This window comes from Salmo trutta, chromosome 8 (assembly GCF_901001165.1).
Source record: "Salmo trutta chromosome 8, fSalTru1.1, whole genome shotgun sequence".
NCBI lineage: Eukaryota > Metazoa > Chordata > Actinopteri > Salmoniformes > Salmonidae > Salmo > Salmo trutta.
Window position 1 is genome coordinate 11,741,939 of NC_042964.1, and position 144,179 is coordinate 11,886,117.

The following is a 144,179-nucleotide window of genomic DNA, read 5'->3' on the forward strand; positions in this document are numbered from 1 at the left end:
CATAGTGGAATGCTTTTGACCAGGGCACTATATGGAGAATAGGTTGCCATTCGGGACGCAGCCAGTGAACTCTAAAGCGAGATGAAAGAAGGTTCGAGCCACCACGTCCCTCAGGCACACAGGGTTCACAGGGTTCACAGGGTTCTGAATCATTTTAAGCTATTGACGTTTATTTTTTGGCGGTATTACGATTGTCACCTTTTCATTTTGTTGTTATGGTGCAGTGGGTTGAACGCTAAGCCCTGTGCCTAAGTGGTTGATTGCATTTGAAAGTATAAAAGCTGTTCTAAATTCTGGATATGAGCAATGACAAATAAGTCCCATTTATGAAGAGGCCAATGATATCACAAAGTCTTAGAATCAGGACCAATCACTACACCAATCAAATCAAAATGTACATTGTCACATGCTTCGTAAACAACAGGTAAACTAACAGTGAAATGCTTCCTGACGGGTCCTTTTTAAAAAATGCACTTGCTCTGATAAATACAGTAAAAATATGATAACCAAACCACGGCGTCAAATGTTATGCATTGGTTCTTTACTATGACTAGAAAACTGAACAGTTCTGAGCTTATCCTCAAACGCCCTAGTATGGTAGATGAGGTTATTAATGCCCTGAATGGTGGTGGAGAAACAGTTATACTATATACTGTCGCCCTCTAGTGGCCAAAAATAAAGAATTAAACAAATAATGACCAATACAAGTTCATCTGACCAGCTGCACAACCCTCATTTGATTTGACATGGAAAGAAAACACATTATTAAGATACCCATCAGATTATACAGTATATTTGAGATATTACAATGGTAAATGTATCTCAACAAAACACAATCATGAGGTCAAATTGATTGTTATTTCAAATGTTAGGTGGAGTGACCCTAGCAGACCTGAGTGCTTTGTTTTTCAACATAAGTTTACATTAATGCTGTAGTCAGGGATTGAATTGGGATATCCTATAGGAGCTGACCCCAGACTCTCTCTGTCTTAGTGCCAGTCTGTTGATGCTATCATGCCAACTCCCTGTCACACTCATTGTCATGCAAGCATGTTTGGCTGGACAATGACAAGAATGAAGTTGGCAAGAGCACAAACAGATCTGGGACCAGTTTATAGGAGGAGACGACAGATCTGGGATCAGGTTATAGGGGGAGACAACAGATCTGGGACCAGTCTACTCAAAACCACCCTTATTGGCATTAGTTACATTTGCCAAAACCCCTCAGTTTACAAACACAAATATTAGGGCCTACCTGTAGTCGGTAACAGCTGGAAGAGGTTGCTTTAACTGGGACATATGTTTGAGTTACAGCTGGGGTTTCTGTGTTTGTATGAGAACATCACTAGCTTTTTCATCCTATTTTTTTTTACCTTTATTTAACTAGGCATGTCAGCTAAGAACAAATTCTTATTTACAATGACGGACTAACCAGGCCAAACCCTGGCGAAGCTGGGCCAATTGTGCGCCGCCCTATGGGACCCCCAATCACAGCCAGATGTGATGCAGCCTGGATACGAACCAGGTACTGCAGTGCGCCCATAGGGCAGCACACTCTTGCACTGAGATGCAGTGTCTTAGACCACTGCGCCACTCGGGAGCCCAAAACTTGAACAGATATTAGTTAATTAACATCTAAGCCAAAGTGGAGGTGAACGTCATTCCACTGCTACTCCGTTCCACTCTAATAAGTAAACCCCAGGGAACATAAACCCTTGGCTCCTACTTAGATGAATCCTTTGGTTTGTAATATATGGCGTCTGTTAACCTGTGGAAAACACTTTCTCCAGCAGAGGATGGGAGTTTTGACAGTAGCCATAACATAAACTAACAGAGAAATGATTTCATTTCTACTCATCCCACTGATTATTAAGAAGACAGTAGTTTGATTGACTGAAGTGCGAGATGATTGCATTTATATGTAAATGAATGATACAACATCTAATTATTTGAGTTTACTCAGAAATGTGCTTGATGCACTGCATACAATTATTTCTCTCTGATGATGTGTCAATTTGTCTTTTTTCAAGGTCAAAGGTAATTCCTTCCAGGCCATCATAATGTGACAGAAAAATGTTACCTTTCAGATGTACTGTCACTAATTGTGTGCATGCCGCATTCCTCCGTGCATACAGATGCGTACTAGCTGTCGTGCATACAGATGCGTACTGGCTGTCATGCATACAGATGCGTACTGGCTGTCGTGCATACAGATGCGTACTGGCTGTCGTGCAAGCAAGAGCATTCCGCAAGGCACAGGTAAAGAACAGAACATAAATACTGCATGCATAATAAAGAACAAAAATTCTATGCATTTTCAGGCAGGGACTTTCTGTTTAGCTTGGAGCGGGCAGTGAGTGAGAGTGAGAGCGAGAGTACAGAGACAGAAAAAGAACAACCCCCCCCCACAAAAATAGCAACAGTTTCTCTCTGCAGCAGCACAGTCAACTGATGCAAGGCGGACCTGTTACCATGGTTCCTAATGTGGCAGAATCAGGCTGATGCGCTTAGTAACCAGAAAAGACAAGCCGAGAGAGACTCTGTGAGTCTGATTCTACCCACTCGTATCATCTTGTGTACACATATCACCTTACAGATATCTATTGACAGAGCCATTTAGAAAAGGTCAGGGCTAGACACGTCGTGTCCTCCGGAGTGATGGACTCGGTGTACTTTGAAGTGTGCCACCCTTTGAGCTGCAGGCATGGGTTAAACATAATTTGTTTTCATTCAAATGCTTCAATGTTTTGATTGAGCCTGCCTGGAGTGCTATATGGATGCACTTCAGAAGACTATTCCATTGGTTTGCACTTTGGGGACTATTGGTTCCATTGCATCAGACAAGTTTGATCAAGCGCATGCTTAAGTATTTGAAAGAAAATTAATGCTATTTGAACCCAGGTCAGATGCTGAAAACACTTTTTTGCTTTATATCCTCTGCCATATCATGTTTCAAGAGTTTCCTGTCTAACAGAACACAGAGGGTGTTCTTTAATGGAAGACTCTCTAACGTAAACCAGGTATAGTTTGGCATACCTCAAGGTATCCATCTTGGCCCCTTACTTTTTTCTATTTTTACTAATGACCTACCACTAGCATTAAGTAAAGCCTGTGTGTTTATATATGCTGATGACTCAACATTATACACGTCAGCTACCACAGCAAGTGAAATCACTGCAACACTTACCAAAGAGCTGCAGTCCGTTTTAGAATGGGTGGCTAGTAATAAGCTAGCCCTAAATATATAAAAAAAACTTTAAGCATTTTATTTGGGACAAATAATTTTCTAAACCCTAAACCTCATCTAAATCTTGTAATGAATAAAGTGGCAATTGAGCAAGTTTAGGATACTGCTGGGTATAACCCTTGATTGTAAACTGGCATGGTCAAAACATATAAGTCAAAACATATAGGTCAAAACATATAGGTCGTTGCTCTGCTTTCTTGACATCATAATCAACAAAATACGCCCTACAGGGCCTAGTTTTATCACACCTGGACTACTGCCCAGTTATATGGTCAAGTGACACAAAGAAGGGCATAGGCAAATTACAGTTGGCCCAGAACAGAGCAGCACGGCTGGCCCTTAAATGTACTCGGAGGGCTAATATCAATAACGTGCATGTCAATCTCTCCTGGCTCAAAGTAGAGGAGAGATTGACTGCATCACTACTTGTCTTTGTGAGAAGTATTGACACGTTGAAATCACCGAACTGTCTATTCAAACCGCTAACACACAACTCAGACACCCATACATACCGCACAAGGCATACCACCAGGGGTCTCTTCACAGTCCCCATGTCCAGAATAGACTCTGGGGAAACGCACAGTACTACGTAGAGCCATGACTACATGCCTCTACGTAGTAATTCAAGTGAGCAGTTAAATCTGTTTTTTTTTACATAAAACCTCACCTCAAAACACGGACAGTAAAGAGAGACACACACAGACACTCTACAAACAAACACATTGTAATATTGCTGTATTGTAGTATTGTACATTTGTAACTAGAGAGTAATAATGTCCTGTATGATGTATTGTTTTATTTATGACGTAGGCTGTTGTTTTGTTTTGTTGTGATGTAATTGTTTAAATCCTGTTTGGACCCAGGAAGAGTAGCTGCTGCCTTGGCAACAGCTAATGGGGATCATAATACATACTAAATAGATGAGCTGAGACATGTAAACACCTTATGTAATTCTAGCCGTCTTGCTTCTTGATATATTTTTTTAGCTGTACAGTTCTTCAAACAGCACAGCTGGATCAGGCTCACTTTTAAATTGGGATTTCAAAGTGTGTTGTTATTATTCTAATAGGTGTTTGAACAGGTGAAACTAGATTCATTTGGGACTGTTGTGGCAGCGTGCATTCAATCAGAGCATGCCGTTATCAGGAGCAACAAAATCATTTGGAAAACTACAATTATCAGGAGTTAGTTGACTGCATTCACCGACTTCTCTGGATCACCATGACTATCAACCTCACTTAAAGGTCCTACTGTATATAGTGGAGAATGAGAAACTGACCAGTGGGTAGGGGGTATGGGAAATAAAATCCAGGAGTGATACAGATATACACGGCTCATACTAAAAGCATTAGATGAGATGGTACATGAGATGGTACATTACAGTAAATACATGTTTTCCAGAACTGGTTGGAAGATTCCTGGAATCAAGAGGAAATAATCTTCCAACCAGGAGTTCTGGAAAACCTGGGCATTTTGGGAAAGTTACAGAAATGTTGCAATCCCTCAGAAGACACAACAAATCAGAATTACACACAAACACAACATCGAATGACCCTCTCACACAGACACAACAATCAGAATTACACACAAACACAACAAAAAAATCTGAATTACCCAGACACAGACGCCACAAACTTCTCAGAAGTACACAGACAAAGCAGCTAGCATGCAAGAACAGGACAGGGAGAAGGAGGTGGAAGACAAACTAAATGAAAGAGATGTAGGTCGTGTTGGGGAAAGTTGGTGAAGAGGAGACATGGAGTAGTAACTGAATTTGAGATTACAAATGTGTAAAAATACAGACGATGTGATTCCAGGTCTAACATTTATTAGATCTAATCAAACACAGATACAGAATGAATGTTCATGATTATCTACAACAGGCATCCACAGAAGGAGAGGATGATTCCAAACAGAGTGTGACATGCAATTCAACAATGATACCGTTCATGTTAAACTAGCTCTATCATCACTGTCTATAATTATCACCATTTTGTGAAGAAAAAAAATGATTTTTGTTTTCTTTCTCTATATATTTAATTGAATTTTAAAACCAGAGTGAAATACTTATTGGCATTGTTGAATTGCATTGCATTAGATGATGGGATGGAAGAAAATACAGCTTTTCAATTCAAATAATTCAATACAAATAATACAAAGTACATGATCATCTTTTCAAATAACAATTTCATAACTCTTTGGTTTATTTTTATCTTGTCTGTAGCTGTGTACTGGGCAGAGAACTACACACCAATTATAAACTCACAATGCAAGCAGAGAGCTTTTATTGACTGACATGAATGCTGGCTGTGACTCATGGCAATCTCTCAGGTTTTCTATTACAGTCAATCAAACCAAACAATTCACACCTGCATAGTAATTGTAGCTTGCTACAATTGGTTGCTGTGAAATTATAGTAGGACTATTTTTCATGGATTGTAATGACAATTGTCATTTTGACCATTAAAGCATTATGAATGTATAATGAGAGTTTATTCACCTGGGTCAAATCTGTATCCTCATATACTCTGAGGTACAACAATAGGAAACTTTCTATGGTTTACTATCACCTCAAATCTCAGTTAGGTTGTAAAACCCCTCAGTTCAGTGGTATTCCAATGTAAATGTCATTCATTTTAAAATATATACATCACTATTTACAATTGAACTCAACTTACTATTGAAAGTGACCACAAACAATGCTATCTATGTTTATTAGAAAGTATTCAAAAGAGTAAAAATGATTGGGGTACAACTGAGAGAGCAGTTGTACATAAAGTGCATTGAAGTCAGTATAAAATGAGTTGTCATTGGATGTCAGGTCACCCTCAGACACACACGATCACACACTCTCCATGTCTCACACATACACAAACACATATACACACACACACACACCAACACACTAATACATAGTCACAATGTGGAAATACCTGAGCTGGGCTGGCCATTCCCACATCCATCCTGGGAGGTTTGGGCGCAGGGCGCAGGAGGGGTGAAGTTAGCCTCGGGCAGGCTGCCCTCGTGGGACAGCGGCATCGGCGAGGGGGGCAGAAGGGTGCTGTTGGGGCTGTTGATGTCCCCCTCTCCCACTAGGGTCAGGTCATCATGGGTGTCTTCCTCCAGCGTTCTGAGGCCCGGGCCTCTAGCCTCCAAGAGGCGGGGGATGGGGGAGAGGGTGGCGCCGAAGGTGGGTATTGGGTGGCGGGCTGGGGGCAGTGCCCTGCGCCCGGCAGCGGAGTGGGAGTGTCCGTTGGCACTGCTGAGGGAGGAGTCCAGGCTCTCGGAGCGCAGGCTGGCGTTGAGGGGACCCCGGGCGGGGGTGCCGCCCACCCCGTTCACCCTGCCTGCCCCCTGGCCCTGTTTGATGGAGGTGGGGGTGGAGCAAGTCGCGCCTAGGGAGGCAGTGGAGGGGGAGCAGGTGGTTAACCGCAGGAAGTCAGGTAACTCCAGGTCCTCTTTGTTCAGGAGGCCTCTCTGGGCATTTCTCCGGCTGCTCTGTGCCCGGCTCAGGAGCTCGAAGAATTCTAAAGAGAGAGAAAGCAGTTACTTCCTATTCATAAAACCCTCCCCAAGAACAAGGAAACAGGTCAGATAAAAAGGGGATTAGTTAGTTTAATGTGTACAGTACACAGCCCCACGCTGCACTGAGAGATAACTGTGAAGGTTGAAGGCTCCTTTGAATGATGCCAAAGAGATGGTGTTGGTGACGCAGCGAAGCAAAGCTCAGAGAAGCCACCACAGAGTAGAAAGAGAGGGGGATGATTTACCTTCAGCTTCATCTATATTAATCTTTTTCGGTTTTCTCTTTTCCGTAGGAAGCGACGGGTCTGGTCCGCTTGCCTTTCCTGATGACCTGTCATCTCCCTGCAGACGCAACAATAACAACGCACTCCATTAAGGGGGAGGGAGGAAGCTGTGCATGCCCTGTACTAACACCACTACGACACATCCCGGACAGATTGACTTACACTGTGAGTGTTTAAGTGTTTGCACCTGTTGCCCTGTTATATTCAGAAGTAAAGGAAAACCCCCGAAACAACCATAAAACACAGGCACGTTGTTCCTTTTATGCGTGTTGTTTCTTTGATGTGCGTTGTTTCGTTGGTGCTTAGTAAATCAAGTTAATGTAATATCCCTAGGGGACAAGGTCAGGTCTCAACTATAAAGGCGACCTGGAGGCTGAACTACAAAGCAGGGGGTCAGTCAGTGTTCAAGTCAGCTGCAGCCAGCATTCAAGCAAGGAAACCACTTGGAACAAAGTAGAGCAGAGCACTTGAGCAATTATTATGTGACGTTAAATTGTTAAGAAGCAGCATAGCAGGGGAGCCAGAGACAGAACATTTAGAAGTTTAAGGATACTTGAGAAAAGTGGAAACAGGTATAAAAGAAGGAAGTCTCCTTACTGTTGCTGAAAGACTCCTGCTGGTCAAAGATGGCAGATGGGCTTTCAAGGAGGCTGACTTGGACTTGGAATCTATAGAGAAAAACAACATGGGGGTGAATCTGAGCCAACGAGCCATTATCACTAGAAGTAAGTGGGACAACAAAACAGGACATAGATTACAAGAGTGGTTTGAATTCCTGGAAACAGATGGGCTGAAGTGCAAGGTCAACATTGGAAAAATGTTGCCATTGGATTTGTCCAGTCACTATCTTAGGGTGATTGGGGGTTTGAGTATGCCAGTGGGTCACTGTTAGCCTGGTCCCAGATCTGTTTGTGCCGTCTTGCTAACTCCTATGGACAGTAACTATAGGTGTTGGTATAACCGGTGTCAGTGTGCTAGCTTAGCATGTAGCGCTGCCTCCCTGAACCTACCTCTGACTGGGCTTGAACTAGACTGCCCGTGCAAACCGTTTGAGCTATACAACAGGTACCAATTGGATAGCTCCAACGATGACATTTCAAGCTAGCTGTGGAGTGAGCTTGTGGTTCATTCTTAGCTTGGTTACACTGGCAAGACAAACTGGGACCATGCAAGGTCACTGTAGGAGTGAGTGGAAACAGTGACCTTCTTCAGGGTTGGTTGACCTTGTCTCTTGTGTTTTGGAGTTTGGTATGGTGGCGGTTTTACCTTTCCCTGAAGCAGAGGGATCCGCTCTTTCCAGCACTATGCGCAAACCGTCGAGGCTGGATATGGCCGCCCCTAGGTCTAAAGGCTCCGTTTCTCCACTCTGTCAAAATACACAACATTTTAGCAAGTTAGCTTGCTAGCATTATTAGCATGTTCCAATCCATTTCAACAGATTAGGATGATGCCATATTAGCATGTCATTCAAACATGTAGCGTATCATCTCAACTTCTGTGTACTATCATTAACCATGTAAGACATGGAAGCCCTCGCTCTACTTAGAATGTGGCTTTAGCTTCCTGTATAATACTAGGGTAAATGCTTGGAAACACACCACAGGACAAAAATAAACCAACTAACAGGCAAGGATTTGGGGGAAAGGGAGGAGTCTTTCTACCCCCTTCATCCCTCATGTTTCAGGAGTGTAGTCATTCATAATTATAGCCCTCTCTCTGCAAAATCTGAGGCTGGTTGAGTCAGAATGAGCTAACCACCCAGTAACATTTGAAGAGCATGAGGTTCCTTCCCCCTTCCAAGCCAATGAGACTCCACCCAGTGTCACTGTCATGCTCTACAGAAGCGCTGGGGTGGGTTGGATACACAGCTGCAAACAGAAAACCTCGAGGCGACCCAGCCAGACTTACTATTTTGGCCACCAGATCGTTGAGGTGGAGGCCATACTTCGCCACGACAGGGCGCAGCACCTCAGTGACGGGTTTGGTGGGTTTGGCCTTCAAGCCTACGGACCGATTAATGGGTACCAGGTCCAGCCTAAAAATAGAGGGAAAATAAATATACAGATACTTTCTCTTACCCAATCATATGATTTTATTAAGATGCTCTTGGGAGAATGGAGGTGCGAAGAGTTATTTGACATTTTACATTGGTAAATAAAAAGGGTGGAATGTGAGAGAGAGAGAGAGATATAGAGACATAATAATATAGAGATACATTATATGTGCGGACACCTGCTCGTCGAACATCTCATTCCAAAATCATGGGCGCTTATATGGAGTTGGTCCCCCCTTTGCTGCTATAACAGCCTCCACTCTTCTGGGAAGGCTTTCACTAGATGTTGGAACGTTGGTGGAGCGACAAGAGCATTAGTGGGGTCGGGCACTGATGTAGGGCGATTAGGCCTGGCTCGCAGTTGGCGTTCCAATTCATCCCAAAGGTGTTCGATGGGGTTGAGGTCAGGTCTCTGTGCAGGCCAGTCAAGTTCTTCCACACCAATCTCGACAAACCATTTCTGTATGGATTTCGCTTTGTGGACAGAGGCATTGTCATGCTGAAACAGGAAAGGGCCTTCCAAGTTGCCACCAAGTTGGAAGAACATAATCGTCTATAATGTCATTGAATGCTGAAACTTTAAGATTTCCCTTGACTGGAACTAAGGGGCCTAGCCCAAACCATGAAAAACAGCCCCAGACCATTATTCCTCCTCCACCAAACTTTACAGTTGGCACTATGCATTTGGGCAGGTAGCGTTCTCCTGGCATCCGCCAAACCCAGATTACGCCATCGGACAGCCAGATGGTGAAGCATGATTCATCACTCCAGAGAACGTGTTTCCTCGCGCTTCCAGTCCAATGGCTGCGAGCTTTACACCACTCCAGCCAACGCTTGGCATTGCGCATGGTGATCTTAGGCTTATGTGCGGCTGCTCGGCCATGGAAACCCATTTCATGAAGCTCCTGAGGAACAGTTCTTGTGCTGACATTGCTTCCAGAGGCAGTCTGGAACTCGGCAGTGAGTGTTGCAACCGAGAACTGAGGATTTTTACGAGCTACGCACTTCAGCACTCGGCGGTCCCGTTTAGAGAGTTTGTGTGGCCTACCACTTCACGGCTGAGCTGTTGTTGCTCCTAGACATTTCCACTTCACAATAACAGCACTTACAGTTGACCGGGGAAGCTCTAGCAGGGCAAAAATTTGACAAACTGACTTTGGAAAGGTGGCATCCTATGACGGTGCCACGTTGAAAGTCACTGAGCTCTTCCGTACGAGCAATTCTACTGCCAATGTTTGTCTATGGGGATTGCATGGCTGTGTGCTCAATTTTATACACATGTCAGCAACAGGTGTGGCTGAAATAGTCAAATACACTAATTTGAATGGTTGTCCACATACTTTTCTGCCATGTAGTGTATACAGTAGATGCATCTGCTATTACCTGAACAGGGTGCGCTTTTCCATTCTGAGGTCCCGTGAGCTGAGGGTCATGCAATCTTGGTCCAGCACTAAAGGCTAAACAAAATTGAAAACAACATGAAAACCTACTCATAATGCCATGAAGCAATGCCTAACCAATATAATTATAATATATATGCCATTTAGCAGACGCTTTTATCCAAAAAGCCATTAATCGGCTCCATTAATTCACTGCACGGAACCTTTTAAGCACACGTGTTTCCGCACGGAACGTTTTCGGAGCAGAACCCAACATGAAACACAGCTACAGTCAACGCTTGCGTTTTTAGCTAAATCGCTGAAGACTGTGTGCCTCTAGTCCAAATATTGTATAACATATTTTATTTATATATTTTTTACCTTAATTTAATTAGGCAAGTCAGTTAAGAACAAATTCTTATTTACAATTACGGCCTACCGGGGAACAGTGGGTTAACTGCCTTGTTCAGGGGCAGAGTGGTAACGCGGGTGCAAGCAATTGCTCCCGACGCCACTTGGGTACACTGCAGCATCCACCGAGAGGCTCTTGCTGCCAAAGGAATGCCTGACAGCTTGAAAGATGTTTTGGACACTACAGTGATAATTGTTAACTTTGTTAAAGCAAGGCCCCTGAACTCTTGTGTATTTTCTGCACTATGCAATGATATGGGCAGCGACCATGTAACACTTTTACAACATACAGAAGTGCGCTGGTTATCAAGGGGCAAAGTATTGACAAAAAAAATTATAATTGAGAGACGAGCTTAAAGTTTTCTTTACTGACCATAATTTTCACTTGTCTGACCGCTTGCATTATGATGAGTTTCTCACACGACTGGCCTATCTGGGTGATGTTTTTTCTCGCCTGAATGATCTGAATCTAGGATTACAGGGACTCTCCACAACTATATTCAATGTGCGGGACAAAATTGAGGCTACGATTAAGAAGTTGGAGCTCTTCTCTGTCTGCATTAACAAGGACAACACACAGGTCTTTCGATCATTGTATGATTTTGTGTGTGCAAATGAAGCTTACAGACAATGTCAAATGTGATATAGCGAAGCATCTGAGTGAGTTGGGTGCGCATTTACACAGGTACTTTCCCAAAAGGGATGACACAAACAACTGTATTCTTATCCCTTTCATGCCCTGCCTCCAGTCCACTTACCAATATTTGATCAATCGAAATTGCAACAAGAGGTTCTGCGAAAACCTCATTTAATCAGAAGCCACTGCCCGATTTTTGTATTGGGCTGCGCTCAGAGTATCCTGCATTGGCAAATCACGCTGTTAAGACACTGATGCCCTCACTAGCATGAAAACTAAATACAGGCACAAACTGTGTGTGGAAAATGATTTAAGACTGAGACTCTCTCCAATACAACCCAACATTGCAGAGTTATGTGCATCCTTTCAAGCACACCCTTCTCCTTAACCTGTGGTAAGTTATTCACAATTTCCAATGAACAAAAAAAGTTTTATATGTAAGATGGCTAAATAAAGAGCAAAATTATTGATTATTATTATATTATTATTTGTGCCCTGGTCCTATAAGAGCTCTTTTTCACTTCCCACAAGCCGGGTTGTGACAAAAACTCACACTCATTCTTATGTTTAATAAATGTATCATATAGTGTGTGTGTGGCAGGCTTACAATTGTGGCAAAAAAACAACATTTGAGAGAGTGCGCTTACCCTGGTGCTAGAGGGAGTATGCAGCTGGAGGTTGAATGTTTGAAGGGGTACGAGACTATAAAAAGTTTGGGAACCACTGGGCTAGACCAATTATATCTTACACCAAAGACATCTTAAATCAGTTTTTTGTATGTTTTTCTGCCGTGAGTAATATGCGGCAGGCTATTAGACTATGTATTGTATAATGGCACAATCATTATTTTAATTCAGGTTTTTTTGCGGGCTCATACGCTACCGTTCAAAAGTTTGGGGTCAATTAAAAATGTCCTTGTTTTTGAAGGAAAAGCACCTTTTTTGTCCATTAAAATAGCATAACATTTATCAGAAATACAGTGTAGACATTGTTAATGTTGTAAATGACTATTGTAGCTGGAAACGGCTGATTTTTAATGGAATATCTACATAGGTGTACAGAGGCCCATTATCAGCAACCATCACTCCTGTGTTCCAATGGCACGTTGTGTTAGCTAATCCAAATGTATAATTTTAAAAGGCTAATTGATCATTAGAAAACCCTTTTGCAATTATGTTAGCACAGCTGAAAACTGTTGTCCTGATTAAAGAAGCAATAAAACTGTCCTTCTTTAGACTAGTTTAGTATCTGGAGCATCAGCATTTGTGGGATTGATTACAGGCTCAAAATGGCTAGAAACAAATAACTTTCTTCTGAAACTCGTCAGTCTATTCTTGTTCTGAGAAATGGGCAAGTACATTAGAGTGTCTAGTTTGAGAAACAGACGCCTCACAAGTCCTCAACTGGCAGCTCCATTAAATAGTACCCGCAAAACACCAGTCTCAACCTCAACAGTATCACATATGACAGTGGCGGTAATACGGTCACTGCAACAGCCCTACCAGTAACGCAATGCACTGCTTTTTAAATGGAAAAATCTTTCTTTAGTGCCAAATTTGAGCAAATTCTAAAATTGTGATTAATCACGATTAATAATGCCATTAACTCGATTCATTATTTGAATCATTTGACAGCCCTACTTAATACATCAATGAATCTGGATAATGTCACTCTAAATCCACATTGAGATGTACAGTAAGAATCAGTGTGCTTCCCTCACCTTCTCTCCTCCCACCAGGAAGAGGTCGACGGCGACCATATTGATGCAGAGTTTCTGACAGAGGACCCGGAGCACCTCCCTGATGGTGGCTCCCGGCCGCAGGGTCACAGAGGAGCACGAGCCATCCGGCAAGGTCACATTGCAGTGCTTGGCGGAGGACACCCTGTCCCACACCGGCACTGAGTGACGATTGTCCCCCTACACAGGACAAACCATAGTCAGAGATAAAACTCAATAGAAGCAAGAGAGAGGACCAAGAGTTAAAAACAGCAACAATGTCTCTATGTCTTGTATTGTATGTAGTGTTTAATGTTTGTCCTGTCTGCAAACCAAATCTCCCTATGGGGTAAAAGAAACTACATTGAACGTCTGAACCTTGAAATGAACCCCCATTAAGTCATATGTTTCATATAACACCTGTCATAACCATTTTGACAGCGGCATACCCGAGTCAAGAGGACTTTCTGGCAACATGCCACGAAACTAAACAGAGTCGTGATCTGTATAATGTCTGCTTCTACTACAGAGCTATCTTGGTTCAGCGTTGCCATGGTGACCTGGCCTGGCCGTGCATGCGGATGTTACCTCGATCTTGCCCGCTGAACAGGAAGTGGCCAGCTCCAGACTGGCACCTGAGGACAAGGAACCCTGTGATTCCCTCCGACCGTTGCTGCTCCAGGAATCTACCCAACACAGGAAGGCCAGGGAGGTCAGAGGTCACAGTTAGGAACTCATTCCACATATACACAGAAAACGCACCAGTATTGCGATATTTTTTCCATGCAAAAAATTAGAACAAGAAGCAGACATAACTATTTGTTCCTTTAAAAACCTACTGTATGTAAAATATTGTGTGCTATAGCTCGGGAAATAAATAAATGTGACTCTGGATGACAACATAATGATGTTTGTTTCCAACATTAGGTCTGTTTACCTTTGTGGTTTTTTTCTTTACCACGATACAAACTAGTATCACGATACTGGTATCATCCCATCCCTACTTACTATCCATGCATCATCACAACACAACAACACATAAAAGACAAGCTACTATCCATGCATCATCACAACACAGCTACACATAAAAGACAAGCTACTATCCATGCATCGTCACAACACAGCTACACATAAAAGACAAGCTACTATCCATGCATCGTCACAACACAGCTACACATAAAAGACAAGCTACTATCCATGCATCGTCACAACACAGCTCCACCCCTTAAAACACAAGCTACAATCAAGGAAAAACATTTGCATAACATCGCCAATGACATAAATCAGATGAAGCTCAAAACACCATTTCAAATGCCGCTTCAGAAGCATGCAGTGCTGTGCTGTGTATTGCCTGACCAAAGAACATAATGCATGCCAGAAAGCTTCATGTCAATATTGAAACCATACACAAGAAGTTCCCTCACAGGAAAAAAACTTTATTTGAATTGAATACATAAGATTAACTTCTATGACTGAGAATTGCTGACCGAGGTTGATTTCTCCAATGTCCTTTTTCTTGGGTCCCTTCCCGAAGCTCCGGTTCCGGGACCAAGAAAAGAAGGTGCCCCGTTTCTTATGCTCATCATGCTCGTCTCCGTGGTCGTCATTTAGTGACCTTCCTGACCTCTGCTTCCTGGCCTCCTATTGGTCAACAAAACAACTAGTTCAAACAACATGTCTAACATCTGGGTTGTATACATTAGTGCACAATGTAGCAAACCGTTTTGCTATTGAAAACATTTAGAAACAATAAAAAATTGCAATGGAAAATGAGTTTCTTATTGGACAAGTTCAGGTAGTCCCTTTTGGTCTGTTTTCCTTCCATTTGGTATCAAGTGAATATGACCCTGATGTTTTGAAGGTTAACAAACACCTATACTGGCTACAACACAAAATGTGCATCCCACAGGCAAATTACACAAACATCTGCGATGGTTACTAAGACAATAGCAGATACTATTTTGGCTGTTAAGGTTACTTTAGTACAAGGCAGGTACCTTTATGGGCGTGGAGAGGGAGAGGGAGGAGCTGGCGCTGTGCTTGGAGGGGGCGGGGCTACAGGGGATCTGGTAGGGGTCAGGTAAAGGTCGTCCCTCCACCTCGGCCAGCATGCACTCCTGATACAGGCCAGACTTGAGGAACCTGGAGTAGCTGTCAAACTTCATCAGGTTGAAGATCTACAGACAAAATGGGGATAGAAAAGGGTCTGGTGTTATGAAGGGTCACAATCAGTTATGACATGTGTTATGACATATGTGGTAATAGCTATGATTAAGTCATGTTTGTAACAACATTGGACAGATCTACACTGACATTGTACAGGCCTGTGAGTTCGTGTGTGTGTGTGGGGGGGGGGGGGGGATGCCAGTTTGTGTTTGACCTTGGTAAAGCACAAGAGCCATTTTGGAAACAGGCAGATGACACTGAATAATAAAAATTGTTCCAGCAGTGCTGGAAGTTGACACTGTGCTGCTCATAGCCTTATGTATGTATGTGTGTGTGTGTGTGTGTGTGTGTGTGTGTGTGTGTGTGTGTGTGTGTGTGTGTGTGTGTGTGTGTGTGTGTGTGTGTGTGTGTGTGTGTGTGTGTGTGTGTGTGTGTGTGTGTGTGTGTGTATAAGGGTGGGTTGACCATAAAATATATTATTCAACAACATAACATAGAGTTCCTGGCAGTTGGTCCTCTCACTTGTAACTGCTGAGCCTTGAACATGTTTGGACATGGGGAGGTGAGGACGTCGTCGGCCAGTTGGGCCTGACTGTCGATGTTGACCGGCGTGGTGGCTTTACTGGACAGGAAGCTGTTGTAGATCTCCCCTGCCCTCTGGGATAGCTGGAGAGGAGAGGAAGATGTTTTAAAAACACACACACACAAACACACACACAACTATGACATAACCTAGTCCATTGTTATGAAGGGGACTGATTCTGGTGTTTTACACACAGATCCTCACTCAGCCACACAAGGTGCTGCACAACCAGCACTTCTAAGGGCACCAAGGAATTGTCTGTCGAGACACGCAGACATGTCCAGTATATTGAGGGCTCTTTTTTAATCAATCCATGACATCCAAAGCTTATGGACTGGATAGGAAAGTATGGTTTGGTCTTGGTGATGTGTACAAGGAAGAACCTTACCTGCTTTTTGTCCGTTGCAGGTATATGACTGAAGTATTCGCAGCCCTGCCAGAACAAGATATTCTCCTCACTGAATTCCTTCTTGAGGAATTCCTGTGGAAACACAAACAACAGCTTTATCATACCTGCAGTAAGCCTGGAATGTTCGGGTCCAGTGTTGATTGGCTATTGATGGATTCTGGGTTCTAACACCTAAACTTGAAATAGGGTTAGTTATCAGGTATTCTGTTGAAATATTGAGTGCTATGGTTTAGAGGGTCTACGCCAGAAGTAGATGGTTATCTGTAGGAGGAAGGTATATGGTGGGTGCAATTAAGCTTGAAATGTACTGAGTGTAGGGAAAACGATCATATGTGGCAGGCATTGATAAGGGGAGAGAGCCATGGATTAGTGATGAAGGGGGTCGAAGTCAGGTCACGTTAAGGGAGAAGGAAAAGTTTATTACCTGTATCACTTAGTTTCCTGCCTAGCAATAAAGACACAATGTTTAGCGAGAAGGAGGAGACTCCATCCAAAGTGGGGTACATATACCACCACTATTGTAAACATGTTTTTGTCGGTTCAACTGTTCGATCCTTTGGGAAGAATAAACTTGGTTTAAGCTTTCATAGTGTCCATCGAGTTCTTACTCTGATCATTAGAACCTAACACTATATAGTTAACTATTGCTTCTATTCCATAAGAAGAGAATGGTTTAACGCCTTCAAACTCAACTCTGGACCTCGAAGTCAGATCCACTGCGTTTTTTCATTGTTGCCCTCTAATCGGGGACCGATTTAGACCTGGGACACCAGGTGGGGGAAATGAATTATCAGGTAGAACAAAAAACCAGCAGGCACCAGACCTCGTAGGGTAAGAGTTGAATACCCCTGTATGTCTGAGGTAGCTTCACATTGATTTCATCCAACAGAATGGAGAATGAGAGAGGTAACTGTAACATCACGTAACATGCAAACTAAAACATAATTTTGGATGTCTGAGGTAGACGAGTATAGATTTCATCAAACAGAATGGAGAATGAGAGAGATAATGGACTGTTGAGTTTGTTGGGTTTCAGATCACATAACTAAACTAACAGTGAACTAAAATGATGTGAACTAAAATAAAACTAAATTTCCCAGAGTTCTTTACTGTACATACTGAGAAGTAGCGGACGCCAATGGGGTCCTGGAGGAGGCGCTCGAAGCAGGCGGCCCAGCTGGCCACCCGGCGTTCTGACAGCCTCCTGAGGCTGCCGGCGCCGGGCAGACTGCCATTGCTGTTCAGACTGCTCTGGCTGCAGCAGCCCTGGAGCTGCACACCACCACCATGGTCTGGAGAGAGAGGGAAATGGTAGGGAAAGTGGTTAGGGGACAATGGGGGTAGGGACCAGACCTGTTCTGACAGTGACTGTTCTGACAACAACAGCCTTAATACTGCACCATAGTCTACAGCAGAGAAAAGTTCATTCAGTGACACAATTCTAAGCTAGTTCAAAGATAGGGGAGAAAATGATATTAGTCCAAAACCACTCAAAAGAAGGGAATAGCTTGTGGAATCTAGAGAAATAGGCCTATTTAAACAAGTACTTCCAAGGACTCACAGTTAGTGCCTGCTATTATGGCGGCAGATGCCCATTTCAAAGTCCCACCAACCAGAAAGCAAAATAACAAAAACACAAAAAGGAAGACAGTAAGGTCTGTTACCAAAATGCTCTTGAATGGTCAATGTCAGGCAAGAGGAGTGTTCACGATCTGCCAATGCTTAGGGAATTGAGGAATTGTAAGCCTCTGTTAGGAGCTTTCTGAAAACACTACACAGATGAATCCATAGCCTCCAGCACCAGGGTATCTGATCACTGATAAGCATGCACAAGCACGGGACAAATAATAATTCAACGTAGCCTCTAAACGCTATTGCAAATATTACATGACAACTTGGACACTGAATCATGACTGTTCGTGACTGACTACTTTACAATGTTGTGAGTAATGCCTCGGGATACAGTCTAACTATAGAAGCTCATGCCTTTGTTAGCCAACTCGCCCAGCTGAATCAGTAGGTGTCAGCAGAGTTGTAAAGGCATAAAACAAGCTGGTTTTTACAAGCCTTCACATCTCCCATTAAAAGACGCAAGAGACGTATTCCATTTTCTATTACACCAATCAATTTGTCCCAGACATTTGTTTATATTTTAATTTCAAAGCTCTGCCAATTGACCTCAGTGACATGATATTTGGTTTGGAGTTAGCCGTATTAGATTTGATGGTTTGGAATCTTGAGTTTGCCAGCAGAGAGCAAATATGGGTCCTGTGTTGCTTTGTTAATGAGGTGGTTTTCAGGATAAATAGCATAGCGTTTCTTCGCCACATGCTCATTGAAAGAGCTAAGCAGCTCCTCCAAAACCACAGCTCCATTGAACATGGCGTTCAGCAAACATTATTAAACGTCTGTGAAAGGGGGAACTGACAGCAAACACCCAAGCCCAAACCCTATCCTAAAACAGTGATTCCCAACTCCAGTCCTCCAGTGTCCCGAACTTCGCACATTTTTGTTGCAGCCCCGGACAAGCACACCTGATTCAACTAATCATCGAGCCCTCAATAAGTGGAATCAGGTGAATTTGTCTGGGGCTACAACAAAAATGTGTGCTGGTTGGAATACTCGAGGAGTTGGGAAACCCTGTCCTAAAACCCTTGCACAAGAGCCTTTTGGTGAGGTCGTAAATAAATAGGTTGACATCATATTCTGTGAGCCTGTTTTATTCAATAACCTCAGAGTTGCGTGTTGTGGAGAGCTTAATAAACACACAATAAAAAGCAAACATACAGGAAGCAGAAAGCCGCATTCAAGACAAAGGCACACAAAAAGTGACTATTATTGTTCAACAAAAAAGTCCATGGGACAAAACGCCCCATTTGGCCCATGCTTGTTTTGGAACACTTTCGTTGAACTCAACTTAAAGCTTATTACTTTGCCTAGTACATACAGGTGCAGGAAACAAATATATGTGCTGTGTTCTGTCATCACAGATAAAGTGAATGTAAGAACAAGTGTAATGAAAAGAGAAATGTACTCACCACCTTCTGAGGAAGCAGCCGACTGAAAGACAACAAAGAGAGACATGAGTGAGAAGATGCCGTCATGACCTCCTCCTGCTCTGAGGCAAGGAACCACTGGAGCCTGAGCACAGAATGTCTCTCCAGGCATCCCACCAGTGTGTGCGTGTGTGTGTGTGTGTGTGTGTGTGTGTGTGTGTGTGTGTGTGTGTGTGTGTGTGTGTATGTGTGTGTGTGTGTGTGTGTGTGTGTGTGTGTGTGTGTGTGTGTGTGTGTGTGTGTGTGGTGTGTGTGTGTGTGTGTGTGTGTGTGTGTGTGTGTGTGTGTGTGTGTGTGGCTATTATTGTGGGATGTGGGTGGATCCAGCCCAGGGCCTCTGCACACACACACAGCTGCTCACACCTTAAGAATGGGTCCCACTTCTCACCACACACACACTCACTACCTATGACTCACACGCTTTGGACACACAAAAACACACTCGGAGCACATGAACACATTGGGAGATGCACACTCTCTCTCACACTCACACACACACACACACACGCACACACACACACACACACACACACACACACACACACACACACACGCACACACACACACACACACACACACACACACACACACACCAAGTGGCATGTTCCCTCTCACTGGTGTGGTGGTCAGACTAGAAGTCATCATGAGGAGCCACTTAAGCGGCCGTTGCTTGCACTAATAGGCCACTTTTCACATGCTAATTCGGGGGCTGAGTGGGCAATGAAAGTCTATATAAGACTATAGGCCACAGAGTGATAAGCAATTCTGACAAGCATCTTCGGAAAGACAAAAACAAAAAAAACAAAGCCTGGGTGTAATCATTATGCCGATTTTGTTGCGAAACGTTTTGTCTGTTTACTCCAAACGGAAAATGCAAACAAGAGTTTCTATTGGACAAATTCAAGTAGGTCCCTCCCTGTTTGTTTCCATTTGTTTCTTAAACGGTAAATGGTTTCTGTAATGAATACACACACCTGGAATTTCATTGTTGGCATATTTATTATAGAAATGGTCTCTTCTCTTCACAAGAATAGGTTGATTTTATGCAGCAGCTACAAATGTTTACTTAGCAAACAATTTGAAGACTGCTGGTGAGAGAATGGCAAAAAAACAGGGATATCTGTTAACATTGGTTTAGTAAGGCTAAAATAAAGGTTTACAGCTGAAAGGCAAATATTTTCAAATGCAGCAGAGGAAATGAGTAGAGCATCGTTCAGCTTTGTCCAAGAACACACTATTAATTAGTGTGTTGGAGGATTCATTTAGAAAGAGAGACCGAATGCCTACGAGGTTATGAGAAGCCACTTCAGCGTGAACATGCTGGTAGATACAGTCACCTCCAAAATTATTGGCACCCTTAGTAAAGATGAGCAAAAAAAACTCTTTATAATAAATAATACAAATACTGAGCTGTATTGTACGCTGAAAACAATTGAGAAATTCAATATTATATAATAATACAATTGCTCAGAGAAAGAGATTTTGTTTAACAAGTAATTTCAAAATATCTCTAAAAGGGATAAGGATACAGCCTTTTTCTAAAATGTTAAAATTTGATTGGAGAACACATTTGAAGGCATCTTTGACCATTCCTCCATACAGAATCTTTCCAGATCCTTGATATCCTTTGTCCGCTCTTATGAACTGCCCTCTTCAATTCAAACCACAGGTTTACAATGGGGTTCAAGTCTGGAGACTGCGACGGCCATTGCAAAATGTTGATTTTGTTGTCCATTAAATATTTCTTTGTGAATTTTGATTAGTACTTGGGGTTATTGTCTTGCTGGCCAAGTTTCAGCCTCCTGCCAGAGGCAACCAAGTTTTTGGCTAAATTGTCCTGTTACTTGGTAAAGTTCATGACCTTAACAAGGGCCCCAGGACCAGTGGAAGCAAATAGCCCCATGTCACGGCCGTTCGAAGGAGCGGACCAAAATGCAGCGTGTTCGTAGTTCCACATATTTATTAAACATGAAACTGAATGCAATACACTTAAATACTTGAATATACAAAAACAACAAACCATGACGCAGAGAGGAAAACACACTACTCAAAAGATAATAACCCACAAACAGGAAGAGAAAAAACCCTACTTAAATATGATCTCTAATCAGAGGCAATGAGGATCAGCTGCCTCCAATTAGAGATCAACCCCAAACAATCCCAACATAGAAATAGAGAAACTAGAACTTAAACATAGAAATAGAAAACATACAACAACCCAAAACACCCCCTGTCACGCCATGCCCTACTCTACTATAGAAAATTACATCTTACTAGGGTCAGGACGTGACACCCCATAACATCAAAGATCCACCACCATATTTTACCGTAGGTACGAGGTACTTTTCTGTCCACCGGATGTGTCTAGACAAGGCACTTCCAACCAGGCTAATGCTTGAGATAAATCACATAGATGGCGCCGGAAGATGGCGCCGGAAGAAATGGAAGCTGTTTTACGGGCGCCTAACCAATTGTGCTATTATGTGTTTTTTGTCACGTTATTTGTAACTTATTCTGTACATAATGTTTCTGAAACCGTATCTTACGGCAAAAAAGAGCTTCTGGATATCAGGACAGCGATCACTCACCTCGGATTAGACAAAGGCTTTTTCTTCAACAAGCAGGACGCACAGGATGTACTTCAGACACCCGACAAGGCCGAAATCCCCGTCATTGGCAAGAGAAAGAGACGCAAGTATAGAGGACACAGGGCGGGGTGCCTTGTAAGGATTCGCTGATGGCGAGTGGGAAATCTGTCCTTACCATCAATATTACTTGCCAACGTACAATTATTGGACAATAAATTAGATGAGGTACGATCACGAATATCCTACCAACAGGACATCAAATAGTGTAATATCTTATGTTTCACCGAATCGTGGCTGAATGACGAAATGGAAAACATTCAGCTGGCTGGATATACGCTGCACTGTCTAGACAGAACAGCACACTCCAGTAAGACGAGGGGGGGAGAGGGGTCTGTGTATATTTGGAAACAGCTAGTGCACAAAATCGAAGGAAATCTCTAGATTTTGCTTGCGTATCTCATGATAAGCTGTAGACCACACTATTTGCCAAGAGAGTTTTCATAACTGTTTCGTGGATGTTGATTTACCACCACAGATGGATGCTGGCACTAATACCGCACTCAGTCAGCTGTATAAGGAAATAAGCAAACAGGAAACCACTCACCCAGTTGCGGCGCTCCTAGAGGCCGGGGACTTTAATGCAGGGAAACTTAAATCAGTTTTACCTAATTTATATCAGCATGTTAAATGCGCACCCAGAGGGCAAAATCTAGATCACCTTTACTCCACACACAGAGACGCGTACAAAGCTCTCCCTCACCCTCCATTTGGCAAATCTGATCATAATTCTATCCTCCTGATTCCTGCATACAAGCAAAAATTAAAGCAGGAAGCACCAATGACTCGGTCTATAAAAAAAGTGGTCAGATGAAGCAGATGCTAAACTACAGGACTGTTTTGCTAGCACAAACTGGAATATGTTCCGGGATTCTTCCGATGCCATTGAGGAGTACACCACATCAGTCACTGGCTTTATCAATAAGTGCATCGAGGATGTCATCCCCACAGTGACTGTACGTACATACCAAAACCATAAGCCATGGATTACAGGCAACATTCGCACTGAGCTAAAGAGTAGAGCTGCCACTTTCTAACCCGGAAGCTTATAAGAAATCCTGCTATGCCCTCCGACGAACCATCAAACAGGCAACCCGCCAATACAGGACTAAGATTGAATCGTACTACATCGGCTCCGACGCACGTTGGATGTGGCAGAGCCTGCAAACTATTACAGACTACAAAGGGAAGCACAGCTACCCAGTGACACGAGCCTACCAGATGAGCTAAATCACTTCTATGCTCGCTTCAAAGGAAGCAACACTGAGGCATGCATGACAGCATCAACTGTTACGAACTACTGTGTGATCACGCTCTCCGTAGCCGACGTGAGTAAGACCTTTAAACATGTCAACATTCACAAGGCCAGAATGATTACCAGGACATGTACTCAAAGCATGTGCTGACCAACTGGCAGGTGTCTTCACTGACACGTCCCTGATTGAGTCTGTAATACCAACATGCTTCAAGCAGACCACAGTCCCTGTGCCCAAGAACACTAAGGTAACCTGCCTAAATGAATACGGACCCATTGCACTCACATCCGTAGCCATGAAGTGCTTTGAAAGGCTGGTAATGGCTCACATTAACATCATTATCTGGGAAACCCTAGGCCCACTCCAATTTGCATAACGCTCAAACAGATCCACAGATGATGCAATCTCTATTGCACTCCACACTGCCCTTTCCCACTTGGACAAAAGGAACACCACGTGAGAATGCTATTCATTGACTACAGCTCAGCGTTCAACACCATAGTGCCCTCAAAGCTCATCACTAAGCTAAGGATCGACTAAACACCTCCCTCTGCAACTGGATCCTGAATGGGGGATGCGACTAAACACCTCCCTCTGCAACTGGATCCTGAACTTCCTAACGGGCCGCCCCCAGGTGGTGAGGGCTTGATCCTCAACACGGGAGGCCCTCAGGGGTGCATGCTCAGTCCCCTCCTGTACTCCCTGTTCACCCATGACTACATGGCCAGGCACGACTCCAACACCATCATTAAGTCTGATCACCGACAATGACGAGACAGCCTATAGGAAGGAGGTCAGAGACCTGGCCGGATAGTGCCAGAATAACAACCTATCCCTCAACATAATCAAGACAAAGGAGATGATTGTGGACTACAGGAAAAGGAGGACCGAGCACACCCCAATTCTCATCGACAGGGCTGTAGTGGAGCAAGTTGAGAGCTTCAAGTTCCTTGGTGTCCACATCACCAACAAACTATCATGGTCCAAACACACCAAGACAGTCGTGAAGAGGGCACGACAAAACCTATTCCCCCTCAGGAGACTGAAAAGATTTGGCATGGGTCCTCAGATCCTTAAAAGGTTCTACAGCTGCAACATCGAGAGCATCCTGACTGGTTGCATCACTGCCTGGTACAGCAACTGCTCGGCCTCCGACCGCAAGGCACTACAGAGGATAATGCGCACAGCCCAGTACATCACTGGGGCTAAGCTGCCTGCCATCCAGGACCTCTACACGAGGCGGTGTCAGAGGAAGGCCCTAAAAATTGTTAAAGACCCCAGCCACCCCAGTCATAGACTGTTCTCTCTGCTACCGCATGGCTAGCGGTACTGGAGCGCCAAGTCTAGGACCAAAAGGCTTCTCAACAGCTTTTACCCCCCAAGCCATAAGACTCCTGAACAGGTAATCAAACGGCTACCCATTGTGTATCGCCACCCCCCCGGCATCCCCTCATTTATGCTGCTGTTAGTCTCTGTTTATCATCTATGCATAGTTACTTTAACTATACATTCATGTACATATTACCTCAATTAGCCCGACTAACCGGTGACCCGGACATTGGCTACCCGGACTATTTGCATTGTCTCCCGCCACCCCCCACCTGCCAACACCCTCTTTTACGCTGCTGCTACTCTTTGTTTATCATCTATGCATAATCACTTTAACTATACCTACATGTACATATTACCTCAATTAGCCCGACTAACCAGTGCCCCCAAAGCTTAATGACAAAAGATTGCATAACAAGAGATAATTTAAATATCTTTGTGGATCTACTATTGGTCACAGCTGGGAGAAGCAATTTATGCATCTAAAATAACATCCTTCATTGATCAATGACTTGAGGAATACGACCAGACACATTTTGTACCCGCCCACTGACTGACTCAGTCTCAGAGTCAGTCAGTGGTAAATAATGTTGGACCATCTGAGGGTTAGGGATCACGGCCATGTGCACCCACTGCGGTCCATTCCATTTTGGGAGTGACGGTGACCATATTTAAACCTTGCATCAGGGTTTTCCCTCTCTCACAGAGGCGAAACAAGGGGCAGTCCCAAGAACCACAACATCTAGTCTTCACTCAACAACCACAAGGCTGCTGAACCAACCTCATACAGACGGGTCCTAAAAGCCACCTCTTGTGTGGTGGCTAGAACACATACATAGAACACAAAAATCTCTAAAACTGGAAACACATCTCCCTCACTAGCTTTAAGCACCAGCTGTCAGAGCAGCTCACAGATTACTGCACCTGTACATAGCCCATCTATAATTTAGCCTAAACAACTACCCCTTCCCCTACTGTATTTATTTATTTTGCTCCTTTGCACCCCATTATTTATATTTCTACTTTGCACTTTCTTCCACTGCAAATCTACCATTCCAGTGTTTTACTTGCTATATTGTATTTACTTCGCCACCATGGCCTTTTTTGCCTTTACCTCCCTTATCTCACCTCATTTGCTCACTTTGTATATAGACTTATTTTTCTACTATATTATTGACTGTATGTTTGTTTTACTCCATGTGTAACTCTGTGTTGTTGTATGTGTCAAACTGCTTTGCTTTATCTTGGCCAGGTCGCAATTGTAAATGAGAACTTGTTCTCAACTTGCATACCTGGTTAAATAAAGGTGAAATAACTAAATAAAAAACATACAGCCAGGAGTCAAAGGGAGAGAAGATGAAGGGGCCAATAGAAAACAGAGGGTGGAGAGAGCACCCACTCAACTGTTGCTTCAGTAGATCTGTCAGTTAAAAGTACTAAAAACACCACCTTTAAATACACAGTAGTCTCCAGTAACCACATTTTATTCTAAACTACAGACAGCCATCATCTATGATATGACACACGTCTTGGTTAGTTTATAACTCATAAAAAGTCCCTACTGAAACCATGCAATTGGGTCATTCTACGAAAGTGGTTGCTTTCCAGTCCACCGCCTTAACCACGAGGAAAAACAGTTAAAACATCAGATAATAACACAAAATATATGCTTTTGTTTTAATTGAAGTGTTTTTGTGTTAATAAAACATATGTAAGACAGTTCTATTGCAAAAAAATGTTTTATATATCCTAGCTTGTCCCTCGGGTCAGGAGTCGTGGTCAAGTGACATATTTAGAATTGAAAATATATATTTTTTACACACTTTAAATGTCATAATACAAAGGAAAGTAGTATAGTTATTTAGTGGATTACTTAAACTAAAATATCAACTAAATATTATAAATAATTTACAGGGAATACCTCTCAATTTCATGTCCCTCATGTTACCCCATTATAAAAACCACCATTAAAAAAAACATGCAACATGCTGGCCAGCTTCTTACTGGGTCAAAGGTTCTTCGGAGGTGGGGCTGTTTTGAAAAGCACATGGTGAGTCTGGAATCTCTCTTCTATTAGCAATTTGATGATTATTTATTATTGATTATTTATTATTCATTTAATGTGAAGCCTTAAGATGTGTCACCGGTGTTCCACAGTTTACAGTAAAGGGAAAAGGGAATTTGATAAAAAATAATTGTGGTTTGAGCTACTTTCTGAGCTACATTCTGTCTTTGATTATATATTCAAATTAAATAGTCAAATTATATTCTGGAAAGCCTGAATTTTCATCAAAATATGGGTAATACCAGTGACAAAAACGCTACAGGGATTTTTTTTAATATGTTGTAAAAATAGCAAAATACATTAAGCAGTCATGTATGTTAATTTACATTTTTAAGGGGTTGACTATTATCTGACTAAGTATTATTACCGTTGTGCCCTTAAGCAAGGCACTTAACCCTAATTGTTCCTGTAAGTCGCTCTGGATAAGAGTGTCTGCTAAATGACTCAAATGTCAACACAAAATCAGTCGCTAGAGTAGAAGCCTAGCCAAATACCATATAGTCCTAGTTGTAGTATGATATTTCAAGGCCTTGTGTTGTGTTACATTGATGGGAAAAACAGTTGAGATGTCAGCCATATCCATATACCTTCTCTTCTAAATCACTATGTGTCATATGAGAAGCGTTTCTGATGAACGATAATTATACATGTCAGATCATGTCATGTCAGGTTGCCTTTCACATATGTAGGTAACACTTCACGACACATAATCCATAAAAAATTTGCAATTTCAACACTCTTTTGATTTATCTCGCCACACCTACGAAAGTTGTCACACTGGTGATTCACGAAACAGAGTGTGTGTGTGCCTGTGTGCCTGTGTGTGTGTGTGTGTGTATATGTGCGTCATCCGTGTGTGTGTGTGTGTGTGTGTGTGTGTGTGTGTGTGTGTGTGTGTGTGTGTGGTGACAGCCCACAGTGGTTGCTGGGACTACACACACACACCTCTGTGTGTTTTCCAGCTCATTATTTCTTTCACAGCAGTACACCCCTGTGAAGAGATCAAGTGATGGCTGCCCACCTCTGTTGTCTCAACTGCTCTGCTCTCGTCCTCTGTTCACACCTCCAGTGACTGGCTCTATCCATGGGTGGCACTAGGCAGCCAGGCCATAACTACATATGAGGACTCTGAGGTCAGGACCTCTGTAATTTAAAAAAATAAAATAAATAAATAATTAGGAACTCAGTCGGGGTCTCAACTTACTGTCGAGGGTTAAAATAGTAGGAGCAATTTTGAAACTCTGTTGTTCATCAGCAGTTTCCATTATGTTGTTTTATGTCACTCAATTAATTAGTCCATGTCAGTAAGAAAAGTTAGATTGGTCAATTTGCCTAGTTAGTCTAGCCAGCTAATCATGGCCCTTAACTCCAGGGGGGGCCACATTGATTTTGTTAGTCATCTCACTCAGATATCATATTAACATGGCATACATCATGGCAAAATGTGTCAAATTACAGGAAATTATATTTTAAAACTGCTACAACAGAAAAAGTTCTGTAAAGCAAATGTATTTTATTATTTTATTTAATAAAATACTTTTTCTGCTAACAGATCCCTCTGTACATATAAAATTATAGTTTTTAATCCCGGTGCTGAGTTCATGTGCGTTCATGTGTAGTGGCTAATTGTATAACTAATAGTCTATGTGTTTGTAAATTGATTGAGACGAATGAAGCAACAGCATCCAATCTGATAATGGCTTGGCTACATTTTCAAAAACTCCAAATAGCATTTTAGAGTTTTAAATTGCATAGAAATGTAGTAAAACAGTTTACTGAAGTCCTGATGTTTTCATATAGCCCAGGTGCTGGTAGAGAACTCAAGGGGGAACACAGATTATACACTGATTCCTAAGAACTAATGTAGGCTACAGTCAGGTCCAACATTATTTATACCTTTGATAAAGGTGAGAAAAAAATACTGATTTTATTGTATAAAAAATTATCTAAAAAAGGTCAAAATTATTTGTACCCCTAAAGATTCTTATCAATAAAATTAAAACAAAATACCATCTGCATTAACATTCTACTTTTTAAAGTTAATCTCAGTTTAAGGAACTGTCTTGTGGCTTTTACATGGATCCTGTTTCACTGGGGTATAAAAATGATGTAACACACATTTGGATACAAAATGGGTACCAAAAAAATTGCACAAAATTAAATACGACTTACCACTATTAGGGCAACAATTAATATGTTTAAAACCACTGGAACAGTGGTAAACTTGCCTGGTATTGGAAGCAAGTGTATCTTGTCCCCACGCACAGTAAGGAAGATGGTTCGGGAGGCAAAGAAAAGCATGGTCTCATCTTTGGGTCACCAAGTCTCCAAATTTACAATTAGATGTCACCATGCCAATAGGCTCTTTGGAAGGGTTGCCAAAAACAAGCTTTTACTGAGAGCAACCAACGAATGTAAACGCCTGGAGCTTGCTAAACGGCATTGGCACTTTGATTGGAACCGGTGCTATGGGCAAATGACAAGAAAATTGGTCTCTTTGGCCACGCACACCAGTCGTGGGTTTGTCGTCAAAAGAAGGATGCAGATTATAGAAAACAATTGTGCCAAAACAAGGGCGGCAATAATTGACACCTTTAGATGTATTTGTATAACTTGTTAAACAAAATCTCTTTCTCTGAGCAATTATATTAGTATAAAATAAAATAATTATATTTTTTTTGCATAAGATATATTGCAGTATTGGTATTATGCATTTTATTCAGTCTTTATTGCTCATCTTTATCAAGAGTGCCAATAATTATGGACCTGGCTGTACATCTGATAGTGGCATCCAAATCAAATCAAATCAAGACAAGCGTATGACAGCCATGTGTAACGAACATACAGTTGAAGTCGGAAGTTTACATACACATACACTTTGGTTGGAGTCATCACAAATTTCTTGTTAACAAACTATAGTTTTGGCAAGTCAGTTAGGATATTACTTGTGTCATGCACAAGTAATTTTTCCAACAACTGTTTACAGAGAGATTATTTCACTTATAATTCACTGTATCACAATTCCAGTGGGTCAGAAGTTTACATACACTAAGTTGACTGTGCCTTTAAATAGCTTGGAAAATTCCAGAAAATGACGTCATGGCTTTAGAAGCTTCTGATAAGCTAATTGACATAATTTGAGTCAATTGGAGGTGCACCTGTGGATCTATTTCAAGGCCTACCTTCATACTCAGTGCCTCTTTGCTTGACATCATGGGAAAATAAAAAGAAATTAGCCAAGACCTCAGAAGAAAAATTGGAGACCTCCACAAGTCTGATTCATCCTTGGGAGCAATTTCCAAACGCCTGAAGGTACCACGTTCATCTGTACAAACAATAGTAGGCAAGTATAAACACCATGGGACCACGCAGCCGTCATACTGCTCAGGAAGGAGACACATTCTGTCTCCTAGAGATGAACGTACTTTGGTGCGAAAAGTGAGAATCAATCCCAGAACAACAGCAAAGGACCTTGTGAAGATGCTGGAGGAAACAGGTACAAAAGTATCTATATCCACAGTAAAACAAGTCATATATCAACATAACCTGAAAGGCCGATCAGCAAGGAAGAAGCCAGCTCAAAAACCGTCATAAAAAAGCCCGACTACGGTTTGCAACTGTACACGGGGACAAAGATCGTACTTTTTGGAGAAATGTCCTCTGGTCTGATGAAACAAAAATGGAACTGTTTGGCCATAATGACCATCGTTATGTTTGGAGGGAAAAGGGGGAGGCTTGCAAGCTGAAGAATACCATCCCACTCGTGAAGCATGGGGGTGGCAGCATCATGTTGTGGGGGTGCTTTGCTGCAGGAGGGACTGGTGCACTTCACAAATTAGATGGCATCATGAGGGAGAAAAATTATGTGGATATATTGAAGCAGCATCTCAAGACATCAGTCAGGAAGTTAAAGCTTGGTTGCAAATGGGTCTTCCAAATGGACAATGACCCCAAGCATATTTCCAAAGTTGTGGCAAAATGGCTTAAGGACAACAAAGTCAAGGTATTGGAGTGGCCATCGCAAAGCCCTGACCTCAATCCTATAGAACATTTGTGGGCAGAACTGAAAAGGCGTGTGCGAGCAAGGAGGCCTACAAACCAGACTCAGTTACACCAGCTCTGTCAGGAGGAATGGGCCAAAATTCACCCAACTTATTGTGGGAAGCTTGTGGAAGGCTACCCGAAACGTTTGACCCAAGTTACACAATTTAAAGGCAATGCAACCAAATACTAATTGCGTGTATGTAAACTTCTGACCCACTGGGAATTTTATAAAATAAATAAAAGCTGAAATAAATCATTCTCTCTACTATTATTCTGGCATTTCACATTCTTAAAATAAAATGGTGATCCTAACTGACCTAAAACAGGCAATTTTTACGAGGATTAAATGTCAGGAATTGTGAAAAACTGAGTTTAAATGTATTTGGCTAAGGTGTATGTAAACTTCCGACTTCAACTGTATCCATTGAGACAATGTACAACCACAATGATGTTAAGAAAGAAATAAAACTAAACCTTTCCAATGTAAGCATTAACATATGGCAGCCACAGGCTATGCATACATTTCCAACACAAATGCAGGTTTTTCCTAAACCCTGCTTTTTTGTCCTAAACACCACACATTCAACACTGACCCAGGTACCAAACTGTAGCTCAGCTGAGATGTAGCTCAGACCACAGCCCACTGCCACCTAACTGTAACTCAGTTGGTAGAGCATGGTGCTTGTAACGCCAGCGTGGTGGGTTCGGTTCCCAGGACCACCTGTATGTAAAAATGCATGCACACGTGACTGTAAATCACTTTGGATAAAAGCGTCTGCTAAATGGCGTATATTATTATTATATTAAAGACCAGAGTTGTAGAAGAAGTTAAAACTATGGCAGATCACATCCCGCTTCACTTGTTTAGAAGGGTTTTGGTTAAGAGATATTCACTTTCTTGATCACACAGAGAGAAATGCCTTTTCAAACTTCACGCATGTTGAAGCAGTTCCTCTGTCCCAAAGCACAACTGTAAAAACAACCGTTACCACAATGAATGTGATTCCCCACTCCAGATTGATGTTAGTGAGAGAGAACGCCCGACACAGCTGTTTTGAGTGGGAGGAGAGGATAGAGAAAGAGAGAGAGGAAAATAGAGAAAAAGAAGAGGAGAGAGAGAGAGTAATTACTAAAGCAGATGCTTTAACAAAAACAGGAGTCCTTTACCACCACCACAAGACAAAAGAATGAAACCTATGAAGTTTTCAGGAGTTTACTTACGGTGTTGAAGTACCAGGCTTTCTTAAAGGAGAGTCTCTTTTTGAGACTCATTGTTCTCGGAGTCTGGTGTATGTTAACAGGCAGACAGATATGTGTCTGAGCGCATACCTGAACACTCCCCACCAAGGGCGGAGCTTCAATGCAGCCAATAAGGGGAGCCCCCAAGAATGTTTGTCATATCATTAAAAAAAATGGTGACAAAGAAAATAAAATGATATGGTAACACTTTACATGACACCCGGTGTCATAACACGTCATGACAAGGTCTTAACCATGTCATAATGTCATATAAACTGACATAACTTGTTATAACCTGTCATAATATGGTCATAACACTGTCATGACCCATATATTTACACTTGTTGTGACATATATTGTGTTATTTTATGGCTGGTTATGACACCTACATAAGAGTGTCAAACCCCACATTTATTCAAATTCATTTTTTTCTCTGCCAAGAAGTTTCCTTTCATTTGAAAGCTTGTTTCTAAAATCCTTTGTTGTTGTTGTAATGAATTCCTTACAGTCATGTTTTTTCATCAAATTTTAAATAACTTGTAGAAAATATGCTTTATGACACTGTCATGAAGCATTATGACCATCCTGTTTCACTTTACTTGGACTAAGAAAATACACTTTATGAAGCGTTATGACCATCATAATCATATAAGCCAGATAGGCCTATCACTTAAATGCCCTTATATCAAATCAAATCACATTTTATTTGTCATACAGTGAGGGAAAAAAGTATTTGATCCCCTGCTAATTTTGTACGTTTGCCCACTGACAAAGAAATGATCAGTCTATCATTTTAATGGTAGGTTTATTTGAACAGTGAGAGACAGAATAACAACAATAAAATCAAGAAAAACACATGTCAAAAATGTTATAAAAGGATTTGCATTTTAATGAGGGAAATAAGTATTTGACCCCTCTGCAAAACATGACTTAGTACTTGGTGGCAAAACCCTTGCTGGCAATCACAGAGGTCAGATGTTTCTTGTAGTTGACCACCAGGTTTGCACACATCTCAGGAGGGATTTTGTCCCACTCCTCTTTGCAGATCTTCTCCAAGTCATTAAGGTTTCAAGGCTGACATTTGGCAACTCGAACCTTCAGCTCCCTCCCATGATTTTCTAGGTGATTAAGGTCTGGAGCCTGGCTAGGCCACTCCAGGACCTTAATGTGCTTCTTCTTGAGCCACTCCTTTGTTGCCTTGGCTGTGTGTTTTGGGTCATTGTCATGCTGGAATACCCATCCTTGACTGAGGGAAGGAGGTTCTCACCCAAGATTTGACGGTACATGGCCCCGTCCATCGTACCTTTGATACGGTGAAGTTGTCCTGTCCCCTTAGCAGAAAAACACCCCCAAAGCATAATGTTTCCACCTCCATGTTTGATGGTGGGGATGGTGTTCTTGGGGTCAAAGGCAGCATTCCTCCTCCTCCAAACACGGCGAGTTGAGTTGATGCCAAAGAGCTCCATTTTGGTCTCATCTGACCACAACACTTTCACCCAGTTGTCCTCTGAATCATTCAGATGTTCATTGGCAAACTTCAGACGGGCATGTATATGTGCTTTCTTGAGCAGGGGGACCTTGCGGGCGCTGCAGGATTTCAGTCTTTCACGGCGTAGTGTGTTACCAATTGTTTTCTTAGTGACTATGGTCCCAGCTGCCTTGAGATCATTGACAAGTTCCTCCCGTGTAGTTCTGGGCTGATTCCTCACCGTTCTCATGATCATTCTCACTCCACGAGGTGAGATCTTGCATGGAGCCCCAGGCCGAGGGAGATTGACAGTTATTTTGTGTTTCTTCCATTTGCGAATAATCGCACCAACTGTTGTCACCTTCTCACCAAGCCCATTCCAGCCTTGTGTAGGTATACAATCTTGTCCCTGACATCCTTGGAGAGCTCTTTTGTTTTGGCCATGGTGGAGAGTTTGGAATCTGATTGATTGATTGCTTCTGTGGACAGGTGTCTTTTATACAGGTAACAAACTGAGATTAGGAGCACTCCCTTTAAGAGTGTGCTCCTAATCTCAGCTCGTTACCTGTATAAAAGACACCTGGGAACCAGAAATCTTTCTGATTGAGAGGGGGTCAAATATTTACTTCCCTCATTAAAATGCAAATCAATTTAAAAAAAATTGACATGCATTTTTCTGGATTTTTTTGTTGTTATTTTGTCTCTCACTGCTCAAATAAACCTACCATTAAAATTATAGACTGATCATTTCTTTGTCAGTGGGCAAACGTACAAAATCAGCAGGGGATCAAATACTTTTTTCCCTCACTGTATGTGCCGAATACAACCTTACAGTGAAATGCTTACTTAGAGACCACAGACCACGGCCACCCAACTGTAGCTCAGTTGGTCGAGCATGGCGCTTGTAACGCCAGCGTGGTGGGTCAGTCATCAGTCAAAAAGAGGGTGTCTTGTCCTGCTCCTAAAATCTCCTCCTGCATTAATCCCAGATTACAGCATTGGGGTAGGTGCGTGTCTGACATCAATGTGTGCGCAATTACAATGATAATTTAACATGGTCAAATATATATTTTTTTATATATAACATAAACATACAGTTGACACGTAGGCTTTGGTGTATGGAACGTTTTGCCTTGTGTGGTTTTGTGGGTTTTGACACTCTTATGTAGGTGTCATAACCAGCCATAAAATAACGCAATTTATTTCACAACAGATCTAAATATGTGTCATGACAGTATTTTATGACCTTATTATAACAAGTTATGTCAACTGTTATGACATATTATGATATGACCGTGTCATAACGTGTTATGACGCTGGGTGTCCTGTAAAATGTTACCTTTATATCTGCATTTATTTAAGATATTACCTCGCATATCATTGGCACATTCGTCCGTTGTCATGGATTCCCATAATGCATTTTAGGATCCGACCAATCTGTGACAGTCTGCTCATCTGCGTCAGATCTAGCCGGCTAGCTAGCTAAAAATCGGAGCTCTGGCTAGAATGGAACGTAGGTATAAACCTGAGTCTGAAACGCGAAGAGAAAAGGAAGGAAAAACCTGGTCACATGGGCCCTTTACACATTTATTTAGTCAAGTTGAGCAGCATGACAAGATTGAGACTAACAACAATGTCCCTGACACTGACAGTGAATCTGGTGACCGTGTCAATGACAGGAGAAGCAGCTGCATGGCAGCATCAAGCGAGGAAAGAGTGCTTTGAGTCCGACAGCTAGCACCGAGGCCAGGTCAGGAGGAGGATGTTGAGCAGGGGAGGAATGACAGTGTCACCAGCGAGGACCTCATTGGTAGGAATAACAACGAGGGGGTCCCCACCCAAATGCTGCCACCATGTCTGTACAAGTCGGAGAGAGCCGGAGGAATTTGAAGAGGTACCGGACCGGAGGACCTCAGTTCCCCTATACTCCTGCGCTCACTGTTGCCGTGGCAACCCACATGAGCAATACAGTACATTCAGCCTCCGCAACCACAGTGCGTGAGGGATTCGGATGAAATAAAACACAACCCCCTGCTCCCTCCTCCTCGAAAAATGTCCAACCACATTGGCCTCTTTCCTATTCTTTTGTTTCCAGACACAGTTTTCTATATGCATTGCCTTGAGAGGGCTTGAGTCACTGATACATTGAAACCAGATGAATTTTCATATAAGATTTAGCATTTATCCTCATCAGGTTGCACCGTTCAGATATAATTTGATCCACCATAACTATCAACTCCAACTACAAAAGCAATGGACCATTTCTATAACCAAGAAAACAATGTATGATTTAATGAAAATAATTCTGTCAACTATTTGACTGGTTCTACTAGCAGTTTTTCCTTTCCACAAAAGAGAAGGAAAACACGTTTCGAAACCTTTGGCATTGGAGTCGGACTGAGTCGCAGTTCTGATGTTCTTTGGCAATCTCTTGGATCTGTGTGCAAATTGCTTTGGAACCCACTCTATTTTCCCAAACATGGGTGGCCCATTCCAAGGTTTTCTCACAGCTGATGGACAAGCCTTATTCCATTTCATTCCTCTCTTAACACAGAGTTCCCATCCTTTCATCATGGCCTGGAAGTGCCGTGTAACCATGGTTTCACATGTAGTACTTCTTAACATGTTAAGATTTCACAGAGGATTGTTTTATGTCCTAGTGCATTTGAACATGGTACATTATGGTCTATTAATGTTTATCATGGGAATGTCCTCTCAGTCATGGTCTGTGTCAAAAGAGAGAGAAAAGAGAGTGAGAGAGACAGACAGACAAAGAGAGAAAAAGTGTGCATGTATGTGTGTGTGTGTGGTTAACGAAAATTAAAACAAAGACAAAACAGTTATGAAAAAAACTATTTCGTAAACTGAAATAAAATAATTAACTAAACCGTTTGAAAAACTAAAACTATTCTGAATCTATTATCTTTGACTGCAAAACTAACTAAAATAACAAAAAAACCCATAATGAATTATGTTCAGTTTGAGTTTTTTTCCCAAATTGTCAGCAAAAATGTTATGGGGTTTTCAAGCTTTTGTGGGCTTCAAGCCTCTGAATTTGCTACCAGTAGATGGCGATGTTTCAAAAAGACCTTGCTTATGAATCACTATCACCACAAGAGACTGGACTCAATGCTGTAACTATGGGAATACATTTCTTTAAAAGGTGGTAACATTCTAGCCAATGATAAGGCAGATTCGCAAGTGAATAACAGGCACAACTCTGATATAACATTGTTTTTCTCAAAGTTGCCAGGATGCCACGTGCTCTTATATCAGTACATTTGTAAAAACCTAAACATTACAAATCTTCTATTCGATCAAATAAGCTTGACGTATTCGACACTCTCTCATTGACCTCCATACAATTCTCTTTTTTTTTTTGACTGGTTAATGCTTATTTTCGCACAGACAGATTTTGGAGCACAGTCAGCCCTATGGCTTCGCTTCTACCTCTCTGCTATCACTAGCGATCACTAGCTACAGTATCACTAGCTATCAGGGAAGAAATCCGCTAGGTAACTAGCAGAGCCAAAGGGCGAGAACGCCAGGATAGTGGGTTCAATTCCCAGGATGACCCATACATAAAATATAGGCACGCATGACTGTAAGAAGCTTTGGATAAAAGTGGCTACTAAATGGCATATATATTATTAATATCGCATGTATACAAATTTACCAAACACAAATAACCAATAACCAATCCATTTGTTTTTATTTAATGTGCAGCATCTTTTTAGATCAGTTCCTCATCCAATTGTCATGCTTACGATTCTTGCTTACTGACTGTGAGCTGTAAGAAGAAAGCCTAGCAGAAAATTCCCACACTTTATGCTTACTGACATTTTCCAAAATGCCTCAGCCTGTTCCAACCATTGTCTATTGAGTCCCAGTGGTTCTAATACTCAAAATGAAGGCATCCCATGATGAGACTCCATTAGATGGAATCCGCAGTAGGGGAAACAGCACCACTAACCACCCCACGGCCCTTCTTATTGTTTTGTTGACGAAGCGGAGGAGAGGAGTGTCGCACAAAGTGGTAAAAAAATTTGCAGTACATATTTTGCTGTTCCATCGCATATGTAATGATGTCCGAAGAAACGGATGTGACAGCTTTACCATTAATGATTCCAGCTTTAATAATCCCTGAGCCAACACTCCCACAACCAAATCAATTAGTCTGATATTTCCTTTCCTCCCTATACTCTATTCCTATGCGAACATTCCAATGTCAACAAGACCTCGGCAGCACTCGTCAGAAGTTCTAAACAAAGCAATCTCCAATTGAAGCAGACAACTAATCTCTGCCTGCTCTCTTATGGCAGACTAAAAACTATTCCTCTGAAAACAACATCAAGAGAGGGGTTTGGAAGCCACTTCCTTTGACTGATAAGATAGAAAATGCATTTCTTCCCCAACAAAGAGAGGAGAGGAAGAGAGAGAATAGAGACTCCTCTGGCAATATGTGAGCGAGTGAAGATACCCCCCCAGACAGAGCGACAGCATTGTGTTGTGTGCTTCAAAATGTTTTCACTGGGAAATGTGTTTAGCCACAACGTCCCTGTAAGTCTGCTAGACACTGTGTAACATCAGCTCAGATCTGATGATGAGCTCATGAACGATGGTTGGGTGACAGTGAGGGATAGTAAACAAATTGAACGCAATTAGACTAGTCTCTCCCTAAATGTGCCATCTACTTCCTAAATGCAAAGTGGGCATGTAAGACCAAGGATAAAACAGAGGATCATTCCTCAATTCTGACTATGGCATGCATACAGTCAGTGTTCATACATTTTTCATGACTTCAATGGGTGATCATTCATTGCTGGTGTTTGGATGTAGCCTAGAGCACTTATCTGGGGCTATTTGTTTGCAAATTCAATAAAATGTCCACTTGTTTTGAATAATTCTACTACAAAGATCTTCTCGCAAGCATAAGCGATGTCGCAGCCTAAATATCTTTGCCTTGAAGAGCAGCAAGGAAGGACCATGATCAGGTCAAACAAGGAACTGGAGCCCACTGGAACCAATCAGCTGTACACAACCATTCAGCCTTTGGTGTAATCAATTCCAGAAACAAAGACCTTTAACTGTCATTTAAGGTCAGTCTGATTTTCATGTGAACAACAACCATTGTCCCGTTGCGTTTCATCTCCTAATCTCCCTGATCTGTGCTAATCACAGTCATTCTTCTTTAAGAAGAATTGGCTCTCCAATTAGCCGCTACAGCCACAGCAGATGGGGTCGGCTCCAGTCTGGACTTAAACTGGTATGTGTTAAACTGGTATGTTGTTGTAGACTACCTGAGCTGTTGTGTGTGTGTGTGTGTGTGTGTGTGTGTGTGTGTGTGTGTGTGTGTGTGTGTGTGTGTGTGTGTGTGTGTGTGTGTGTGTGTGTGTGTGTGTGTGTGTGTGTGTTTGTGTGTGTGTGTGTGTGTGTGTGTGTGTGTGCATACGTGTGTGCACATGTATGCGAGCGCACCCATGTGTACGCCCACACGTGTGTGTACGTGCAAGTGTGTGTCGATACACTATATATACAAAAGTATGTGGACACCTCTTCAAATGAGTGTATTTGGGTATTTCAGTCACACCCGTTGCTGACAGGTGTATAAAATCGAGCACCCATCCAATCTCCATAGACAAACATTAGCAGTAGAATGACCTTACTGGAGAGCTCAGTGACTTTCAACGTGTCACCGTCATAAGATTCCACCTTTCCAGTTCAACAAATGTCAGTTTGACAAATGTCTGCTCTGCTAGAGCTGCCCCGGTCAACTGTATGTGCTGTTATTGTGAAGTGTAAATGTCTGGGAGCAACAACAGCTCAGCCACGAAGTGGTAGGCAACACAAGCTCACAGAACGTGACCGCCAAGTGCTGAAGTGCATAAAAACAGTCTGTCATCGGTTGCAACACTCACTACTGAGTTCCAAACTGCCTCTGAAAGCAACATCAGCACAAGAACTGTTCATCGGGAGCTTCATGAAATGGATTTCCATGGCCGAGCAGCCGCACACAAGCCTAAGATCACCATGAGCAATGTCAAGCGTCGGCTGGAGTGGTGTAAAGCTCGCCGCCATTGGACTCTGGAGCAGTGGAAACGCATTCTCTGGAGTGATGAATCATGCTTTACCATCTGGCAGTCTAACGGACGAATCTGAGGTTGGCAGATGCCAGGAGAACGCTACCTGCCCCAATGCATGGTGCCAACTGGAAAGTTTGGTGGAGGAGGAATAATGGTCTGAGGTTGTTTTTCATGGTTCTGGCTAGGCCTCTTAGTTCCAGTGAAGGGAAATATTTACGCTACAGCATATAATGACATTCTAGACGATTCTGTGCTTCCAACTTTGTGGTAACAGTTTGTGGAAGGCCCTTTCCTGTTTCAGCATGACAATGCCCCTGTGCAGAAAGCGAGGTCCATACAGAAATGGTTTGTCGAGATCGGTGTGGAAGAACTTGACTGACCTCAACCCCATCAAACAGCTTTGGGATGAATTGGAATGCCGACTGCGAGCCAGGCCTAATCGCCCATCATCAGTGCCCGACCTCACTTATGCTCTTGTGGCTGAATGGAAGCAAGTCCCTGCAGCAATGTTCCAGCATCTAGTGGAAATCCTTCCCAGAAGAGTGGAGGCTGTTATAGCAGCAAAGGGGGGGACCAACTCCATATTAATGCCCATGATTTTGGAATGAGATATTCGATGTAAAGGTGTCCACATACTTTTGGTCATGTAGTGTATATATCTGCGTCACTGTTAGCCAGGTAATTTAAGCTGGTGCTTAAAGCTAGTGAGGGAGATAAGTGTTTCCAGTTTCAGAGATTTCTGTAGTTCGTTCCAGTCATTGGCAGCAGAGAACTGGAAGGAGAGGCGGCCGAAGGAGGAATTGGCTTTGGGGGTGACCAGTGAGATATACCTGCTGGAGCGCGTGCTACAGGTGGGTGCTGCTATGGTGACCAGCGAGCTGAGATAAGGGGGGACTTTACCTAGCAGGGTCTTGTAGATGACCTGGAGCCAGTGGGTTTGGCGACGAGTATGAAGCGAGGGCCAGCCAACGAGAGCGTACAGGTCGCAGTGGTGGGTAGTATATGGGGCTTTGGTGACAAAACGGATGGCACTGTGATAGACTGCATCCAATTTATTGAGTAGGGTATTGGAGGCTATTTTGTAAATGACATCGCCGAAGTCGAGGATCGGTAGGATGGTCAGTTTTACGAGGGTATGTTTGGCAGCATGAGTGAAGGATGCTTTGTTGTGAAATAGGAAGCCAATTCTAGATTTAACTTTGGATTGGAGATGTCTGATGTGAGTCTGGGAGGAGAGTTTACAATCTAATCAGACACCTAGGTATTTGTAGTTGTCCACATATTCTAAGTCAGAACCGTCCAGAGTAGTGATGCTGGACGGCGGGCAGGTGCAGGCAGTGATCGGTTGAAGAGCATGCATTTAGTTTTACTTGTATTTAAGAGCAGTTGGAGGCCACAGAAGGAGAGTTGTATGGCATTGAAGCTCGTCTGGAGGGTTGTTAACACAGTGTCCAAAGAAGGGCCAGAAGTATACAGAACGGTGTCGTCTGCGTAGAGGTGGATCAGAGACTCACCAGCAGCAAGAGCGACATCATTGATGTATACAGAGAAGAGAGTCAGCCGAAGAATTGAACCCTGCGGCACCCCCATAGAGACTGCCAGAGGTCCGGACAACAGGCCCTCCAATTTGACACACTGAACTCTATCAGAGAAGTAGTTGGTGAACCAGGCGAGGCAATCATTTGAGAAACCAAGGCTGTCGAGTCTGCCGATGAGGATGTGGTGATTGACAGAGTCGAAAGCCTTGGCCATACTAGGGCAGCCATGACAGTGATAACGCGTTAGAGATGTTTACCTTTCTCATTCCTGATGCTCTACATCTCTCAGAGTCAGACACACCAAACCCAGTCTATATAACAGTCAGAACTGAGTGTTTCTTCCTTGTTCCAGAGACGGGTAATATCAATTTAACCCCGCCTGACCCTTCGTACAGGTACTGTGACCTAATGTCTTTCCGAGGCATGACATTCGCTCCATTAAGCAATTGCTAGTGTCGCTCTGAATGCAGATACGTCAGTGTGGCGGAAGCGTAAAAAATTGGTAACTTCATTGAGAATAGATTGGATAACATCTCACATCTCAAACTTTCATAACAGGCTTACTGTACAGTGTGTGACATTCAACGTTGAGCTGAAAACATCATTGCAGTAAATCAGTTGAGGAACATTGAGGAAGATCGAACTGGTCCACGCAAGAAAAATATTCAGACATCACACATCACGTTGACTATGACAGAGGAGAGCCTTGAAGGCGTGCAGAGTTGGCCACATTAGACCCCAACACGCCCTCGCCCTGCTTTCTCTTCACTTTCTCTCCCACACACAAGAAATGGGCTTTCCAAACTGAAACCTTGCACTTGTAATTAGCCCTTAGATTCTTCACCATTAGTCTCCCAAAAATAGCCCCACTACAGAGAGAGAAAGCGTGAAGGGTTTCATGCAGTGTTTTAAAAATCAAGGGCTTACTTGGGCGGTCTCCCATTATGGCATTAGGGGCCACGCCCCACTTGTCATTGGTAAAAAAAAATAACACTTGTGATTGGTCAACAACAAAAAAATATATATATATTTTAATAATATTTCAAAAATATATTGTTCAAAAGAAACTGTTCAGTGTACTTACTACTCTGCCCCTCATTGACTACCGGTAGCAGCATCTCCGCCTCCATGGGTGCATAGGCTTTGCGAACATTGCTTGGATAGCTATTGGCTATGACGGGGAACTGTTAGCATAAATGATAACAGCACAAAGTAAATGAACCATTCTGGGGCTCTCAAATGTGCGTTCAGTCAGAACTTCTGGGTCTAATCTAGTCTCCCTCCCAATACGTCTCTCACGCCAGACGCCGTGAGACTAGATCTGCTCTATCAGGTACAGGTGGCGTTGAAGCAAAAAGCTAATTGTAATTAACTTGGGACCTGATATCTACATCCAACAAGAGTTGAAGGACAGAGGAATACACTCGCTAGAACCTTCTCACCGAGGATCTGGTAAGACAGAAAAGCATGACGGTGGCTTACTGCAATAAATGCACAGATCACTTTATATACTGTATCTTCTCAAAGAAACTAATGGTAGTTCAAAAACGTGGCATCATATTTCTGTCATGCTGCTTTGTCCCGAGTACTTAGCCAATCAGCGGCCGCCACCGGTGGTTTTGTTTTAGCCTATGATGAGAGGGACAGCTAGTTTCCGTCCTCCTCTGAGTACATTGACTTCAATACAAAAACTAGGAGGCTCATGGTTCTCACCCACTTCCATAGACTTACACAGTAATTATAACAACTTCCAGAGGACGTCCTCCAACCAATCAGAGCTCTTGCAGTATGAACTGACATGTTGTCCACCGAGAATTTATCTAGTACTGAACGCATTAGCTACAGCTAGCTAGTACTGCAGTGCATAAAATGTGGTGAGTAGTTGACTCAAAGAGAGAGAAAGACAATAGTTGAACAGTTTTGAACAAATTCATTTATTCAAAAATGAAGCAGGAGCAAGAAACAGAGAGAGAGACATTGCTGTATTTAGCAATTTTTGTTCTCTCACTTTCACTGACAGTGCCTTCAGAAAGTACACAGACCCCTTGACTTTTTCCACATTTTGTTACGTTACAGCCTTATTCTAAAATTGATTAAATAAATAAGAATCCTCAGCAATCTACACACAATACCCCATAATGACAAAGCAAAGTTTTTTTAAACATTTTTGCAAACGTATAAAAAAATAAAAAAATAAAAACAGAAATAACTTATTTACATAAGTATTCAGACCCTTTGCTATGAGACTCGAAATTGAACTCAGGTGCATCCTGTTTCCATTGATCATCCTTGAGATGTTTCTACAACTTGATTGGAGTCCACCTGTGGTAAATTCAATTGATTGGACATGATTTGGAAAGGCACACAACTGTCTATATAAGGTCCCACAGTTGCACAACACATCAGAGCAAAAACCAAGCCATGAAGTCGAAGGAATTGTCCGTAGAGCTCCGAGACAGGATTGTGTCGAGGCACAGATCTGGGGAAGGGTACCAAAACATTTCTGCAGCATTGACGGTCCCCAAGAACACAATGGCCTCCATCATCCTTAAATGGAAGAAGTTGAGAACCACCAAGAGAAGGGCTTTGGTCAGGGAGGTGACCAAGAACCCGATGGTCACACTGACAGAGCTCTAGAGTTCCTTTGTGGAGATGGGAAAACCTTCCAGAAGGACAACCATCTCTGCAGCACTCCACCAATTAGGCCTTGATGGTAGAGTGGCCAGACGGAAGCCACTCCTCAGTAAAAGGCACATGACAGCCCGCTTGAAGTTTGCCAAAAGGCACCTAAAGACTCTCAGACCATGAGAAACAAGATTCTCTGGTCTGATGAAACCAAGATTGAACTCTTTGGCTTGAATGCCAAGCGTCACATCTGTCTGGAGGAAACTTGGCACCCTCTCTATGGTAAAGTATGGGGGTGGCAGCATCATGCTGTGGGATGTTTTTTAGTGGCAGGGACTGGAAGACTAGTCACGATTGAGGTAAAGATGAATGGAGCAGAGTACAGAGATATCCTTGATGAAAACCTGCTCCAGAGCGCTCAAGACCTCAGACTAGAGAGAAGGTTCACCTGCCAACAGGACAACGACCCTAAGCACACAACCAAGACAACGCAGGAGTGACTTCGGGACAAGTCTCTGAATGTTCTTGAGTGGCCCAGCCAGAGCCCAGACTTGAACCCGATCAAACCTCTCTGGAGACTTGAAAATAGCTGTGCAGCAACGCTCCCCATCCAACTTAAGAGGATTTGCAGAGAAGAATGGGAGAAAGTCCCTAAATACAGGTGTGCCTGCCACACCTGTATGCCAAGCTTGTAAGAAGACTCGATGCTGTAATCACTGCCAAAGGTCCTTCAACAAGCTCCCGAGTGGCGCAGCGGTCTAAGGCACTGCACTCGGTGCAAGAGGCGTCACTACAGTCCCTGGTTCAAATCCAGGCTGTATCACATCTGGCCATGATTGGGAGTCCCATAGAGTCATCCGGGTTTGGCTGTGGTAGGCCGTCATTGTAAATAAGAAATTGTTCTTAACTGACTTGCCTGGTAAAATAAAAAAACAAAGTAGTTACTGAAGGTTCTGAATACTTATGTGATATATATATATTATTTAAATAAGCTTTTTTTTTTAAATCAACTTTTTTTGCTTTGTCATTATCGGATATTGTGTGTAGATTGATGAGGGAAAAAATTTATTTAATCATTTTTAAAATAAGGTTGTAACATAACAAAATGCGCAAAGCACTGTAATTAGCTAGAAAATGCAGCTAGCTAGTTTAGCCTACTCAAACACCCGGCTCAAACAGAGAGGGATGCTATGTTAGCTAGCTGGCTATGACTATCCAACACTAGAACTCTTCCAATTCAAGCTAAGCTTTTGGTTTTATTAATTTACTGCCACCGAGGCATGCCTGTGTTACAGATAAACTGCTTGCTGACTGTTCACTGTACTGCGGGTTTACTAACATGTTAGTTCTAATAGCTATGTTGACTAGCTATAACGCTAGCTAATATGGTGACAACGATATAGGCTGTGTGTAGAGGTTAACAGTTATGATATGATATGAAGGTTTGGCTTGGAAAGTTTTTTTCGACCTGGTCACAGATAGCTGATGTGTTGTGCACTGAAGTTACCAAGTGAAGGGAAAATGTGAGAGGAGGAGAGCTCGTAGATGCGAGAATGAAAACAATGAGCAAAGTGATCATGCTGTTTGTATGTGGCTGCTATGAAAGTGAACTGTGTTTGCACGTGATCAGGAGCATGTGTATTCATTACGCTAATTCTTAAATAAAACGAAACAGGGATAAACATACCTGAATTTGTCCAATAGAAACTCTCGTTTGCAACTATTGGACAACTGATTACACCCCAGATCAGCTAGATGCAGGCAAGCGTGTGCAAGGTGGGATTAAATGTGTCCCTGTCTGTCACCTTGATTATTCAAATTTTTCTCTCGACCTGTGCACCTACACTATCGTTCAAAAGTTTGGGGTCACTTAGAAATGTACTTGCTTTTGAAAGAAAAGCAAATTTTTTTGTCCATTAAAATAATATAAATTGATCAGAAATACAGTGTAGACATTGTTAATGTTGTAAATGACTATTGTAGCTGGGAACGGCAGATTTTTTATGGAATATCTACATAGGCGTACAGAGGCCCATTATCAGCAACCATCACTCCTGTGTTCAAATGGTACGTTGTGTTAGCTAATCCAAGTTTATAATTTTAAAAGGCTAATTGATCATTAGAAAACCCTTTTGCAATTGTTAGCACAGCTGAAAAATGTTGTTCCCATTAAAGAAGCAATAAAACTGGCCTTCTTTAGACGAGATGAGTATCTGGAGCATCAGCATCTGTGAGTTCAATTACAGGCTCAAAATGGCCAGAAACAAAGAACTTTCTTCTGAAACTCGTCAGTCTATTCTCGTTCTGATAAATGAAGTCTATTCCATGCGAGAAATTGCCAAGAAACTGAAGATCTCGTACAACGCTGTGAACTACTCCCTTCACAAAACAGCGCAAACTGACTCTAACCAGAATAGAAAGAGGAGTGGGAGGCCCCGGTGCACAACTGAGCAAGAGGACAAGTACATTAAAGTGTCTAGTTTGAGAAACAGACGCCTCACAAGTTCTCAACTGGCATCTTGGTAAAATAGTACCCGCAAAACACCAGTCTCAACGTCAACTGTGAAGAGGCGACTCCGAGATGCTAGCCTTCTAGGCAGAGTTGCAAAGAAAACGCCATATCTCAGACTGGCCAATTAAAATAAAAGATTAAGATTGGCAAAAGAACACAGACACTGGACAGAGCAATTCTGCCTAGAAGGCCAGCATCCCAGAGTCAGCTCTTTTCAGCTGTGCTAACATAATTAGAAAAGGGTTTTCTAATGATCAATTAGCCTTTTAAAATTATAAACTTGGATTAGCTAACACAACGTGCCAATGGAACACATGAGTGATGGTTGCTGATAATGGGCCTCTGTACGCATATGTATAGTTGAAGTCGGAAGTTTACATACACCTTAGCCAAATACATTTCAACTCAGTTTTTCACAATTCCTGACATTTAATCCTAGTAAAGATTCCCTGTCTTAGGTTTGTTAAGATCACCACTTTATTTTAAGACTGTGAAATGTCAGAATAATAGTAGAGAGAATGATTTATTTCAGCTTTTATTTATTTTATCACATTCAGAGTGGGTCAGAAGTTTACATACACTCAATTAGTATTTGGTAGCATTGCCTTTTTAAATTGTTTAACTTTGGTCAAATGTTTCGGGTAGACTTCCACAAGCTTCCCACAATAAGTTGGGTGAATTTTGGCCCATTCCTCCTGACAGAGCTGGTGTAACTGAGTCAGGTTTGTAGGCTTCCTTGCTCGCACACGCTTTTTCAGTTCTGCCCACAAATTTTCTATAGGATTGAGGTCAGGGCTTTGTGATGGCCACTCCAATACCTTGACTTTGTTGTCCTTAAGCCATTTTGCCACAACTTTGGAAATATGCTTGGGGTCATTGTCCATTTGGAAGACCCATTTGCGACCAAGCTTAACTTCCTGACTGATGTCTTGAGACGCTGCTTCAATATATCCACATAATTTTTCTTCCTCATGATGGTATCTAATTTGTGAAGTGCACCAGTCCCTCCTGCAGCAAAGCACCCCCACAACATGATGCTGCCACCCCCGTGCTTCAGGAGTGGGATGGTGTTCTTCAGCTTGCAAGCCTCCCCCTTTTTCCTCCAAACATAACGATGGTCATTATGGCCAAACAGTTCCATTTTTGTTTCATCAGACCAGAGGACATTTCTCCAAAAAGTACGATCTTTGTCCCCGTGTGCAGTTGCAAACCGTAGTCGGGCTTTTTTATGACGGTTTTTGAGCTGGCTTCTTCCTTGCTGATCGGCCTTTCAGGTTATGTTGATATATGACTTGTTTTACTGTGGATATAGATACTTTTGTACCTGTTTCCTCCAGCATCTTCACAAGGTCCTTTGCTGTTGTTCTGGGATTGATTTGCACTTATCGCACCAAAGTACGTTCATCTCTAAGAGACAGAACGCGTCTCCTTCTTGAGCAGTATGACGGCTGCGTGGTCCCATGGTGTTTATACTTGCGTACTATTGTTTGTACAGATGAACGTGGTACCTTCAGGCGTTTGGAAATTTCTCCCAAGGATGAACCTGACTTGTGGAGGTCTACAATTTCTGAGGTCCTGGCTGATTTCTTTTGATTTTCCCATGATGTCAAGCAAAGCACTCAGTTTGAAGGTCAGTTTGAAGGTCGGCCTTGAAATACAGCCACAGGTACACCTCCAATTGACTCAAAATATGTCAATTAGCCTATCAGAAGCTTCTAAAGCCATGACATCATTTTCTGGTATCTTTCAAGCTGTTTAAAGGCACAGTCAGCTTAATGTATGTAAACTTCTGACCCACTGGAATTGTGATACAGTGAATTATAAGTGAAATAATCTGTATGTAAACAATTGTTGGAAAAATTACTTCTTATGTCTTAACCGACTTTCCAAAACTATAGTTTGTTAACAAGAAATGTGGAGAGTGGTTGAAAACAAGTTTTATTGACTCCAACCTAAGTGTATGTAAACTTCCGATTTCAACTGTAGATATTCCATACAAATCTGCCGTTTCCAGCTACAATAGTCATTTACAACATTAAAATGTCTACACTGTATTTCTGATCAAATACATGTTATTTTAATGGACAAAAATGTTGCTTTTCTTTCAAAAACAAGGACATTTCTAAGTGACCCCAAACTTTTGAACTGTAGTGTACGTTGTAAACTTTAATTGATAGGCTAGGTTGTACCAACCTCATGATGGGTATAGGGAAAATTTGAGTATAATGTTAAGTAGCCTAAACCTATCGATGTTACATTGAGCTGGGTGAAAAGAATATGAATAACAGTCATCCAATATCCTGTAAACGAAATAAGGCCATGCTCATAAAGAAATAATCCTCCTCCCTCATCTTAAAACGGCACCGACCACTACTGTCATACTGGGAAGCTTAACTGGCGGTGGTAGACTGGGAAATAAAACGGGGATGGGGGTTTCGGTTAAGTTAGTCCCCATAGGGGAAAGGCGAACGGATGCCGTCGTCTAGTTAGTCCTCATGGGTATTTGGCATGGGGACAAGTTCGGGGCAGCTCTCAGAGGGGCAAAAATAGATGTTTCTGGAGGGAAACAGACAGAGACAGTGTGGATTGCTGTGTTTAAATACAAACTGTTACAGAGACTGAGTGGGTGAGAGTAGGGAGAGTTATATGTTCCGCTGTATAAAAATAAACTTGAAATATTATAACACACTGGTGTCATCTAATCCAATCTATCCATCCTTTGAACCACCCACATCTTCCTACTAGAGAGAGTTGTTGCCTGCAATTAAATAAATGCAATGAAATAAATCTGAAATACTGATGCTAAGTAATCCTAGTATTTATATCTATATACTACTTTTATCCACCCACCCATGTGTGCTGCGCCTTTGGGGGGATTAGAATGTTACATCAGTGATGATATCAGGCAGTTCTCAGGTCAATTTTCCTTTAATAACCTCCTACAGGGAACGGGGGAGGGTAAACTGAACCTAGATTTGTCATTTTAGGGGCAACATACACCTCAAGCACCTCTGGAAATACCATGACCACATAACATGTGCTGTACTTTATAGCACAAACCACAGGTGTTACAGTTTTGCTCAACAGAAAGCAACTAGGTCACACAATAGAATACTGCATTAGTCCTGTGTGGCTCCGTTGGTAGAGCATGGTGCTTGCAACAGCAGGGTTGTAAATTTGATTCCCACTGCGGCAGGATATGAAAAAGTATGCAGTACTGTAAGACGCTTGGATTAAAAGAGTCTGCTAAAAGGAAACATTATATAAACCTACGTCCTAGATTTCAATCCATTGATATGTGTCGATAAGTTATTGAAATATCTCACGAGAGAGAAAAGGGTAGTGTTTGGCTTTGCAAAGCAAAGCTCACACAATAGCGTCGGAGAGGAACTTGTCTCACAAAGATCTGTGTTTATTCTATCCATGGTGCTAAGGAGACAGGACCTTGGCATTGTTTCTCGACGTTCTCTGCCAACATATGGCCAAAGATATCAACAAACGCGTTCATTCCCTGCATTATTGAAGAACCGCATTCTCTTAGCACGCTAGTTCTAACACGACACCACCTCTTACTCACGCCCGTACGAAACAGACACAGGTTTGAGGTTAAAGACAAATAAAAACAATTTTAAAAAACAAGTGTGTACTAGTTTCTCTCTCCGACATGTTCAAACCGTTTCCTTTCATGAGAAACGGTGTCCTAGTTCCATGGTTTTCCTTCATTGAGTTACTTCCACACCCTTGGCAGGAGATGTACTGCAAACGATGCAGTATGAAGGAATGGATGAAAGGTAGAAAGAAATCAAAATAAATAGGAATGTAAATAGTGTGGGTGGGTAGATGGCCTTGGAGGTGAATCATACTGCTTTATTCCCAGAGCCTGCCTATATCTCAGATAGGAGGAGGCTAACCAACACAACCTGGGACTAAACAGCGCTGACTGTTGCCAACTAATTTAATACACCTCCTTTCCCACCAGGCAGTTGGCTAAATGTTGACAGAATGATGTCATGGTTTTGGTGTCACTGTAATGACATCATTATGTTTTGAGCTGGGTGTACTATGCACAATAACCAACCAACCACATGGTCAGTGTGGGAGTAGACAGTACTGTATTTCTGACCTCGGTTGGTCAGACACTGCTTTCTTTCTGTGGTCTTAAGCTGGTCAGCAACCGCTGTCGCATCTGTCTGTTTGGTCACAGAGTTTCCATCCTCTGAGTTCTGCAGCTAACTGAATCTGGAGTCCAATGCAGCTAGCCATTTTCCAGTCTGTGGGCAGAGAGGCAGCTTATTTAACGCAATGAAACCTCTGCAGGAGGAAAAAAAGTGCACCGCTGTGAAGAGGCATTTAGGAAATGTCAGGCCACTTGCTCTTTACATCCCATAATGCTGTGCCCGAGGACACATTTCGTGAGAGCAACTGTCCACCCACACGTCGACGCTCTCATCCTGTGACGTCTGCGAGATAAAAGCGTGTCGTGATCTTCCCTCGACTGCTAATCCTCCCAAGAACACACCATTTCTGTACCGCCTTTCAAGTCACAGCAGCAGCATCATAATGTCCCAAGCAGAATCCAGACGTATACATACGGTGTATCTCCATATACGGCTCTGGCTGATCCCATACATTTAGATTAGAATAAAACATATAGACTAAGCCTAGGCTACATGTTTCTACAGGTTGCTTTAAGAGAAAATAGACAAGAGACAGAACATATACCAAAAACAGATGTGCCACCACTGGTTCCTTTAAGACAAAAACATAACTGACTGTCTAACAGCAGGGGGTGAATCAGTGCACAGTAAACAGAGAGGGGCAGAGTAAAACCACATGCAACCACATCAAGTTCAACCTCAACTCAAGCTGCTATGGGCAACCCTAAAAATAAAAATGTTCTCCATGTCGGTTGGGTCCTTTAGGTTGGGTCCTTTACACCAAAACTGTGCTGCACTCCTCCAAACGACACTAATTCATTTGAAATGGGTCACTAGCCAAGGGACTCCAAACACAGCGCCACTCAGTCAACAGTTCATAAAGAACACTTGATGAGAGTTGACGATGAGAAAAATCACTCATCACTTCACAAAACCCTTTTAGTATGATGCCTGATTTAAATTCAGTTTGTGTCCCCAGTCCCAGTATTCAGGAAGCAGGACAGTATCTCTGTATAGAACTGCACAGTGTGTCACATAGCTACACACACATGCAAGCTCTGTTAGAGGCTGGAGCTGACCAAAACATTCCTCTGAAGGAACACACAAGCTAACCACTGTGAGGCACTTAAACAGTCAAATATGAGTTACAAAGAGCCCAAAGAAGGCAAGAAAACTGTCAGTGAGATGCAGGAAGACACCACAGCACAAAGATAAGCATGAAGAGAGAGAGAGAGAGACGCTCGATGAGTTTGATGAGAATACTTACAGAGTTGAGAGTTAAAGTTTGCTCCATGTATGGCGCTGTGTGCAGCTTGTGTTTGGCTTGTCTTCAGTGCTGGTGCAGCTCCACACGCCCGGTGTGTGGAAACAAGTCCATTCGTCGGCTCACTCTGCGGTGTGTGTGTGTGTGCTGCCAGGGAGAGCTCAGCTCAGGCAGAGAGCGGCAGTCCAAGATCCTGACAGCTACTGAGAGTTCAAACACTCCCTCCCCCTGCTCCTACTGTGCCTTGCTTCCTCTCTCCCTCGCTCACTCCCTACCTACCTACCTCCCTCCCTCCCTCCCTACCTACCTCCCTCCCTCCCTCTCTCCCTCCCTCCCTCTCTCACTCCCTACCTACCTCTCACTCCCTCCCTCCCTCTCTCACTCCCTACCTCCCTCCCTCCCTCCCTCTCTCACTTTCCCTCTACCCACTCTATCATCCTTCCCTTTCCATTTATTTTTCTCTCCCTCTGTCTTCAATCCTCCTCACAGTTCGTTCCTGCTACGCCCACAAAGTGGATCTCTTAGCCTCAGGCAGGCAAACCAAGCTTTGTTAACCAGCCTATGATGTGTGAGGGAACGCAAAACCTTAGACTCACGGATAAGGGAGGGCCATCAACTCTTGGCACACACATAGGTACACAAAACAGCATACACTCACAAGCATTCCTTCACACTATTTGTAATGCATTTATACACATAGACCACAGAAACGCACAGACATTCCAAATACACACACACACACACTTATCATTCAGTGTGCAAAGCATCTGATTTAAGTCAGAAATTAAAGCCTGAGATTGGGAAGGAATTGGTGAGCGAGAGGGGAGGGGGTCGGCGGGGCTTTGACAAGTGTGCTGAAAAATGAATAGAAGAGAAACAAAGTTCCCAAACAACAAAGCCCCAGTGTGCAGCGAGACGCTCCTATCACGCAATCTCCACACACAAAATACATCAACCGCTGATCATCACAGCTCCTCTGCTGAAACCAAATGGCATCCAGGACAAGCGAAACAGACAGAAAACAGCAGATTAGGCTTGCCGACAGGACAGTCTGGCATAACTACATGTCAGAGGCTCTATGAGGTCAAATATAACAGTGTTTACTGATTCCTGACCCCTGTTGCCGCGGCTCTGACGCACACGACTAACCACGAAAAAAGCAACAGACCCGCCGCATGTGCTTGCAGCTTCCGTAGCATCAAACGGTGAGAGGTTATCCACAAGCAGGGGTCTCACCACAGCGCCGCTGGCAGGGTCTCCCAGGGGCCCACGTTGTCCGCTCATGTAGAGATGTGTGCAGTGACCGGTGGCAGCTTATCACATTTTGGATTCACACAGCGTGAGAAATGGGCTCAATAACATCCTAGGGAGTCGAGGACAGGACTGAGGAATCAGGAGGGTAGGAAAAGCCCTCAAAACAAAACACCTTCCAATCCCTGTATAATGGGATATTCCAACGTGATGCACACTCGTAATCTGGAGAGGCTGAGATACGATGACACATGCTATTTATATGGTGAGGAACAACATAGGGAATCTTACATTGTGGGTGTAAAACTCCTTTGATGTAGCTTGCACAACATGCACCAGTTTGTCATTCCATATATTGTCTTTACAGGATGCCTGCCAAATGGAGGCTCTCACTTTCATTATCAAGAAAGAGCAGATGATGTGTTTCTGTTGCTCTACATTGACTAATTTAGCAGACTTACAGTAGTGAGTTCATACATATTCATGCTTCCTTCCCGTACTGAGCCTTGAGGAGTTTCTCATTGATCTTTGACTGATGATCATATGAAGCTGTTATAGCGTAGTTAAAGTTGACTGAATGCCGTTCTCCGGTGAAACAATGGTGTCTGGTTTAGCAAAGATGGTGACGCTGAGCCCTTGGGGTGATGAGCCCTTGAAGTGGAAACCAGGGGTGGGCGATAGCCATAGATGAGGATCTAATTGCCTTTGGCCACCATTAGAAGAAAACCTCAAACATAGTAATTACCTGGAATGTATACCATGACTTAAAGCTGCATGGGTAAATTGCACTCATTTTGTCATGGTTTCAGGGTGGCTGAAATGATGACTGCACAATGAAAAATGTGCAAATACGCCACTGTTAAGTTCTTATCAGACCACAGACGTGCTTACACAACAACTGTTTTGCAGCAAAAAAAAACTCCCAGAGGACCAGCAATTCCTAAGAAACCCTTAAAAGGTCCAATGCAGCTGTTTTAATCTTAATATAAAATCATTCTGGGAAACAATTATAACCTTATGTGATTATTTGATTATTTTTTAATTTAAACGTTCAAAAATAATCAAAAATAGCTTCTTAGCAAAGAGCAATTTCTCAAGCAAGAATTTTGCTAGGACTGTCTGGGAATGTCTGTGTGGGGAGGGGAAAACTGAAAACTAGCAAAGAGGTTTGGAACTCTTGCTTATTGGTTAACTAATGTCACAAGGCAGACCAAAACGTCATCCCACCAAAACATTTCAGCCAGTCATTTCAAACAGCTCTTACACTAAAACGGTATTATCATAATTTTCACAATTTCACAGTATTATTCTAACCTCATAGTGTGGAAATATATATAAAACACATAACAAATCATGTTTTTGACTTCAATGGGCCTTTAATTAGGAACTTCACCATTTCATAATTTAGAAAAGTACATCTTGAGGAAAATGCTATACTGTAAAGGTGGGATTCCCTTCCGGGACTATGTTAAAATTTCCCTTAGCCCCACTCTGCTCTGCAGCCACCCGCTGACCAAAATACTATTTAGCTGGTGGAATACACCCAAGTCTTAATGTTCCAGGAAACACTTGAGGAAATCCTACTACTCTTACTTGCTGTTCCCAATTTGAACGGGAATTCCCATTCAGTCTGTGGCAACCGAAATATAGCCTTTTGTTTTGCTAGGCCAAAACTATTTCTGAGAGAATTACAGTTTGCGTCATAGAGAGGATCAAACAGTAGGATGAGCTACTACCCTGAAAGCCCAATTATAAAAGAGACATCAAAAATGAGTTATTATTTAATTCAATACGAGCTGACCTTAGCCCATTGTTCATTTTTCTCTCTATAATAGTCCTTTATTCTGTTGGATTAGAGCTGTAAGTAGTTCATTACTAGGTAGCAGGTTTTCTTTGTGTAGGCCAATATCAGACCTTTTTTTTAGGATCCTATTATAGGTGTATAATTCAGTTGTTTACATCCAGCATGTGCAGTTAGCAGGCATCTGTAGACAGAGATCATAGCTAATGCTAACATAAAGTATGAAAGCTGTAGCTCGTTTTATTGACCTCACAGACACTTGCAACACGTCAAATGCCCCGTCTCTCTCCATAGCCGTCACAGTAGCTGTTGACCCTGAAGAGGCTGCAAGGCCCTAGTGTACTTGACCCTGAAGAGGCTGCAAGGCCCTAGTGTACTTGAAAGAATTTGAGATGGCCTCAACCAATGACATCGCTCTAGCGTTCGAAAATGGTGAAGTGGAGCAAATCTATATATATATAGAGTTCCCGGTTCAGGGTTCACACACTGACTGACAATACCATTATCTTATCTTCACTCCTCTGCAGTACCAGTGACTCAGAAATCCCTCAGACAGAAAGAGCAGAAACCGTTAAGTCATAACATCCTATTGCTGTGTAGTACTAATGAACAGCCATGTTGAGGTAAGACTGATTCAGCCGCTGTGCTGACAGAAGGCTTTGAAGTTGAGTCTTCCACCCACTCCTTCGATGACAAACGCAAAAGTGAGCAAAGCAAAATGTCAAAACCAATTAGGTCAGACATAAGAAATGTACTTTACATTGTGTGAAGCTGTTCTGTACAAATCAAATCAAATGTTATTGGTCACATACACATGGTTAGCAGATGTTAATGCGAGTGTAGCGAAATGCTTGTGCTTCTAGTTCCGACAGTGCAGTAATATCTAACAAGTAATCTAACAATTCCCCAACAACTACCTAATACACACAAATCTAAATGGGTGAATGAGAATATGTACATATAATTATATGGATGAGCGATGGCCGAGCAGCATAGGCAAGGTGCAGTAGATGGTAAAATACAGTATATACATGTGATATGAGTAATGTAAGATATGCAATCATTTTTAAAGTGACATTATTTCAAGTGGCACTGTTTAAAGTGACTAGTGATCCATTTATTAAAGTGTCCAGCGATTGGGTCTCAATGTAGGCAGCAGCATCTCTGAGTTAGTGATTGCTGTTTAGCAGTCTAACGGCCTTGAGATATAAGCTGTTTTTCAATCTCTCGGTCCCCGCTTTGATGCAACTGTACTGACCTCGCCTTCTGGATGATAGCGGTGTGAACAGGCAGTGGCTCGGGTGGTTGTTGTCCATGATAATCTTTTTGGCCTCCCTGTGACATCGGGTGCTGTAGGTGTCATGGAGGGCAGGTAGTTTGCCCCCGGTGATGAGTTGTGCAGACCGCACCACCATCTGGAGAGCCTTGCGGTTGAGGGAGGTGCAGTTGCCGCACCAGGCAGTGATACAGCACGACAGGATGCCCTCGATTGTGCATCTGTAAAAGTTTGTCAGCAGCCTGAAGAAGGCTGTTGCGCCTTCTTCACCACACTGTCTGTGTGGGTGGACCCTTTCAGTTTGTCTGTGATGTGTACGCCCAGGAACTTAGAACTTTCCACCTTCTCCACTGCTGTCCCTTCGATGTGGATAGGAGGATGCTCCCTCTGCTGTTTCCTGAAGTCCACGATCATCTCCTTTGTTTTGTTGACGTTGATGATAGGTTGTTTTCCTGACACCACACTCAGTGCCCTCACCTCCTGCCTGTAGGCTGTCTCGTCGTTGTTGGTGATCAGGCCCTCTACTGTTGTGTCATCTGCAAACTTGATGATTGAGTTGGAGGCATGCATGGCCACACAGTCGTGGGTGAGCACACACCCTTGTGTGAGGAAAGAGCTGAGCACACACCCTTGTGGGGCCCCAGTGTTGAGGGTCAGCGAAGTGGAGATGTTGTTTCCTACCTTCAACACATGGGGGCGGCCCGTCAGAAAGTCCAGGACCCAGTTGCACAGGGCGGGGTTGAGACCCAGGGCCTCCAGCTTGACGGTGAGCTTGGAGGGTACAATGGTGTTGAATGCTGAGCTGTAGTCAACGAACAGCATTCTTACATAGGTATTATTTTTGTCCAGATGGGATAAGGCAGTGTGCAGTGTGATGGCGATTGCGTCATCTGTGGACCTGTTGGGGCGGTATGCAAACTGAAGTGGGTGGCCGGTAAGGTGGCGGTGATATGATCCTTGACTAGCTTCTTAAAGCACTTCATGATGACATAGGTGAGTACTACGGGGCTGTAGTCATTTAGTTCAGTTATCTTTTCCTTCTTGGGTACAAGAACAATGGTAGCCATCTTGAAGCATGTGGGGACAACAGACTGGAATAGGGAGCGATTGAATATGTCCGTAAACACACCAGTCAGCTGGTCTGCACATGCTCTGAGGACCCGGCTAGGGATGCCATCTGGGCCAGCAGCCTTGCGAGGGTTAACAAGTTTAAATGTTTTACTCATGTCAGCCACGGAGAAGGAGAGGGGGAGAAGCAGTCTTTGTTAGCGAGTCGCAACGGTGGCACTGTATTATCCTCAAAGCGGACAAAGAAGGTGTTTAGTTTGTCTGTAAGCGTGACGGCGGTGTCCGTGACGTGGCTGTTTTTGTTGTCCGTGATTTCCTGTAGACCCTGCCACATACGTCTCGTGTCTGAGCCGTTGAATTGCGACTCGACCTTGTCCCTGTAGCGGCATTTCGCTTGTTTGATTGCCTTGCGGAGGGAATAACTACACTGTTTATATTCAGCCATATAATATTCAGCATATTAAATGCGGTGGATAGCGCTTTCAGGTTTGCGCTACCCTAACCAGAAACCATCCACGGTTTCTGGTTAGGGTAGGTTTTAATAGTAACAGTAGGTACAACATCTCCAATGCACTTCTTTATAAACGCACTCACCGAGTCAGCGTATAGGTCAATGTTGTTCTCTGAAGCGTAGCTTCCGATTGGTTAGACCAGCATTGAATGTTTGTCGTCACTGGTACATCCTGTTTGAGTTTCTGCCTATAAGACGGAACGAGCAAGATGGCGTCGTGGTCGGATTTGCCGAAGGGAAGGCGGGGGAGGGCTTTGTATGCATCGTGGAAGTTAGAGTACCATTGGTCGAGAGTATTAGCCCTGCGAGTCGTGCAATCAATATGCTGATAGAATTTAGGTAGCCTTGTTCTCATATTTACTTTGTTAAAATCCCCAGCTACAATAAATGCAGTCTCCGGATATATAGTTTCCAGTTTACATAGAGTCCAGTGAAGTTCTTTGAGGGCCGTCTTGGTGTTCCCTTGAGGGGGAATGTACACAGCTGTGACTATAACTGACGAGAATTCTCTTGGTAGGTAAAATGGCCGCTATTTGATTGTAAGGAATTCTAGGTCGGGTGAGCAGAAGGACTTGAGTTCCAGTATGTTGTTATGATTACACCATGAGCCGTTAATCATAAAGCATACACCCCCGCCCTTCCTCTTTCCAGAGAGATGTTTATCTCTGTCGGCGCGATGCATGGAGAAGCCCAGTGGCTGAACCAATTCCGACAACATATCTCGAGAGAGCCATGTTTCCGTGAAACAGAAGGCAACTCTCTGGAAGGCAACCCTTGTACAAATTTCGTCTACCGGGAGCGGTGAGCGATGTGCACGTCTACGGAGCCTGACCAGAAGGCCGTTCCGTCTGCCCCTTCTGCGGCAATGTTATTTTGGGTTGGCTACTGGGATCAGATCCATTGTCCTGGGTGGTGGTCTGAACAGAGGATCCGTTCCAGGAAAGTCATATTCCTGGTCGTAATGTTGGTAAGTTGACGTTTCTCTTATATCCAATAGTTCTTCCCGGCTGTATGTAATAAAACTTAAGATTTCCTGGGGTAACAATGTAAGAAATAATACATAAAAAAATACTGCATAGTTTCCTAAGAACGCGAAGCGAGGCGACCATCTCTGTCGGCGCCATTTTATATAAGATACAGGTTTATGTTCCAAAGAGACTTGTTGAAAACCCTATTGAACTTAAACAGAGAACCAGATGCCTCAAGTTTTTGACACTACTGTTTAGGGTGTGTGTGTGTATGTGTGTGTGTGTGTGTGTGTGTGTGTGTGTGTGTGTGTGTGTGTGTGTGTGTGTGTGCATGTGTGCGTGTGTGTATGTGTGATAGCGAGGGGCTGTAGAATCCCTGAGCAATGCTAATAGGGGAGAAATGTGGGAATGTCATTTAGTAGCACTGCTCGTTAGCAAGGCCATACCAACAGGGCCCATGCCTCAGGCTGCTCGTTAACAAGGCCAAACCAACAGGGCCCATGCCTCGAGCCCACACAAAGACCACTTTGTGAGCCACCCTCGCCGCAATTGTGGCACCAAATATGAGAGTTGAAGGCAAACAGAAATGAAAGGTTCAAAAAGAGTGGAAACTGGAGCAGAACGGGGGAGGGATGTTCGGCTGAATGTCCAAATTAGTCAAGCTGACCAACTCCTCCGCATATAAGCAAGCAGCATGCCCTCAAAATGCAGTTCCCATAAAAGATGGGTACACAGCGTTACAGGGCCATTTTACAATGTTACAATAAGCCAGAACAGAGTTTTATTGAATTAAGTTGATTGAACACCAGATATTTTACTCTAATTCAAAAAAACTCAAATTCCAGAAACACAAATGGGGTTAATACCAGGCAAACCGAGTAGGATGGTGCTAGGTTTTAAATGATATGACAGCAGTTATAAATACTGTACTGGACATGGGGCCTACCTCCAGGTCGTCCAGTGATCGTGCCAGACTGAGCCTCTTGGAGTGTCCAAAGGAGCGACGGCCAGAGGAGCGGCCGGCGCCAATGCCCCAGAACTTGGAGCCCTGTCATGGGGAGAAGAGAGAACATTAACCTTTTACTGCAGTGGGCTAAATCAGGGTCACACTGAGTATTTCTTAGTAGTCTTTAAACAAATCTACTTTGAAACCAAAGTACACACCTCACACACATGGTTATGGGCTTAAAAAAAATAAGACACATGTACCATGCAGATATAGAGTTGAAATGTATTCGATTTTGATACTTCATATACATCACAGAAGACTGAAATATAACAAAACTGTTCGACATATTGTTTTTTAAATGTTGATTAATGATGAAAAATATTAATAACTTTCCACCCATGAGGCCACAAGGTCATTTGACTGCAGGAAAGGGATAATGACTGTCTGCCAAAACATCACACTACTACATGGACCACTGATCCAATCATGGTTTCTGTCATACTTAGCTATGGGTCATGAGCCTACATAACACCATCATAAACATGACATAATACCTTTAACATGATGTAAGCATTAGGGATTACTAAAGTAAACTTGTCAATGGTGATCATCCCTTTGTCTGGAATACCCTTCCATACAAAATAGGCATATCCCTATACACTGTACAAGCTTGTAATTTTGGAGAGATTTGAGAGTGATAAGGGACTATCTCACTGGGCAATTAAACCAAGATGATGTAAACCAACCAAGATGATGACAGATGTTCTTCCTGCCATGACCTTCAGGCCATATGGCGTGTCCTTAAATAAACAGGGGTCCTGACACACAACTCCCTTCCTGCCCGACAACATAACTGTGATTGGCCAACAGATTGTACAAAAATAACGGATTGGCCACACACACACACACACACACACACACACACACACACACACACACACACACACACACACACGGCCCATTAGTCTCAGTTCTGCACAATGTTGACAATTTCACAGACACCAGTTGGGCTGAGGTAGTGAAAAAATAGATTTTCACCTACTTTACCTCAAAAGCTTCCATCAAACTCAACTCCTCCCCTTTCATCTGCACCTTAATCTCACCGTTTCACTGCTACACTAAAGGAGCATGAGAAACACATTTCGCCAGCAGCTCTGCTATTATAATGATGGGTGAAAGCCCAGCCTAATGTCTGAGCTGGAATAAAGAATTGCCGGTAATTACCATGGTATCACATGGGCTCTATCCTGTAATTTGCCTTAGCTTCCTGTGCAAAACTTCTTTTCAGAACAGAGGACATTTCAGACAGACACATTATTCATCCGGTGTATGCACACAGGATAATAACTTTTGCTTGGATAAACAGCGAGAGACAAACACAACGATAAACAGCGTAATATTTTCCCCTATCATCTGACTCGGGTAATCTGCTCTCTGTACTGGAAAGAAGAAGAGCAGAAATAAAAAATGCATCAGAAGGTTGAGGAGGATTCTCTCAATTTGTGCAAAGATTCTGTTTTGCCAAATGCCTGATTTTCCATGGAACACATCCATCTTTATCTACTGTACTCATGCATGCAATAGCGTAGCCACAGGAGAAACATAACATAAAAGGTTAACTTTCTGTATTGGCTTTCCAAAGTACTTTTATATGTTTTGAGGATTTTTCCAAAAGTTTAGAATACACCTTTACTTCTGTGTCAACAGGAAACATATTGAGTATACAGTATACAGGTAACTGCCAAAATAAAGGAAACACCATCATAAAGTGTCTTAATAGGGCGTTGGGCCTTGTGATGCGTGGGTCAGCTGTTTGTTCACCCGCCCGCAACCGCTAATAACCCATCCGCAACCGGCCTTCTACACAGTATGTGATAAAGTGAAACTTTGAGGACCACACCTAACCCTAGCCCGCAAATAGAAAATGGATAGCAGAATGATTTTATGACAGGGCTTTTTTGATAGGCCTAGGTTTCTGCTTATAATTTCTGACATTTTGGTAGGCTGTTTGTTAGTAATTAGATACATGCAGCTTCTCTTCTGTCAATACTCGTTGCCCTAGAAGACTAAACAAACCCTTGCTCACCAGAATGTCATAAAACAATAGAATGAATGCCTAAATCTAGTTGACATCGGTAAAGTTTGTTTTTGTTTTCATCTCTGCTTCTCTCAAGCAGCAAATACGTTTAGGGACCGCAGAGAATATGCAATAACGAAAAATGTTGTGCAAAATGTTCAAATGACATCAGTTTGACCGGTTTTGAGGAAAATTAGATGCTGTTAAAAACGACACAACATGTTTTTGATACGATTTCAGTTCGGCTTGAATGCATATTTTATGTGGTTGAAATACAATCAGCTTTTATGATGCTGATAAAGACAGCACTTTGAATGCGCCATTAGAGACCGTCTGTAATTATGTCATGATGCTAAAATAAAGAAATAATATTTCTACACTTCTGTTCCCGAGTCAAAACGTACATTTGGTGTATAATTTTACTGCAAGCAATGCTTAATTCTGCAGCGGTTATCACTATATTAAGCTATGTGAGAGGTTATAGACCTACAGTCAGTGTCCAGAGTTCAGATAGGCTAGAATTTCATTTAACCCATCTGAACAGTACAGTTCCCTTGACGTGACATTTTGAAGTCCCCGTCTTGCGACTGTCGAATTTCTATAGCGCCTCACAATCATCACACATAACACTGCTATCATCCTCTTTTACCAAATCTTTCCCAAACATTAGACTACTGTTCTGGCCCTCCCTTCTATTTATTTTCAACTCTCTATTTCAAAGCCGTTCTCTTACTGAATTAAACACCGACATTGTCCTTTTGTCTCAGTGGATTGACATTAACTTAACAAGTTAAAAAATAATTTGACAAATGGCATGTATTTGGCACGCTACAGTCAGCCCCTAAAGCTTAGCCTACACACTAACGTCAGATAAAAAGAACGAAAGGAAAAACCTCAATCTAGCATATAGACATGAATTGCACAAGAATTTTTGAATTTAATGCATTGTTTTCTCTTTATTCTACCCATTTATGGATTTTAATGCATCTCTTTATTCACAATATTCCATGACCCTTAACCCTTAACCCGCCCACCCCGCACATATAACCGCGGGGACTGCGGGTTATGAGTCAACCCGCGCATCACTAGTTGCTTCCAAAAGAAATTCCATACTTTTGGTGTTTTGTCGATGGTGGTGGAAAACACTCTCAGGCACCGCCCCAGAATCTCCCATAAGTGTTCAATTGGGTTGAGATCTGGTGACTAAGATAGCCATTGTATATGGTTTACATCGTTTTCATGTGTCACGTCCTGACCAGTGAAAAGGGTCATTTGCCATAGTAGAATGGTCAGGGCGTGGGGGGGGGGGGTTGTTTTGTGTGTTTTGGGGTTTTTTGTTTCTAGGGGAATTTGTTCTAGTTTTCTATTTCTATGTTTCGTTTTCCATGTTTGGCCGAGTATGGTTTCCAATCAGAGGCAGGTGTCTTTCGTTGTCTCTGATTGGAAGCCATACTTAGGCAGCCTGTTTTCCTTGGGTTTTGTGGGTGGTTGCTTTCTGTTTAGTTTGTTAGTATACCTGACAGAACTGTTTGGCTGTCGTTTGTTTTTTCTTTGTGAAGTGCTTTCATTAAAAGTAAAAGATGAGCACTATACACGCTGCGCCTTGGTCTAATCCTTTCGACAAATGTGACAGAACCACCCACCACAAGAAGACCAAGCAGCGAGGGAGGAAGAGTGGGACCGAACACTATGGCTCAGAGTCATAGACCTGGGAGGAGATCCTAGATGGGGGGGGGGCATAGGGGGGGGGGGCATAAGGGGAGTTTGGCTAGGTCAGGGGGAGCCCTGACCTAACTTCCCGAGCCAGTTGAGAAGTCAAGCGCGGAGTTCAACACAAGATTCCGGAGAGTGGTACTGGTGGAAAGGGCACTGCGGAGCAGGCGTGCAGAGGGGCGAGAAATGCATTACGGTGTGATGCGCACTCTCGCCCATCCGCACGCACAGTCCGGTGCGGTCAGTACGGGCTCCGCAGCGTTGCCATGCGAGAGTTGGCCGGCAGCCAGGAAGAAGTGCGCCGGCTCAACGCATCTGGTCTCCAGTGCGTCTCCTCGGCCCAGTTTATCCTGCGCCTGCTCTACGCACGGCAGCCCTCATTCCCCAGCACAGCCCAGTTCGCCCTGTGCCAGCGCTCCGCCCGTGCCGGGCTACAGTGACCAGTGCTTAATGAAGTGCTTTCATTAAAAGTAAAAGATGAGCACTATACACGCTGCGCCTTGGTCTAATCCTTTCGACGCCTGTGACATCATGCTTATCAAACCATTCAGTGACCACTCGTACCATGTGGATGGGGGCATTGTCACCCTATGGGGCATCGCCATGGTAGCCAAAAATCAACAAGACAAAGGAGCTGATCGTGGACTACAGGAAACGGAGGTCCGAATGCCCTCATTCACATCGACGGGGCTGTAGTGGAGCGGGTCGAGAGCTTCAAGTTGCTCTGTGTCCACATCACTAAGGATCTATCATGGTCCACACACACCAACACAGTCGTGAAGAGGGCATGGCAACGCCTTTCCCCCCTCAGAAGGCTTTGAAAAGATTTGGCATGGGCCCTCAGATCCTCAAAAAGTTCTACAGCTGCACCATTGAGAGGATCTTGACTGGCTGCATCACCGCTTGGTATGGCAACTGCTTGGCATCCGACCGCAAGGCGCTACAGAGGGTAGTGCGTACGGCCCAGTACATCACTGGGGCCGAGCTCCCTGCCATCCAGGACCTCTATACCAGGCGGTGTCAGAGGAAGGCCCTAAAAAATGTCAAAGACTCCAGCCAACCTGGTCATAGACTGTTCTCTCTGCTACCGAACGGCAAGCGGTACCGATGCACCAAGTCTGGAACCAACAGGACATTGAACAGCTTCTACCCCCCAGCCATAAGACTGAAAAATAGTTAGTTAAATAGTTAGCCAAAAAGGTACCCGACTATCTGCATTGACCCTTTTTGCACAAACTTTTTTTGACTCATCACATACGCTGCTGCTACTGTTTATTATCCATCCTGTTGCCTAGTCACTTTATTCCTAGTTATACTGTATGTACATACAGTGCCTTCAGGAAGTATTCATACCATTTGACTTTTTCCACATTTTGTTGTGTTATAGCCTGAATTGAAAATGGATTAAACAGAGATTTTTGGGGGTCACACAATACCCCATATAATGTCAAAATGTTTTTCAATTTTTGTTTTACAAATTAATAAGTCAATAAGTATTCAATCCCTTTGTTATGGCAAGCCTAAATAAGTTCAGGAGTAACATGATTAACATGTTTTTTAAATGACTACTCCATCTCTGTACCCCACACATACAATTATCAGTCAAGGAGTGAATTTCAAACACAGATTCAACCACAAAGACCTGGGAGATTTTCCAATGCCTCACAAAGAAAAGCACCTAATGGTAGATGGGTAAGAAGAAGAAAAAAGCAGACAGTGAATAATAACCCTTTGAGCATGGTGAAGTTCTAAATTATACATTGGGCAGTGTATCAATACACCCAGTCACTACAAAGTCACAGGCATCCTTCCTAACTCAGTTGCCGGAGAGGAAGGAAACCGTTTAGGGATTTCATCATGAGGCCAATGGTGACTTTAAAACAGCTACAGAGTTTAATAGCTGTGATAGAAGAAAACTAAGCATGGATCAACAACATTGTAGTTACCGCACAATACTAACATAACTGACAGAATGAAAAGAAGGAAGCCTGCACAGAATAAAAATATTCCAAAACATGCATCCTGTTTGCAACAAGGCACTAAAGTAATACTGCAAAAAATGTGGCAAAGCAATTAAGTCCCTTTTTGTCCTGAATACAACGTGTTATGTTTGGGGCAAATCCAATAAAACACATTACTGATTACCACTCTCTCCACTCAAGAATAGTGATGGCTGCATCATGTTATGGGTATGCTTGTAATCGTTAAGGACTGGGAAGTTCTTCCAGGATAAAAAATGAAACAGAATGGAGTTAAGCACAGGCAAAATCCTAGAGGAAAACCTGGTTCAATCTGCTTTCCACCAGACACTGGGAGATTAATTCACCTTTCAGCAGGACAATAACCTAACACACAAGGCTAAATCTACACTAGAGTTGCTTACCAAGAAGACAACATCAATCAAATGAAATTGTATTGGTCACATACACATGTTATTGCAGATGTTATTGCGGGTATAGCGAAATGCTTGTTCCTGAATGGCCAAATTAAAGTTTTGACTTAAATCTGGTTCAAAATCTATGGCAAGACCTGAAAATTATCTTGCCATAGACAGAGCTTGACAGAGCTTGGAGAATTTTGAAAAGAATAATGGGCAAATGTTGCACAATCCAGGTGTGGAAAGCTCTTATAGACTTACCCAGAAAGACAGCGGTATTCACTGACAAAGATGCTTCTACAAAGTATTGACTCGGGTGTGAATACTTATGCAAACAAGATATTTCTGTATTTCATTTTCAATAAATTTGCTAAAAAATCTAAAACATGTTTTCACTTCGTCATTATGGGGTATTGTGTGTAGATGGGTGAGAAACAAAGTCTGTAACACAACTAAATGTGGAATAAGTCAAGGGGTATGAATACTTTATGAAGGCACTGTATCTACCTCAATTACCTCAAACCTCTGCACATCAACTTGGTACTGGTACCCGATATATATTGTCACAACGGAAGCCCGAGAGGCAGCTCCCCCCAAAAAATTGGGGGGGGGGGGGGCACACGGAGTGATCGGCGGAGCCGAGGTGTGAACCAGAGCAAGTCAGGGAGTCGAGTGTGGAACTCAACGAAAGATTCCAGAGAGAAGTGTTGGCGTTGAGAGCGCTGCAGAGCGGGTGTGCTTACCGTGGGGAGCGTGTGACCAGTCAGGCACTGTGTTATGCGGTGATGCGCACTGGAGATACAGTGTAGCCTGTGCCTGCGCCCCGCATTTGCCGGGCTAAAGTGAGCATTCAGCCAGGATGGGTTGTGCCGGCTCAGCGCTCCTGGTCTCCAGTGCGTGTGCGTGTCACCAGTCTGGTGCCACCTGTCCCGGCTCCACGCACTAGGCCTCCAGTGCGCCTGCTCAGTCCGGTGCGTCCTGTGCCTGGTCTCCGCACTCACCCTGAGGTGCGTGTTACCAGTCTGGCGCCACCTGTGCAGCCCCACGCATCAGGCCTCCAGTGCGCCCCCCGTTCCAGAGCTTCCGCGACAGTTCCCAGTCCAGAGCTTCCGGCGACTGACAGAGATTGACAGAGTCGAAAGCCTTGGCCAGGTCAATGAATACGGCAGCAAAGTATTGTTTCTTATCGATGGCGGTTACGATATCGTTTAGGACCTTGAGCGTAGCTGAGGTGCACCCATGACCAGCTCTGAAACCAGATTGCATAGCGGAGAAGGTGCGGTGGGATTCGAAGTGGTCGGTAATCTGTTTGTTGACTTGGCTTTCGAAGACCTTAGAAAGGCAGGGTAGGATAGATATAGGTCTGTAGCAGTTTGGGTCAAGAGTGTCCCCCCTTTTGAAGAGGGGGATGACCGCAGCTGCTTTCCAATCTTTGGGAATCACAGACGACACGAAAGAGAGGTTGAACAGGCTAGTAATAGGGGTTGCAACAATATCGGCAGATAATTTTAGAAAGAAAGGGTCCAGATTGTCTAGCCCGGCTGATTTGTAGGGGTCCAGATTTTGCAGCTCTTTCAGAACATCAGCTGACTGGATTTGGGAGAAGGAGAAATGGGGAAGGCTTGGGCGAGTAGCTGTGGGGGGTGCAGTGCTGTTGACCGCGGTAGGGGTAGCCAGGTGGAAAGCATGGCCAGCTGTAGAAAAATGCTTATTGAAATTCTCAATTATAGTGGATTTATCAGTGGTGACAGAGTTTCCTATCCTCAGTGCAGTGGGCAGCTGAGAGGAGGTGTTCTTATTCTCCATGGACTTTACAGTGTCCCAGAGCTTTTTTGAGTTTGTGTTGCAGGAAGCAAATTTCTGCTTGAAAAAGCTAGCCTTGGCTTTTCTAACTGCCTGTGTATATTGGTTTCTAACTTCCCTGAAAAGTTGCATATCACGGGGGCTGTTCGATGCTAATGCTGAACACCACAGGATGTTTTTGTGGTTTTTTTGTGACTCTAAGCATGATGGAATGTTCATGTCTTAATTAACTCAGGAACCACACCTGTGTGGAAGCACCTGCTTTCAATAAACTTTGTATCCCACATTTACTCAAGTGTTTCCTTTATTTTTGCAGTTACCTGTAAGGAGCCATTTAAGTACTTCTTCCATGGGGATACTCACTCCCATCACAGTTAAATAGTGAAACAGGGACATCTTGTGGACAATGAGGAGAAGAACAGAAAAGGCTGTTTGGAACTGAACTTTCTCTGGATGTGGATTTATGACAATGACATCATTGAGGTATAAGCTAACAGGTGGCCTTTTCATGCTCAATTCACAGCCAATTGAGCAGTGAAATGGCTGTTGTGTCAGAGTGAATGGTCTGTCCACCCTCTCAGTGCCTAGCAACTCAACTCCTGCAACAGTTTTATCACTTCCTGTAGAATGTAGTTGAACATAAAGCAAACAGAAACACAACACCAGATGCTAAACAGAAGGGAGCATGCAAATGTATTTTTGTTGCGTTGCACAAAGTAAATATAGGAGCTATCTTAACTTTGGGTTAGGGTTACACCCTGGAAAAATTTACTCTGGGCTCCCGAGTGGCGCAGTGGTCTAAGACACTGCACCTCAGTGCTAGAAGAGTCACTACAGACTCTGGTTCAATTCTAGACTGTATGACAACTGGCTGTTATTGGGCGTCCCATAGTGTGGTGCATAATTGGCCCAGTGTTGTTAGGGTTTGGCTGGGGTGGGCTGTTGTACATAAGAATTTGTTCTTAACTGACTTGCCTAGTTAAATAAAGGATAGATACATTCATTAAACACATACAAGCATTGACACAACAGCATTCCCTCTTCTTATCTCACCTTGGTATTGGCATCTTTCCTGGGATTTCCATTCAGCAGCTCTCCAGATTCTACTCTCCAGAGTCGTTTGGCCCACTCCTCCCTCTGGGGCAGCAGCATCATGGTCTCTGCTGCCAGGTACCTGTCTGGTGGGATCTGGCTCATGGGGGGTGGCAGAGCGTTGGTGCTACCCACCGTGGCTGGTCCTGACCAGCTGTTAGTGGCCGGTGTTGCCTGGGACTCGGGCTCTCCACCTCGGCCCTTAGGCCATCTCTGCTTAACACTCATAGAGAACCAACGCTGACTGCTTCTGAAGGAGCCTCCTCCTGTTAGGTTCTGTTTCTGGTTCTTAGCCAGAAGGTACGGTGGTGGCGGGGGCTTGAACTGAAACTCCAGCCTGGGAGGAGGGCCACCGGATGGGCCGGTTAACGACGCCGGGCCAGGTAGAGATTCAGAAAGGGAATTTGTGCTGCCTGGATTAGGATGGCCGTTTAGTTTTAGGCAGCCATTTTGATGAGCTACTATTTGGGTGAGGTCTCCTTCAGCCTGGGGGTAATCCTCCCATGGACAGCTGGGGAGCTGGCCTCCAGGGTCGTTTCCGCGGGCGATGGGGAAATCCCTGTCCGCTCTTTCCTCAGGGGGGGAGGTGTTTCCAATCCCGCTGTCTCCGTTGCTGCTGGCGCTGCCATTCTTGCCGGTGCTGCTGCGATTCTGTTGCGTGTGGAGGTGGTGGGCTGAGTCTCTGTCCAGCCTGGTTCTAAGCCTCTCCACTGCCTCCCCCATGTCACAGTATAAGACAGATACAAACTGGAGGACAGAGGGGGGAGTGAGGGGGAACTCCAGGCAGCCCTGGGTGTCTGGGTCGGGGGTGCAGTCGAAGCCGAAGCGCCCTGTGATGCCCAGGTGGTCACTGTGGTGGCACAGCTCGGGGTCGATGAAGAAGACGTGGCAGGAGGTACTCAGGGGACCATTCTGGCCAACGTGGCCGCCAGAGATGTGTGCAGTGGTGACCAGACAAAAAAAGCGCCTGTCCTCGGAACACACCACGCCCAGGACAAGGTTCTCGGAGGGGAAGGCGGCCAGGACGGCTCCTGTGTCATCACAGAGGCGGACGCAGTCGAACATGATCTTCATCATCACCAGCGTGTGGGTCTCCTGCTCTGTGCCCAGATGTCTGATACACCCACGGATTACCTGTAGGCAGTCGTCCTCTGAGCCGTGTCTGGACAGGGCCAAGATCAGTTCAGTAGAGCCCAAGTAGCCCACCACCATGGCTGTGTTCAAAATACTCCAGTCTCGATTCACATCATCCTCCTGCTCGTTGAAAACAGAGTCGCCGTCTGCCACTCGGGCCGTTTCCTCCTCAGACAGGAAGACAGGCTGGGTTTTGGAGTTCGAAGGCTGGATCCAGTGGGACATGTCAGGTTCTGACACAGGTCTTGGTTTAGCTGGGGTGGCATTTACGGAGTTAGATGACGAGTTGCCAGAGTGGTCCGAAACTCCCCCCTTCTGGAAAAGCCCCTTTCCCTCTGTTCTAGAAATCCTTAACTCCTCGTCGCTGGAGGATAGGTCCGTGGGCCCATTCCCGACAAGCACCACCAACTGTAAGGGGCCTTTACAGGTGCCAATCAACTGCACCACAGCCTCATGGGATGCCTTTGCCACATCAGTTCCGTTGACGCTCACTATACGATCCCCCTGCTTCAGTCCCACATGGTCTGCAGGGCTGCCCTCCAATATACCACTCAAGAGGCACGGGCCCTGTCCCGATAAGGTAAACCCGTATCCTACACGTCCTCGAACAACCTCAACCCGTCTGACTTCATGAGGAGAGGTCAAATCCAGACGCCTCCGTGCCCCTTCAGCCTGTCCCGGCATCCTCATCCTGAATGTGGCCGTTTTTCAGAGGCAGAGCGTTGGAACCGAATGTCACTCTGGAGTGATATCTTTTTAGTGCCAACACTGAAGTGTAAATACTAAAAGTAGACAAGAGAGAAAGATTTAAGCTGAGTGAGATACGGTGTATCAAATAATGATTAGGTATAGGCCTACTGTAACATTATTTTTAACAAAATGAAACTGTAACACTTATCATGTGATATCATTATGGTACACAACATATTGTTATACAATGTATAAACGAAATAATAATGGTGTGATACAATGTATTGTGCACAAAATCCATAAAATATATTTCTCCTTTATTTTAAGAAACATTCACTGTAAAGCAAATACTGTAAGATTTCATTCTGCAACAATAATGCTGCCCCACTATAACAATCTCCAATTTTTTTAACGAAAATATATGTATGAGTTGTTATAGTTTAAGCAGACACGTATGGGTTGAAGAGACCATTTAGCCTCGTCCCATGTCAGCGTGCAAATGAACCATCTACTTGCCATAGAGTAGACAGCGCCAGCTGGCCCCTTTCTCAAGAACGGTTCAATCAATGCACGAGCATTCAAGCGAGACGTTTCTTAATGAAACATGCTCGAGCGCCTTGATTTGGTTTCGTTTGACACCGTTTCTCTACCGCGCTTAGTTAAATGTTTACAAAACAGCAGACTAGTTCGGCATTGTCCATCAAAATACAACAAACAAAAAATAGCCTTGCTAAACTATTTCCTAGTATTAAATGTAAAGTAGTCTCCCACACTCTCGACGTCTAGATACAATGTTGCCAGTGCTGAGACTGAAATTACCGTTTTAAAGCTTCATGAAGTCAGTTTAAAAGTTGCATACTCCCAACAGTCCAAACTAGTTACAAATCCACACGTCCGTAGTTTCCATAACATAATTTATATTTTCCAAAGTTTCCCTCCAGTATTATGGTATTCCATATACCACGGATGACAAACTCCACTCGCCTCCATTCACTGTTGGGATTACAAAGCGTCTTTCATAGTAACCATGACATCGTTTTCAGACCACGTGATTTCTTTCGCCAATCCCCCTGTCTGAGAGCTAAATATTCAAATATTTGCGGTGATCCTATTGGTTCTGATCATCTGAAATTGATAGCCTAAATAAAAACATTGTTGATATTGTTCAGGCCACATTTCAAACACATATCATTACCAACATGCACTTATTTACACTTTACTAAGCATGACAAATAACTATGCAGATGTAGCCTAAATGGCTATTAAATGCAACCACCACCACACAATTAATAATGGATATATAACAAGCTAATTAACATGACGGGATGAATTACACGCTCAAGAGGTGATCATTTGTTGCATCCTGCCAGGAGAGAAAAACAACAACAAAAAAACAGTGAATTATGGCTAAAATGCTGCAAGGTCGCAAGGGGAGTGAGTCACATGGTCCTATTACACACCACAGTCAAATAGACACAGTGAGTCAGTCAATGGAAACAGTGAAAGCCAAGAAGTTGTATGTATGTTTAGGTCTACTAAAACCCTGGACAAAAACCTTAGGCCTTGTAAGATAGTGAAGTGATAGTCATTTGAATCGAATAAGCAGGCTATTGATATTTTTTTTTTTTCTGTATATTATTTAGCTGTTTTCACAAATGTAAAATGCAAAGCCTATATGTGGCAAAACTACATTCAACTCCCTTCTTTAATCCCATGGTTTCACATAAGAGAGCACTTCAAGACAATGCGGTTTTAAGTGAGTTAATGGAACTGTCTTCTCAAATTATCCACAACACTAACCATTTCCTTGATTTGTCTAATTAGGATGTCTTGCACTTTCAATCGCTCAATGTGATCAAAAAAAATGGTTTTAACAACATATATTGTATATCCCTTTCCTCTGAATGAGGACTTTTTCAGTCAAGGCACTAGCTGCCATATCAGATATATCACATACAGATACACTACCATTCAAAGGTTTGGGGTCACTTAGAAATGTCCTTGTTTTTGAAAGACAAGCAAATTTTTTGTCCATTAAAATAACATAAAATTGATCAGAAATACAGTGTAGGCATTGTTAATGTTGTAAATGACTATTGTAGCTGGAAATGGCTGGTTATTAATGGTATATCTACATAGGCGTACAGAGGCCCATTATCAGCAACCATCACTCCTGTGTTCCAATGGCACGTTGTGTTAGCTAATCCAAGTTTATCATTTTAAAAGGCTAATTGATCATTAGAAAACCCTTTGCAATTATGTCAGCACAGTTGAAAACTGTGGTGCTGATTAAAGAAGCAATAAAACTGGCCTTCTTTAGACTAGTATCTGGAGCATCATCATTTGTGGGTTCGATTACAGGCTCAAAATGGCCAGAAACAAATATCTTTCTTTTGAAACTCGTCAGTCTATTCTTGTTCTGAGAAATGAAGGCTATTCCATGCGAGAAACTGCCAAAAAACTGAAGATCTCGTACAACGCTGTGTACTACTCCCTTCACAGAACAAAGCAAACTGGATATAACCAGAATAGAAAGAGGAGTGGGAGGCCCCGGTGCACAACTGAGCAAGAGGACAAGTACATTAGAGTGTCTAGTTTGAGAAACAGATGCCTCACAAGTCCTCAACTGGCAGCTTCATTAAATAGTACACGGAAAACACCAGTCTCAACGTCAACAGTGAAGAGGTGACTCCGGGATTCTGGCCTTCTAGGCAGAGTTGCAAAGAAAAAGCCATATCTCAGACTGGCCAATAAAAAGAAAAGATTAAGATGGGCAAAAGAACAGACACTGGACAGAGGAAGATTGGAAAAAAGTGTTATGGACAGACTAATCTAAGTTTGAGGTGTTTGGATCACAAAGAAGAACATTCGTGAGACACAGACAAAATGAAAAGATGCTGGAGCAGTGCTTGACGCCATCTGTCAAGCATGATGAAGGCAATGTGATGGTCTGGGGGTGCTTTGGTGGTGGTAAAGTGGGAGATTTGTACAGGGTAAAAGGGATCTTGAAGAAGGAAGGCTATCATTCCATTTTGCAACGCCATGCCATACCCTGTGGACGGCGCTTAATTGGAGTCAATTTCCTCCTACAACAGGACAATGACCCAAAGCACAGCTCCAAACTATGCAATAACTATTTAGGGAAGAAGCAGTCAGCTGGTATTCTGTCTATAATGGAGTGGCCAGCACAGTCACCGGATCTCAACCCTATTGAGCTGTTGTGGGAGCAGCTTGACCATTTGGTATGTAAGAAGTGCCCATCAAGCCAATCCAACTTGTAGGAGGTTCTTCAGGAAGCATTGGGTGAAATCTCTTCAGATTACATCAACAAATTGACAACTAGAATGCCAACTGTCTGCAAGGCTGTAATTGCTGCAAATGGAGGATTCTTTGACGAAAGCAAAGTTTAAACGACACAATTATTATTTCAATTAAAAATTATTATTTATTATCTTGTCAACGTCTTGACTCTATTTCCTATTCATTTTGCAACTCATTTCATGCATGTTTTCATGGAAAACAAGGACATTTCTAAATGACCCCAAACTTCTTAATTTGAGCCAGTTTGCTACAGCAGGAAAATAATCCAGCAGCAATAGAAAATGTGAATGATGTGGATTATATTTCATGCAATTTTTTTAAAGTGTTGATACATTTTTCGTACGGGAAAATCAAGTCTGCAATTTGAAAGTGGAAATTCAGATGCCTTTTTAAACCTCAAATACACTACAAGTAAAAAATGTCCTGCATCGCAAAGAAGTTCTCAGGGTGATCAAATTAAGATCCTACATCTGTAGTATGTTCTGTTACACATTATACAGTACCCGTCAAAAGTTTAGACACACCTTCTCATTACATGGTTTTTCTTTATTTTTACTATTTTCTACATTGTAGATTAATAGTGAAGACATCAAAACTGTGAAATAACACATATGGAATCATGTAGTAACCAAAAAAGTGTTAAAAAAATCAAAATATATTTTATAAACGGAGATTCTTCAAAGTAGCTACCCTTTGACTTGATGACAGCTTTGCACACTCTTGGCATTCTCTCAAGCCTACTTCATGGGGTAGTCACTTGGAATGCATTTCAGTTAACAGGTGTGCCTTGTTAAAAGTTATTTTGTGAAATTTCTTTACTTCTTAATGCGTTTGAGCCAATTAGTTGTGTTGTGACAAGGTAGTGGTGGTATACCGAAGATAGTCCAATTTGGTAAAAGACCAAGTCCATATTATTGCAAGAACCGCTCAAATAAGCAAAGAGAAACGACATCATTACTTTAAAACACGAAGGTCAGTCAATCCGGTCAGTCAATTTTGCAGTTGCAAAAACCATCAAGCGCTCTGATGAAACTGGCTCTCATGAGGACCGCCACAGAAAAGGAAGACCCAGAGTTCAACAGAGTTACCAGCCTCAGAAATTGCAGCCTAAATAAATGCTTCACAGAGTTCAAGTAACAGACACATGTCAACATCTACTCCAAATTTGCGATTTTTGGTTCCAACCGCCGCGTCTTTGTGAGACGTAGAGTAGATGATCGGATGATCATGGTTGCTACCATGCTGTGTTTTCATGTATTGCTGCCATGCTATGTTGTTGACCTTAGGTCTCTCTTTATGTCGTGTTGTGGTGCCTCTCTTGTCGTGATGTGTTTTGTCCCCGCAGGAGGCCTTTGCCTTCTGGTAGGCCATCATTGTAAATAATAATTTGTTCTTAACTGACTTGCCTAGTTAAATAAAGGTTCAAGAAAATAAAAAATGTAATCTCTGCATGTGTGGTTCCCACCGTGAAGCATGGAAGAAGAGGTGTGATGGTGTGGGGGTGCTTTACTGGTGACACTGTCTGTGATTTATTTAGAATTCAAGGCACACTTAACCAGCATGACTACCACAGCATTCTGCAGCGATACGCCATCCCATCTGGTTTGAGGTTAGTGGGACTGTCATTTATTTTTCATCAGGACATTGACTCAACACACCTCCAGAATGTTACTGTCAGACCAGGTGTTGTATGTGGAGGATGAGGGCTACAGTAGATATCTCAGATAGGGGGGAGTGAGGCCTAAGAGGGTTTTATAAATAACCATCAACCAGTGGGACTTGTGACAGGTATACAGAGCTGACCAGTTTACAGAAGAGTATAGAGTGCAGTAATGTGCCCTATAAGGAGCATTGATTGCAAATCTAATAGCCGAATGGTAAAGAATATCTAGCCGCTCGAGAGCACCCTTACCTGCCAATCTATAAATTACGTCTCCGTAATCTAGCATGGGTAGGATGGTCATCTGAATCAGGGTTAGTTTGGCAGCTGGGGTGAAAGAGGAGCGATTACAACAGAGGAAACCAAGTCTAGATTTAACTTTAGCCTGCAGCTTTGATATGTGCTGAGAGAAGGACAGTGTATTGTCTAGCCATACTCCCAAGTACTTGTATGAGGTGACTATCTCAAGCTCTAAACTCTCAGAGGTAGTAATCACACCTGTGGGGAAAGGGGCATTGTTCTTACCAAACCCCATGACCTTTGTTTTGGAGGTGTTCAGAGCAAGCTTAAGGGCAGAGAAAGCTTGTTGGACACTAAGAAAGCTTTGTTGTAGAGCGTTTAACATAAAATCCGGGGAGGGGCCAGCTGAGCTATGTTGTTGATATAAATTGAAAAGAGTGTGGGGCCTAGGATCGAGCCTTGGGGTACACCCTTGGTGACAGGCAGTGGCTGGGACAGCAGATTTTCTGGCTAGCTACTTTGAAGAATCTAAAATCTAAAATATATTTTGATTAGTTTAACACTTTTTTGGTAGAAAATAGTAAAAATAAAGAAAAACCCTTGAATGAGCAGGTGTGCGCAGATTTTTGCTGTGTTATTGCTGTGTTATTGTATGTAGATCATATTACATTACAGTACACACAAAGTGTGAATGCTGACTTTATGTCGGCTACATTATGACAATATTTAGGATGAAAGGGAGACAAGATTGTACCAGGAATAGTTGAAAGACAGACAAAAAATGACAACAGAACATACGTTTTTATTTCAGTCATACATTTCAAACAAGTAGGCTATGCTAGTTGGAAGATGCATACACCATAGCAGAACACACATTAGAAAATAAGTGATACAACACCAAATGCCCATGCCTTTTGTCATTAAGATATAGAATTTGTGGACAAACGTTGTCTTTTGTCAATGTGAATAAGCACAGTATTTTCCTAGCTTGTAGATATCTCTCAAATCGGTCAATGAATGGTGGAACTTGTCTTAAAGCAGCCTCAGCCATACACCTCTGAACCCTCACCCCTGACCTCTCACTCTCTCGCAGCAACCACTAGATGGCCATGCTAGAAAGGACGAAACAGGCCTCTCAGCACTGATGAGCAAGTTGCTTTTTTCCTCTCTCTGCCAGTGAGCATTCAGGTCAGGGGTAAGGTTAGGGTGAGATTGACATTATTTACTCTCGATCAGTTGTTAAAAAGTGTCATACACCAGGTGAAACATAGCCATATTATAGCATAAAACACATAGCCATATTATAGCATATAACACATAGCCATATTATAGCATATAACACATAGCCATGTAGCATATAACACATAGCCATGTAGCATATAACACATAGCCATGTAGTATTTAACACATAGCCATGTAGCATATGGCATTTATTTTCTAGCATAGCCATATAGTGAGCACCACCAGGACACAATTTCGATACAGCTACGACTTCTCGTAGGAGGTTAGGAGAACTTACGCAGCAGGTTAGGAGAATTAATGTAGCAGGTTAGGAGAATTAGGTTAAGGTTAGGGAAAGGGTTAGGTTTAGGGTTAGCAAAAATGCTCACCTAACCTGCTACGAAAAGTCCCTTGTATCGAAGTGGTATGTTTTTAGGGAGTCCTGACCACCATCACCAACCTCCTTGACCCCTCACTCTGGACCCTTCATCCCTGGCCTGGCTCTTTGACCCCAGGCTGGGCAGCAGCGCCCCAGGCTGGCGTGGGGGCAGTCAGTGGCTGGATCATCTTCTCCAGCAGGTTCATCATGCGCTCCTGGAGCTGCAGGCTCTGCACCTGGAGGAAGTTCTGCTGGTGCATGACACGGCGCACCTCGCGGCACGTCTCCTCCACTGCCCGGCTCACCTTTCGCTGCTCCTGCAGCATGGCCTCCATCACCTTCAGCTTCCGCCGCTTCAGAGACAGGTGCTGGTGCACCTTCTTTCTCTTGGCCGGCGCCGGGTGGGAACTGGACAGAAAGGGGTTTTGTTAATCAAAGTAACGGTAATGACATCATTTATAGAGAGAGTTATACACGCATTCAAGAGTTCTGTAAGGAGGGCCCTTTTCGATCAAACTTGGTAAAGCGGTTTCTGGGATAAGCCGAGAACTACAAAATAATGTGAAATGAAAGTAAACTCGCTGTATGCTAATTACTCACATGCTAATTAACTATCATCACAATACACTGTGATGTTTATCACTTAGAGAGCCTTGTGGAGACTATCAGTCCGTACCAATGACAATAGATGACCCCTCTCAGCAAGGGTGGGCAGTTTAGCTCAATACCTCAGCTTGATACCCCCCCTCTCTCTCGCTCTCTCTCTCGCTCTCTCTCACTCTCTCTCTCTCTCTCGCTTTCTCTCTCTCAGGGGGTGTCCTCTTTTTCTCTCTCTCTCTCTTTCTCTCTCCCTGTTTCCTCATTTGAAGCCCAATATGTAACCATGGCCTTACTCAGGACAGGGAAGCCCAGAGTGCAGGCTGCCAGAGCTCTCCCATCCATCCAGGTCCTCCCTCATCTCCATCTCGTCCGAGGAGCCTGTGTACTCCGGAAGGAAGCCCATGGGGAGGCCCTCCGCATGGGACATCGAGGCCTCTGTGGAGGTGGAGGGGCCAGGAGACTGGAGCTCAAACGGGTTCATAGTCCCATTATCATCAGTCTTGGTGAGGAGCTTCTCTATTGCTTTGTAGTACGGCCAGTCGGGTGTCCCACCGCTCCCATTGGTTGTGCACTTCATTTTCCTGTCAAATAAGGAGTTAAGGATGGTATATATTAGTTTGGGTAAAGTAGGGGACATAAGAAGTCTGGGTTTCTAAGTATCATAGCAGCCCGTATTGAGTTCTAGTTATGCAGGATGCTGTGACACCTGTGGAGTTACATTCCAACGTAGCCTACTTCAGTTCTTTCTGGATATTAAAGTGCATTCATACAATACAAGATTTTTGTGGATTTATGTTGCCACCTTTTTCAACCCCCCCCCCCCCAAAAAAAAAGAAAAGGCATTTCTTACACTTGCCTGTACTGGAAAGACATGTTGGTGATTTTCATCTTTATCTCCTCCCGATGGCGTTGTTCTCCAGTGAGCTCGAAGAACCTCTGGGCCATCTTCTCGTAGATCTTGGCATTCCTCTTACATTTCTTCAGCTCGGCGACGTTCTGTTCCCATACATACAGAAGCCCCTTCATCTCTGCATCGGTCCAGTTTCGGGCCCTTCTGTGCTTCTCGCTGTGGCCCGGCATGAGGTAATTAAAACTCTCCTCAGCAGCCATTTTGAAAGCCCTCTCAAAAGCACTCTCTTCCTGTTTTGGTTTTGTAAACAAAAATAGGCCCCAAAAACGGTTTAGTTTGAAAGCCCTTCTCTGCTGTCTAGCATTATTTCTTATGCTGTCAGTGGAATGTGGTTGCAAACAGTCACACACCGCTCTGCCTGTGCTGTGCCCTTCCCCCGAGCTTAGCTGAAAGAGGACTCAAAATGGGGCCTAGGGCAGGAGAGGGATCCGGTTAAAAGCTTTTAAATGGAGGAAATCGTCACTGTGATGTCAAGTTGCCCTAGCAACTAGGAGGAGGCCCCTCTTTCTCCCTCCCTCCCCCTCTCTTAACCACTCCCTCTCTTTCACTTCCTCTCTCTCGCTCTCTTGCTCCAATGCCACAACAAAAAGCTTTTAGCTGAAAGGCAATGAGGTATACCAGAGATTACAGGAAAAACAGATTTGAAATATGAGCCTTGGGGGAAGGAGGGAGTAGAGCAAAAGAGCAGGTGTCATTTGTTTCCTTGGCAACAGGCCTTTGGACTGGGCTGGCTGCCAAGATGTTACTGCATTTAAATGCTTTTAATAACAGACAGGGACTGGCTTTTTGCAGTCAAAGTGGTGGAAACAGGAGTATATTACTCTTCACCTGAGGAAAAGACACCTACATTTTTTTATCAAAGCAACATACTTTGGCAGTGTGTGGATACTATTCTCAATGCACAATTAAATGATATGCAAATGATATGAAAGTGCAGGGGAAACAATTGTATTGAAACGGGTATGTATGCGTAGTTGTAGAGTACATTCAGGGGGGAGTCAGTGTATTCTAATCATCCAAGACAATGGGAGTCTTGTCGGTAGGTCAGCTTATGTGTGGACAATTGAACACCCTCCCCCTCCCACACCACAATATGGACCTTGGCCTGCAAGGGTGAGCTCAGCATGTTATCTCTCTCTCAATTCAATTCAATGGACTTTATTGGCATGGGAAACATATGTTTACATTGCCAAAGCAATTTGAAATAGATAATAAACGTAAGTGAAATAAACAATTTGAATTTAACAGTAAACATTACACTCAAAAAAGTTTCAAAAGAATAGAGACATTTCAAATGTTATAGTATGGCTATGTACAGTGTTGTAACAATGTGCAAAAGGGCAAATAAATCAACATAAATATAGTTTGTATTTACAGGGGTGTTTGTGTTTCACTGGTTCACCCTTTTTTGTGACGACAGATCACAAATCTTGCTGCTGTGATGTCACACTGTGCTATTTCACCTAATAGATATGGGAGTTTATAACAATTTGATTTGTATTCAAATTCTTTGTGGGTCTGTGTAGTCTGAGGAAAATATGTGTCTCTAATATGGACATATATTTGGCAGGAGGTTAGGAAGTGCAGCTAATTATCCAGCTCATTTTGTGGGCAGTGTGCACATAGCCTGTCTTCTCTTGAGAGCCAGGTCTGCCTACGGCGGCCTCTCTATAGCAAGGCTAAGGGAAAGGGAAAGGGGGATACCTAGTCAGTTGTACAACTGAATGCATTCAACTGAAATGTGTCTTCCGCATTTAACCCAACCCCTCTGAATCAGAGGCTGCCATAATCGACATCCACGTCTTCGACTCCCAGGGAACAATGGGTTAACTGCCTTGCACAAGGGCAGAATGACAGATTTTTACCTTGTCAGCTCGGGGATTCGATCCAGCAACCTTTCAGTATGCTCACTGAGTCTGTGGATAGTCAGAGTTCTCCTTAATGTGGGGTCAGTCACAGAGGTCAGGTATTCTGCCACTGTGTACTCTCTGTTTAGGGCCAAAATGCATTCCAGTTTGCTTAGTTTTTTGGTTAATTCTTTCCAATGTGTCAAGTAATTATATTTTAGTTTTCTCATGATTTGTTTGGGTCTAATTTTGTTTCTGTCCTGGGGCTCTGTGGGATTTGTGTTTGTGAACAGAACCCCAGAACCAGCTTGCTGAGGGGACTTTAATTTTTCTGTAAGTGATGGCTTTGCTATAGAAGGTTTAGAAATTGCTTCCTTTTAGGTGGTTGTAGAATTTAACGGCTCTTTTCTGGATTTTGATCATTGGGTATCGTCCTAATTCTGCTCTGCATGCGTTATTTGGTGTTTTACGTTAGATACAGAGGATGTTTTTGCAGAATTCTGCATGCAGTTTGGTGTTTGTCCCATTTTGTGAATTATTGGTTGGTAAGCAGAACCCAGACATCAAAGGGTTCTATAACTGTTTCAAGTATTTTTAGCCAGATCCTAATTGGGATGTTGAATTCTCTCTCTCTCTCTCTCTCTCTCTCTCTCTCTCTCTCTCTCTCTCTCTCTCTCTCTCTCTCTCTCTCTCTCTCTCTTTCTCTCTTTCTCTCTTTTCTCTCTCTCTCTCTCTCTCTCTCTCTCTCTCTCTCTCTCTCTCTCTCTCTCTCTCTTCTCTCTCTCTCTCTCTCTCTCTCTCTCTCTCTTTCTCTCTTTCTCTCTTTCTCTCTCTCTCTCTCTCTCTCTCTCTCTTTCTCTCTCTCTCTCTCTCTCTCTCTCTCTCTCTTTCTCTCTTTCTCTCTTTCTCTCTCTCTCTCTCTCTCTCTCTCTCTCTTTCTCTCTCTCTCTCTCTCTCTCTCTCTCTCTCTCTCTCTCTCTCTCTCTCTCTCTCTTTCTCTCTCTCTCTCTCTCTCTCTCTCTCTCTCTCTCTCTTTCTCTCTTTCTCTCTCTCTCTCTCTCTCTCTCTCTCTCTCTCTCTTTCTCTCTTTCTCTCTTTCTCTCTTTCTCTCTCCCTCAATTCATTTCTAAGGGGCTTTATGGGAAACATATGTTTACATTGCCAAAGCAAGTGAAATAAACAATAAATAAAAGTGAGAAGAAATACATTTAACATCAACAAAAAACCGAGAAAGAGAGAGAGAGAAAGGGAGGGAGAGACATTGTAAATACCACCAAAATTATCTGTTTATTTACAGTATCTTCCCCCACTATTCGTACTACAACTATTTTCACTTTGCTAAAACACTGATAATATAACACTTGAAATGCTTATCTTCTTTCAACCTTTTTGAGTGCAATGTTTACTGTTAATTTCTGATTGTTTTTTGTTGATGTTAGTTTTAGCAATGTGAAAATAGTTGTAGTACGAATAGTGGGGGAAGATACAGTAAATAAACAGATCATTTTTGGTGGTATTTACAATGTCTCTCCCTCCCTCCCTTTCTCTCTCTCTCTTTCTCTCAGGTTCACTCTCTCTTTCTCACAGATTTAACTTCTTTAGGAAAACAGCCCTAATGTTGGACACAAACATCATTATGTTGTCATCCAGAGTCACATTTATTTATTTCCCGAGCTATAGCACACTGTTTACATACAGTAGGTTTTTGGTCTGAGTTTGGTCTGCCTTCGTTTTCATTTTTGGCATGGAAAAAATATTGCGATACCGGTATCGCCCCGGGCCTACAAAACAAAGTGCACTGATGGATACGAGCCATTATACTGTAGTCAATGGCAGGTTTCAATACTAGTTTCCATTATACTGTAGTCAATGGCAGGTTTCAATACTAGTTTCCATTATACTGTAGTCAATGGCAGGTTTCAATACTAGTTTCCATTATACTGTAGTCAATGGCAGGTTTCAATACTAGTTTCCATTATACTGTAGTCAATGGCAGGTTTCAATACTAGTTTCCATTATACTGTAGTCAATGGCAGGTTTCAATACTAGTTTCCATTATACTGTAGTCAATGGCAGGTTTCAATACTAGTTTCCATTATACTGTAGTCAATGGCAGGTTTCAATACTAGTTTCCATTATACTGTAGTCAATGGCAGGTTTTCAATACTAGTTTCCATTATACTGTAGTCAATGGCAGGTTTCAATACTAGTTTCCATTATACTGTAGTCAATGGCAGGTTTCAATACTAGTTTCCATTATACTGTAGTCAATGGCAGGTTTCAATACTAGTTTCCATTATACTGTAGTCAATGGCAGGTTTCAATACTAGTTTCCATTATACTGTAGTCAATGGCAGGTTTCAATACTAGTTTCCATTATACTGTAGTCAATGGCAGGTTTCAATACTAGTTTCCATTATACTGTAGTCAATGGCAGGTTTCAATACTAGTTTCCATTATACTGTAGTCAATGGCAGGTTTTCAATACTAGTTTCCATTATACTGTAGTCAATGGCAGGTTTTAATACTAGTTTCCATTATACTGTAGTCAATGGCAGGTTTCAATACTAGTTTCCATTATACTGTAGTCAATGGCAGGTTTCAATACTAGTTTCTATTATACTGTAGTCAATGGCAGGTTTCAATACTAGTTTCCATTATACTGTAGTCAATGGCAGGTTTCAATACTAGTTTCCATTATACTGTAGTCAATGGCAGGTTTCAATACTAGTTTCCATAAAACACTCTGGAGACAACATGGATGTGAAAGTGTCTGTTTGGATAGCCTGCTGAGATCTCCAACAGGAGTACATAGTACATCCTTTTCTCACCTTGGAGTTCGCGTTTTAAGAGGGCTACTTGTGAAAACACCCCCAACCAATCCTCAAATTTCCAAGAAGGGGCCTCATTGAAGTCGAAAGAGATTATATTGCCACTAATAGCCGGGTCCATCTGTGACTTACCATCACTTTGTCTTTATTAGTGACACTTTCTGTCACTGTGTCTTAACACTATTTTGCCCTTATTAGACCTCCTGGTCCATCTGCTCCATAGAAACTGACAGTCGTTCAATCATGCCATAACACAGGCAGCTTCTCACAATCCATCACTGCTGTCACTTACATATAGAAAACATCCATTATTGAAATGGACAGAGAACTAGAGGTTTATGTTAGAGCACTTACCAGACACTGATATCCAAAGCAACTTACAATAAATTGGGTACATACATTTTTTGTATGTGTTCCCTGTGGGAGTTTGAACCCATGATTGTTGCTATGCCGCACATGACCACAAAACACTACATATTGATGTGTTTTCATGTCTGTCCTGAAGTGGCAAAAGATGGTAGAAGAGCAAACCTTGCTTCAAATGTATTTCTAGTTCTATACTGAACAAAATATTAACACAACATGTAAAGTGTTGGTCCCATGTTCCATGAGCTGAAATAAAATATCCCAGAAATGTTCTATACGCACAAAAAAACGTATTTCTCTCAAATGTTGCGCACAAATTTGTTTACATTCTTGTTAGTGAGCATTTCTCCTTTGCCAAGTTAGTCCATCCAACTGACAGGTGTGGCATATCAAGAAGCTGACAGGAACAGGTGCACCTTGTGCTGTGGACAATAAAAGGCCACTCTAAAATGTGCAGTTTTGTCACACAACACAATGCCACAGATGTGCAATTGACATGCTGACTGCAGGAATGTCCACCAGAACTGTTGCCAGAGAATTGAATGTTAATTTCTCTATCTTAAGCCTCCTCCAATGTCGTTTTAGAGAATTTGGCAGTACGTCCAATCGGCCTCACAACCACAGACCACATGTAACCACACCAGCCCAGGACCTCCGCGTCCGGCTTCTTCACCTGCGGGATCGTCTGAGACCAGCCACCAGGACAGCTGATGAAACTAAGGAGTATTTCTGTCTGTAATAAAGCCCTTTTGTGAGGAAAAAATTATTCTGATTGGCTGGGCCTGGCTCCCCAGTGGGTGGGCTTATGCCCTCCCGTGCCCATCCATGGCTGCGCCCCTGCCCAGTCATGTGAAATCCATAGATTAGGGCCTATGAATTTATTTCAATTGACTGATTTCCTTATATGAGCTGTAACTCAGTAAAATAGTTGAAATTGTTGCATGTTGTGTTTTGATTTTTGTTCATTATACATAATTAAATAATGTTTCAAGAGACCCCTTTTGGCATTGTAAGGATTATGCTTCTAGTTGCTTGGTGGTGCCAGGGCCATGTTCTCACTTCATTCCTCAAATTAACCCTGAACAAGAATCAAATCATGTGTTATCTGAAAAAGGGAACTCCAAGACTTCCAACAATGGCAAGCCTCATAGAATCCTTATGAATTTGGAGCCTATTCCAACCATAGCCATTTCACAGACTGTCACAACATCCACAGAAGGTGGCGCCTCTCCTCGGTCGAGCGGCGCTCGGCGGTCGTCGTCGCCGGCCTACTAGCTGCCACCGATCTGTGTTTCAGTGTCTGTTAGTTATGTCTGTTTTGTGATTGCACCTGTTTTGTGTTTGTCATTAGTGGGGGGTATTTAGTCTGTCTGTGTTTAGCTAGGATTCGTGCGGGATTGTTCTTTGTTACGTGTGGTGTTACGTTTATTGTATAGGCATTAGGGTTGCCGGGCTGCGCCCCGTCTGCCTTTTGAGCGGAGCTTCGTTTAGTCATTTTTTGACTGTTATGCTCTCAGCCATATATGGATCTTGCCATTGGATTATTAAATTAAGTTTGTTCCAACGGACCTCAGTCTCCTGCGCTTGACTCACTCCTTAAACGGTTCATCCCATTCGTGACAGAATCCCGCACCACTTTATGGAGTCAGCAGGGACAGAAACATTTTCAATGGAGGAACAAGTCTCCCAACATGCCCGCCTCCTCCAGCGACTGGGCACGGCCATGGACCAGGTGCTGACCCGATTGGAGAGCTGGGAGCGAGTCGCTCCATCAACCCCACCAGGACCGAGTCATCACCCTGCGCCCCTACCGAATCCAACCGAACCCAGTACAAGCGGGATACGGATCATGGCTCCCAGGGAGTTCGATGGGACGGCCGCTGGGTGCAAGGGGTTTTTGCTCCAGTTGGACCTGTACCTGGCGACCGTCCGGCCCTCTCCCTCCGATGAAGAGAGGGTGAGCGTCCTCGTCTCATGCCTCACGGGTAGAGCCCTGGAATGGGCCAACGCCGTCTGGGAGGGCCCAGACTCAGCGAAGGACAACTACCCAGAGTTCGCTCGCCGCTTCCGGGCGGTATTCGATCATCCCCCGGAGGGCAAGGCGGCGGGCGAGCGATTATTTCATCTGAGGCAGGAGACGAGGAGTGCTCAGGACTTTGCTCTGGAGTTCCGGACTCTCGCCGCCGGATCGGGGTGGAATGAGCGGGCCCTGATTGACCACTACAGGTGTAGTCTACGTGAGGACGTCCGCCGGGAGCTGGCTTGCCGGGACCATACCACCACGCTGGACCAGTTGATTGATTTGTCCATCAGGCTGGACAACCTGCTGGCTGCCCGGGGACGTTCCGATTGGGGCCTATTCATTCCACCTCCCATCCCTCCTGCTCCAACGCCCATGGAGCTTGGAGGGACTGCTGCTGGGAGGACCGGAGGGGGGGCCTCTCCTGCACCCACTGTGGCCGTAGAGGACACACTGCGGACCGGTGCTGGAGAGGTTCTCCCGGGAATTCAGATGGCAGGCGGAGCACCCCATCGACCCCCCAGGTGAGTCTGCACCAGCCACACCCAGAGCCCCCTGTCGACCACATGTATGTCTCTGTTTTCTTCCCTGAGTATAAGGCACTAGTCGATTCCCAGTATAAGGCACTAGTCGATTCAGGCGCAGCTGGGAGTTTTATGGACCGAAGTGTTGCTGATAAGTTAGGGATTCCCCTGGTTAAACTGGACCAACCCTTCTCCGTGCACGCTTTAGAAAGTCGACCACTAGGGTCTGGCCAAGTGAGGGAGGTAACAGTGCCACTGGTCATGGTAACGCAGGGGGGTCATGAGGAACGTATCAGCCTGTTTCTTATTGATTCCCCGGCATTTCCGGTGGTGCTGGGACTTCCCTGGCTAGCCTCTCACAATCCTCAGATTTCATGGGGGCAGAGGGCTCTTAAGGGGTGGTCGAGGGAGTGCTCAGGTAGGTGTATAGGAGTTTCCATCGGTGCAACCACGGTGGAGAGTCCAGACCAAGTCTCCACTGTACACATCCCCTCTGAATATGCCGATTTGGCTATCGCCTTCAGTAAAACGAAGGCGACTCAATTACCACCCCATCGACAGGGGGATTGTGTGATAAACCTCCAGGCTGGCGCGGCCCTTCCTAAAAGTCGCGTGTATCCTCTGTCGCAGGAGGAGACAGTGGCTATGGAGACATACGTCACTGAATCCTTGAGACAGGGATACATTCGGCCATCTAAATCACCCGTCTCCTCGAGTTTCTTTTTTGTGAAGAAGAAGGGGGAGGCCTGCGCCCGTACATTGATTATAGAGGTCTAAATTCTATCACAGTGGGGTTCAGTTACCCACTACCTCTCATTGCTACGGCCGTGGAGTCATTTCATGGGGCGCACTTTTTCACCAAACTAGATCTCAGGAGCGCGTATAACCTGGTGCGTATCCGAGATGGAGACGAGTGGAAGACTGCATTTAGTACCACATCTGGCCATTATGAGTACCTCGTCATGCCGTATGGGTTAAAGAATGCTCCCGCCGTCTTCCAATCCTTTGTGGACGAGGTTCTCAGGGACATGCTCGGGCAGGGGGTGGTGGTGTACATCGATGACATCCTGATCTACTCCTCCACTCGCGCCGCGCATGTGGCTCTGGTGCGTAAAGTGCTTGGGCGGCTGCTGGAGCATGACCTATACGTCAAGGCTGAGAAATGTGAGTTCTTCCAACAAGCCGTTTCTTTTCTGGGATATCGCATTTCCACCACAGGGGTGGTGATGGAAGATGACCGCGTTATGGCTGTGCGTAATTGGCCGACCCCTACAACGGTAAAGGAGGTGCAGCGGTTCTTGGGGTTCGCCAATTATTACCGGAGGTTTATCCGGGGTTTTGGCCAGGTGGCAGCTCCCATTACCTCACTGATGAAGGGGGGTCCGGTGCAATTGCGGTGGTCGGCAGAGGCGGACAGAGCCTTCCGTCGTCTGAAGGTTCTGTTTACCAATGCTCCGGTGCTGGCGCATCCGGATCCCTCTTTGCCATTCATAGTGGAGGTGGACGCGTCCGAGGCTGGGGTGGGAGCTGTGCTTTCGCAGCGTTCGGGCGCTCCTCCGAAGCTCCGCCCCTGCGCATTCTTTTCTAAGAAGCTGAGCCCGGCGGAGCGCAACTATGATGTGGGGGACAGGGAGTTGTTAGCTGTGGTCAAGGCTTTGACAGTGTGGAGACATTGGCTTGAGGGGGCACGTCACCCTTTTCTCATCTGGACCGACCACCGTAACCTGGAGTACATCCGGGCAGCGAGGAGACTTAATCCTCGTCAAGCCAGGTGGGCCATGTTCTTTATGAGGTTTCAGTTCACCCTTTCGTACATTCCGGGTTCTCGGAACCGGAAGGCCGACGCACTGTCACGTCTCTACGACACCGAGGAGCGGACCATCGATCCCACTCCCATACTCCCGGCTTCCTGTCTGGTGGCACCGGTGGTGTGGGAGGTGGATGCGGACATCGAGCGGGCGGGTCGGTTCGAACCCACTCCACCTCAATGTCCCGCGGGTCGGAAGTTCGTTCCGCTGGGTGTTCGCGATCGCTTGATCCGATGGGCCCACACTCTACCCTCCTCGGGTCACCCTGGGGTGGAACGGACAGTGCGAGGCCTGAGGGGGAAGTACTGGTGGCCCACCTTGGTAGAGGATGTAAGACACTATGTCTCTTCCTGTTTGGTGTGCGCCCAGTGCAAGGCTCCTAGGCACCTGCCTCGAGGGAAATTACAGCCCCTCCCCATTCCACAGCGACCATGGTCTCACCTCTCGGTGGATTTCCTTACGGATCTCCCGCCATCTCAGGGAAATACTACGATCCTGGTTGTTGTGGATCGGTTCTCGAAGTCCTGCCGTCTGCTTCCGTTGCCCGGTCTTCCCACGGCCCTACAGACCGCGGAGGCCCTATTCACCCACGTCTTCCGGCACTACGGGGTGCCCGAGGACATCGTATCTGATCGGGGTCCCCAGTTCACGTCCAGGGTGTGGAAGTCGTTTATGGAGAGGCTGGGGGTCTCGGTCAGCCTGACCTCGGGTTTCCACCCCGAAAGTAATGGGCAGGTAGAGCGCATTAACCAGGATGTGGGCAGGTTTCTGCGGTCATATTGCCAGGACCGGCCAGGGGAGTGGGCGCGGTTCGTACCCTGGGCCGAGATGGCCCAGAACTCTCAGCGCCACTCCTCTACTAACCTGTCACCCTTCCAGGTCGTGTTGGGGTATCAGCCGGTCCTGGTGCCATGGCAACAGAGCCAGACAGAGGCTCCTGCGGTGGAGGAATGGGTCCAGCGCTCTAGGGAGACCTGGAATGCGGTCCAGGAGTGTATAAAGAAGGCTGGAGATCGACACAAGGAGAGCGCTGACCGCCACCGCAGTGAGGCCCCGGTGTTTAACCCAGGGGATAGAGTCTGGCTCTCGACCCGGAACCTGCCCCTCCGCCTGCCCTGCTGGAAGCTGGGTCCGCGATTTGTGGGGCCATTCAAAGTCCTGAGGAGAATAAACGAGGTGTGTTATAGGTTACAACTTCCTACATATTACCGTATTAACCCCTCGTTTCATGTGTCTCTCCTCAGGCCGGTGGTAGCTGGTCCGCTGCAGGACGCTGAGGTGCGGGAGGTCCCCCCGCCCCCCCTGGACATCGGAGGGGCCCCGGCGTACACAGTCCGGGCCATCTTGGACTCCCGACGTCGGGTGGGGGGCCTACAGTACCTCGTGGACTGGGAGGGGTACGGTCCGGAGGAGAGGTGCTGGGTCCCGGCGAGGGACATTCTGGATCCAGCCATGTTGCGGAATTTCCACAACCTCCGCCCGGATCGCCCAGCGCCTCGCCCTCCGGGTCGTCCCCGAGGCCGGTGTCGGCGCGCTGCGGGACCCGCGCGTCATTGGAGGGGTACTGTCACAACATCCACAGAAGGTGGCGCCTCTCCTCGGTCGAGCGGCGCTCGGCGGTCGTCGTCGCCGGCCTACTAGCTGCCACCGATCTGTGTTTCTGTGTCTGTTAGTTATGTCTGTTTTGTGATTGCACCTGTTTTGTGTTTGTCATTAGTGGGGGGTATTTAGTCTGTCTGTGTTTAGCTAGGATTCGTGCGGGATTGTTCTTTGTTACGTGTGGTGTTACGTTTATTGTATAGGCATTAGGGTTGCCGGGCTGCGCCCCGTCTGCCTTTTGAGCGGAGCTTCGTTTAGTCATTTTTTGACTGTTATGCTCTCAGCCATATATGGATCTTGCCATTGGATTATTAAATTAAGTTTGTTCCAACGGACCTCAGTCTCCTGCGCTTGACTCACTCCTTAAACGGTTCATCCCATTCGTGACACAGACACAGACAATGTTAATCTACTTATACCTCTTGACCGTCTGCATGTCCGCAAATGTATTCAAGCAGCTCGAGCCTGTCAAATAGATCAAAACCTAATCAGAAATTGGACTTAATTGGCCAGAAATTGCACTTTGTGGCACAAAAGCCCTCTCATAACCATACAGTGATATATAGCAACTGACTGGTAGTCTACAAAGACTGTGAAATGCTAGTAGGTGTGTTGGCTACTGTGCTACACATTTGCCTAGCAACTAAAAGAAGAGCAGAAATTCAACAGTCATTGTTTAATCTAATAGGCTACTCACACTACTGTATATGGCTTTTCTCATTCGTTAAAGTGGACATAATCCAGACAACTAATCCAGAGCATAGACTAATCTAGAGATGAACTGTCCCTCGTGGTTTCGCATGGTTAGACTGAACCAATAGACTGTAACTAATCTGAAGAAGAACCTAATAGAATGACTGTATTCGTTGTAAAAAAAAAATGCATAAATGCGAAAACAATGGTGGGGTGGTTACTGTATTCTGAAAGGCACTTTCCATCAGGCAAATCAGGAATATTTTTTGGTTGCCTGAAAATGGTCACTTGCCCAAACACGTTTACACGCAGAAACGCCATAAATTGGCCATCTTTCACTTTAACAATGGTGAGGAAGCAGAGAGTTCAGGTTAAGGCTACTGGAATTCTTGCAGTTTGGTTGTTTCAGTAAAATAATTGCACGCCTTTACCAACTGCTTAGTTTACTTGCCCTGGGCAGTAGGGAACCCCTTAATGTCACACATCCACACGTTTAAAAACACCAACACCGTTATCATTATAGTCATGTTAATTTAATAGTCCCACGGTTACTTCAAATCTTTTTTACTTTTATACATGTTACTACTTTCTCTGCCATCATAGATGTCTCCACGTCAGTCGTTCTCGCCATTACAACTTTTACAGAGGTTTTATACAAAGTGTGAATGAGCCTTCAATCATTGTTTCATTCCCATTGACAGACATGTGCCTGGGAAAGAAAATGATAAGTACCAAACTGAGCATTGCAAGAACTGACATAAAACATGACTGACTACATAAAGTCCTACATTTCCCAATCCAGCTGCAGGAGTCATCGAAAGAATTACAAGGTACCAAATGCATGTACCCCTAATCACAAAGTAGAATGGGTATGTAGTTTTCATGTAGTCACACAGCTTTAAATGTGGCTAAACAATACCTCAAAGTGAAAAAATAGTGGTTTTGAATTATTTGAACTGAACAATTTGATACAAATGATTAAAAAATAGAGAGCACATTAAATAAAGGAGGTATTAAGTGTACAGCTATGTTATACTCGTACCTTTAAAAATGGTTTAATGGTTTTAAGTCGTGTACATTAACACATAAATCCAGTGCATACAGAAAGTATAAATGTTGGCCTAACATTGTATGTTAACACATACTGATAAATATTGTCAACAGTATCGCTTTATAAGCAGGTCCGTCATGGACCTAACACAAAACCGACTGGACCGTTTGACCACAGATTAGATTGACGACAGAGCAAATCTTTCAAATTGTACCTCGTTATGGCAAAAACAATAGAAGGTTTGCTTTCCTTAGAGCTGCCAATGGTGCCAACATTGTCCAAAACAAAGAAAATACAATGAAACCCAAAGTAGTTTTAACTGTTATATCTAACTTTCCGTGTTTCCTTTTGACTGAAGGAAAAAAGAGAGTATGCCCTGCGCAGTGCAAATCTGACCTCTGGTGGCAGGTCCAATCATAGCTTTATTTCTGACTCAACTGTCTATAGGGGCCTTTTTTCCATTCCTGTTCCTTCATCTGAATTGACATGAAAGAATAAGAGAGGAAGCTACACAAGACTATTGAGATGCACCCATGGTCTGAGGAGGACTCTTATTTTGTACATTTAGACTCACCCACCCCATCAATAGGGTTCCCAAATCATTAATATTGATTGGCAACGGATGAGTCTAAAATCGATGTCCAGTGAAATTTTTTGAACACACACATAGTGGCTCGTAATACTCAGGAGCCCTCCCGAGAAGACTCAAGCTTGACACATCTCCTTACAATGCCACATATAGAAAATAATGCTCTGGCAATCAAATAGACAACGTACAATGTTAAAAATTAAGAACAAAATGGAATGTAAAAATGATACTCAACTCAACTGAGCCAATATATATCAACTATTTAAAATGTACAACAATGCATTTTCCAAATGGTACAGCAATTAATAAAATACCGATAAGAACCTAGAGGAAAAGGGAATGTATTTTCGATAAGTACCACTAGAGGGCAGTAAACACTCATGCTCACACATATCCAGTCATAAACTTGAGATATTTTGAACGTTCTCTATAAAGTTTTCTGCACCCTCAGTGGGTAGGTTCAACCGGATGCATCCGGTTTTCATAGCAAATGGAAATAGAGACGACTTCTTCTTTTGGACATTAACGAGGCGACATCACAGAGCTAACCGTCTTTGGTGACGCTCCATCTCAACTCCTCCACATTTACTGGATTGGTTAAACATTGCAGATTCAGAAGAGAAAATCCCCTAACATTTTTTTATTTTCTTGTCAGGACTAGAAAGAAAGAAACGCCGCTCAGACGATTCTTTTAAGCCTGCTATGTTAGGTTATGTTTTCTGTAACGAGAGATTTGTTACTATGCTGCCAAAGGTCTAATACTTTAAGCCTAGTATTCTCTCTTGCCCTCTTCCATTCAATACCCTATTAAGCATATTCCCTTTAATACCCATTTTTAGCACTCATCCTACCACTTACAGCCGCTCTGGTAAACTTGGTACACCATTGAATTCAAATGGACCAATTAAGATTCAGTACATTCTTGTCGAACTCTCAGGGTCTAAACGACAACTTCTGTCCAACACTGAATTGCATGTGCACTGTGGCATCAAACCTGTCACTGAATGACATTTTGTGACAGCCCCATTAACGTAGCAGAAAAAAGATATATACATTCCATCATACAACTGACCCATGCAGTGGAACCGACCCACAGCCCACCTGTATCAGAGGGTTTCTAATGTCGTACCTCAGTTAGCTTCTCTACAAACTACAGCCAGAAAGTCTATTTGTCTGTTTCTCTATTTGTTTTATGTCCCGTTGGTTCTTTTTTTGGCTCATCGGTTCATTCATTTCTTCTCGTATGCTGTCTTTCAGGCTGTCTGTTTCTGTGGGTGTCACAATTTGTACCGTCTGTGTTCATTTCTGCACTTGTCTTTTTTAAAACATATTCATATGTCTATGACTCCCCCTCTCCGTTCCTTTGTCTCTCTGACTCTGTATGTTCATTGTCTTAGCTCTGCCCTCCAGTGTCGGACAAGTCTCTCTGTTGCTGTTTGCCCATCGGCCCGTCTTTAGCTCAGTCTCTGGGTAGGCACTCCTCCTCGGTGATCCCCTGGGCCTTAAGCTCCTCCAGGACGTTGTCCAGGTGGCCTGGGTCGGGGTAGCCGTGTCCCGTCAGGTTGGAGCCGAACTCCGTCTTGTGGTGCACCTCGTTCCAGATGACTGTGTCCGACTCGCCCGTGGTGCTGGATGTGCCCACTGAGAAGATGAGCCGCCGGTCCCACGCCACCAGCAGCAGCCTCAGTACCTGGGGGGGAGAAAGAGACGGAGTGAGAGAGAGAGAAGGAGGAAATTAGTTAGCCACATAGTCCAGTCATTTCATCCACATCAAACCGGTACAACTGGGTAAACTAGTAATCAAGAAGTTAAACATTAAACAGGAAGTAGGCTGGTGTTTACCTTGCGTCCCTTCTCGCTGTCAGGGAGGTAGCAGTGTCGGGGGAATCCCCGGGCGGTGAAGGGCTTGCCTGGGTTCGGGTGCTCAGGGCCCTGGGAAAGGTGAAAGGTCATGATTAGAATGTAAACAAGTGACATGTACATTAGTTCTTCCTAAGTACTAAAGAGTGAATTGAAAATGATGGTCAACATCATGATTTACAGAACATCAGATGTGGATAAGCAATAAGGCTGTTACCTGGATGCCTGGCGGGATGTTATAGATGATGCGGATGGTCTTGCAGTCGGGGTGGCCGGGCAGCGAATGGGGGATAACGTGGTACTCCATCTTGCCAGGCGGCTGGTTGCCCGTCTTCACGCCGTAGATGGTCTTGCAGGTGGGGCACTGAAGGCTGCCATCCTTGTTGCCATTGTTGTACATGGCCACCAGACACTGTAGGTGGTACTGGTGCCCACACTGAGCCAGGCGACCCACCGACTCTGCCCGCTGGATGCCCCCAACACCGGGGCCTTTGTAGCCCGAGGGCCCAGGCAGGGCCTCCATGCAGATAGTGCAGTCCTCCTCTGGGGGGCTGCGGACCTTCTGAAGGTACCTCTTCACTACTTCCTCAGGGGTCTTGCCTGAGAGAAAGGGAGGAATGGATGAGAGAGAGATTTTCACAAATTTCCTATGCTGGTGTCTGACTGTGTGTGTGTGTGTGTGTGTGTGTGTGTGTGTGTGTGTGTGTGCATGTCTGTCTGTCTCTCTATGTGTCTCTGTGTGTGTGTGTGTGTGTGTGTGTGTGTGTGTGTGTGTGTGTGTGTGTGTGTGTGTGTGTGTGTGTGTGTGTGTGTGTGCGTGCGTATCTGTCTCTATGTGTGTCTGTGTGTCTGTGTGTGTGTGTGTGTGTGTGTGTTACACCCACCTTTGCGAGCCTGCTTCTTGGTGGTCTTGCGGCAGCAGTGGCCGAGGCCGGGAACGGGCTTGATGTCACTCTTGCTGACGGGCGGAGGGTGGAGCACCAGCTTGGGGGGTCGGGTCAGACAGACAGGAAGTCCTGCGGCGCTCATCAGGATCCCTGTAATACCTAAAGACAACCAGCAGAAGGAGCAGTGAGACCACTTCTCCATCACCATCTATTGACACTGTTTAGACACAATCTCATCCATCAGAAGCTACTCTCATTGACCATATGTGGGTCACATTCATTAAGAAATGAAGCCTGATTCTCTGTAACACTGTCTATCATTGTTAGATAAAGTGACCGTTGATAGGCCTAGCAACTAAGAGCGAAAATGAATTTGGACACTGGCATTTCCTTAATAGCTCAACTAAGAAACTAGGCTTGTTGTTTATATTGTTTTGATAGTGTTTTAATGACTGTTCCTACCTGCCAATGCAGGGTGGACAGGGCTGGATCCATTGAGGTTCTTCACAGGAACCGTTGGGACTCTGAAATACAAAACACACACTAGGGTCAAAACACCACTTCGTAACACACACACACACCTAGCAGACACAAACACACACCACACACAATCACACACATTTGGATTAGGATTAGGCACACTAATTGCTGTGTCATAGGTAAACTGCAGGTGGGAAACACACAGGTGACCATAGCGTCTGCTGTTTGCTGTGTCAAGGGTCACATCTTGTAAGTCAAAGAGCTTTTACCAAGTCACGTTTTAGACACAATGGCTAAGTGGCTCATGGACTAGAATAGCACCATGTTCACATGTCACTGCGCCAACCAGGACTCCCCTAGTTGTCTAAGCCCTGGCTGAAAACAACAACCCTAACCTGAGCCAGCACTGCTTTATTGTTCAGTACATAGAAGGTTGTGAAACGTCTGAATATTTATCAACAGGAAATAGAACCCTTTGGTGTCAGCAGAGTTGGCCCGTTGGTCAATTTCATCTTAATTCCAATCACCTCAGAAATGGAATATCACTCCTATAGAAAAATTCCATGCCCAATATAACTGACAGAAATTGAAACAGAATTCAATAGCCAGGATTGAAATTGCACATCATTCCCTACGGTCTTCTCTGTGGGACAACTGAAAGACTGCTGTGCTGTATCATTCTCATGATGAGACTCCACATTATTCGCAGTATAATCCAATCCGAAACCATACTCACTTTGCGTTGAATTTGATTATGGTCATCTTGACTTTGATTGTGGAGTTTGTTTCTCAGCTGAATCTGCAAAACCCCTCAGCTACGAATAAATGTTTTATCCCAAAGATGCTTTCTCCAAGCTTTAATCTTTCTCAATTCTATCTTCCTTCTCCTTTCCAAATCTAAAGAATAAATCCTTGTTAACCTCAGATACGCTGTATCTCCCTGCTCCAGTCTCTCTCTCCAGTCTCTCTCTCCAGTCTCTCTCTCCTCTCTAGATCAGTCAGTAGGTGTATGATTGTCCCATCTTATTCCTCTGGCACTTATAGGGATAATCCACCTGTTTACATCTGTTGATGTCACCACACTGAGATTACCTGTCAATTAGCACATCACCGTGCAAGGTCGCCGTACGGCAGACAGACACCAGCGCATACTGTAGTAATGACATTAGCTGGGGTCACACCCTCTAACCCTCGACACTAACCCTCTAGGCAATGCTGTGGCGTTTCACTGAGGGATAGTACATGACGTGAAGCAGGGACTGGGATTGGTCTCGGGTGATTAATAAGGATCCGCCCCTTTTCCCCCCATTTTTGCCTAAAATGACATACCCAAATCTAACTGCCTGTAGCTCAGGACCTGAAGCAAGGATATGCATATTCTTGATACCATTTGAATGGAAACACTTTGAAGTTTGTGGTAATGTGAAATAAATGTAAAAGAATATAACACATTAGATCTGGTAAAAAATAATACAAAGAAAAAAACATGCGTTTTTTTGTACCATCATCTTTGAAATGCAAGAGAAAGGCCATAACAAATTATTCTAACCCAGGCGCAATTTAGACGTTGGCCACTAGATGGCAGCAGTGTATCTGCAAAGTTTTAGACTGATCCAATGAACTATTGCATATCAAATCAAACTTTATTTGCCACATGCGCCGAATACAACAAGTGTAGACTTTACAGTGAAATGCTTACTTACAAGCCCTTAACCAACAGTGCAGTTCAAGAAGAGGAAAATATTTACCAAGTAGGCTAAAATAAAAAGTAATAATAAAAAGTAACACAATAAGAATAACAATAATAAGGCTATATACAGGGTTCACTGGTACCGAGTCAGTGTGCAGTGGTACAGGCTAGTTGAGGTAATCTGTACATGTAGGTGGGGGCGCAGTGACAATGCATAGGTAACAAACAGCGAGTAGCAGCAGCGAGTAGCAGTCAATGGCAAATTGTTCGGTGGCGATTTTTATGAATTGTTCAGCAGTCTAATGGCTTGGGGGTAGAAGCTGTTGAGAAGCCTTTTGGTCCTAGACTTGGCGCTCCGGTACCGCTTGCAGTGCGGTACCGGAGTCTCTGATAATTTTATGGGCTTTCCTCTAGAGGTCGACCGATTAATCATAATGGCCGATTAATTAGGGCCGATTTCAAGTTTTCATAACAATCGGAAATCGGTATTTTTGGATGCCGATTTGGCCATTTATTTATTTATTTATTTTTTAGACCTTTATTTAACTAGGCAAGTCAGTTAAGAACACATTCTTATTTTCAATGACGGCCTAGGAACGGTGGGTTAACTGCCTTGTTCAGGGGCAGAACGACAGATTTTTACCTTGACAGCTAGGGGAATAAATCTTGCAACCTTACGGTTAACTAGTCCAACGCTCTAACCACCTGCTTTACATTGCACTCCATGAGGAGCCTGCCTGTTACGCGAATGCAGTAAGAAGCCAAGGTAAGTTGCTAGCTAGCATTAAACTTATCTTATAAAAAACAATCAATCAATCATAATCACCAGTTAACTACACATGGTTGATGATATTACTAGTTTATCTAGCCTGTCCTGCGTTGCATATAATCGCTTAGGTACACGTTGCTCCAACCATAAACATCAATGCCATTCATAAAATCAATACACAAGTATATATTTTTAAACCAGCATATTTAGTTAATATTGCCTGCTAACATGAATTTCTTTTAACTAGGGAAAATGTGTCACTTCTCTTGCAAACAGAGTCAGGGTATATGCAGCAGTTTGGGCCGCCTGGCTCGTTGCGAATTGTGAAGACTATTTCTTCCTAACAAAGACAGCCGACTTCGCCAAACGGGGGATGATTTAACAAAAGCGCATTTGCGAAAAAAGCACAATCGTTGCACAACTGTACCTAACCATAAACATCAATGCCTTTCTTAAAATCAATACACAGAAGTATATATTTTTAAACCTGCATATTTAGCTAAAAGAAATTCAGGTTAGCAGGCAATATTAACCAGGTGAAAATGTGTCATTTTGCGTTCATTGCACGCAGAGTCAGGGTATATGCAACAGTTTGGGCCGCCTGGCTTGTTGCGAACTAATTTGCCAGAATTTTACGTAATTATGACATAACATTGAAGGTTGTGCAATGTAACAGGAATATTTAGACTTAGGGATGCCACCCGTTAGATAAAATTCCAGAACGGTTCTGGTGTAACCGATGTGAAATGGCTAGCTTAGCAGGGTACGCGCTAATAGCATTTCAAACGTCACTCGCTCTGAGACTTGGAGTAGTTTTTCCCCTTGCTCTACATGGGTAACGCTGCTTCGAGGGTGGCTGTTGTCGATGTGTTCCTGGTTCGAGCCCAGGTAGGAGCGAGGAGAGGGACGTAAGCTATACTGTTTCACTGGCAATACTAAAGGGCCTATAAGAACATCCAATAGTCAAAGGTATATGAAATACAAATCGTATAGAGAGAAATAGTCCTATAATTCCTATAATAACTACAACCTAAAATTTCTTACCTGGGAATATTGAAGACTCATGTTAAAAGGAACCACCAGCTTTCATATGTTCTCATGTTCTGAGCAAGGAACTTACTGGACAGCACTAATCACAATGAGGAATTCATTTACAAACCTTATGCCTTATAGAAAAGAAAGAAGACTTTCATTATTATGAGTTTAGCTTTCTTACATGGCACATATTGCACTTTTACTTTCTTCTCCAACACTTTGTTTTTGCATTATTTAAACCAAATTGAACATGTTTCATTATTTATTTGAGGCTAAATTGATTTTATTGATGTATTATATTAAGTTAAAATAAGTGTTCATTCAGTATTGTTGTAACTGTCATTATTACAAAGAAATACATTTTTTAAAATCGGCCGATTAATCGGTAGCGGCTTTTTTGGGCCTCCAATAATCGGTATCGGCGTTGAAAAAAAAAAAACATAATCGGTCGACCTCTACTTTCCTCTGACGCCGCCTATTGTATAGGTCCTGGATGGCAGGAAGCTTGGCCCCAGTGATGTACTGGGCCGTTCGCACTACCCTCTGTAGCACCTTACGGTCAGATGCCGAGCAGTTGACATACCAGGCGGTGATGCATCTGGTCAGGATGCTCTCAATGGTGCAGCTGTAGAACCTTTTGAGGATCTGGGGACCCATGCCCAATCTTTCAGTCTCCTGAGGGGGAAAAGGTTTTGTCGTGCCCTCTTCACAACTGTCTTGGTATGTTTGGACCATGATAGTTCATTGGTGCCCCGTCGATGTTAATGGGGGCCTGTTCGGCCCACCTTTCCTGTAGTCCAAGATCAGCTCCTTTGTCTTGCTCACATTGAGGGAGAGGCTGTTGTCCTGGCACCACACTGTCAGTTCTCTAACCTCCTCCCTATAGGCTGTCTCATCGTTGTCGGTGATCAGGCCTACCACTGTTGTGTCGTCAGCAAACTTAATGATGGTGTTGGAGTCGTGTTTGGCCATGCAGTGGTGGGTGAACAGGGAATACAGGAGGGGACTAAGTACGCACCCCTGAGGGGCCCCAGTGTTAGGATCAGTGTGGCAGACGTGTTGTTGTCTACTCTTACCACCTGGGGGCAGCCCGTCAAGAAGTCCAGGATCCAGCTGCAGAGGTAGGTGTTTAGTCCCAGAGTCCTTAGCTTAGTGATAAGCTTCCTGGGCACTATGGTGTTGAACGCTGAGCTGTAGTCAATGACCAGCATTCTCACATAGGTGTTCCTTTTCTCCAGGTGAGAAAGGGCAGTGTGGAGTGCGATTGAGATTGCGTCATCTGTGGATCTGTTGGGGCGGTATGCAAATTGGAGTGGGTCTAGGGTGTCCGGGAGGATGCTGTTGATGTGTGCCATGACCAGCCTTTCAAAGCACTTCATGGCTACCGACATAAGAGCCACAGGGCGGTAATCATTTAGGCAGGTTACCTTCGCTTCCTTGGGCACAGGGACTATGGTGGTCTGCTTGAAACATGTAGGTATTACAGACTCGGTCAGGGAGAGGTTGAAAATGTCAGTGAAGACACTTGACAGTTGGTCCGCGCATGCTTTGAGTACACGTCCTGGTAATCTGTCTGGCCCAGCGGCTTTGGGAATGTTGACCTGTTTAAAGGTTTTGTTCACATCGGCTACTGAGAGAGTTATCACACAGTCATCCAGAACAGCTAGTGCTCTCGTGCATGCTTCAGTGTTGCTTGCCTCGAAGCGAGCATAAAGGTATTTAGCTCGTCTGGTAGGCTCGCGTCACTGGGCAGCTCACATCTTTGTAGTTCGTAATAGTTTTCAAGCCCTGCCACATCCGACGAGCGTCTGAGCCAGTGTAGTAGGATTCAATCTTAATCCTGTATTGACGCTTTGCTTGTTTGATGGTTCGTCTAGCACAGTATTCTTTCACTGTAATAGCTACTGTAAATTGGACAGTGCAGTTAGATTAACACGAATTTAAGCTTTCTGCCCATATCAGATATTTATGTCCTGGGAAATGTTCTTGTTACTTACAACGTCATGCTAATCACATTAGCGCACATTAGCTCCACCTTCCCGAGGTTGGGACACCGATCTGTAGAGATCCTTAAGAGGTTAACTGAAAGTACTTCCTTGTAACGTTTACCCCACCCACATAAAACCTAAGATGTGAATCGGAAAAATGCTACATTAACCAAAGTCCAATCATGGTTCATCCACATATGCAAATTAATTTAAATAGGTACTGAAACGTACTGTTAGCCCAGCAACTTGGATATTTCTTAGCATCTTTCTGTTTTTAAAGACAACACTGCACTGACCAACTGTGGATCATTCGTTGAATATACATTACCATCCACCATACCCAAGGTCAATTCCTCAACAGAGATATTCCTCATCTGCACATTTAGAACCAGTTACACCCCCATCAGTCCCTCTTTAAAAATGTTGGTCTAAAGAAAATGACCCCATCCCTCCACAGGACCTGTCTAGTGTCATCCCCTAAGTTGGCTGACCAATAGGGAAACACCATGCAGTTCATTGGGTCACCACCCTCACCCTCCTGCATGGTAAACAAGTGACTGTCTGGGTTATCTATCCCCATGGTTCTCTCAGGGATATTACGGTGTTGACGAATGTTTGAATGAAACAGCACCTTGTGAACTAGATTTGTAGATATAAACACATTGGGGAACACACTCATGCCAGGGAGCGAACCTGCAAGGTGTGAGATACGGAAGGATGGAGAACGGGTGGAGGGGAGAGGAAAAGAGTGAAGGAGGGGAGGGAGAGCGAAAAGGTGAGGAGGAGTTGGGACTTGGAAGTTAACTATGTTGTTTAGTCACGTTTGTTTGATCCCTGGAGCTCTAGAAATTATATGACAAGAATAGTCACACACAGCCTGGCCATAGGAAACATATACACCCACAAGCTCTAAAATCATGTGTTGTGGGTCAGATCCTAAAACAACTGTCTGGTTCACAGATACCTGGAAATACACACACAATTGCCAGGAACACTGTGCCTGGACCACTGACATGCACACACATGACAGGGGAGAAAGGGGTTGACCCTGTAACGTCATGGGTTAATCTCTTGACGTGGCTGACCATGCCCCACCCACTCATTTTGTCACGCCTGCCCCCTGCTCCCCCTCTCTGGCGCTCGAAGGTGCCAAGCGGCCCATCATTACGCACAACTATCACCATCGTTACGCGCATCATCGGTTCATTGGAATCACCTGAAATCCATCACTTATTGATTGCCTCCCCTATATCTGTCTATTCCTCAGTTTCATCCAGTGTCAGCATTAATGTAGTTTTGTTGCCCCTGTCCAGTCCTTGTTTTGTTTCATGTCGTTTATTTATTAAATATTCACTCCCTGTACATGCTTCTCGTATCCCAGCATTTGTTATCACAGAATGCTGACACCACAATACTGGAAGCATCAGGGAGTTTTTTGTTTCTTGTTTTTTTGTTGGTGATGTCAGGTCCGGGTGCCGCTGCCAAAGGAACCAGGGGTGCCTTGGCTGGCTTGAGAGGTTTTCTTGCCTCATTTGGCTTGGCAGGCTCCCATCCCACGCCTCAGCCGGCTCGTCGGGCTTCCACGCCTCAGCCAGCTCCCATGCCTCAGTCGACCTGTCAGGCTCGCCCAGGTGGGACGCCGGCTGGCGCACCTAGAGGGGGGGTACTGTCACGCCTGCTCCCGCTACCCCTCTCTGGCGCTCAAGGGCGCCAGGCGGCCCATCATTACGCACACCTGTCACCATCATTACGCGCATCAGCGCTTCATTGAACTCACCTATACTCCATCACTTATTGATTACATCCCTTATATCTGTCTATTCCTCAGTTTCATCCTCATGTCAGCATTAATGTTGTTTTGTTCCCTGTCCAGACGCTGTCCTTGTTTTGTTTCATGTCGGTTATTTATTAAATATTCCCTCCCTGTACTTGCTTGTCGTCTCCCAACGCCTGCCCTCACACACTTCACTTTTTTCAAAGGAAAACTTGCCAAACAATCGTGAACAGAGTCTACAACTATGCTATGAAGTGTTGAATGCATTAATCAATTAAACGTATTGGGCCGGTGTCCTGGACACAGATTAAGCCTAGTCCTGGAAGCACTTCGAATTTGTCCCTCAAATCAAACGTTATTAGTCACACACACGTGTTTAGCAGATGTTATTGCGGGTGTAGCGAGTGTTTCTAGCTCCAACAGTGCAGTAACATCTAACAAGTAATATCTAACAATTTCACAACAATATACACAATATACACAAATCTAAAGTAAAGGAATGGAATTAAGAATATATCAATATTTGGAAGAGAAATATCGGAGCGGCATAGACTAAAATACAGTAGAATAGAATAGAATACAGAATATAAATATGTAAACCTTATTAAAGTGACTAGTGTTCCATTATTAAGTGGTCAGTGATTTCAAGTCTATGTATATAGGGCAGCAGCCTCTAATGTGCTAGTGATGGCTATTTAACAGTCTGATGCCTTGAGATAGAAGCTGTTTTACAGTCTCTTCGGTCCCAGCTTTGATGTACCTGTACTGAATCGCCTTCTAGATGATAGCGGGGTGAACAGGCTGTGGCTCGATTGGTTGTTGTCCTTGATTATCTTTTTGGCCTTCCTGTGACATCGGGTGCTGTAGGTGTCCTGGAGGGCAGGTGCAATTGCCGTACCAGGCGGTGATACAGCCCGACAGGATGCACTCAAATGTGCATCTGTAAAGGTTTGTGAGGGTTTTAGGTGCCAAGCCAAATTCCTTCAGCATCCTGAGGTTGAAGAGGCTTTGTTGCGCCTTCTTCACCACAGTGTCTGTGTGGGTGGATCATTTCAGTTTGTCAGTGATGTGTACGCCGAGGAACTTGAAGCTTTCCATCTTCTCCACTGCAGTCCAGTCAATGTGGATAGGGGAGTACTCCCTCTGCTGTTTCCTGAAGTCCACAATCAGCTCCTTTGTTTTGTTGACGTTGAGTGAGTGGTCCTTTTCCTGGCACCAAACTCCCAGGGCCCTCACCTCCTCCCTGTAGGCTGTCTCGTCATTGTTGGTAATCAGTTTATTATTTTGGAAATCACATTTTCCCCCCACAAAATAGGCCTGAAACTGTCTGGTACTGCCCTCTCGTTAAACTATATGTCCTTCACAAAAAAATAGAATTGAAAATTAATTAATAAGCAGTGATCAGTGATTCTTGTGAAACAAACTAGGCGTCCGCAAATAGCCGGCCCTCCACAAGCCCACGAATACATCTCTCAGCCTCTGACACCAGACTTCAGCTACTGTCTGTCTGGTATAGTTCAATTAGAGTTTGGGGCTCCCGAGTGGCGCAGCGGTCTAAGACACTGCATCTCAGTGCTAGAGGTGTCACTATAGACCCTGTTTCGATTCCAGGCTGTATCACAACCGGTCGTGATTGGGAGTCCCATAGGGTGGCTCACAATTGGCCCAGCGTCGTCCGGGTTAGGGTAGGCCGTCATTGTAAATAAGAATTTGTTCTTAACTGGCTTCCCTAGTTAAATAAAGGTAAAATAAAAAGAAGTCTTAGCTCTTCCCAGTGAGTTGGTCACTCAGCAAAAAGTGCCCTGTAGTGCTAAGAGGAGATCATTGCTACACTGTCACTCTTCTCACAATAACACATTCCTTCAAACACCACCAGTAACTATGTCAATATTGATACTCGCCCTGTGGGCCTATCCTCAGGTGACAACTCATCTATTTGCATGTATGTATTACCTAAGTATCTGCTACCTCACTTTAAAAACAACCTAGGTTGTCCTTTGCCAGGATCCCATACCACACAGTATCTTGCACTCAATCCCAAATCACCCCTTACCCCTACCCACAGATTTGAAAAAATTAGACAGGTAATATGGCACATGCAAAAGTGATATGGAAGAAGGTGGAGCTTAAACCTGTCTCTCCTATCCTTTCCCATCTACACATGCTTGAGTACTGGGTAGTGGCTCATTATAGCATTTACCAGTATGACATGACCCTAAGTCCCTACCCCTAGACACTTCTCAATGGCCCCTTGTCAATCTGAAAAGATGGCATTGGTGAAAGCAACATGGTAGTTGTCTAAACCAAGCCCCTCAGGCACCAGGAACACATCTCAAACTGAGACGCTGCTTTGTGTCTCCAAGACTGGAGACGTATGGCTCTGACAACCCCCCTCCCCTTCCCACTCCCTCCTCAACCAAATGTCCCTTATCAACAAGTCTCATGTCTCCATATTACCCCCATCAATGTCACATTCACTCTCAGGGCCAACTCCCCAACCAATACCACAGGACAGTCACGCAGCGTCCGTTTCTCAGGGTAATACTTGGGCCAGTCGCTACAACGTTGGGATCTCCCCATACCCCCTGCCCTGAGAACCCCCTGCCTCTGCCCATGTCCCAACATTGTTTTGTAAATGGGAACCAGGCCTCGGCTCTGACCACAATGGTTGCCGCGGTGACCGCACCCTGACATACTCACACTAACAGGGGTAGAGGGGCCTGTAAGAATGAGAATAGGCCTGGGAGCTGTGTGTGTTAGGGAAGATGTCAGTATCTCCCCACTCCCTCCTCCACCCCCCTCCTGTCCCTCACATTCTAACTGTGTGAATCAAATCTGAGTGACGCTTGTGAAAATGCGGCATTCTTTATATGACTACGTTGTTTGGGTGTTGCTTTCACACGGAAATGAACAGGCTAACAGAATTTGCCATAAGGATTAAAGGCTTATGAATTCTAATGAACTGTTTATGTCAGATATGGGCAGTGATTATGGAGGCATGTCTACGCTAGCGGAAACGCTTCAGATCAAAATGTATAAATTCCTTGCAATTCCTCATTTTTCTTACCTCGTGTCGTGTTTATCTGCGAGAGGCAAGTCCGTACGTTGGGTTAGTCGACCGTGTATCATGATGGGATTACCCATTGCATAGGGTACATCACACTATTGAATCTCATTCTCAACACTGAAAGGCCCTTGTCTTCAGAAAGAATACTTGGCAAAACTCTTTGGGACGACTTCCCAGAGATGGGTTAAGCCTAGTTCTGTAGTAAAATGCATGTTCAATGGAGATTCTCTGAAGAGCCATTCAATATGTAATAACAAGACAAGCAGTGTTCCCATGTCTATTGATTTTAATGATAATATACTGATTCTGTGACTTCAAGTATCGATTCTCAACAACAGTAAAAAAAACATTCACTAGTGGTAGTCGGCTGTGCTTGCACCAAAACTTGAGTATTTCTCCTCCTATAACTTGGCCAATATCTTCTTTTTTAATGGTGAGCCAATATGTTTTCAGCACTTTTATGTACATGACTGATCAAAACTCATGTTATTATGGCTCTCTCTTGTCCCTCTGCAGCAGACATACAGTGAGCAATATGTTTGGAACATCGAATTGCAATAAAATCGCAGTATCAAATCGAAGTGCATATAGAATGGTGATAAATCGTGACACAAATTGTATCGTTTACCTACTGTAAGTATCGTGACAATGTTGTATAGTGAGGTCCCTGCCCGAACAGGTGTAGTATTGGGATAGTACCTGGATAATTGATCATATAAAAGGATAAGGTGTAATATTAAGTGAATTGTAGTGACATAGCAACAGCTGGAGCAGTGACTCACCCGGAGGCTATAAGGGCTCTGGACTGGGCCATGGCGATGCGCTGGAGGGCAGGTCGGCTCAGCCCAGCCAGGCTGGCACGGGGAGGCAGGGGGGCGGCACAGGCCGCCGCCGCTGAAGACACCGGCCCCAGGACACGGGCAGAGGGCGAGGGGGTGCAGGAGGAAGCTGATGTGGAGATGAGAGGAGGGGGGGGCGCGGGCATCGACAGAGGGGCAGAGGAAGCCATGGATGCCATGAAGAAGGAAGAGGAGGGGGGAAGAGTAGCACTGTTGGAGGAGATGGAGGAGGGCGGAGGAGGCGGAGGAGGTGGAAGCGGGGGTAGAGGCGGGGGAGGGGGCCGGGTGGAGGAGAGGGACAGGGCAGCGGTGGCCGAACCCAGGAGGGAGAGCGAGTGGGCAAAGCCACTGCCCCCTCCGACCCCCAAGCCACCGCTAGCCCCGCCTACGGACGTCCTGTGGGGAGGAAAGGACCTGCCCATGGAGGAGGGGGGACGGGGGAGGGTCAGCGAGTAGGACCCCCCCATGGCCGAGTAACCCCCACCCAGTTTGGGGCTGGGAGGCTTGTTCTGGGGTGGCCTCCTGCCCAGGGTGTGGGCTGTTGCCATGGCGCCCGCCTTGACGCTTAGGAGCAGCATGCATTGCTGACAGGCGCAGGGCTGGCCCAGGGAGGTGATTGCGGAGGCTGGCAGGGCGCCGCTGGGGTAGGCGCTACCGTTCCCGTTCCCCATCCCGCTCAACCCCACCCCCATGCCTACTCCGGACACCCCCAACAGTCCCCCGGGGCCGGGCCCCCAGGCGTGGTGTGACTTGGGAAGGGGACCCGAAACCAGTGGGTAAGCCAGGTCAGAGCGGCGCTGGATGCGGCGGCAGCGTTGCGTCTGCCCGTTGATCTGGGTCATGCTCTGGAAGTGGATAAGATAGCAGAATCCCAGCGGCGCCAGGTCCAGCCAGGGCTGCTGGCGGTCGCGTGCCGCCTGGATGGCGATGCCCACCTCTGTGTCGTAGGCCGTCCACGAGCCTGTGTCGTTCTCCCACTCCCACAGCCAGCCCTGACCCGGCGCCGACGTCGGGTCGTAGAAGCTGCGGCGCACCGGTCTGAGGGTACCTGGGGTAACGGTAGAAAGACGAGGGTCACGCCACAGAACTACAGAGAGGGGAACAAGAAGGACCTGTTCCAGAAGACCTGTCAACTAACCACACACTGTCACACACCCACTGTTCACAACACTGACAACATGTATTATTACACTACTGCATTAACAGACGTACATTGACACAAATCACTAGTATGTTTCTAGCCATATCTCTAGACATGATTGTGTTTCTTCTTTTATGTGATTTGATATGACCAGTTCAAGTTTAAGAAAAGAAAAGGAAAAACATGAATACATTTTTTAAATAAGGCTTTGTTGTTGACTAAGACCAACAGAGCTACATGAGCTAAATGTTCTGTAGGCCCTGCTGTAATATTTGTTGTAGTCAAGCAGATTACACAACCAGCAAATTTGACATATAGGTGTGTGCTCGCTAAGAATTTGGGCAAACAGGCTAACAGCTTTCCCTTGGTAACCGCACACCATGTTCTGGATTGTGATTGGTCGCTGGCCTTGGTCGGGCTCAGAGCTGGTCATGTTTGCTTTCCCAGGGAGTCCAGAGACTAAACTCAGAGAATGTTCAATAAAGCCCTGTCCATACTGTTCACCTATTACCTGGGATTTAAATAACTTCTAATCCTGCAAAAATATTACATTGAGAATGACTGGCAGACAATGAATGACGGTTGCTTGTTTTAACGAAGACTACATTTTGGGAGAATAAATTGTGTAAAAGGGCTTTTTAATTTATTTTTATTTCACCTTTATTTAACCAGGTAGGCCAGTTGAGAACAAGTTCACATTTACAACTGCGACAATAGAAAACTAAAGCTTCAACTAAGAAGGCACAAAGCAATATAATTAATATATCAATATAGTATGTTGTTCAAAACAATAGGGTTTGTAAAGTATACTTGAAAAACATACATACTTAGTATAGTCTATTACAATTTAGAGACTATACTAGACACACAACAATGCCTGGAATGCAACAGAGTAATTATTTAATTGAATCTGAACTCAACCCAACTACCCCCTTCTCTCAATGACCTCAGACTTCAGCAATTCATCTCTCTCTCTAGTTTTGGGACAAGGGAAGCCTACCCCCTCTCTCCCCACAGCTATCCCGGCCTGGGAAGCAGGCAGACTGCACAAAAGCTTTTGTCAGCCAAAGTTGAGAGGAGGGCGGTGGTCTTGGCCAAAGTGACAATTCTTCCCTTTGTGTTATCCCATACTTTCCTCACTTCAATGTGTGAAGACTTCTCTCTTTGCCAGCACCTAAAGTCTGGAGGGCTTGAGACAATCGGTACCATTCTACAGAAGAGCATTAACAGCCTTAATAAGAGGCCTATAAGGGAAAGTGTTGGGATGAAGTAAGGTTCAGATAGCATTTCACCTTCACCCTCTCTATTCAGATAGCCAGTCATAGGTGAGAGTAGAGTATATGCAGGAGTTTTATAGAGATTTAATTTGGAAATGTGCTGCTCATGAGAAATCATGTGAGCCTTGCAGTTGCACTGTGAACCCAATCCAGGATTGCATGGTATGGGTATGTGTCATGATAACTGTGTGATAAAATAGTGTGTACCCTCTGCTTCCAACAAAAACATACTGCTGACCAATGTGGTATAACTCCACACAAACAAGCGGGCAAATCGACCCCAATTTCCCCTCGGCCTTCTCGCCGTTATTCATGATCATGTTTTGCATACTCATAATGAGAGGCCTGAACAGCTCATCCATAACTTTGGCCTACATACACTGTAGATGTCCATATACACACTACAACCAGTGACTAACCGCTGAGTATTGGCACACTGTACGCTCACAGCCTTTGAAGTCGTGAACACAGAAGCTGAAACACCCTCCAGTCGTACTGTACATGTATTCAATGTACATAGCAGAATCCAGGGGCCTGTAATGCATCAAGTGTCTCAGTATATGAGCACTGATTTAGGATCAGTTTTTCCTTTTAGATTACAATGAATGAGATTGCATGGACCTAATGATAAGTAGACTCCCTAATGAGAACAAACTTTTTAAGCATGCAGTTTTCCAGGCCCAATTCAGTTGCTTTCCATATATTTCCAGATATTTATTTCCAGATACCAGCATGCTCCAGTTTACTGCATGATGTAAAGGCCTATTCCAAGCCTTTGCATTTATCAAGAGTGGACTGCACTTGCAAGATGTGGAGAGAAGGACCATAAAATCAGCTTGTAGCAACATGGAAGTGATGCAGGCTACTCAGTGTTGAAGTTTAAGATATTAATAGCACAATTTGGCTACCTCTCTATTTTTTCTTCGATTTTTTTATTTATCTCTATGCTAGGTTTCTCTTTAGCCCCTAACCATGTTATCCAGATCTATAATGTAAATATGATAACAGTGATGATGCTGACAGAATCTTGTGAAATAATGTTTTGTAAAATTCAAAACACATGATCAAGAGAAAAATAAAAATAAAACGGTTTGGGATAATGGAGGCAACTGCAGTTAACAAACAAGGCCTTGAAAAATCTCAGTGAACAATAACAGTCTGCAACCGTGCATGCACACATAGGCTATAGCCTAGTCTGCATAAGATGTCGCATCAAACAATAACATAAAGGCTGTTATTTAAAACATGAAACCAAATGTGGGTTTTATGAGTTAAATTAGAAGTGCAGGCTATTGTATTGCTGTGTCGTATGCCACATCATCGGTTTCACTGCAGTAATAACACTGTAATAGCGTAGGGCCAATTCATATTCCCTCAATACAAATAGGCCTATGTCACGGCTGTCAATCACATTCGTCTTACCTGTATCTTGTCGGAACTGGTGCATGGAATGCAAGTCGACGATGTAGGGCGAGAGGCGAGTGTCCACCTGGCCTAAGACAACACTACCACCCCGTGGGTCGTTGCGGATGACTGCCTCGATGTGGTGAGAGACCGCTGGGCTGTAAGGCCGCCAGCGCCCGTGCTCGTTCAGCCATTCCCATACCACCACGGCCGACGCTAGTAACATCCTACTCCTGCAAAAGAAAATAGCACAAATTACGCGTCTAGGTGGTTTTCTTTTTCGAAATGTCCTATTTTACACACATCTCCGTGCGCAGCTGCATCCATCTTGAGACATTTACCAGCTAGGATAGGCTATCGAAATTTGTTTATATTAACTATAATATTGCAGCTCTGTCATAGGTAGGCTACCTATTGTCTGTGCAGCCTACCTTCCATGTTGATATCCCGTACAGGTAGCATACAACAATATTTCGTTCCTTTGTTCAAGCGAATCAATAAATCATTAGAATCGTTTTTCATATAGAAGGGCAAAAAAACAAGCAGGTTCCTTGCATTTTGGTCCGTATGCAGAAAAATGACGTATATGTTAGGCTACTGAACTCATTTATATGGCACAATCCAATTTGGGTGTGTGAAGATGCTATGTGCTATGGTGGTGGTGCACTGAGTTTGGATACATCAAACATTAATAAAGTGGGTTACTGTAACAAGTGCCCGATATGTATGCATTATTTTAATAGATACAATGTAACAGATATGCAGCGAGCGCCCACTGGTCACTGAAAAGACCAACATCTGTCAGGAGTTCCACAGCTTTAGTCCACTGTATTCCCTTAACATGTTAGGCGTATTGGTTTATTTGTAGGTAGGCTATAGCCTAAAGTAAATCAATATAGACATATTTACCAATGCCGGGTAGCCTACTTTTAGTTCGCCTTCTGCTACCTCCAATCAAAGCCAATCCAGTGTGGGCTATGGTATTTTCGGTTTTACGGTTTAGCGATTATCCATCTCGTTCTGTTAGAAAAGATAGCCTAGTATTGCAAATCCAAGGCGTTTGTGGCGAGAAAAATCACGGATTCGCGTTATATAATTGCCCTGGCGTTCAATGCAATAGCTTTGTTTAGACTATTTGTTTGAATCTCTATGAAAGCGCATTTGGGTTTGCATAGCCAGGTCGTGCAATTGGTCCATGATGTGTCTTGGTTTTATGAGTGGGTTGCATTTATATGAGAGGACCACTGGAAATAATTCCGTGGGTGCTCCCGGCAAAATAATATTTGACTAAATGTTGGCGTGAATGCTTGGACCAGTGTTTCACCCCGCCCAGTTTATAGGTAAAGTAACCAATCAAATTCCAGAAGCAATGCCCAATACTCCGCCCATGGCTGAGCGGACAAGGAAGCATAATGTGCAAGCAGCATCCATTGTCACAGCCCTATAATAAAACATAATATATAAATGACATGATTAAATGTGTTATTCGGAGTTAGTATGAGTTTAACTCCAAATGTCCAGTTTCTGTTGTAATGAATTTCTTGGGTAGACAATAGGTAAAAACATGGAGATGCCGGGGATTGAACCCGGGGCCTCATACATGCGAAGCATGCGCTCTACCACTGAGCTACATCCCCATTGGCTATAAGCAAAGTTGCAAAAAGGCTTATAAAGCTAGTAAATCTCAGAAAAGAATAGCTTGTATAGATCTTTCACTAAAAGTATATTTATGAATTAAAACAGTATAAGTACTATAGCCTACACTTTTTATAATACTTATATTTATTTTTTAGAAAAACACACTTAAATAATAGTAATTTAGAAAATATTTATTTTATTTCAACAATATAACTATCAATCAAATCAAATCGAATGAAATATTATTTGTCACATGCGCCGAATACAACAGTGAATTGCTTGCTTACAAGCCCTTAACCAACAATGCAGTTTTAAGAAAAGGAACACACAATATAATCACATCAGCGCAAACACTTAAAAGCCTCATGCAACCGTTTTTATATCAATACCAAATGACTTCAGGGTAACAATTAAGAACCTTACTATAATAGCGTTTCATTAAAATGGACAAAAATAGCCTTTTAACAAAAAAATATTTTTCAAGCAAGAATTTTGCTAGGACTGTCAGGGAGTGGTCTGAGTGGGAATGGAATGCCATGCAAACCTGAAGATTTAAAAAATGTTTTCAACCTTTATTTAACCAGGAAAAGCACATTAAGACCCTCTTTTTCAATGGAGACCTGGCCAAAAAGGCAGCAACAATCAATACATTACAGAATTATAACATACAACAATACAATTCAACATGTTCCAGGCTAAAAAAACATTTACACTCCTCTGTAACAGTCTCTCATCAAAAATAAAAATGTAAAGGCCCTGTGTAGATTGTATTTTCAACCAGCAACTATTAGGAATAACACTGATCAAATCTTTTCACACTTTTATAGTGTTTGTTTCATCAGTTGCTGTATAACATGATACAAAACACAAGCAAAACATCATTTTGATTGCACTGGGCCTTTAAGTTGTATCAGATAATAAAAATAATAAAATTGTCACATACAAATCAATTAAATGGTTGGCCTACGGCTCTCTGACTGTGGCAGAGGCTCCAATTCACCACATGTATTTCTCTGGAAATAAACATCATGCACAAAAGACATGAAACAGTATAGCACAAAGTCAAGCCATAGGCCAGGGCTGAATTTAATGGCTATTTAGATAGACCTGCCCAACCCTCTTCCTGGAGATCTACCGTCCTGTGTGTTTTCAGTCCAACCCAAATTTAACAGACCTGATTCTACTAATTAGCTGCTCAACAGGGCCTTAACTAGCTGAATCAGATATGCTAAATTAGGGTTGGACTGAAAACCTACAGGACAGTAGATCTCCAGGAAGAAGGTTGGGCAGGTCTATCTAAATAGCCATTAAATTCATAAAATATACAGAACACAAATATTTAAAATACAAATCATCTCATAGCAACAGTGCAAACCCCAAAACTTCGAAACCCATGAAACTTTGAAACCGTTTAAAAATTACATTTTATATCTAAAATACATTAATATAGCTTCATGTATTCACGCTGCAATTGTTGCTCTTGTCAGTCACTTTGAAAATTGGATTGATTTAGTACACTCTCTGTTGCTCTCTGCCTTGATTGTTATAACACTGGTTTGTAAGGTTTACAATTATGACAATTATGACGATGATGATGATGGTGATGATGACAAGTAGCCAATGTTCTGTCAAGCGCTATTACTGTACAAAAACGTATTATGGAACTCTTTCCCCTTTCTGATCCTTTCCTCACAATGCAGTCACATCATTGTTGTCTTTGCCTCCCTCATAATCTTCAGACCAGATAGCACTACCAGAGCACTGATGCAGGTGTATCAGCAAACCTCCCCGTCCACTTTCTTCTCCTCCCACTGCTCCCTCATCACCTTTGCTATCCCCCTTTTCCTCCATATTCTCCTCTCTCTTCCCCTCACACTCTCTCCTCTCCTTCTTCGCGTCCATGACCTTCACTCTCTCCGTCAGGCCACAGCCCTCCGCACTGGAGTTGTCATCCGAAGAGTCGTCCACTCGGTCCTCCCTCTCATCCCCCTCCTCCTTCTTCCCCTCCCCCTCGCTTTCCCCTCCCTCACTCACTCTCTCTACATCCTCCTCTTCGTCTCTCTGTTCCTCCTCTCCTACAGTCTCCACATCCTCACTGAGAGGCCAAAAGCGACGCCTGAACCACACCTCCAGGTCTTGGACCCCGCCCCTCACCCGGTCCCTGGCCCCACCCTCCCCAAGGACCAGTTGGTGGACTGTGTACTGGCCATCAGTCTGGCGATTTAGCCACATGTACAGGACGACCAGGAGGGCAACGAGGGTGACCAGGATGAAGAAGACAGTCAAGACGACGAAGGTGGAAGTGGTTTTGATTTCTGGATCGTAAGTAGTCATGTCTACAAGGGAGAGTAACATTGGAAAAACTGTTTAAACTGACATTTGACAGGAACATTGGGTTGGATCTAAAGTGATTGGTTGGTCTCATCTGCACTATAAAAATGACATTTCAATTGTCAGACTGAATTGAAATGGAATTGACCCCAACTGTGACAGTCACAAAATACAAGTCTCTTATTCTAAAGCGGTTCAAATCCAGTCATGTTTAGCCTCTTATTAGAACAAAACCATAAATCCGTTATTATTGGGGTTATCAGGGTCACATAGATTTGATGTCGCAACGTACCTCTTCAAATAGTTCTCAGAAAAGTTGAAGAAATCTTTGCTCAATCCAAGGTAAAACTGCTGCGGTGGAGATCCAGTTTATTTCCTTTCAATTGGAGGTGATCCATACATTGATTTATTAACGACTGGATCTGTAAAGAAAATATAGTAACATTAGCTTCCTATTGACGAAAATGTGTGCAGTATAATTGAGTAGTGTTCATTATATCTCCTGACAAGCAACACAGTTCACCTCCCAATTACAATATCCATGCAGCAATTTTTTTAAATACATATACAGATAATTACACCTGAAATAGAAATGTTTGTGGCGGAAAGGTGGACTCAGAAAAAAATATATTTTACAGGATAAAGTATGGCTGGTTTTAAATGTAGACTGAAACCTGCTCATGAATAATAATATGATTATTGTAATCAGAATCTGTCACACTGACTGGTTGTGAATGGTTCTGACAGTTGTGGTGTCATGGTGATTGATGTGCCATGCTATTGTTTCATTGTGCTGTACTGTCCCTGCAGATACAGCAAGTCACACCTCACAAACACAGGAAGTGAGTGTGAGGCGGAGGCAATGGGAGAATCTCAATTGCATACTCTTCGCGTCCTCTCTCCTGTCTCCTCGCCTTCTTCTCAAAACCCATTAGAGGAGGTCAGAGGGGTGGGACCTCTGTTTTTCTCATCTAATGGGTTTTGAGAAGGAGGCAAGGAGAGCAGAGAGAGGACGCGGGGAGTATGTAATTGAGATTCTCCCCCTGATTCTGCATGTGTGACTCACTAACAGGAAGCCAGCAGATGCTTTCTCTCCCTCGGTCTTGCTCACATATAGTTGAATAATTATAACAGTCAATTGGAAACTGTTATATAGATGAATATGGATACTTGTATAGATAAATATGGATGCCTGTCAGAGTCGACAAATGCATTTTAAAATAAATGCACCTGTGGTTTCCCCAAATATGTGTGGATAGCTGACATATTGAGTAAAGACTAATTTATAGTTCTAGTTTAGACAGGAATGCAATGGGATTCATGTACACAACCTTTCAAAAGTTTGGGGTCACTTAGAAATGTCCTTGTTTTTGAAAGAAAAGCATTTTTTCTGTCCATTAAAATAACATCCAATTTTTCAGAAATACAGTGTAGACATTGTTAATGTTGTAAATGACTATTGTAGCTGGAAACGGCAGATTTTTAATGGAATATCTACATAGGCGTACAGAGGCCCATTACCAGCAACCATCACTCCTGTGTTCCAATGGCACATTGTGTTAGCTAATCCAAGTTTATCATTTTAAAAGTCTAATTGAGTATTAGAAAACCCTTTTATAAATATGTTAGCACAGCTGAACTCTGTTGTTCTGATTAAAGAAGCAATAAAACTGGCCTTCTTTAGACTAGTTGAGTATCTGGAGCATCAGCATTTGTGGGTTCGATTACAGGCTCAAAATAGCCAGAAACAAAGAACTTTCTTCGAAACCCGTCAGTCTATTCTTGTTCTGAGAAATAAGGGCTATTCCATGCGAGAAATTGCCAAGAAACTGAAGATTTTGTACAACGCTGTGTACTACTCCCTTCACAGAACAGCGCAAACTGGCTCTAACCAGAATAGGAAAAGGAGTGGGAGGCCCCGGTGCACAACTGAGCAAGAGGACAAGTACATTAGAGTGTCTAGTTTGAGAAACAGACACCTCACAAGTCCTTAACTAGCAGCTTCATTAAATAGTACCCGCAAAAAAACAGTCTCAACGTCAACAGTGAAGAGGCAACTCCGGGATGCTGGCCTTCAAGGCAGAGTTGCAAAGAAAAAGCCATATCTCACTGGCCAATAAAAAGAAAAGATTAAGATGGGAAAATAACACATACAATGAACAGAGGAACTCTGCCTAGAAGGCCAGCATCCCTGAGTTGCCTCTTCACTGTTGACGTTGAGACTGCTGTTTTGCGGGTACTATTTAATGAAGCTGCCAGTTGAGGACTTGTGAGGCGTTTCTCAAACTAGACACTCTAATGTACTTGTCCTCTTGCATTTCTCAGAACAAGAATAGACTGACGAGTTTCAGAAGAAAGTCCTTTGTTTCTGGCTATTTTTAGCCTGTAATGAAACCCACAAATGCTGATGCTCCAGATACTCAACTAGTCTAAAGAAGGCCAATTTTATTGCTTCTTTAATCAGGACAACAGTTTTCAGCTGTGCTAACATAATTGCAAAGGGTTTTCTAATGATCAATTAGCCTTTTAAAATGATAAACTTGGATTAGCTAACACAACGTGCCATTGGAACACAGGACTGATGGTTGCTGATAATGGGCCTCTGTATGCCTATGTAGATACGCCACCAAAAAAAATCAACCATTTCCAGCTACAATAGTCATTTACAACATTAACAATGTCTACACTGTATTTCTGATAATTTTGATGTTATTTTAATGGACAAAAAAAATGCTTTTCTTTCAAAAACAAGGATATTTCTAAGTAACCCCAAACTTTTGAACGGTAGTGTATGTGGACTTGTTGTTTCCTATGACGTACAAATGTGACATTCTGCTCATCAGATGAAAGTTATCAACAAGGCATAGTTAATCCCAACTAGATTGCCAACTTGATTATGCAAAATACGTTAAGCAGTGTTTTCTCTCTCTTTCTACATCCTACAATGCCTTTACATTTATGCCTATGACCAACGAGCCAATAAGTCGAAGGCATATCTGAACATTTCCCGTTACATGTTTTCATGTGGTGCAGGCAGGCAGGGTACAGTAGGCTGTGTTTAGACAGGCAGCCAATTCTGATCTTTTTTCCACTAATTGGTCTTTTGAACAACCACAGTAGATCTTTTCACATCAGATCTTTTTCAGAGCTGATGTGATTGGTCAAAAGACCAATTAGTAGGAAAAATATTAGAATTAGACTGCCTTTGTAAAGGCAGCCATATTGACGGGAGCACTGATTTAATAAGGATCTTTAATAAGGATCTCACTGAGGGATGTGCTGTTTACGTACTCTGTTTATATGCATAATACCTTCGCAGCATTAGCACAGATAACGTAAATGTTTTAAGCAAAGGCCTACTTGATATGCAACCATTAACCACACCCTTTACCCCCAATGCAATTCTTTCATTTTGTAGATTGGTATTGGACATTTAATTCAGATACCCATTAGCTGTTGCTGAAGGTGCAGCTACTCTTCCTGGGCTCCACACAAGACATAAAACATGACATAATACAAAACCTCAATAGACAAGAACAGTTCAAGGACTGAACTACATCCACTAGGATTTCTCTTACAGTTCTGAAACTAAATACACCAGGGTCACACACAAAAAAAAGAAAAAGGGAGGGGAAATATGTAAAAGTCCTAAAAAGACTAAATAAAAACCCAGTGGGAGGAGAGAAACAGTGGTGGGAGAAAAGTGAGGAGGAGATGTGGAGAGAGAGATTTATTGGAGAGTGTGAAGCTGAAGGATGGACATACAGAGAGTGGAAAGAGCCGTGACAAGATGGTCACACATAGGAAGATGAGAAATGTCAGAAAGATGGAAGAAAATGTTCAAACAGATCCACACCATAAAATGCCAAACATAGGGGAGATTTGAATAAATTACGATTGATAAAAAAAAAGTAAACTCACCAATCTGTTGCTATAAAATGAACTGAATTATGGTTTCAAAAGAGACAGACCCAACGAGGCAAGTGTTAGTGGTGGCACTTTTTTTAACAAGAGATGGGGATACAGAAACTTAAAGATAGGCGTGTAAGAAATAGAGCGAGAGGGGATATAATGTGGGTGGAGAGAAAGAAACACAGAGAGAGAGAGAGAGAGAGAGAGACAGAGAGAGAGAGAGAGAGAGAACCTGCTGAATGTATGACCATATTAGAGACATATTTCCCTCAGATTACACAGATCCACAAAGAATTTGAAAACAAATCCAATTTTGATAAACTCCCATGTCTATTGGGTGAAATACCACAGTGTGCAATCACATTAGCAAGATGTGTGACCTGTTGCCACAAGAAAAGGGCAACCAGTGAAGAACAAACACCATTGTAAATACAACCTATATTTATGTTTATTTATTTTCCCTTTCGTACTTTAACTATTTTCACACCATTACAACACTGCACAACACTGATACAGAGAGAGAAAGACATAGAGAGAGAGACAGATAGAGAGAGACAGAGAGAGAGACAGAGAGAAGAGCAGAGATTACTTTATTTTTTTTTAAAATTTTTAACCTTTATTTAACTAGGCAAGTCAGTTAAGAACAAATTTTTATTTACAATGATAATTGATAATTGATAGATAAACCAACCCACTAACTCAAGCAGGGTGGAGGGGAAATGTTGCAAGGGGTGATAAGCAAGTAAAGTGTGCACCCAAATATACATCCAAATATACATAGAAAGAGGAAGCTGTAGTGTTCTGTGTACTTTAGCTGTAGTGCAGATTGAAGGTTTGACAGCTGGTGTGCAGGGTAGCTACATGAGTATCAGATGTGCAGCCAGACTTATTAGCCACTCCTTTTGCCTCATCTCTTTCAAACATACCGTTTTTCGATTCCTCATCAATCCATGGAGCCTGAACAGTTCAAACAGTCAGTTTCTTAACAGGTGCATGTTTATCAATAATTGGAAGAAGCAATTTCATAAATTCATCAAGTGCAGCATCTGGATGCTCCTTATTCATTTTAAGGTGGTAGGTAGCCTAGTGGTTAGAGTGTTGGGCCAGTAAATGAAAGGTTACTGGATTGAATCTCCGAGCTGACAAGGTTAAAAAATCTGTCATCCTGAACAAAGCAGTTAACCCGTTGTTCCCTGGTAGGCCATCACTGTAAATAAGAAATTGTTCTTAACTGACTTGCCAACAAATATTTTTTACATCATCTACAGCAAAATCTTTTGTATGATCCCTTATACACAATTTTAGGCCCAGCTTTTGGAACTTTGGCTTTCCTGGATATAGCCACTATATTGTGATCACTGCATCCAATGGGTATGGATACAGCTTTAGAACAAAGTTCTAAAAATGTGATCGATACATGTGGATGATCTTGTTCCTGTAGTGTTTTTAAACACCCTGGTAGGTTGATTAATAACCTGAACAAGATTACAGTCACTGGTTACAGTAAGAAGCTTCCTCTTGAGTGGGCAGCTTGATGAAAACCAGTCAATATTCAGGTCCCCAAGAAAGTAGACCTCTCTGTTTACCTCACATACACTATCAAGCATTTCACACATATTATTGAGATACTGACTGTTAGCACTTGTTGGCCTATATCAACACCCCATAAGAAAAGGCTTTAAATGTGCCAGGTGAACCTGCAACCACAACACTTCAACAACACTTGACGTAAGAGCTTCTTTAAGCATTACAGGGAAATGGCTCTGAATATATACAGCAACACTTCCCCATAAGCATTTCTGTCTCTTCTATAGATGTTATATCCGTGTATTGCTACTTCTGTATCATCAAATTAACTATCTAAGTGAGTCTCAGAAATGGCTAATATATGAATGTTATCTGATGTTAGCAAGTTATTGATTTCATTAACCTTATTTCTTAGGCTACATATATTAATATGGGCTATTTTTAGCCCTTTCCTGGGTAGCTTATCAGAGATAAAGCAAGAAAAATATATATACATTCAGCAGTCCATTAATCAATTGGTGTGTGTAAGTGTGGTGTGTACTGCGATGTTAAAGCTATGAACCTATAGTCTTGGTTCTCTCATCCCTTCCAGGCATTTTTGGGAGGGAGGGTGGACAATGAGCCTGTCATAGCGGATGTAAGCAATGTCCACATGCGCTCTGGCAGCTTTCATGGCTGGGATAAGGTATTTTCTCTTCTGGCGCACAGCTTCAGGATAGTCCTTGTTGAGGAAGATATACATTCCTCTCAAGTTCTTGGCTCTTCAATTTCTCTGAGATCACTTCCCTCACTTTGTCCTCAGACTCCCTCCAGGTCTCGTGCAGATTCTGCTATTCCGTCCACAACCATGTTGTTCCGTCTTGATTGTACCTGGAGATAATCTGATTTATCCATTATTGTTATCATGGATTCACACATAGAATTGATGTCCTCAGTGATTTACAGATTTCTGTCATCTTGCCATTCTTCTGTTTAAACTCATCGAGCTGACCCTGGGAGAACTGAAAACTGTTCTTCAGGTCCTGGACCTTTCTGGTCAGGTCATCCATTCTTTTAATAGTTGACTCCACCAGTATTTGGACAAAACACTTCAAGCTATTTTGTTATTTTTGTAAGAACTGCTTGTAGAACTCTTTTTGTTAGTTTAAAAAATCCTTCACCTAGTTGTCCATGTGGACCAATTTATCTGTGCATTCTGAAAAGCTATCCAAGGATTGTTCCATAGGATTTTGTTTTTAGGGAGTGATATTGTGAAAGTGAAAGTGAATGTGAAAGTTGTGTGATTGTGAGATATGACAAATTAAGCTGATTGAAATTTGGATAATAATATTGATTGAAATGTGGATATTAAGAAATATGGATAAATAGCTTTGAAATTTGTATAATAAGAGATTGAAACTTTAGAGATAAAGTAACATAATATTGAGTATAATGGGTTACTAGAGATGTAACAACAGAAGAAAAGAGATATACAACTTGCACACCCACACGTATGTAAGTGGTGTAAAAAGTATTATGAGAAATGTTCAGAGTGGTCCCTTTATGGGTAATTTGAGGTGTGATAAGGTTAAAGCATTGTATGGGACTTGACTTACCCCTAACCAATAAAACTATAAATAGAACCAATGAATGTTGAACATGATTTTCTGTTAACTAAACTTAAGGCTACAACTGAATGTACTCCTGATGGAGTTTTCGTTGATATCTCAAACGATGAGATATTAAACCAATGAGTAAGCAGGCAAATTGAACCAGTCCCCCAGGATGAATGGGGGTCTGACACTGCCTCCTAGTCTATTTTGTCTCAAATGCCAGAAACCTTATGGATAGAACATTCCAATGACAGTGAACTGATAGGCAGTGCTAGCCTAGTTATAATAACTGCTTATCTCTCCCCTTCTAAATTGACCAATGTATTTTATAAATTTGGCACATTACATATGAAGCTTAAAATAAGACATTTAATAAGTGTGAAGCAGAAAGTGAACATCCAACAGAAATTTGAAATAAATATATTGACTAACATTGTTAGGGTAGACTAAAATGAAAACAATGCCTTCCAATATGGAGAAGGTTATCATGTTTGTTTTGTTTTGTTTTAAACCTTGCAATAGGGAGGAAAGCAGAAAGTTGTTTGAGAGTGATCTGTGTGTATTAACAAAGTGATTAGGAAGGTCTTCCTATTGGGAAAGAAGGAAACAGATATGGAAACTAGTGAAAGTAACAAAGTGAATAGTAATTGGCTTTCAGATAGCACTCCAATAATGCAATATCTTAGTAATTTCAAGTAGTAAGACAAAGGGATTGAGCATTGGGACTGATATTAAATTAGAGGCCGCTCACTCTTCAAGGCCTGGTCCACTGCTCTTGTGTTTAAGTAATCTGTTGTTTGGGTTAGAGATCAGCTTCCTGTGGAACAATAGCTGCCAGTACACACTGAACCCAAACAGGCTGTAAGAGACACAGTGGGGAAATTTGGGACAGAGGTATGAATAATTGAATAAGACACGTTTTTGACAATGTATTACTCAATTCTATAGTATGGGTAGCACCAGGGATTTAAGTAAGAAGGTAATGTCATCTAAAACAATAATCTGTTTCCATTACCTGGAACTGTGTCCAGTGATTTAAGTGGGTAATGTCATCTAAAACAACACTATGTTTCCATTACTTGGAACTGTGTCCAGAAGGAAGTAGATCCAAGTAAATGTTTTAGTACCGAATATTGATCTGATAATCCAGCACCAACTTTTTGAAGGTCCTAGCAGATTTGTTAAACAACAGGTTTTATATTGTGACTAAGTTTATGTCCCAGGGATAGTTTGTACAGAATTGTATGTCAAAGGAACAGGTCGAAATGACAATGATTACAAGAGAGGGGCTCTAGGTTTGTTTACTTTAGAAGGTGCCTATTCAGCTTGACGGGACACTGTATCATCTGATGTGTCTATCAAGTTTTTTTCTATGTTTATCAAGGATTCTGTATCTCTTCCTTTGAAAGGATTTCCAAGTCAAGTGCCTTAGGAGAGCAGTTAAAGGTACCCGGATCCAGCTGTTAAGGGAGCTCCCAAATTAAGTAAGGCCTGGCCATTTTGTTTGTTTTTACCCTACGATTTTTACTATATACACGCCAGCACCCACACACAACCCACCTGTTAATGAATATTTGTTAGTGGTTAATACTCTGTTTGATTTATTGATGAGGGCCTTAAATTAAAGTGATAGAACCAACGTGAAGCACTACGGACTGTCATTCTAAATTTGGGTTGGATCATTTATCAATATTTATAATTATGATATGGAAAGGAGAGGCTTCTAGAGACAGAGCTATGCCCCTAAATTGTGAGGAGAGCCACTAGATTGTAGCTTGGGCTAACCTTGCCCCAATCTCATTCTATCAAGGTTGGTGTGAAACTGTTATAACATGTGTTCTCTCTCTTCCCTGTGAAAGTCAATATGCATGTGCCCTAGACCAAATTCGGGAGATCTCTAGAGACATAGAGAAAATTGATAATGCTAAAAGAATTGTGTAAATTGGCTCTGGAAAACAGAGAGGCTCTTGACTATCTTTTGGCAGGTCAAGGGGGTACTTGTGCAATTATTGGAGATGAATGTTGTACTTTTATCCCAGATCACTCTTCTGATATGACTGCTCTCGCCGAATACATTGCCACTGTTGCTAAGAATAATTCCCCACAACCAGAGTGGACGCCTGCAACTTGGTTGGAATCCCTGTTTGAAAGGTTGCTAGATCGAATCCCTGAGCTGACAAGGTAAAAAAAATCTGTCATTCTGCCCCTTAACAAGGCAGTTAACACACTGTTCCTAGGCCGTCATTGTAAATAATTATTTGTTCTTAACTGACTTGCCTAGTTAAATAAAGGTAAAATAAAAAATAGTATTACCATACTAATTAGATTGTATAACCAGGAATGAAGGGCTTGAAATTAGTGTCTTGTTTTTTTTCTGCGTTGATTTCCCTAACTTTAATAGGAGTATAGACTATTATGATACAGAAGCTAAAATCTAAATGCTTACATTAAAATGTAATAATTATCATCACACAAGTGATGAGGATGGAATGTGATGGAAATGTGTATGTTTGTGCTTTTCTAAGAACCAATTTCTGTGTTATGTTTTTGCTTTTCTATAAACCAATTTCTGTGTTCATGCAAGTGACTGATTGAACGAATCCTCACTGTCAGTATCTGCAATTTGACAGTACGCCTAGAACCTTGTTTAGAGAAAGGGATATCTCAGTTTCAAGGTCTCAGCTTAGAGAGAAGAAGCCTGTGAGGTATTGGTCTGTCACATGCATGGCCCAGTATTTGGTCATCACATGAATGAAGCAAACATTAATTATTGAATGAGGAATAAGCTAAATCATGCAAATATAACTTGTCAGTATATAAGGGAACTAACGGAACTGCACCGTTAGAGCTCACTTCAGACCGGTACTTTATGCATCTAAGTTTGACTGTGACCTTTCCAGCTTGCTGACAAAAAATAACGATTCATTTAAGATTGACTTCGAGTGCCCCTGTGTAAGAATTTCCACAACAGCTCTTAGCTTTATCCTTTGAAAATATACACAAGAAAATATTCTATGGAATTGATGTTTACAACCATGGAGGGTTGATGTCACTAAAGGAACCCACCAATTAACATACTGTACCTGCAAAGTTCAAGGTTCACAGATGCATACAGTCCAATGGCCACAGAGTGGCTGAACCTAACTGGACATAGTGATTCTGCTAATTAACACCAACTCTTATAAAAGCAGCTCGCACTCTAAAGAGCAAATTATATCAGTTTTATCAAGAGTTCCCAAACTCGTTCCTGGAAAGGCACACACCTGACTACAGTCGTGACCAAAAGTTTTGAGAATGACACAAATATTAATTTCCACAAAGTTTGCTGCTTCAGTGTCTTTAGATATTTTTGTCAGATGTTACTATGGAATACTGAAGTATAATTACAAGCATTTCATAAGAGTCAAAGGCTTTTATTGACAATTACATGAAGTTGATGCAAAGAGTCAATATTTGCAGTGTTAACCCTTCTTTTTCAAGACCTCTGAAATCCGCCCTGGCATGCTGTCAATTAACTTCTGGGCCACATCCTGACTGATGGCAGCACATTCTTGCATAATCAATCCTTGGAGTTTGTCAGAATTTGTGGGTTTTTGTTTGTCCACACGCCTCTTGAGGATTGACCACAAGTTCTCAATGGGATTAAGGTCTGGAGAGTTTCCTGGCCATGGACCAAAAATATCGATGTTTTGTTCCCCGAGCCACTTAGTTATCACTTTTGCCTTATGGCAAGGTTCTCCATCATGCTGGAAAAGGCATTGTTCGTCACCAAACCGTTCCTGGATGGTTGGGAGAAGTTGCTCTCGGAGGATGTGTTGGTACCATTCTTTATTCATGGCTGTGTTCTTAGGCAAAAATTGTGAGTGAGCCCACTCCCTTGGCTGAGAAGCAACCCCACACATGAATGGTCTCAGGATGCTTTACTGTTGGCATGACACAGGACTGATGGTAGCGCTCACCTTGTCTTCTCCGGACAAGCTTTTTTCCGGATGCCCCAAACAATCGGAAAGGGCATTCATCAGAGAAAATTACTTTACCCCAGTCCTCAGCAGTCCAATCCCTGTACCTTTTGCAGAATATCAGTCTGTCCCTGATGTTTTTCCTGGAGAGAAGTGGCTTCTTTGCTGCCCTTCTTGACACCAGGCCATCCTCTAAAGGTCTTCGCCTCACTGTGCGTGCAGATGCACTCACACCTGCCTGCTGCCATTCCTGAGCAAGCTCTGTACTGGTGGTGCCCCGATCCCGCAGCTGAATCAACTTTAGGAGACGGTCCTGGCGCTTGCTGAACTTACTTGGGCACCCTGAAGCCTTCTTCACAACAATTGAACCGCTCTTCTTGAAGTTCTTGATGATCCGATAAAATGGTTGATTTAGGTGCAATCTTACTGGCAGCAATATCCTTGCCTGTGAAGCCCTTTTTGTGCAAAGCAATGATGACGGCACGTGTTTCCTTGCAGGTAACCATGATTGACAGAGGAAGAACAATGATTCCAAGCACCACCCTCCTTTTGAAGCTTCCAGTCTGTTATACAAACTCAATCAGCATGACAGAGTGATCTCCAGCCTTGTCCTCGTCAACACTCACACCTGTGTTAATAAGAGAATCACTGACATGATGTCAGCTGGTCCTTTTGTGGCTGGGCTGAAATGCAGTGGAAATGTTTTTGGGGTATTCAGTTAATTTGCATGGCAAAGAGGGACTTTACAATTAATTGCAATTCATCTGATCACTCTTCATAACATTCTGGAGTATATGCAAATTGCCATCATACAAACTGAGGCAGCAGACTTTGTGAAAATTTATATTTGTGTCATTCTCAAAACTTTTGGCCACGACTGTATCTAAAGTCCCACAGTTGACAGTGCATGTTAGAGCAAAAACCGAGCCCTGAGGTCGAAGGAATTGTTCGTAGAGTTCAGAGACAGGATTGTGTTGAGGCACAGATCTGGAGAAGGGTACCAAAACATTTCTGCAGCCTTGATGGTCGCCAAGAACACAGTGGCCTCCATCATTCTTAAATGGACGAAGTTTGGAACCACCAAGACTCTTCCTAGAGCTGGCTGCTCGGCCAAATTGAGCAATCTTGAGAGAAGGGCTTTGGTCAGGGAGATGACCAAGGATCCGATGGTTACTCTGACTGAGCTCCGGAGTTCCTCTGTGGAGATGGGAGAACCTTCCAGAAGGACAACCATCTCTGCAGCATTCCACCAATTAGGCCTTGATGGTAGAGTGGCCAGACGGAAGCCACTCCTCAGTAAAAGGCACATAACAGCCCGCTTGGAGTTTGCCAAAAGGCACCTAAAGGACTCTCAGACCACGTGAAACAAGATTTTCTGGTCTGATGAAACCAATATTGAACTCCTTGGCCTGAATGCCAAGCGTCAGATCTGGAGGAAACCAGGCCCCGCTCATCACCTGGCCAATACCATCCTACAGTGAAGTATGGTAGTGGCAGCATCATGCTGTGGGGATGTTTTTCAGCGGCAGGGACTGGGAGACTAGTCAGGATCGAGGGAAAGATGAACGGAGCCTGAGGTCTGAATACTTATGTAAATGTCATATTTCAGTTTGTATTTCTTTATACAATTGCAAACATTTCTAAAACCCCATTTTGCTTTGTCATTATGGGGGGTATTGTGTGTAGATTGATGAGGGAAACAGTTGAATCAATTTTAGAACAAGGCTGTAACGTAACAAAATGTGTAAAAAGTGAAAGGGTCTGAATACTTTCCGAATGCACTATGTTAAGAGTTGAAGCAGTGCAGAACCACTCGGCTGACATACACTGCAGAGCCCAGAGGCAGGAAGTGAGTGGTTCAAGAGACACAGAGCTGATGCTCTTTCAACCTGGGACCACATCCTGTTATGTGCTCCACTGGCTAGCACAAACACAACACCAGAAAATACTGGGGAACCGTAGAGGCAGATTTTAATTCATGTACATTTTGCTATGATGTTGTGGGAGGACTAAACTTAACAGTCCATTTCTAATGCTGAATATAATTGAGTTCTTCTTTCCAAAGAGTTGAGGTACCAATCAGAAAAGCTTCAGGAGCATGCTTATCCTGTATGATAACAAGATGATAACCAAGATGATTACCACTGGGTTACACAGTGTATGATAACACAAGATGATAACATAAAATGATATCCACTGGGTTATGGCGCCAGAGATGAAGGCAGACGTTTTACGTGTCCCCAACCTATTGTGTTTTTTTGTTCGTTTATTTGTGTTGTTTGTAACTTTTTTTTTTTTACTTATTTTGTACATAATGTTGCCGCTACCATCTCTTATGACCGAAAATAACTTCTAGACAGAAGCAGAATCCTTTTTTTCTTTTCACGACTCTGACGAGAAGGATATACTGCTTTCTCGGGAACAGGCCCAGATCCCTGCGATTTGCGTGAATTTGTAGGTGATCTAATAAACCCCCACTTCCCTCCATTCTGCTAGCAAACATGGAGAATAATATCGACAAGCTACGCAGAAGATTAAACTACCAACGGGACATTAAAAACTGTAACATCTTATGCTTCACGGTGTCGTGACTGAACGTCGACCCTATCAACATACAGCTGGCTGGTTACACGCTATACCGGCAGGACAGACAAGGGGCGGCGGACTATGTATTTTTGTAAATAACAGCTGGTGCGCGATATCTAAGGAAGTATCGAGCTATTGCTTGCCCGAGGTAGAGTATCTCATGATAAGCTGTAGACCACACTTTCTACCTAGAGAGTTTTCATCTGTATTTCTCGTAGCTGTTCACATACCACCACAGTCAGAGACTGGCACTAACACAGCATTGAATGAACTGTATTCCAGCAAACAAGAACACACTCACCCAGAGGTGGCGCTCCTAGTAGCCGGGGACTTTAATGCAGGGAAACTTAAATCCGTTTTACCAAATTTTTTATCTGCATGTTAAATGTGCAACCAGAGGAAAAAAATCTCTGGGCCACCTATTCTCCACACACAGAGACGCAAACAAAGCTCTCCTTCGCCCTCCATTTGGCAAATCTGAACATAATTATATCCTCTTGATTCCTGCTTACAAGCAAAAATTAAAGCAGGAAGCACCAGTGACTAGATCAATAAAAAAGTGGTCAGATGAAGCAGATGCTAAGCTACAGGACTGTTTTGCTAGCACAGACTGGAATATGTTCCAGGAGTACACCACATCAGTCATTGGCTTCATCAGTAAGTGCATCGATGACTTCGTCCCCACAGTGATCGTACATACATACACCAACCAGAAGCCATGGATTACAGGCAGCATCCACACTGAGCTAAAGGCTAGAGCTGTCGCTTTCAAGGAGGGGGACTCTAACCCAGAAGCTTATAAGAAATCCCGCTATGCCCTCCGACGAAACATCAAACAGGCAAAGCCTCAATACAGGACTAAGATCGAATCGTACTACACCGGCTCTGGCACTCGTCGGATGTGGCAGGGCTTGCAAACCATTACAGACTACAAAGGGAAGCACAGTCGAGAGCTGCCCAGTGACACAAGCCTACCAGACGAGCTAAACTACTTGTATGCTCGCTTCGAGGCAAATAACACTGAAACACGCATGAGAGCACCAGCTGTTCCGGAAGACTGTGTGATCACGCGCTCCACAGCCGATGTGAGTAAGACCTTTAAACAGGTCAACATTCACAAGGCCGCAGGGCCAGACAGATTACCAGGACGTGTACTGTGAGCATACGCTGACCAACTGGGAAGTGTCTTCACTGACATTTTCAACCTCTCCCTGTCCGAGTCTGTAATACCAACATGTTTTAAGCAGACCACCATAATGCCTGTGCCCAAGAAAACTAAGGTAGCCTGCCTAAATGACTACCGACCTGTAGCACTCACGTTTGTAGTCATGAAGTGCTTTGAAAGGCTAGTCATGGCTTACATCAACACCATTATCCCAGAAACCCTAGACCCACTCCAATTTGCATACCGCCCCAACAGATCCACAGATGATGCTCTCTCTATTGCACTCCACACTGCCCTTTCCCACCTGGACAAAAAGAACACCTATGTGAGAATGCTGGTCATTGACTACAGCTCAGCATTCAACACCATAGCGCCCTCAAAGCTCATCAATAAGCTAAGGACCCTGGGACTAAACTCCTCCCTCTGCAACTGGATCCTGGACTTCCTGACAGGCCGCCCCCAGGTGGTAAGGGTAGGTAACAACACATCCGCCATGCTGATCCTCAACACAGGGTCACCTCAGGGGTGCGTGCTCAGTCCCCTCCTGTGAACTCCCTGTTCACTCATGACTGCACGGCCAAGCACGACTCCACCATCATTAAATTTGCCGATGACACAACAGTGGTAGGCCTGATCACCAACAACAACGAGACAGCCTATAGGGAGGAGGTCAGAGACCTTGCCCTGTGGTGCCAGGACAAGAACCTCTCCCTCAACGTGATCAAGACAAAGGAGATGCTTGTGGACTACAGGAAAAAGAGGACTGAGCACACCCCCATTCTCATCGACGGGGCTACAGTGGAGCAGGTTGAGAGCTTCAAGTTCCTTGGTGTCCACATCACCAACAAACTAACATGGTCCAAGCACACCAAGACAGTCATGAAGAGGGCACGACAAAACCTATTCCCCCTCAGGAGACTGAAAATATTTGTCATGGGTCCTCAGATCCTCAAAAGGTTCTAAAGCTGCACCAGAGAGCATCCTGACTGGTTGCATCACTGCCTGGTATGGAAATTGCTCAGCTTCCGACCACAAGGCACTACAGAGGGTAGTGCGAATGGCCCAGTACATCACTGGGGACAAGCTTCCTGCCATCCAGGACCTCTATACCAGGAATTGTAAAAGACCCCAGACACCCTAGTCATAGACTGTTCTCTTTGCTACCTCACTGCAAGCGGTACCAGAGCGCCTAGTCTAGATCCAAGAGGATTCTAAACAGCTTCTACCCCAAAGCCGTAAGACTCCTGAACATCTACTCAAATGGCTACCCAGACTATTTGCATTACCCCCCCCCCCCCCTTTACACCGCTGCTACTCTCTGTTGTCGTCATCTATGCATAGTCACTTTAATAACTCTACCCACATGTACATACTACCTCAACTAACCAGTGCACCCGCACATTGACTCTGTACCGGTACCCCCATGTATATAATCTCGCTATTGTGTTTTTTCTGCTGCTCTTTAATTACTTGTTATTTTTCTCTCTTATTCTTGTCCGTATTTTTTTAAACTGCATTGTTGGTTGGGGGCTCGTAAGTAAGCATTTTACTGTAAGGTCTACACCTGTTGTGTTCGGTGCATGTGACTAATAAAATTTGATAACACAAGATGATAATCACTAGGATACACATTTGCTATGAAACTAAATAATTGTACTACTGGTAGAACATATTCCGTTTGTTTACTTTCCTATTTTGTTGTGTGTATGTTAGTACACTGGCTTACTAAATCATTTCAATGACAGCTATGACTTCCTGTCACATGACCAGTGAGGGTAATTAAGTGCCTGTTGTACAATGCAAAAGAGAAAGGAGTGTTTATTGGAAGATTTGCACAGTGGAGTGTCATTTTCATCCTCTATTGGTTCACAACCACACAAATAACATGATGTGTATTATGACAGAGCATACAGAAATATTACTCAAGTAAATAAAACAAACACATGAGCCCGATGTGAACTAACCTGGTCCCAGAACTGTTTGTGCTGTCTCGCCAACTCCTGTAGTCATTGTCGACAATACAGCCTTAATCAGATCTGGGACCAGACTATATGTGAACAGTACCCAAGGCTGCAAAAGGGATGAGGTATAAACTGCTGCTAAATGCAAAAAAAATTAAATGTATCACAGTGAACTATTATTTGTCAGTTCCGTCCAACAGTCGAGCATCGTATGCCCTTTCTTTCCCATCTTCCAATAGAAACACAGCAGCTGCTGCTACATTAGTCTAGTAGGTTCTACTGGCTTGGATTACATCATTCACAGTAAAAAAAAAAGAATAATCATTATAACGTTTTAAAGTTCTGTGCCTCGTGACACTCATAGAACTGCTATGGTTTTAATGGTATCATATTACGTTCGTTCTGCTTATAACACATTCTGAGGTAACACTTAACTTGAACTCTGTTATAAGCTGTCATTGGAGTTTATAACCCTTTGTGACAAATGATACTGCATGTTGCTGCATTCACCTAAGACAACTTAAGTTGGAGAGCACAAATTAAGTGTTACCTTCTAAGGTTGAAAAAAATGATTACAAAAATCACCCAAAAAGAGATTAACAACATATATGATAGGAATGTTTTTAAGCTACCTCCAACTCACGTCCTTCACATAATTTGTAAGAAAAAGCGCTTCATATCAAAACCAACATTATTTGGAAATTGACCAATGTGTTTTTCTTTATATGTCAATATAGGCGCTGTACAGCACAATTCAATACAACTTATCCAATCGCAATGAACCAGTGCAATTTTGTAAACAGTATAGCGCATATACAATTATATTGATAATACCAATGGTCTGATTGTAGAGTAATCGCTTCCTATGATGGTAATGTATAAAGCCAATGTCTAAAGCCATACATGTACAAATGTATAAGTATTAATAATGGAATATCACATTTGATATGACATGATTAGCAGCTGTAACTACCTGATGAAACAATCCCTAATGGATTCACAATGCAAGTGCTTCAATGAACACAGCAACCGTAAATGATCTGGCAATCTACTTGGTAACATTTATTGAGGGTGTACACACATACACACAATGTATACTGATGTGCCATTTTGCAAAATGTACCAAATTAACATAGACCTTTGTGCCAGATGTCATAAGGATTCGTGAGTAGGCTATGATTGATTCCGCATGTCTTAAGTTCTGAAGTGATACACCTTCAAATACTGTCACCATCGATGCTCTTTCAAAAAATCCGGTGACATGTCTTACTGCAGTATGGATGTTTTATACAGATAATCTCCATTCATCCTATATCACCTGCTATCTAACTGAAGCAGCATCTAAAGAGTTGTAGGGTGCATCTCAATTGTGTTTCCTTGTTCCCTCTTCCTTCTCAAAACCCATTGGAAGAGAAGGTCCGAGGGGAGGAACCTCTGACCTTGTCCTCCAATGCGTTTTGAGAAGGCGAGGGGAGAGGATGCGAGGGAACAAGGAAACACTATTTAGATTCACCCACAGCACAACTTCACTATAACAGCTCACCTTATTCTCAGCCCCTCTGTGATATACAGTTAGTCACGGAGATACACTTCACTACATCCTCCCACTCAGCTTAGGGTACTGCTGTTGATTCTAGTAAGGCTATGGTCTATGGAGTTTTAGTAAGAATGCCCTTTGGGTGTAGTGGTGATGCCCCATCGGCCAATCAGACATCCCCGTCCTCGATGCGGACCAGCTGCCTCTCCAGCAGCTCGATCCTCTGGCCCTGGGCCAAGACCACCGAACGGAGGGCCCTCACCTCCGCTAGCACCTCACTCAGCACCTCCTCCTGGAGCAGGGGAGATGGAGTTGAAGAGGGAGAATGCAGTCACACACATGATGACATCCTAAATCGTCACTTTTCTGGCACTTCTACCTCCATACTCATACGCATACTTCTCTAAGGGAGACAACCTAAACTTGAGCAATAAGAAACTCTCGTTACAAAACGTTTTGCTAAATCCCAAATCAATTCGTCACATACACATGGTTAGCAGATGTTATTGCGAGTGTAGCGAAATGCTTATGCCTCTAGTTCCGACAGTGCAGCAATATCTAACAATTCCACAACAACTACCTAATACACAAAAATCTAAGGAATGGAATAAGAATATGTACATATAAATATACGGAAGAGCGGCATAGGCAAGATGCAATAGATGGTATAAAATACAGTATATACTTATGGGATGAGTAATGCGAGATATGTAAATATTATTAAAGTGGCATTATTAAAGTGACTAGTGATCCGTTTATTAAAGTGGCTACAGTGTGTCCTGGTGAATACACCCCTGCTATGCTTACTACCATACCCACGTATAACCAAACTCCATTCTCACCTCTCTTCTCGCCCTATCGGATGCTCCTTCTCCTTCTGCTCGAGTGACCCTCTGCTGCACCACCCCCTCACTCTCCATTTCACTGGCGGTGGCGGTTGCCGTGGGAGAGGCGGCCTGCCGGGATACTGTGGAAGAATCTGTCCCGGAGACCTGCGACAGCAGCTTGGGCTTGTTCCTGAGCTTGTCCCGGTGCTTGGAGGGGGTGCCAGCATAGCCCCCGCTCAGAGAGACTAGCAGGGGCGCCGCGTCCTGCCCAGCGATCCAATCCTCGGCCAGGAGAGAGGGCTCCACACCGGCAGTGTCCGGGTACAGGTCCCCCTGGAAGAGGTCTGACTGAGGAGGCAAGAGAGAGGGGAGGGGGAGATGGAGGTTTGAGTAAAACTCTCTGTTCCAATATCCACATTGACATGCCACCATGTTTTGGGCATGGATTCTAAGTGGGATGCTAGTATGGCTATTGGAATACGGCCTTAGTCCAAAAATGTGTTACTTCAAATGGCTGTGTTTCGAAATGCATGGCTTACCTTCCGTGGTACCGTCATAGAAATGGGCTCTACTTTCCTCTCATGCAATTTGTAGAACCTGCAATATGAGAAAGAGAGGAGACAGATTAAATCAAAGAAAGAGAGAGAGTGAATGAATGAATGAAAAAGTGAATGAATGAAAGACGAGATAGAAATGAATTACAGTGGGAGGGAATGAAAGGGGGAATGTAGGAGGGAGAGAGGGGTGAAAGAGAAAACAAAGGAAGCAAATACACAGAGGAAGAATTCAACTAACAACCATGAAGACATGCTGAAAAATCTGTTCACCTGGCGATCTCACACTTGTTGACGTCCACGCCCCTCTTGCTGAGAAAGCCTGCTCCTCGCTGGGGCTCTTTGCTGCTGTACAGGCTGAGGAAATGGACGTAAGGCGACTCGTCCGTCACCTCAAAGTACCGGATGGTGCAGTCCCCCTGAGAGTGATCAACAGACAAACGGGACTGAACCAAACATCCAGAGGGGGATTTTCTAATCTGATCATATGCCGCCAGCAGAATTTGTTGAAAGTGCTGTAGGAAATGGGTGTACTGTACCTTTCCACACAGGTAGACCATGTTAGTGTCAGGATCGTAGTAGGGAAGGAGAACACCATTACTGGTGTCCATCTCCTGCACTGCCATTGGCTCAGACATATCATTCTGCAACACAAATACCAAATACTGTTCATTGACTACAGCATTCGAATCCTATTGTTCCCTCCAAGCTCGTCACCAAACTCAGAGCCCAGACGGGAAGACCACAGACTGTGAGGATTGGCAACAACACCTCCTCCACACTGACTTAACACAGGTGCCCCCCGGGGGTGTGTCCTCACTCCCTGTTTACCCACGACTGTGTGCCTTTGCACGATACCAACTCCATCATCAAGTTTGCTGACGACACCACGGTTGTAGGCCTGATACCAACAACGAGTCAACCTATCAGGAGGTAAAATAACTAGCATTGTGGTGCAAGGACATTAACCTCTCACTCAACGTCAACAAAACAAAGGAGTTGATTGTTGACTTCAGGAAGCAGAGGAGGGAACAAGCTACCAAACAGCATCAATGCGACTGCAGTAGAAACAGTCAGCATTTTTAAGTTCCTCGGCGTATACATCACTGATGACTTGACATGGACCAACACCACCCCGGGTTATCTCCAAATACTACCGCTGCACCATCGAGAGCGTCTTGACCGGTTGCATCACGGCCTGGTACAGGAATTGCTCTGTCCACGACCGCAAGGCCCTCCAGCAGGTGAAGAGGACCTAATACATCACTGGGGCAGTGTTCCCACCCATCCAGGACATCTAGTTGAAATGGGGCCTGAGGAAGTCTTGCAGCATCAAGGACCCCACACAACCCAGCCACATGCTGTTCACTCCCTTACCGTCAAGCAGACTGTATCTGAGCATGAGGTCTGAGTGCAATCACTTACTCATTCACACACACACTTGCTGCTACCACTTATTTACTATTGCTAATACGGTTCTGCAAAATGAAAAGAAGTCCCCCCCACTGCCCCTTCCCTGATACATGTGTAAATATTGGAACATAAATGGTTCCTTCCTGTATTATACTTATGCTAAAATGTTTATTCTATTGTACTGAAACATTTACTTTATGTATGTATTCTTATCTTTAATTATTTCTTATTGTCGTTGCATTGTCGAGATTGTTGGACTGTGTGTACCATCTGTATGTATCCCTTACGACTAATAAAACTTGAAACTATGAGCTTGCATTTGAATGTACTGAATCTCATGCTGGTAATGTACGTCACTGCTGTGCCTGGCTGAACATGTAGCAGCTGAACCAGTTGATCTGCCTTTCCAAGGCACTATGAAGATTCCACTGTTTACAGTTAGTGGGAGCTAAGTAAACACTACTTGGTCAGTGTGTGTAGTGAACCCCTAGGTGCTGCGGCAAGGGAAAATAAACAGGGCTGACTTGAACGGTACTGTTATGACACCGCAGCACAACACTCTCCTCTACCATACACTCCCATAAGACTCAAGGTCATGTACACTGTGTACAAAACATTGAACACATTTCCATGACAGACTGACCAGGTGAAAGCTATGATCCCTATTGATGTCTCTTTAAAATCAGTGTTAGAAGGGGAGGAGATCGGTTAAATAAATATTTCCAGGCCTTGAGACAATTGAGACATGGATTGTGTATGTGTGCCCTTCAGAGGGTGAACGGGCAAGATTAAATATTTAAGTGTCCTTGAACGGAGTATGGTAGTAGGTGCCAGGTGCACCGGTTTGTGTCAAGAGCTGCAACACTGCTGGGTTTTTCCAAACTCCAGTTTCCTGTGTATCAAGAATGATCCACCACCCAAAGGACATCCAGCCAACTTGACAACTGTGGGAAGCATTGGAGTCAACATGGGGCAGCATCCCTGTGGAACGCCTTCGACACCTTGTGTCAAAAGAGTCCATGCACCAATTTAGGCTCTTCTGAGACCGGGGGGGGGGTGCAAGTCAATATTAGGGAAGTGTTCCTAATGTTTGGTATACTCAGTGTATATGAAATGTGTCCATCCAGCCACCGTACCGTATCCCACAAGGCCAGCTGCCTTTCACTCATGCGGCTGAAGCCCGTGGTCAGGATCTTCCCGTCGGAGAGGAACACGGCCCTCATGGGCCTGGTGCCATCGTGGACCTTCTCTTTCACCTGAGACACACAGCAACAGGTGGTAGGTAGAGTCAATGTCAAAAGCCACTAGTACAGAAGGTAGAGTTCATACAAACTTATACAATACACAGTATTTGGGGGATTTGGCTGAATCCAATTTTCTTTGATAAGAAGGATATTTTCTTCAGCAGTGGACAGTTGTGTTACAGTCCACTTTGTGTTGGTTACTTTCCCCTTGAAGGATAATGAAGTTGTATTGCTTGTTATTGGTACTTAAAGACCAGAGGAAAAGGCGAAGCGAGAGGGACAGCTGGGTTGAAAAAAATCTATCTTCTCCAGAAAGATTTATTTAATTTATTTCGCTCACCAAGCGAGGAGTTTTGGTATGGAAGTCAATGAGAGTGTCATATTTGGTCAATAACAAAAACAATGTAATGGCTTATTTGCTACGTGAGGTTTATTTGATTTAATAGAAGTTTCATAATACTTAGGTTGTTATGAGCGTACTGATATAAGTAGGACTCGTGACATCCCGGCAAATTATTTTTTCTTTTATTATCAGAATTGTCTTGAGACGGCGATGCATATTCATGACATGTGGCTAGTAGCATAGCATCTCTCTCCAATGAATACAGGCCGGTTTTCATTAACACCCCAAATTCTAATATTCAAAAAAGGATTAAAATAAACTAAATGCATCCATCAATCCAAAGAGAGGAATAGGCAGGAGCTCGACAGCCCACCGTTCCGCTCTGTGGACAACAAATCCCGTTTTTAAGATGGAGATTTACAGTTGAAGTCGGAAGTTTACATACACTTAGGTTGGAGTCATTAAAACTTATTTTTTAACCACTCCACAAATTTCTTGTTATTAACAAACTATAGTTTTGGTAAGTCAGTTAAGACATTACTTTGTGCATGACACAAGGAATTTTTCCAACAATTGTTTACAGACAGATTATTTCACTTATAATTCACTGTATCACAATTCCAGTGGGTCAGAAGTTTACATACACTAAGTTGACTGTGCCTTTAAACAGCTTGTAAAATTCCAGAAAGTGATGTCATGGCTTTAGAAGCTTCTGATAGGCTAATTGACATCATTTGAGTCAATAGGAGGTGTACCTGTGGCTGTATTTCAAGGCCTAATCTTCAAACTCAGTACCACTTTGCTTGACATCAGGGGAAAATCAAAAGAAATCAGCTAAGACCTCAGAAAAAAAAATTGTAGACCTCCACAAGTCTGGTTGATCCTTGGGAGCAATTTCCAAATGCCTGAAGGTACTATGTTCATTTGTACAAACAACAGTACGCAAGTATAAACACCATGGGACCACGCAGCCGTCATACCGCTCAGGATGGAGATGCGTTCTGTCTCCTAGAGATGAACGTACTTTGGTGCGAAAAGTGCAAATCAATCCCAGAACAGCAAAGGACCTTGTGAAGATGCTGGAGGAAACAGGTACAAAAGTACCTATATCCACAGTAAAACGAGTCCTATATCGACATAACCTGAAAGGCCGCTCAGCAAGGAAGAAGCCACTGCTCCAAAACCACCATAAAAAAAAAGCCAGACTACGGTTTGCAACTGCACATGGGGACAAAGATCGTACTTTTTGGAGAAATGTCCTCTGGTCTGATGAAACAAAAATCAAACTGTTTGGCCATAATGACCATCGTTATGTTTGGAGGAAAAAGGGGGACGCTTGCAAGCCGAAGAACACCATCCCAACCGTGAAGCATGGGAGTGGCAGCATCATGTTGTGGGGGTGCTTTGCTGCAGGAGGGACTGGTGCACTTCACAAAATAGATGGCATCATGAGGCAGGAAAATGATGTGGATATATTGAAGCAACATCTCATGACATCAGTCAGGAAGTTAAAGCTTGGTCGCAAATGGGTCTTCCAAATGGACATTGACCCCAAGCAAACTTCCAAAGTTGTGGCAAAATGGCTTAAGGACAACAAAGTCAAGGTATTGGAGTGGCCATCACAAAGCCCTAACCTCAACCTGTAGAACATTTGTGTGCAGAACTGAAAAAGCGTGTGCAAGCAAGGAGGCCTACAAATCTGACTCAGTTACACCAGCTCTGTCAGGAGGAATGGGCCAAAATTCACCCAACTTATTGTGGGAAGCTTGTGGAAGTCTACCCGAAACGTTTGACCCAAGTTAAACAATTTAAAAAGGCAATGCTACCAAATACTAATTGAGTGTATGTAAACATCTGACCCACTGGGAATGTGATGAAATAAAAGCTGAAATAAATAATTCTCTCTACTATTATTCTGACATTTCACAGTCTTAAAATAAAGTGGCGTTCCTAACTGACCTAAGACAGGGAATTTTTACTAGGATTAAATGTCAGGAATTGTGAAAAACTGAGTTTAAAAGGTATTTGGCTAAGGTGTATGTAAACTTCTGACTTCAACTGTAGATATCTCGTCATTATATCCAAATCTCTTATGACTTCTTTCCATTCATTTGCATGGGTGTGTCATACGACATAGGACAGACAGGACTCACCTTGAGGACGGTGCCCCGTCGTGGGTCGATGACACGCAACGCCTTGTCCTTGCACACGGTGCAGATGGCACTGCCCTCCCGGTTCCAGCTCACGCTGTAGATCAGGTCGGGGTGGGCATCGGCTATCTGGTAGACCAGCTCCCCGGTGCCCACGTCCCACACACACACCAGGTTATCACAGCCTGAGAGAGAGAGAGAGGAGAGAGCCACACACACACACAAAGAGAGAGATACATACAGAGAGAGACAAAGACACAGAGACACAGAGAGAGCGAGAAAGAGACAAGAAAGGAGAGAAGCGATGCAACATTCAAAACAGGTGTTTACAGAAGAGGGTTAACATGCACACTACCAATCTCAGTTTACCAAGACGTCAACCACAATAAAAGTGCAGAAGTAAAATTGTGTGTAGGAGTTCTGTACTTGTAGACAACTAAAACCTAAACACAAATGTCATATGGATACAATCAAATGTATATGAAAAGCATGCAAATAGTCATAATACAGACATAACACCCTAAGTAATGCAGACAACCAAATTGCTTTCAACATTTAAATCTTAAGCTATAAAAAAAATAGAGTCGCAGTAATTTATTGGGTAAATCACCAACGTTTCGGCATCACTGTGCCTTCTTCAGGGTCACCTGAAAAAGAGTGTGTGTGTGTATACAGTGGGGAGAACAAGTATTTGATAACCTGCAAAATCGGCAGTGTTTCCTACTTACAAAGCATGTAGAGGTCTGTAATTTTTATCATAGGTACACTTCAACTGTGAGAGACTGAATCTAAAACAAAAATCCAGAAAAATCATTGTATGATTTTTAAGTAAATAATTTGCATTTTATTGCATGACATAAGTATTTGATACATCAGAAAAGCAGAACTTAATATTTGGTACAGACTGCAGCAGGGATTTTGGCCCACTCCTCCATACAGACCTTCTCCAGATCCTTCAGGTTTCGGGGTTGTCGCTGGGCAATACGGACTTTCAGCTCCCTCCAAAGATTTTCTATTGGGTTCAGGTCTGGAGGCTGGCTAGGCCACTCCAGGACCTTGAGATGCTTCTTACGGAGCCACTCCTTAGTTGCCCTGGCTGTGTGTTTTGGGTCATTGTCATGCTGGAAGATCAGTCACATCATCGATGAAGACAAGTGAGCCTGTTCCACTGGTAGCCATACAGGCCCAAGCCATAACACCCCCTCCATCATGTTTCACGGATGAGGTGGTATGCTTTGGATCATGGGATCATGGGCATGTATGGCTGCCATGGGCATTTTTTCTCTGCACTTTCCTCTTTCCATCACTCTGGTACATGATAATCTTTGTCTCATCGGTCCACAATACTTTTTTCCAGAACTCTTGGGGCTCTTTTAGGTGCTTTTTAGCTAACTGTAATCTCGCCTTTCTGTTCTTCAGGCTTATCAGTGGTTTGCATCTTGTAGTGTACCCTCTGTAGTCCTGCTGGTGTAGTCTTCTACGTATGGTAGACTTTGAAACATCTACACCTGCATCCAGGAGAGTGTTTTGATCTGTTGGGCTGTTGTCAGGGGGGTTTTCTTCACCATAGAGAGAATTCTCCGGTCATCCACTACAGTGGTCTTCCTCAGTCTACCGGGTCTTTTGACATAATTGAGTTCACCGGTTGTTTTTTTCTTGTTAATGATGAACCAAACTGTTGACTTGGGTATGTCCGGGGTTTTTGCAATGTTCCTGATTGATTGATTTTCAGCCTTGACGGACAGCTTCATTTACATCGACTCTGCTGTCTTCCTCATGTCGTCACACCCCAACAACAACCTCCAAAGGCAATAAAGTCTAGAATCAATACTATTCATCAACAGCTCTCCTGCATTCACTAACGACACAAATGAATACACCTGCCTAACGACACACATCTGTGAAGCCAATTCAACAAATACTTGTAGTACCTTAAAATGGGGGGACTGTGTACAAAAGGTGCTGTCATTTCTAAACGGTTCATCCGATACGTATGAAAATGCCCTCAAATGAAAGCTGACAGTCTGCACTTCACCCCCATTGTATCCTTTCAAACTCAAAGTGCTAGTTTATCCGCCATTAGTCAGCACCTCTACATAAAATAATTCTCTCTGGGTGTGCGCTAGCTCATGTTTGTTTTTATTCGAACATTTGAAACCTTCCCACGACCTCTTAGACTGTTTAGTTTCATGTTAACCTTAACCACAGTCTCCTTTAAAACTCGCAAACCACATCAAATGTATTTATAAAGCCCTTTTTACATCAGCAGATGTCACAAAGTGCTTATACAGAAACCCAGCCTAAAACACCAAACAGCAAGCTATGCAGAAGTAGAAGCACGGTGGCTAGGAAAAACTCCCTAAAAAGGCAGGAACCTTGGAAGAAACCTAGAGAAGAACCAGGCTCTGAGGGGTGGCCAGTCTTCTCTTGGCTGTGCCGAGTAGAGATTATAAGAGTACATGGCCATTAAGGCCAGATCGTTCTTCAAGATGTTCAAACGTTCATAGATGACCAGCAGAGTCAAATAATAATCACATGCTGTTAATTGCAAGGGAAGGAAACTCAATTCCTAGCTTGTATAATGCATTTGGAATTGAACTGTTTGTCATGTAACACCTCTCCAGTACATTTAGATCTGTCCTTAGACTCTCCCCATTTACATTGACTGCTACATGTTAGCTTTCTCTGGCAATCACACAGGGTCCAATGTTCGACACATGGGTGGCTAACTAGCTAGCTACATGCTACCCTGACTCGTGACCAAACTGTGTCCTAACACTATCATTATGTCTACATTTCCAGGTGTGAGCGTGACTACATGCAACACTTCCCTCTTAAAACACTCAGTTCTTCTTTCTCAGAAAAATCCTAACATAAGAGGTCTCACATTATCATGGACCTGGGGATCCAATTGTGCCCCTACCATGTCTACCTTTCCTTGCCTTTTACCAATCACATTCATTGATACAAGAGGCATCGCTAGTGGGTTGGATAGTCCAAAAACAGACTACCTGAGGTGCAGACATTGTCCTCTGCCATGCGTTGTCCTCTCAGACGGCCATGGCATTATGATCACACTATCCGACGTGAGACAACGAGGTGCAAATAGGTGAGATTACCTGCAGTTAGGAGGATGTTGAAGGCTGTCGGGTGCCAGGCCAGGATCCCCACTCGTTTGCTGTGGCCCTCCAGTGTCACTACAGGCTCTGTCATTGGCCCAGTCAGCCCTCCATCAGGGACCTCCCAAACCTGTCATAGACAATACAACCAATGACAACACTTTGTAACAGGAGTAGAGCATACAACTGAACCTTTGTTTCAATTCTACAGGCCTAACCAATGACTGCATCTGCAGCATTCTCAACACAGATATTCCCTCTGGATAGTAGAACATATATCACAAGGCCAACATAATGCCATCATATAATAGTACATCTGCCATGTCTCCTTAATGAACACATAACTATCATCCAGCAGTCCGCCTAAATCTAAGCAAAGATCTGGACAAGGGTTGAAAGTGTCATCACAGACTACTGTGATCTGCTTATGCAGCTTTTTTAGAGGGCAGCTACGTTCCCATCACTCACCTTTACGGTGCAGTCCTCCGAGGCACTGGCGATGATGTTGTCGTCATGAGGACACCACTGGACGTCCAGCACCGGGGCCGCGTGTCCACACACCGTGGGAGTGGCCTGGTCAATCCTGCCACTCTGTGGGAGAGAAGCGGGTGTAAGGTGGGCCTGGTGACAATTCATCATCAGATAAGTCAAAACCGCCAAGGTAGATCTCAATAGTACTTACTCACCAACCGAAAAGCACTGTTTTACATGAAAATAAGTGGGTCAGGAAGACTCTGAGTTGCCGACATATTGCTACAACCCATCCAGTAACGTCAGCCGAGTAAGAGCAATTCCATGGCAACGGAATTACGCGTTCACTTTAAAATGTCAAACAAAAGCCAAGATTTCAAAGTTTAACAAACCATTGAACTCTATGCACAATGACTACTTTGAACAACTTACATGGTCAATAAAAAATAAACAAAAACATTTACTGGAAAAACTGTGCAGATGCAAGTTTGGTAACAGAATTAAGGTAAAATCGCCCTCAGTTTTATTCTAAACTTTGTAGGTGCAGAGTTCTTCAGTCCTTCCTCAATGTGTTTTTGTAAAATGTTCTGAGTTCTATGGTTTGTTAAACTTTGAAATCAATGGTTTTTGTTTGGTATATATTTTAAAGTGAAAAATGATTATGCTGAGTCTCAGCATAATACCATTACCATGGAATTGCCCAGAAACACCTTTAGGGTATTGATCCGATGCTTATCCTCAATCTGAGAGAGGTTGGATGCTTAAGTGGGCAAGTACAAACCTTGTTGAGTGGCAGAACGAGGAAGGCCCCTCCTCCGCCTGATTCAATGATGACTGCGGTGAATTTGGGGTTCACAGCGCAGAGGGGCCCGTCCCATGTGACGCGGGACACTCGGACATCATCGATGCAGTGCTCAGCCTTCCAAGCCTGGGCGAAAACGTGCCTGAACTTGCTCTGTCTGACCACGCCTCTTCGGAACGACATGACTGACGAGAGAGATATCACTGGTTAACCATAATGCACCCTAAGCAACATGACAAATCGATGTGGAGGTTTTTATCCTCAACTTGTAATGATGTAGCTAGCCTATGCAGCCACACCACAGGTGAGAAATGTACCATGGTTCCAATATATCTACCACATCAAATACATATTGAGACACTCGCATGCAAGTAGCAATTAGAATTCATCAGAATTCTGGTGGTGGTAGTTTTGCAAGTCAGTACTAATAGACACGTGGTAGCTGGTAGGCCTATGAGTTCCAAAACTTTTTGAGCCATGTTCTTTTAAGAACATCCTCAAGGAGGCTACAATGTCAAGAGTCAAGCCTATGAAACAAATTGTCTCGTCCTGTCTCTGTGAAACCCCTATCAGCTCAATACGAGCTGATTGGGGTACACAATATGGCACTAACCAATAAATAAATGTATATTCAGTTAGTCAGTAACATTTAATGAGGCTGGGGATAAGTAAGTAAATAATGTGCAACAGCCAAATTCTCCAATAATGTGAGTCAGTCAGTTCTAAGAAGAACATTTGGGGAGGGGTTGGCAGCTAGAGAGAGACGACTACAGAGG

At 43.5% G+C, this 144,179-nt stretch overlaps 5 protein-coding genes, 1 long non-coding RNA gene and 1 other non-coding gene across 12 annotated transcripts in view; all 7 read right to left on the bottom strand.

Moving 5' to 3' along the window:
- Positions 1-5,053: 5,053 nt before the first annotated feature.
- LOC115198197 (regulator of G-protein signaling 12-like) lies at positions 5,054-71,391 on the bottom strand. 2 transcript variants are annotated; one of them, XM_029759959.1, is made up of 17 exons: positions 71,222-71,387; positions 68,540-70,494; positions 59,514-59,615; positions 19,450-19,471; positions 17,531-17,703; positions 16,391-16,483; positions 15,942-16,085; positions 15,251-15,430; positions 14,741-14,894; positions 13,842-13,939; positions 13,257-13,454; positions 10,493-10,566; positions 8,965-9,091; positions 8,323-8,422; positions 7,654-7,724; positions 7,018-7,114; positions 5,054-6,774 (listed from the first exon to the last, which is right to left on the bottom strand). In XM_029759959.1, the coding sequence occupies exons 2-17, from the start codon at positions 70,400-70,402 to the stop codon at positions 6,164-6,166; spliced, it is 4,107 nt and encodes a 1,368-aa protein (XP_029615819.1). In that variant the 5' UTR covers positions 70,403-70,494; positions 71,222-71,387; the 3' UTR covers positions 5,054-6,163. The 2 variants fall into 2 exon arrangements, with proteins under 2 accessions (XP_029615819.1, XP_029615820.1); XM_029759960.1 differs by lacking the exon at positions 7,018-7,114 and having other exon boundaries at positions 6,656-6,774; positions 71,222-71,391.
- LOC115198198 (uncharacterized) lies at positions 31,231-32,086 on the bottom strand. Its single transcript, XR_003879188.1, has 2 exons — positions 32,028-32,086; positions 31,231-31,855 (listed from the first exon to the last, which is right to left on the bottom strand). It is a non-coding gene; the product is annotated as an uncharacterized LOC115198198 (long non-coding RNA).
- A 5,014-nt stretch (positions 71,392-76,405) lies between the features above and the next one.
- Positions 76,406-79,170, bottom strand: msantd1 (Myb/SANT-like DNA-binding domain containing 1). Of its 2 annotated transcripts, none has more exons than XM_029759963.1 (3): positions 78,680-79,170; positions 78,117-78,404; positions 76,406-77,631 (listed from the first exon to the last, which is right to left on the bottom strand). In XM_029759963.1, the coding sequence occupies exons 1-3, from the start codon at positions 78,931-78,933 to the stop codon at positions 77,331-77,333; spliced, it is 843 nt and encodes a 280-aa protein (XP_029615823.1). In that variant the 5' UTR covers positions 78,934-79,170; the 3' UTR covers positions 76,406-77,330. The 2 variants fall into 2 exon arrangements, with proteins under 2 accessions (XP_029615823.1, XP_029615821.1); XM_029759961.1 differs by having other exon boundaries at positions 78,674-79,170.
- Positions 79,171-90,935: 11,765 nt separating this feature from the next.
- On the bottom strand, positions 90,936-111,688 carry LOC115198200 (E3 ubiquitin-protein ligase DTX4-like). Of its 3 annotated transcripts, none has more exons than XM_029759964.1 (8): positions 110,704-111,688; positions 110,291-110,505; positions 106,394-107,537; positions 95,271-95,332; positions 94,806-94,967; positions 94,139-94,521; positions 93,904-93,993; positions 90,936-93,751 (listed from the first exon to the last, which is right to left on the bottom strand). In XM_029759964.1, exons 2-8 carry the CDS (start codon positions 110,496-110,498, stop codon positions 93,521-93,523), a joined length of 2,280 nt encoding a protein of 759 aa, XP_029615824.1. In that variant the 5' UTR covers positions 110,499-110,505; positions 110,704-111,688; the 3' UTR covers positions 90,936-93,520. The 3 variants fall into 3 exon arrangements, with proteins under 3 accessions (XP_029615824.1, XP_029615825.1, XP_029615826.1); XM_029759965.1 differs by having other exon boundaries at positions 111,182-111,687; XM_029759966.1 differs by having other exon boundaries at positions 106,394-107,498; positions 110,704-111,686.
- Positions 111,689-111,837: 149 nt separating this feature from the next.
- On the bottom strand, positions 111,838-111,909 carry trnaa-cgc (transfer RNA alanine (anticodon CGC)). The gene has a single exon. It is a non-coding gene; the product is annotated as a tRNA-Ala (tRNA).
- Positions 111,910-112,457: 548 nt separating this feature from the next.
- Positions 112,458-118,294, bottom strand: si:ch211-119e14.1 (uncharacterized). The gene is made up of 3 exons (XM_029759967.1): positions 118,163-118,294; positions 114,534-114,663; positions 112,458-114,246 (listed from the first exon to the last, which is right to left on the bottom strand). The coding sequence occupies exon 3, from the start codon at positions 114,242-114,244 to the stop codon at positions 113,600-113,602; it is 645 nt and encodes a 214-aa protein (XP_029615827.1). The 5' UTR covers positions 114,245-114,246; positions 114,534-114,663; positions 118,163-118,294; the 3' UTR covers positions 112,458-113,599.
- A 12,482-nt stretch (positions 118,295-130,776) lies between these two features.
- The window catches only part of coro1b (coronin, actin binding protein, 1B), a 14,296-nt gene continuing 893 nt past the window's right edge, over positions 130,777-144,179 (bottom strand). The window contains exons 2-11 of one of the 2 annotated variants that reach the window (XM_029759968.1): positions 143,383-143,589; positions 142,599-142,721; positions 142,131-142,260; positions 139,015-139,196; positions 136,411-136,530; positions 134,401-134,505; positions 134,135-134,280; positions 133,847-133,904; positions 133,323-133,655; positions 130,777-132,772 (exon numbers count right to left, since the gene is read on the bottom strand). In XM_029759968.1, the coding sequence (XP_029615828.1) occupies positions 132,650-132,772; positions 133,323-133,655; positions 133,847-133,904; positions 134,135-134,280; positions 134,401-134,505; positions 136,411-136,530; positions 139,015-139,196; positions 142,131-142,260; positions 142,599-142,721; positions 143,383-143,586 (1,524 nt within the window). In that variant the 5' untranslated portion in view covers positions 143,587-143,589 and the 3' untranslated portion in view covers positions 130,777-132,649. The remainder of the gene's footprint in view (positions 132,773-133,322; positions 133,656-133,846; positions 133,905-134,134; positions 134,281-134,400; positions 134,506-136,410; positions 136,531-139,014; positions 139,197-142,130; positions 142,261-142,598; positions 142,722-143,382; positions 143,590-144,179) is intronic. The other variant, XM_029759969.1, reaches the window with a different exon arrangement.

Excerpts from the sequence above, each read along its gene's own strand:
- LOC115198197 (XM_029759959.1), bottom strand. The coding sequence starts at position 70,402 with ATGAGGATGCCGGGACAGGCTGAAGGGGCACGGAGGCGTCTGGATTTG. Across the intron at positions 13,940-14,740 it reads CATTGGAGAAATCAACCTCG|ATTCCTGGAGCAGCAACGGT; the intron begins GTCAGCAATTCT and ends TGTGTTGGGTAG. Across the intron at positions 9,092-10,492 it reads GAAAAGCGCACCCTGTTCAG|GCTGGACCTGGTACCCATTA; the intron begins GTAATAGCAGAT and ends CTCTATTTTTAG.
- msantd1 (XM_029759961.1), bottom strand. The coding sequence starts at position 78,933 with ATGGCTGCTGAGGAGAGTTTTAATTACCTCATGCCGGGCCACAGCGAG. Across the intron at positions 78,405-78,673 it reads TCTTTCCAGTACAGGCAAGT|GAAAATGAAGTGCACAACCA; the intron begins GTAAGAAATGCC and ends CTTATTTGACAG. Across the intron at positions 77,632-78,116 it reads TCTGGGCTTCCCTGTCCTGA|TTCCCACCCGGCGCCGGCCA; the intron begins GTAAGGCCATGG and ends CTTTCTGTCCAG.
- LOC115198200 (XM_029759964.1), bottom strand. The coding sequence starts at position 110,498 with ATGTTACTAGCGTCGGCCGTGGTGGTATGGGAATGGCTGAACGAGCAC. Across the intron at positions 95,333-106,393 it reads AGAGCCCTTATAGCCTCCGG|AGTCCCAACGGTTCCTGTGA; the intron begins GTGAGTCACTGC and ends TTTGTATTTCAG. Across the intron at positions 93,752-93,903 it reads ACAGCGAGAAGGGACGCAAG|GTACTGAGGCTGCTGCTGGT; the intron begins GTAAACACCAGC and ends TCTCCCCCCCAG.
- si:ch211-119e14.1 (XM_029759967.1), bottom strand. The coding sequence starts at position 114,244 with ATGACTACTTACGATCCAGAAATCAAAACCACTTCCACCTTCGTCGTC.